The following is a 123,999-nucleotide window of genomic DNA, read 5'->3' as shown; positions in this document are numbered from 1 at the left end:
ACTGGGTGCCGTTGGCTTTTTCCTTTTTGTTTCCTCTTTTAAATTCCACCAGATATGAAAAAAGCAAACATATCTTCATTTTGTTATTGTTTTATAAAGATTAAGGTTAATTAAATTCAAATTATTAACTAGCACTCTCGGCAACGGCCTTTTCACGCTGAATACACCGGTTCTCGTCCAATCACCGAAGTTAAGCAGCGTCGAGCGCAGTCAGTACTTGGGAACACTGCGTGCCGTTGGCTTTTTCCTTTTTGTTTCCACTTTTAAATTCCACCAGATATGAAAAAAGCAAACATATCTTCATTTTGTTATTGTTTTATTATTCAAATTATTAACTAGCAATCTCGGCAGCGGCCAAATCACGCTGAATACACTGGTTCTCTTCCGATCACCGAAGGTTAGCAGCGTTGAGCGCAGTCAGTATTTGGGAAGGAGGCCACTTAGGAACACTGCTTGCCGTTAGCTTTTTCACTTTTTTTTTGTCTTTTAAATTCCAATAGATATGAAAAAAGCAAACATATTTTCTTTTTGTTATTGTTTTAAAAAGATGAAGGTTAATTTGTCTCACTTAATTTAAATTCGAATTATTAACTAGCACTCTCGGCAACGGCCATATCACGCTGAAAACACCGGTTCTTGTCCGATCACCGGAGTTAAGCAGCGTCGAGTGCAGTCAGTACTTGGGAACACTGGCATAAAATTGGCATAACCAATTGTTAAATATTTTATAATATACCATGCCAGTGTTCAATTTTAAGTGGATATAACATATATTCATTAAATTTTTTTTCATGAATCTTTAACACGAATTATTATAAGACACCATTGTTAAATCTATTTTTTATTTGATTAAATTAAATTGTTAAATTAAATTAAGCAGATAGGCACGGGGCTTACAAGTCACAATGTGACTTAGCCCCGTAGCAAACTGTAATGTAATGAAAAGTAAAAAATAAACATTTTTGAATTTGAATTTGAACTGGGTGCCGTTGGCTTTTTCCTTTTTGTTTCCTCTTTTAAATTCCACCAGATATGAAAAAAGCAAACATATCTTCATTTTGTTATTGTTTTATAAAGATTAAGGTTAATTAAATTCAAATTATTAACTAGCACTCTCAGCAACGGCCTTTTCACGCTGAATACACCGGTTCTCGTCCGATCACCGAAGTTAAGCAGCGTCGAGCGCAGTCAGTACTTGGGAACACTGCGTGCCGTCGGCTTTTTCCTTTTTGTTTCCTCTTTTAAATTCCACCAGATATAAAAAAAGCAAACATATCTTCATTTTGTTATTGTTTTATAAATATTTAGGTTAATTAAATTCAAATTATTAACTAGCACTCTCGGCAACGGCCATATCATGCTGAATACACCGGTTCTCGTCCGATCACCGAAGTTAAGCAGCGTCGAGCGCAGTCAGTGCTTCGGAGGGAGGCCACATAGGAACACTGCAAGCCGTTAGCTTTTTCACTTTTTTTGTCTTTTAAATTCCAATAGATATGAAAAAAGCAAACATATTTTCTTTTTGTTATTGTTTTAAAAAGATGAAGGTTAATTTGTCTCACTTACTTTAAATTCGAATTATTAACTAGCACTCTCGGCAACGGCCATATCACGCTGAAAACACCGGTTCTCGTCCGATCACCGAAGTTAAGCAGCGTCGAGCGCAGTCAGTACTTGGGAACACTTCGTGCCGTTGGCTTTTTCCTTTTTGTTTCCTCTTTTTAATTCCACCAGATATGAAAAAAGCAAACATATCTTCTTTTTGATATTGTTTTATAAAGATGAAGGTTAATTAAATTCAAATTATTAACTAGCACTTTCGGCAACGGCCATATCACGCTGAAAACACCGGTTCTCGTCCGATCACCGAAGTTAAGCAACGTCGAGCGCAGTCAGCAAAAAAGAGTTCTCAGAAGTATTTATAACGTGAATTGGTTATCACATACAAAAATATTATATGCAAAAAGTAAAACGTTAGACATATTTCAAATTATTAAGTATAATAATCTAATATTTATTCGTAAAAATATTAATGGTGTACATAAACTATTTAGTACAACTTCCTCTAACATATTAACAAGAACAAACAATATTTTAGAATGCCACCAATGCAAAACCTCAAAAAAGCTTAACTCAATCTTTTATGCAGGAGTTAAACAATACAACCAAATTTATTTACTTATATGTGATACCAAATCCTTCAATTTAGTTAAAAAAAAACTTAAAATACATATACTTAATGGCAGTGTGTAGCCATCTTTGATCTATTTGTTTATTTATTTTTTATTTATATATTTAGTTATTCCTGATTTTAATTGTTTTATTTAAAGAAAAACCATAACTCGTTTATATTTTATATTAAACGAAGTAAAAAAGTCTTGTTTTCCAATAGATATTAAACTATATCCATGTACATGCAAAACTTTATTTTAATTTTAATTTATATTTTTTATGTTCATTCTCTTTTAATGTTCTTTATTTCATTTTGTTGTCCAATTGACGTTAATCTTAAAAAATTTAAGGAGGGCAATAAGTCGCTTGAAGGCTTGGTCCCTCCCCATGAGCTTTTGTACAAAACTATGACAAATAAACTTTGAAACTTTGAAACTTTGAACACTGCGTGCCGTTGGCTTTTTCAATTTTATTTCATCTTTTAAATTCCACCAGATATGAAAAAAGGAAACATATCTTCTTTTTGATATTGTTTTATAAAGGTGAAGGTTAATTAAATTCAAATTATTAAATAGCACTCTCGGCAACGGCCATATCAAGCTGAAAACACCGGTTCTCGTCCGATCACCGAAGTTAAGCAGCGTCGAGCGCAGTCAGTACTTGGGAGGGAGACCACTTAGGAACAATGCGTGCCGTTGGCTTTTTCACTTTTTTTCCTCTTTTAAATTTTAATAGATATGAAAAAAGCAAACATGTTATCTTTTTGTTATTGTTTTAAAAAGATGAAGGTTAATTTGTCTCACTTAATTTAAATTCGAATTATTAAGTAGCACTCTCGGCAACGGCCATATCACGCTGAAAACACCGGTTCTAGTCCAAACACCGAAGTTAAGCAGCGTCGAGCGCAGTCAGTACTGGGAAACACTGCATGACGTTGGCTTTTGCACTTTTATTTCCTCTTTTAAATTCCACCAGATATGAAAAAAGCAAACATATCTTCTTTTTGATATTGTTTTATAAAGATGAAGGTTAATTAAATTCAAATTATTAAATAGCACTCTCGGCAACGGCCATATCACGCTGAAAACACCGGTTCTCGTCCGATCACCGAAGTCAAGCAGCGTCGAGCGCAGTCAGTACTTGGGAGGGAGACCACTTAGGAACAATGCGTGCCGTTGGCTTTTTCACTTTTTTTCCTCTTTTAAATTTTAATAGATAAGAAAAAAGCAAACATGTTTTCTTTTTGATATTGTTTTAATAAGATGAAGGTTAATTTGTCTCACTTTATTTAAATTCGAATTATTAACTAGCACTCTCCGCAACGGCCATATCACACTGAAAACACCGGTTCTCGTCCGATCACCGAAGCTAAGCAGCGTCGAGCGCAGTCAGTACTTCGGAACACTGCGTGCCGTTGGCTTTTTCACTTTTTTTTCCTCTTTTAAATTCCAATAGATATGAAAAAAAGCAAACATATTTTCTTTATGTTATTGTTTTAAAAAGATGAGGGTTAATTTGTCTCACTTAATTTAAATTCGAATTATTATCTCACACTCTCGGCAACGGCCATATCAAGCTGAAAGCACCGGTTCTCGTCCGATCACCGAAGTTAAGCAGCGTCGAGCGCAGTCAGTACTTGGAAACACTGCGTGACGTTGGCTATTGCACTTTTATTTCCTCTTTTAAATTCCACCAGATATGAAAAAAGCAAACATATTTTCTTTTTGATATTGTTTTATAAAGATGAAGGTTAATTAAATTCAAATTATTAAATAGCACTCTCGACAACGGCCATATCACGCTGTAAACAGCGGTTCTCGTTCGATCACCGAAATTAAGCAGCGTCGAGCGCAGTCAGTACTTGGGAGGGAGACCACTTAGCAACACTGCGTGCCGTTGGCTTTTTCACTTTTTTTTCCACTTTTAAGTTTTAATAGATATGAAAAAAGCAAACATGTTTTCTTTTTGTTAGTGTTTTAAAAAGATGAAGGTTAATTTGTCTCACTTAACTTAAATTCGAATTATTAACTAGCACTCTCGGCAACGGCCATATCACGCTGAAAACACCGGTTCTCGTCCGATCACCGAAGTTAAGCAACGTCGAGCGCAGTCAGTACTTGGGAACACTGCGTGCCGTTGGCTTTTTCACTTTTATTTCCTCTTTTAAATTCCACCAGATATGAAAAAAGCAAACATATCTTCTTTTTGATATTGTTTTATAAAGATGAGGGTTAATTTGTCTCACTTAATTTAAATTCGAATTATTATCTCACACTCTCGGCAACGGCCATATCAAGCTGAAAGCACCGGTTCTCGTCCGATCACCGAAGTTAAGCAGCGTCGAGCGCAGTCAGTACTTAGAAACACTGCGTGACGTTGGTTATTGCACTTTTATTTCCTCTTTTAAATTCCACCAGATATGAAAAAAGCAAACATATTTTCTTTTTGATATTGTTTTATAAAGATGAAGGTTAATTAAATTCAAATTATTAAATAGCACTCTCGACAACGGCCATATCACGCTGTAAACAGCGGTTCTCGTTCGATCACCGAAGTTAAGCAGCGTCGAGCGCAGTCAGTACTTGGGAGGGAGACCACTTAGCAACACTGCGTGCCGTTGGCTTTTTCACTTTTTTTTCCACTTTTAAGTTTTAATAGATATGAAAAAAGCAAACATGTTTTCTTTTTGTTAGTGTTTTAAAAAGATGAAGGTTAATTTGTCTCACTTAACTTAAATTCGAATTATTAACTAGCACTCTCGGCAACGGCCATATCACGCTGAAAACACCGGTTCTCGTCCGATCACCGAAGTTAAGCAACGTGGAGCGCAGTCAGTACTTGGGAACACTGCGTGCCGTTGGCTTTTTCACTTTTATTTCCTCTTTAAATTCCACCAGATATGAAAAAAGCAAACATATCTTCTTTTTGATATTGTTTTATAAAGATGAAGGTTAATTAAATTCAAATTATTAAATAACACCCTCGGCAACGGCCATATCACGCTGAAAACACCGGTTCTCGTCCGATCACCGAAGTTAAGCAGCGTCGAGCGCAGTCAGTTCCTCTAAAAAATTATAATTTTGCAAGTATAAAAATGTATTTTCTCTAAACCATGTTTCTGTTAAGGCTATTATATCCGGATCTATCTCTTTTGTCGCTAGCGTTGCAATCAGATTTGGTAAATTACATCTTGTGCTTCTGATGTTCGAGTAGATAAATTTCATTTTGGGTTATTATGGATAACAAATATAGAGTATTTTATTGGTATTTAATTTTAGTTCTTTAGAAGAACTTTTTGTTCAAGTTCATTGTAATAATATTTTTCATCACCTTTTTGTAGCATGAAGTGGGAAATAAATTTAGTTTTCTCATCTCCAGGGATTTTACAGAACTGTCTTAAGTGGAATCGAGCAAATTCTTGTTTCGGCGTGAAATCATGTGATATGAATATATTTGATCCTTTTAATTGGTAAGCCTTTTTTAAGATCTCTCTTTTAGTGTCAGCGTCTCCTACACTTAAAACTATCCTACGGATTTCACCACGTCTATATACTTGTGTGGGTCGTATTCTAGTTGGTATGCCCATTAATCCCTTAAAGATATCGTTCACGATATCTGTTAGCTGCTCTCTGGTTTCACCTGGTTTTTCAGGCATACCGGTTAAAACTAAATTATTTCTTCGTTTGTCCAGTTCTATAAGTTCCTGCTTATGTTTTAGCTCATTAATCTCATTATTTTTTAATTCTAGCTTGTTGTTAATATCAATTACAAAACTATCATAATCAAATCTTATATCCTCTACCATTTCGCATTGCTTTTCAAGTTTCTCTATTCTAGTTTCATGTTCATTAACTTTTCTACATATCTTATCAATTTTTCCATTTGTCTCTTTCATCGCCGTTTTTATGTCATCAACCTTCAACGCTATAGTTTGTACTTCTGACCTAATCTTAGTCCCCATCTTATCTACATCAGTTTTTATCGTTGCCCTCATATCCTTCATTTCTCTAAGTATATCACTTAGTGAGGCTTCCATTTTAGTATTTATTGCCAGTGAGCGCGGTCGTTTGGGTGGATATTGTTTGGTAGTACCAATACGTGTAAAAATTAAGAAGAAATAAAGCGTTATAACTACCTATGAATAGAAGAGAGCAGATTGATTAGTTCGGTTCCTGTTTCCTTGGCTATCTGGCGATCTTCGGATTTCGTTAATCACAGTTTAAGTTCAAGATAAGCGATTTTTTGTTCGACCATAGTTTAGATGCTGTTTTTTGTCCGTTCATTTTTTACCGGTTTCGAAAGCGTTTTTATACGGTTAGCTAATTGTACGTTTTAATGTAATTTTTTATCTCGTTTCTACCGTTTGAGATAACCGTACGCGTTATGTTCTTAAAAAATGAGAACCGAGAGTCATTGAGTCTATAATTCCGCAAAAAAACCGAACACGTTCCGCAGTTCTGTAGATAATTACGTCTTTCTGGGTTACTTGAATTGATGGTGGCGTTGATTTCCGGCGGTGTTGCGGTGCCTTTGTTGGGGTAGTCAGAGGAGACACATCCGATCCGTTTGAGTATCCCTTTTGAACCGAAGTCCTGGCGTATAGTCGTGTCCGTAGCTGGTTTAAGCCGACATTCTTGATAGTAGCACGCCGCAAATTACCGTTGACTCTCCGCACATAACGACATTTTAAGGAAGACTGTCTACTTGATTACGTGTGGTGGAAGTCGTGTCACCTTCTATCCACCTGATTCCCCACTTTGCTAGTCAGTAGAGATATATCTATGAATAGAAGAGAGCAGATTGATTAGTTCGGTTCCTGTTTCCTTGGCTACACTTTTGAATGCCTTTTTTTCTGGGCAAATGTTTGACGCAATTCAGCTTATTTACCTATACAATACTCATTAAAAGTGATTTCATCTCGATTGATCAATAAATAAAAATGTACCTCGATTTTTAATAAAATTTTCAAAATCGACGTTTCTCGACCAGAGAAGCACTTTTTGAGAATTTTTTCACTATTTTCAAATATAACCGCTGAAACCATAGTTTTTGTACGTTCAGCTTTAATTCAAGCAAATGTAACGATATTCATTCAAAAAACTGTTCAAATTCAATTTTCAATAAGAAATCGTTGTCACGGATTTTGTATCTTGAAGAAAAAAAATGCGATTTTTTCGGTACAATTTTGAATGCATTTTCTTCTGGACAAATTTTTGACCGAATTTAGCTTAAATACATATAAAATACTCATTAAAAGTGATTTCATCTCGATTGATCAATAAAAAAAATGTACCTCGATTTTTTATAACATTTTCAAAATCGACGTTTCTAGGCCAGAGAAGCACATTTTGAGTTTTATTTTCGCTATTTACAAATATAATCACTGAAACCATTAATTTTGTACTTTTTGCTTTAATTCAAGCAAATGTAACAATATTCATTCATAAAACTGTTCAAATTCAATTTTCAATAAGAAATCGTTGTCACGGATTTTGTATCTTGAAGAAAAAAACATGCGATTTTTTCAGTACACTTTTGAATGCATTTTTTTCTGGACAAATATTTGACCGAATTCAGCTTATTTACCTATACAATACTCATTAAGAGTGGTTTCATCTCGATTGATCAATAAATAAAAATGTACCTCGATTTTTTATAACATTTTCAAAATCAACGTTTCTCGACCAGAGAAGCACATTTTGAGTTTTATTTTCGCTATTTTCAAATATAACCGCTGAAACCATAGTTTTTGTACGTTCAGCTTTAATTCAAGCAAATGTAACGATATTCATTCAAAAAACTGTTCAAATTCAATTTTCAATAAGAAATCGTTGTCACGGATTTTGTATCTTGAAGAAAAAAAATGCGATTTTTTCGGTACAATTTTGAATGCATTTTCTTCTGGACAAATTTTTGACCGAATTTAGCTTAAATACATATAAAATACTCATTAAAAGTGATTTCATCTCGATTGATCAATAAAAAAAATGTACCTCGATTTTTTATAACATTTTCAAAATCGACGTTTCTAGGCCAGAGAAGCACATTTTGAGTTTTATTTTCGCTATTTACAAATATAATCACTGAAACCATTAATTTTGTACTTTTTGCTTTAATTCAAGCAAATGTAACAATATTCATTCATAAAACTGTTCAAATTCAATTTTCAATAAGAAATCGTTGTCACGGATTTTGTATCTTGAAGAAAAAAACATGCGATTTTTTCAGTACACTTTTGAATGCATTTTTTTCTGGACAAATATTTGACCGAATTCAGCTTATTTACCTATACAATACTCATTAAGAGTGGTTTCATCTCGATTGATCAATAAATAAAAATGTACCTCGATTTTTTATAACATTTTCAAAATCAACGTTTCTCGACCAGAGAAGCACATTTTGAGTTTTATTTTCGCTATTTACAAATAAAATCACTGAAACCATTAATTTTGTACTTTTTGCTTTAATTCAAGCAAATGTAACAATATTCATTCATAAAACTGTTAAAATTCAATTTTCAATAAGAAATCGTTGTCACGGATTTTGCGTCTTGAAGAAAAAAAACATGCGATTTTTTCGGTACAATTTTGAATGCATTTTTTTCTGGACAAATGTTTGACCGAATTCAGCTTATTTACCTATACAATACTCATTAAAAGTGATTTCATCTCGATTGATCAATAAATAAAAATGTACCTCGATTTTTAATAACATTTTCAAAATCGACGTTTCTCGACCAGAGAAGCACATTTTGAGTTTTTTTTCACTATATTCAAATATAACCGCTGAAACCATTTTTTTTGGTACTTTTTGCTTTAATTCAAGCTAATGTAACGATATTCATTCAAAAAACTGTTCAAATTCAATTTTCATTAAGAAATCGTTGTACGGATTTTGCATCTTGAAGAAAAAAACATGCGATTTTTTCGGTACACTTTTGAATGCATTTTTTTCTGGACGAATTTTTTACCGAATTCAGCTTATTTACCTATATAATACTCATTAAAAGTGATTTCATCTCGATTGATCAATAAATAAATAAAAATGTACCTCGATTTTTAATAACATTTTAAAAATCGACGTTTCTCGAGCAGAGAAGCACATTTTGAGCTTTATTCGCTATTTTCAAATACAATCGAAGAAACCATTATTTTTGTACTTTTTGCTTTAATTCAAGCAAATGTAACGATATTCATTCAAAAAACTGTTCAAATTCAATTTTCAATAAGAAATCGTTGTCACGGGAAAAAAACATGCGATTTTTTCGGTACAATTTTGAATGCATTTTTTTCTGGACAAATTTTTGACCGAATTCAGCTTATTTACCTATACAATACTCATTAAAAGTGATTTCATCTCGATTGATCAATAAATAAAAATGTACCTCGATTTTTAATAAAATTTTCAAAATCGACGTTTCTCGACCAGAGAAGCACTTTTTGAGAATTTTTTCACTATTTTCAAATATAACCGCTGAAACCATAGTTTTTGTACGTTCAGCTTTAATTCAAGCAAATGTAACGATATTCATTCAAAAAACTGTTCAAATTCAATTTTCAATAAGAAATCGTTGTCACGGATTTTGTATCTTGAAGAAAAAAAATGCGATTTTTTCGGTACAATTTTGAATGCATTTTCTTCTGGACAAATTTTTGACCGAATTTAGCTTAAATACATATAAAATACTCATTAAAAGTGATTTCATCTCGATTGATCAATAAAAAAAATGTACCTCGATTTTTTATAACATTTTCAAAATCGACGTTTCTAGGCCAGAGAAGCACATTTTGAGTTTTATTTTCGCTATTTACAAATATAATCACTGAAACCATTAATTTTGTACTTTTTGCTTTAATTCAAGCAAATGTAACAATATTCATTCATAAAACTGTTCAAATTCAATTTTCAATAAGAAATCGTTGTCACGGATTTTGTATTTTGAAGAAAAAAACATGCGATTTTTTCAGTACACTTTTGAATGCATTTTTTTCTGGACAAATATTTGACCGAATTCAGCTTATTTACCTATACAATACTCATTAAGAGTGGTTTCATCTCGATTGATCAATAAATAAAAATGTACCTCGATTTTTTATAACATTTTCAAAATCAACGTTTCTCGACCAGAGAAGCACATTTTGAGTTTTATTTTCGCTATTTTCAAATATAACCGCTGAAACCATAGTTTTTGTACGTTCAGCTTTAGTTCAAGCAAATGTAACGATATTCATTCAAAAAACTGTTCAAATTCAATTTTCAATAAGAAATCGTTGTCACGGATTTTGTATCTTGAAGAAAAAAAATGCGATTTTTTCGGTACAATTTTGAATGCATTTTCTTCTGGACAAATTTTTGACCGAATTTAGCTTAAATACATATAAAATACTCATTAAAAGTGATTTCATCTCGATTGATCAATAAAAAAAATGTACCTCGATTTTTTATAACATTTTCAAAATCGACGTTTCTAGGCCAGAGAAGCACATTTTGAGTTTTATTTTCGCTATTTACAAATATAATCACTGAAACCATTAATTTTGTACTTTTTGCTTTAATTCAAGCAAATGTAACAATATTCATTCATAAAACTGTTCAAATTCAATTTTCAATAAGAAATCGTTGTCACGGATTTTGTATCTTGAAGAAAAAAACATGCGATTTTTTCAGTACACTTTTGAATGCATTTTTTTCTGGACAAATATTTGACCGAATTCAGCTTATTTACCTATACAATACTCATTAAGAGTGGTTTCATCTCGATTGATCAATAAATAAAAATGTACCTCGATTTTTTATAACATTTTCAAAATCAACGTTTCTCGACCAGAGAAGCACATTTTGAGTTTTTTTTCACTATATTCAAATATAACCGCTGAAACCATTTTTTTTGGTACTTTTTGCTTTAATTCAAGCTAATGTAACGATATTCATTCAAAAAACTGTTCAAATTCAATTTTCATTAAGAAATCGTTGTACGGATTTTGCATCTTGAAGAAAAAAACATGCGATTTTTTCGGTACACTTTTGAATGCATTTTTTTCTGGACGAATTTTTTACCGAATTCAGCTTATTTTCCTATATAATACTCATTAAAAGTGATTTCATCTCGATTGATCAATAAATAAATAAAAATGTACCTCGATTTTTAATAACATTTTAAAAATCGACGTTTCTCGAGCAGAGAAGCACATTTTGAGCTTTATTCGCTATTTTCAAATACAATCGAAGAAACCATTATTTTTGTACTTTTTGCTTTAATTCAAGCAAATGTAACGATATTCATTCAAAAAACTGTTCAAATTCAATTTTCAATAAGAAATCGTTGTCACGGAAAAAAACATGCGATTTTTTCGGTACAATTTTGAATGCATTTTTTTCTGGACAAATTTTTGACCGAATTCAGCTTATTTACCTATACAATACTCATTAAAAGTGATTTCATCTCGATTGATCAATAAATAAAAATGTCCCTCGATTTTTTATAACATTTTCGAAATCGTCGTTTCTCGACCAGAGAAGCACTTTTTGAGAATATTTTCACTATTTTCAAATATAACCGCTGAAACCATAGTTTTTGTACTTTTTGCTTTAATTCAAGCAAATGTAACGATATTCATTCAAAAAACTGTTCAAATTCAATTTTCAATACGAAATCGTTGTAACGGTTTTTGTATCTTGAAGGTAAAAAACATGCGATTTTTTCGCTTCACTTTTGAATGCATTTTTTTCTGGACAAATTTTTGACCGAATTTAGCTTAAATACATATAAAATACACATTAAAAGCGATTTCATCTCGATTGATCAATAAATAAAAATGTACCTCAATTTTTAATAGAATTTTCAAAATCGACGTTTCTCGACAAGAGAAGCACATTTTGAGTTTTTTTTCACTATTTTCAAATATAATCACTGAAACCATTATTTTTGTACTTTTTGCTTTAATTCAAGCAAATGTAACGACATCCATTCAAAAAACTGTTCAAATTCAACTTTCATTAAGAAATCGTTGTCACGGATTTTGTATCTTGAAGAAAAAAACATGCGATTTTTTCGGTACTTTTTTGAATGCAGTTTTTTTCTGGACAAATTTTTGACCGAATTTAGCTTATTAACATATAAAATACTCATTAAAAGTGATTATATCTCGATTGATCAATAAATAAAAATGTACCTCGATTTTTAATAACATTTTCAAAATCGACGTTTCTCGACCAGAGAAGCACATTTTGAGTTTTTTTTCACTATATTCAAATATAACCGCTGAAACCATTTTTTTTGGTACTTTTTGCTTTAATTCAAGCTAATGTAACGATATTCATTCAAAAAACTGTTCAAATTCAATTTTCATTAAGAAATCGTTGTACGGATTTTGCATCTTGAAGAAAAAAACATGCGATTTTTTCGGTACACTTTTGAATGCATTTTTTTCTGGACGAATTTTTTACCGAATTCAGCTTATTTACCTATATAATACTCATTAAAAGTGATTTCATCTCGATTGATCAATAAATAAATAAAAATGTACCTCGATTTTTAATAACATTTTAAAAATCGACGTTTCTCGAGCAGAGAAGCACATTTTGAGCTTTATTCGCTATTTTCAAATACAATCGAAGAAACCATTATTTTTGTACTTTTTGCTTTAATTCAAGCAAATGTAACGATATTCATTCAAAAAACTGTTCAAATTCAATTTTCAATAAGAAATCGTTGTCACGGAAAAAAAACATGCGATTTTTTCGGTACAATTTTGAATGCATTTTTTTCTGGACAAATTTTTGACCGAATTCAGCTTATTTACCTATACAATACTCATTAAAAGTGATTTCATCTCGATTGACCAATAAATAAAAATGTACCTCGATTTTTAATAAAATTTTCAAAATCGACGTTTCTCGACCAGAGAAGCACTTTTTGAGAATTTTTTCACTATTTTCAAATATAACCGCTGAAACCATAGTTTTTGTACGTTCAGCTTTAATTCAAGCAAATGTAACGATATTCATTCAAAAAACTGTTCAAATTCAATTTTCAATAAGAAATCGTTGTCACGGATTTTGTATCTTGAAGAAAAAAAATGCGATTTTTTCGGTACAATTTTGAATGCATTTTCTTCTGGACAAATTTTTGACCGAATTTAGCTTAAATACATATAAAATACTCATTAAAAGTGATTTCATCTCGATTGATCAATAAAAAAAATGTACCTCGATTTTTTATAACATTTTCAAAATCGACGTTTCTAGGCCAGAGAAGCACATTTTGAGTTTTATTTTCGCTATTTACAAATATAATCACTGAAACCATTAATTTTGTACTTTTTGCTTTAATTCAAGCAAATGTAACAATATTCATTCATAAAACTGTTCAAATTCAATTTTCAATAAGAAATCGTTGTCACGGATTTTGTATTTTGAAGAAAAAAACATGCGATTTTTTCAGTACACTTTTGAATGCATTTTTTTCTGGACAAATATTTGACCGAATTCAGCTTATTTACCTATACAATACTCATTAAGAGTGGTTTCATCTCGATTGATCAATAAATAAAAATGTACCTCGATTTTTTATAACATTTTCAAAATCAACGTTTCTCGACCAGAGAAGCACATTTTGAGTTTTATTTTCGCTATTTTCAAATATAACCGCTGAAACCATAGTTTTTGTACGTTCAGCTTTAATTCAAGCAAATGTAACGATATTCATTCAAAAAACTGTTCAAATTCAATTTTCAATAAGAAATCGTTGTCACGGATTTTGTATCTTGAAGAAAAAAAATGCGATTTTTTCGGTACAATTTTGAATGCATTTTCTTCTGGACAAATTTTTGACCGAATTTAGCTTAAATACATATAAAATACTCATTAAAAGTGATTTCATCTCGATTGATCAATAAAAAAAATGTACCTCGATTTTTTATAACATTTTCAAAATCGACGTTTCTAGGCCAGAGAAGCACATTTTGAGTTTTATTTTCGCTATTTACAAATATAATCACTGAAACCATTAATTTTGTACTTTTTGCTTTAATTCAAGCAAATGTAACAATATTCATTCATAAAACTGTTCAAATTCAATTTTCAATAAGAAATCGTTGTCACGGATTTTGTATCTTGAAGAAAAAAACATGCGATTTTTTCAGTACACTTTTGAATGCATTTTTTTCTGGACAAATATTTGACCGAATTCAGCTTATTTACCTATACAATACTCATTAAGAGTGGTTTCATCTCGATTGATCAATAAATAAAAATGTACCTCGATTTTTTATAACATTTTCAAAATCAACGTTTCTCGACCAGAGAAGCACATTTTGAGTTTTTTTTCACTATATTCAAATATAACCGCTGAAACCATTTTTTTTGGTACTTTTTGCTTTAATTCAAGCTAATGTAACGATATTCATTCAAAAAACTGTTCAAATTCAATTTTCATTAAGAAATCGTTGTACGGATTTTGCATCTTGAAGAAAAAAACATGCGATTTTTTCGGTACACTTTTGAATGCATTTTTTTCTGGACGAATTTTTTACCGAATTCAGCTTATTTACCTATATAATACTCATTAAAAGTGATTTCATCTCGATTGATCAATAAATAAATAAAAATGTACCTCGATTTTTAATAACATTTTAAAAATCGACGTTTCTCGAGCAGAGAAGCACATTTTGAGCTTTATTCGCTATTTTCAAATACAATCGAAGAAACCATTATTTTTGTACTTTTTGCTTTAATTCAAGCAAATGTAACGATATTCATTCAAAAAACTGTTCAAATTCAATTTTCAATAAGAAATCGTTGTCACGGAAAAAAAACATGCGATTTTTTCGGTACAATTTTGAATGCATTTTTTTCTGGACAAATTTTTGACCGAATTCAGCTTATTTACCTATACAATACTCATTAAAAGTGATTTCATCTCGATTGATCAATAAATAAAAATGTCCCTCGATTTTTTATAACATTTTCGAAATCGTCGTTTCTCGACCAGAGAAGCACTTTTTGAGAATATTTTCACTATTTTCAAATATAACCGCTGAAACCATAGTTTTTGTACTTTTTGCTTTAATTCAAGCAAATGTAACGATATTCATTCAAAAAACTGTTCAAATTCAATTTTCAATACGAAATCGTTGTAACGGTTTTTGTATCTTGAAGGTAAAAAACATGCGATTTTTTCGCTTCACTTTTGAATGCATTTTTTTCTGGACAAATTTTTGACCGAATTTAGCTTAAATACATATAAAATACACATTAAAAGCGATTTCATCTCGATTGATCAATAAATAAAAATGTACCTCAATTTTTAATAGAATTTTCAAAATCGACGTTTCTCGACAAGAGAAGCACATTTTGAGTTTTTTTTCACTATTTTCAAATATAATCACTGAAACCATTATTTTTGTACTTTTTGCTTTAATTCAAGCAAATGTAACGACATCCATTCAAAAAACTGTTCAAATTCAACTTTCATTAAGAAATCGTTGTCACGGATTTTGTATCTTGAAGAAAAAAACATGCGATTTTTTCGGTACTTTTTTGAATGCAGTTTTTTTCTGGACAAATTTTTGACCGAATTTAGCTTATTAACATATAAAATACTCATTAAAAGTGATTATATCTCGATTGATCAATAAATAAAAATGTACCTCGATTTTTAATTACATTTTCAAAATCGACATTTCTCGACCAGAGAAGCAGTTTTTGAGAATTTTTTCTCTATTTTCAAATATAACCGCTGAAACCATAGTTTTTGTACTTTTTGCTTTAATTCAAGCAAATGTAACGATATTCATTCTAAAAACTGTTCAAATTCAATTTTCAATAAGAAATCGTTGTCACGGAAAAAAAACATGCGATTTTTTCGGTACAATTTTGAATGCATTTTTTTCTGGACAAATTTTTGACCGAATTTAGCTTATTTACATATAAAATACTCATTAAAAGTGATTATATCTCGATTGATCAATAAATAAAAATGTCCCTCGATTTTTTATAACATTTTCGAAATCGACGTTTCTCGACCAGAGAAGCACTTTTTGAGAATTTTTTCACTATTTTCAAATATAACCGCTGAAACCATAGTTTTTGTACTTTTTGCTTTAATTCAAGCAAATGTAACGATATTCATTCAAAAAAATGTTCAAATTCAATTTTCAATACGAAATCGTTGTAACGGTTTTTGTATCTTGAAGGTAAAAAACATGCGATTTTTTCGCTACAATTTTGAATGCATTTTTTTCTGGACAAATTTTTGACCGAATTTAGCTTAAATACATATAAAATACACATTAAAAGCGATTTCATCTCGATTGATCAATAAATAAAAATGTACCTCAATTTTTAATAGAATTTTCAAAATCGACGTTTCTCGACCAGAGAAGCACATTTTGAGGTTTTTTTCACTATTTTCAAATATAATCACTGAAACCATTATTTTTGTACTTTTTGCTTTAATTCAAGCAAATGTAACGACATCCATTCAAAAAACTGTTCAAATTCAATTTTCAATAAGAAATCGTTGTCACGGATTTTGCATCTTGAAGAAAAAAACATTCCCTTTTTTCGGTACAATTTTGAATGCATTTTTTTCTGGACAAATTTTTGACCGAATTTAGCTTAAATGCATATAAAATACTCATTAAAAGCGATTTCATCTCGATTGATCAATAAATAAAAATGTACCTCGATTTTTAATTACATTTTCAAAATCAACGTTTCTCGACCAGAGAAGCACTTTTTGAGAATTTTTTCACTATTTTCAAATATAACCGCTGAAACCATAGTTTTTGTACTTTTTGCTTTAATTCAAGCAAATATAACGATATTCATTCAAAAAACAGTTAAAATTCCAATTTCAATAAGAAATCGTTGTAACGGTTTTTGTATCTTGAAGGTAAAAAACATGCGATTTTTTCGGTACAATTTTAAATGCATTTTTTTCTGGACAAATATTTGATCGAATTTAGCTTAAATACATATAAAATACTCATTTAAAGCGATTTCATCTCGATTGATCTATAAATAAAAATGTACCTCAATTTTTAATAGAATTTTCAAAATCGACGTTTCTCGACCAGAGAAGCACATTTTGAGGTTTTTTTCTCTATTTTCAAATATAACCGCTGAAACCATAGTTTTTGTATTTTTGCTTTAATTCAAGCAAATGTAACGATATTCATTCAAAAAACAGTTAAAATTCCAATTTCAATAAGAAATCGTTGTCACGGATTTTGCATCTTGAAGAAAAAAAACATTCCATTTTTTTGGTAAAATTTTGAATGCATTTTTTTCTGGACAAATTGCTGACCGAATTTAGCTTAAATGCATATAAAATACTCATTAAAAGTGATTTCATCTCGATTCATCTATAAATAAAAATGTACCTCGATTTTTAATAGAATTTTCAAAATCGACGTTTCTTGACCAGAGAAGCACATTTAGAGTTTTTTTTCACTATTTTCAAATATAACCGCTGAAACCATAGTTTTTGTACTTTTTGCTTTAATTCAAGCAAATATAACGATATTCATTCAAAAAACAGTTAAAATTCCAATTTCAATAAGAAATCGTTGTCACGGATTTTGCGTCTTGAAGAAAAAAAGCATGCGATTTTTTCGGTACAATTTTGAATGCATTTTTTTCTGGACAAATTTTTTACCGAATTTAGCTTAAATACATGTAAAAGACTCATTAAAAGTGATTTCATCTCGATTGATCAATAAATAAAAATATACCTCCATTTTTAATAGAATTTTCAAAATCGACGTTTCTCGACCAGAGAAGCACATTTTGAGTTTTTTTTCACTATATTCAAATATAACCGCTGAAACCATTTTTTTTGGTACTTTTTGCTTTAATTCAAGCAAATGTAACGATATTCATTCAAAAAACTGTTCAAATTCAATTTTCAATAAGAAATCGTTGTCACGGATTTTGTATCTTGAAGAAAAAAAACATGCCATTTTTTCGGTACTCTTTTGAATGCATTTTTTTTCTGGACTAATTTTTTACCGAATTCAGCTTATTTACCTATATAATACTCATTAAAAGTGATTTCATCTCGATTGATCAATAAATAAATAAAAATGTACCTCGATTTTTAATAACATTTTAAAAATCGACGTTTCTCGAGCAGAGAAGCACATTTTGAGCTTTATTCGCTATTTTCAAATACAATCGAAGAAACCATTATTTTTGTACTTTTTGCTTTAATTCAAGCAAATGTAACGATATTCATTCAAAAAACTGTTCAAATTCAATTTTCAATAAGAAATCGTTGTCACGGATTTTTTTACCTTGAAGAAAAAAAACATGCGATTTTTTCGGTACAATTTTGAATGCATTTTTTTCTGGACAAATTTTTGACCGAATTTAGCTTAAATGCATATAAAATACTCATTAAAAGCGATTTCATCTCGATTGATCAATAAATAAAAATGTACCTCGATTTTTAATTACATTTTCAAAATCAACGTTTCTCGACCAGAGAAGCACTTTTTGAGAATTTTTTCACTATTTTCAAATATAACCGCTGAAACCATAGTTTTTGTACTTTTTGCTTTAATTCAAGCAAATATAACGATATTCATTCAAAAAACAGTTAAAATTCCAATTTCAATAAGAAATCGTTGTAACGGTTTTTGTATCTTGAAGGTAAAAAACATGCGATTTTTTCGGTACAATTTTAAATGCATTTTTTTCTGGACAAATTTTTGACTGAATTTAGCTTAAATACATATAAAATACTCATTAAAAGCGATTTCATCTCGATTGATCAGTAAATAAAAATGTCCCTCGATTTTTAATTACATTTTCAAAATCGACGTTTCTCGACCAGAGAAGCACTTTTTGAGAATTTTTTCACTATTTTCAAATATAATCGCGGAAACCATATTTTTTGTACTTTTTGATTTAATTCAAGCAAAATGTAACGATATTCATTCAAAAAACAATTAAAATTCCAATTTCAATAAGAAATCGTTGTCATGGATTTTGCATCTTGAAGAAAATAAAAATTCCATTTTTTCGGTACAATTTTGAATGCATTTTTTTCTGGACAAATTTTTGACCGAATTTAGCTTAAGTGCATTTAAAATACTCATTAAAAGTGATTTCATCTCGATTGATCAATAAATAAAAATGTACCTCGATTTTTAATAGAATTTTCAAAATCGACGTTTCTCGACCAGAGAAGCACATTTTGAGAATTTTTTCACTATTTTCAAATATAACCGCTGAAACCATAGTTTTTGTATTTTTGCTTTAATTCAAGCAAATGTAACGATATTCATTCAAAAAACTGTTCAAATTCAATTTTCAATAAGAAATCGTTGTCACGGATTTTGCATCTTGAAGAAAAAAACATTCCATTTTTTCGGTGAAATTTTGAATGCATTTTTTTCTGGACAAATTTTTGACCGAATTTAGCTTAAATGCATATAAAATACTCATTAAAAGCGATTTCATCTCGATTGATCAGTAAATAAAAATGTACCTCGATTTTTAATTACATTTTCAAAATCGACGTTTCTCGACCAGAGAAGCACTTTTTGAGAATTTTTTCACTATTTTCAAATATAATCGCGGAAACCATAGTTTTTGTACTTTTTGATTTAATTCAAGCAAATGTAACGATATTCATTCAAAAAACAATTAAAATTCCAATTTCAATAAGAAATCGTTGTCATGGATTTTGCATCTTGAAGAAAATAAACATTCCATTTTTTCGGTACAATTTTGAATGCATTTTTTTCTGGACAAATTTTTGACCGAATTTAGCTTAAGTGCATTTAAAATACTAATTAAAAGTGATTTCATCTCGATTGATCAATAAATAAAAATGTACCTCGATTTTTAATAGAATTTTCAAAATCGACGTTTCTCGACCAGAGAAGCACATTTTGAGAATTTTTTCACTATTTTCAAATATAATTACTGAAACCATTATTTTTGTACTTTTTGCTTTAATTCAAGCAAATGTAACGATATTCATTCAAAAAACTGTTCAAATTCAATTTTCAATAAGAAATCGTTGTCACGGATTTTGCATCTTGAAGAAAAAAAACATTCCATTTTTTCGGTGAAATTTTGAATGCATTTTTTTCTGGACAAATTTTTGACCGAATTTAGCTTAAATGCATATAAAATACTCATTAAAAGCGATTTCATCTCGATTGATCAGTAAATAAAAATGTACCTCGATTTTTAATTACATTTTCAAAATCGACGTTTCTCGACCAGAGAAGCACTTTTTGAGAATTTTTTCACTATTTTCAAATATAATCGCGGAAACCATAGTTTTTGTACTTTTTGATTTAATTCAAGCAAATGTAACGATATTCATTCAAAAAACAATTAAATTTCCAATTTCAATAAGAAATCGTTGTCACGGATTTTGCATCTTGAAGAAAAAAACATTCCATTTTTTCGGTACAATTTTGAATGCATTTTTTTCTGGACAAATTTTTGACCGAATTTAGCTTAAATGCATATAAAATACTCATTAAAAGCGATTTCATCTCGATTGATCAATAAATAAAAATCTACCTCGATTTTTAATTACATTTTCAAAATCAACGTTTCTCGACCAGAGAAGCACTTTTTGAGAATTTTTTTCACTTTTTTCAAATATAACCGCTGAAACCATAGTTTTTGTACTTTTTGCTTTAATTCAAGCAAATATAACGATATTCATTCAAAAAACAGTTAAAATTCCAATTTCAATAAGAAATCGTTGTAACGGTTTTTGTATCTTGAAGGTAAAAAACATGCGATTTTTTCGGTACAATTTTAAATGCATTTTTTTCTGGACAAATTTTTGACTGAATTTAGCTTAAATACATATAAAATACTCATTAAAAGTGATTTCATCTCGATTGATCAGTAAATAAAAATGTACCTCGATTTTTAATTACATTTTCAAAATCGACGTTTCTCGACCAGAGAAGCACTTTTGGAGAATTTTTTCACTATTTTCAAATATAACCGCTGAAACCATAGTTTTTGTACTTTTTGCTTTAATTCAAGCAAATATAACGATATTCATTCAAAAAACTTAAAATTCAATTTTCAATAAGATATCGTTGTCACGGATTTTTTTACCTTGAAAAAAAAAAACATGCGATTTTTTCGGTTCACTTTTGAATGCATTTTTTTCTGGACAAATTTTTGACTGAATTCAGCTTATTTACCTATACAATACTCATTAAAAGTGATTTCATCTCGATTGATCAATAAATAAAAATGTACCTCGATTTTTAATAAAATTTTCAAAATCGACGTTTCTCGACCAGAGAAGCACTTTTGGAGAATTTTTTCACTATTTTCAAATATAACCGCTGAAACCATAGTTTTTGTACTTTTTGCTTTAATTCAAGCAAATATAACGATATTCATTCAAAAAACTGTTAAAATTCTATTTTCAATAAGATATCGTTGTCACGGATTTTTTTACCTTGAAAAAAAAAACATGCGATTTTTTCGGTTCACTTTTGAATGCATTTTTTTCTGGACAAATTTTTGACTGAATTCAGCTTATTTACCTATAAAATACTCATTAAAAGTGATTTCATCTCGATTGATCAATAAATAAAAATGTACCTCGATTTTTTATAACATTTTCAAAATCGACGTTTCTCGACCAGAGAAGCACATTTTGAGTTTTATTTTCGCTATTTACAAATATAATCACTGAAACCATTAATTTTGTACTTTTCGCTTTAATTCAAGCAAATAAAACGATATTCATTCAAAAAACTGTTAAAATTCAATTTTCAATAAGAAATCGTTGTCACGGATTTTTTTACCTTGAAGAAAAAAAAACATGCGATTTTTTCGGTTCACTTTTGAATGCATTTTTTTCTGGACAAATTTTTGACTGAATTCAGCTTATTTACCTATAAAATACTCATTAAAAGTGATTTCATCTCGATTGATCAATAAATAAAAATGTACCTCGATTTTTTTATAACATTTTCAAAATCGACGTTTCTCGACCAGAGAAGCACATTTTGAGTTTTATTTTCGCTATTTACAAATATAATCACTGAAACCATTAATTTTGTACTTTTCGCTTTAATTCAAGCAAATAAAACGATATTCATTCAAAAAACTGTTAAAATTCAATTTTCAATAAGAAATCGTTGTCACGGATTTTTTTACCTTGAAGAAAAAAAAAACATGCGATTTTTTCGGTTCACTTTTGAATGCATTTTTTTCTGGACAAATTTTTGACTGAATTCAGCTTATTTACCTATAAAATACTCATTAAAAGTGATTTCATCTCGATTGATCAATAAATAAAAATGTACCTCGATTTTTAATAGAATTTTCAAAATCGACGTTTCTCGACCAGAGAAGCACATTTTGAGATTTTTTTCACTATATTCAAATATAACCGCTGAAACCATAGTGTTTGTATTTTTGCTTTAATTCAAGCAAATGTAACGATATTCATTCAAAAAACTGTTCAAATTCAATTTTCAATAAGAAATCGTTGTCACGGATTTTGCATCTTGAAGAAAAAAAACATTCCATTTTTTCGGTGAAATTTTGAATGCATTTTTTTCTGGACAAATTTTTGACCGAATTTAGCTTAAATGCATATAAAATACTCGTTAAAAGCGATTTCATCTCGATTGATCAATAAATAAAAATGTACCTCGATTTTTAATTACATTTTCAAAATCAACGTTTCTCGACCAGAGAAGCACTTTTTGAGAATATTTTCACTATTTTCAAATATAACCGCTGAAACCATAGTTTTTGTACTTTTTGCTTTAATTCAAGCAAATGTAACGATATTCATTCAAAAAACAGTTAAAATTCCAATTTCAATAAGAAATCGTTGTCACGGATTTTGCATCTTGAAGAAAAAAACATTCCATTTTTTCGGTAAAATTTTGAATGCATTTTTTTCTGGACAAATTTTTGACCGAATTTAGCTTAAATGCATATAAAATACTCATTAAAAGTGATTTCATCTCGATTGATCAATAAATAAAAATGTACCTCGATTTTTTTATAACATTTTCAAAATCGACGTTTCTCGACCAGAGAAGCACATTTTGAGTTTTATTTTCGCTATTTACAAATATAATCACTGAAACCATTAATTTTGTACTTTTCGCTTTAATTCAAGCAAATAAAACGATATTCATTCAAAAAACTGTTCAAATTCAATTTTCATTAAGAAATCGTTGTCACGGATTTTGTATCTTGAAGAAAAAAACATGCGATTTTTTCGGTACTTTTTTGAATGCAGTTTTTTTCTAGACAAATTTTTGACCGAATTTAGCTTATTTACATATAAAATACTCATTAAAAGTGATTATATCTCGATTGATCAATAAATAAAAATGTACCTCGATTTTTAATAGAATTTTCAAAATCGACGTTTCTCGACCAGAGAAGCACATTTTGAGAATTTTTTCACTATTTTCAAATATAACCGCTGAAACCATAGTTTTTGTATTTTTGCTTTAATTCAAGCAAATGTAACGATATTCATTCAAAAAACTGTTCAAATTCAATTTTCAATAAGAAATCGTTGTCACGGATTTTGCATCTTGAAGAAAAAAACATTCCATTTTTTCGGTACAATTTTGAATGCATTTTTTTCTGGACAAATTTTTGACCGAATTTAGCTTAAATGCATATAAAATACTCATTAAAAGCGATTTCATCTCGATTGATCAATAAATAAAAATCTACCTCGATTTTTAATTACATTTTCAAAATCAACGTTTCTCGACCAGAGAAGCACTTTTTGAGAATTTTTTTCACTTTTTTCAAATATAACCGCTGAAACCATAGTTTTTGTACTTTTTGCTTTAATTCAAGCAAATATAACGATATTCATTCAAAAAACAGTTAAAATTCCAATTTCAATAAGAAATCGTTGTAACGGTTTTTGTATCTTGAAGGTAAAAAACATGCGATTTTTTCGGTACAATTTTAAATGCATTTTTTTCTGGACAAATTTTTGACTGAATTTAGCTTAAATACATATAAAATACTCATTAAAAGCGATTTCATCTCGATTGATCAGTAAATAAAAATGTACCTCGATTTTTAATTACATTTTCAAAATCGACGTTTCTCGACCAGAGAAGCACTTTTGGAGAATTTTTTCACTATTTTCAAATATAACCGCTGAAACCATAGTTTTTGTACTTTTTGCTTTAATTCAAGCAAATATAACGATATTCATTCAAAAAACTTAAAATTCAATTTTCAATAAGAAATCGTTGTCACGGATTTTGCATCTTGAAGAAAAAAACATTCCATTTTTTCGGTAAAATTTTGAATGCATTTTTTTCTGGACAAATTTTTGACCGAATTTAGCTTAAATGCATATAAAATACTCATTAAAAGTGATTTCATCTCGATTGATCAATAAATAAAAATGTACCTCGATTTTTTTATAACATTTTCAAAATCGACGTTTCTCGACCAGAGAAGCACATTTTGAGTTTTATTTTCGCTATTTACAAATATAATCACTGAAACCATTAATTTTGTACTTTTCGCTTTAATTCAAGCAAATAAAACGATATTCATTCAAAAAACTGTTCAAATTCAATTTTCATTAAGAAATCGTTGTCACGGATTTTGTATCTTGAAGAAAAAAACATGCGATTTTTTCGGTACTTTTTTGAATGCAGTTTTTTTCTAGACAAATTTTTGACCGAATTTAGCTTATTTACATATAAAATACTCATTAAAAGTGATTATATCTCGATTGATCAATAAATAAAAATGTACCTCGATTTTTAATAGAATTTTCAAAATCGACGTTTCTCGACCAGAGAAGCACATTTTGAGAATTTTTTCACTATTTTCAAATATAACCGCTGAAACCATAGTTTTTGTATTTTTGCTTTAATTCAAGCAAATGTAACGATATTCATTCAAAAAACTGTTCAAATTCAATTTTCAATAAGAAATCGTTGTCACGGATTTTGCATCTTGAAGAAAAAAACATTCCATTTTTTCGGTACAATTTTGAATGCATTTTTTTCTGGACAAATTTTTGACCGAATTTAGCTTAAATGCATATAAAATACTCATTAAAAGCGATTTCATCTCGATTGATCAATAAATAAAAATCTACCTCGATTTTTAATTACATTTTCAAAATCAACGTTTCTCGACCAGAGAAGCACTTTTTGAGAATTTTTTTCACTTTTTTCAAATATAACCGCTGAAACCATAGTTTTTGTACTTTTTGCTTTAATTCAAGCAAATATAACGATATTCATTCAAAAAACAGTTAAAATTCCAATTTCAATAAGAAATCGTTGTAACGGTTTTTGTATCTTGAAGGTAAAAAACATGCGATTTTTTCGGTACAATTTTAAATGCATTTTTTTCTGGACAAATTTTTGACTGAATTTAGCTTAAATACATATAAAATACTCATTAAAAGCGATTTCATCTCGATTGATCAGTAAATAAAAATGTACCTCGATTTTTAATTACATTTTCAAAATCGACGTTTCTCGACCAGAGAAGCACTTTTGGAGAATTTTTTCACTATTTTCAAATATAACCGCTGAAACCATAGTTTTTGTACTTTTTGCTTTAATTCAAGCAAATATAACGATATTCATTCAAAAAACTTAAAATTCAATTTTCAATAAGATATCGTTGTCACGGATTTTTTTACCTTGAAAAAAAAAACATGCGATTTTTTCGGTTCACTTTTGAATGCATTTTTTTCTGGACAAATTTTTGACTGAATTCAGCTTATTTACCTATACAATACTCATTAAAAGTGATTTCATCTCGATTGATCAATAAATAAAAATGTACCTCGATTTTTAATAAAATTTTCAAAATCGACGTTTCTCGACCAGAGAAGCACTTTTGGAGAATTTTTTCACTATTTTCAAATATAACCGCTGAAACCATAGTTTTTGTACTTTTTGCTTTAATTCAAGCAAATATAACGATATTCATTCAAAAAACTGTTAAAATTCTATTTTCAATAAGATATCGTTGTCACGGATTTTTTTACCTTGAAAAAAAAAACATGCGATTTTTTCGGTTCACTTTTGAATGCATTTTTTTCTGGACAAATTTTTGACTGAATTCAGCTTATTTACCTATAAAATACTCATTAAAAGTGATTTCATCTCGATTGATCAATAAATAAAAATGTACCTCGATTTTTTTATAACATTTTCAAAATCGACGTTTCTCGACCAGAGAAGCACATTTTGAGTTTTATTTTCGCTATTTACAAATATAATCACTGAAACCATTAATTTTGTACTTTTCGCTTTAATTCAAGCAAATAAAACGATATTCATTCAAAAAACTGTTAAAATTCAATTTTCAATAAGAAATCGTTGTCACGGATTTTTTTACCTTGAAGAAAAAAAAACATGCGATTTTTTCGGTTCACTTTTGAATGCATTTTTTTCTGGACAAATTTTTGACTGAATTCAGCTTATTTACCTATAAAATACTCATTAAAAGTGATTTCATCTCGATTGATCAATAAATAAAAATGTACCTCGATTTTTTTATAACATTTTCAAAATCGACGTTTCTCGACCAGAGAAGCACATTTTGAGTTTTATTTTCGCTATTTACAAATATAATCACTGAAACCATTAATTTTGTACTTTTCGCTTTAATTCAAGCAAATAAAACGATATTCATTCAAAAAACTGTTAAAATTCAATTTTCAATAAGAAATCGTTGTCACGGATTTTTTTACCTTGAAGAAAAAAAAACATGCGATTTTTTCGGTTCACTTTTGAATGCATTTTTTTCTGGACAAATTTTTGACTGAATTCAGCTTATTTACCTATAAAATACTCATTAAAAGTGATTTCATCTCGATTGATCAATAAATAAAAATGTACCTCGATTTTTAATAGAATTTTCAAAATCGACGTTTCTCGACCAGAGAAGCACATTTTGAGATTTTTTTCACTATATTCAAATATAACCGCTGAAACCATTTTTTTGGTACTTTTTGCTTTAATTCAAGCAAATGTAACGATATTCATTCAAAAAACTGTTCAAATTCCAATTTCAATAAGAAATCGTTGTAACGGTTTTTGTATCTTGAAGGTAAAAAACATGCGATTTTTTCGGTACAATTTTAAATGCATTTTTTTCTGGACAAATTTTTGACTGAATTTAGCTAAAATACATATAAAATACTCATTAAAAGCGATTTCATCTCGATTGATCAGTAAATAAAAATGTACCTCGATTTTTAATTACATTTTCAAAATCGACGTTTCTCGACCAGAGAAGCACATTTTGAGAATTTTTTCACTATTTTCAAATATAACCGCTGAAACCATAGTGTTTGTATTTTTGCTTTAATTCAAGCAAATGTAACGATATTCATTCAAAAAACTGTTCAAATTCAATTTTCAATAAGAAATCGTTGTCACGGATTTTGCATCTTGAAGAAAAAAAACATTCCATTTTTTCGGTGAAATTTTGAATGCATTTTTTTCTGGACAAATTTTTGACCGAATTTAGCTTAAATGCATATAAAATACTCGTTAAAAGCGATTTCATCTCGATTGATCAATAAATAAAAATGTACCTCGATTTTTAATTACATTTTCAAAATCAACGTTTCTCGACCAGAGAAGCACTTTTTGAGAATATTTTCACTATTTTCAAATATAACCGCTGAAACCATAGTTTTTGTACTTTTTGCTTTAATTCAAGCAAATGTAACGATATTCATTCAAAAAACAGTTAAAATTCCAATTTCAATAAGAAATCGTTGTCACGGATTTTGCATCTTGAAGAAAAAAACATTCCATTTTTTCGGTAAAATTTTGAATGCATTTTTTTCTGGACAAATTTTTGACCGAATTTAGCTTAAATGCATATAAAATACTCATTAAAAGTGATTTCATCTCGATTGATCAATAAATAAAAATGTACCTCGATTTTTTTATAACATTTTCAAAATCGACGTTTCTCGACCAGAGAAGCACATTTTGAGTTTTATTTTCGCTATTTACAAATATAATCACTGAAACCATTAATTTTGTACTTTTCGCTTTAATTCAAGCAAATAAAACGATATTCATTCAAAAAACTGTTAAAATTCAATTTTCAATAAGAAATCGTTGTCACGGATTTTTTTACCTTGAAGAAAAAAAAACATGCGATTTTTTCGGTTCACTTTTGAATGCATTTTTTTCTGGACAACTTTTTGACTGAATTCAGCTTATTTACCTATAAAATACTCATTAAAAGCGATTTCATCTCGATTGATCAGTAAATAAAAATGTACCTCGATTTTTAATAACATTTTCAAAATCGACGTTTCTCGACCAGAGAAGCACTTTTTGAGAATTTTTTCACTATTTTCAAATATAACCGCTGAAACCATAGTTTTTGTACGTTCTGCTTTAATTCAAGCAAATATAACGATATTCATTCAAAAAACAGTTAAAATTCCAATTTCAATAAGAAATCGTTGTCACGGATTTTGCATCTTGAAGAAAAAAAACATTCCATTTTTTCGGTAAAATTTTGAATGCATTTTTTTCTGGACAAATTTTTGACCGAATTTAGCTTAAATGCATATAAAATACTCATTAAAAGTGATTTCATCTCGATTGATCAATAAATAAAAATGTACCTCGATTTTTAATAGAATTTTCAAAATCGACTTTTCTCGACCAGAGAAGCACATTTTGAGAATTTTTTCACTATTTTCCAATATAACCGCTGAAACCATAGTTTTAGTATTTTTGCTTTAATTCAAGCAAATGTAACGATATTCATTCAAAAAACTGTTCAAATTCAATTTTCAATAAGAAATCGTTGTCACGGATTTTGCATCTTGAAGAAAAAAACATTCCATTTTTTCGGTTCAATTTTGAATGCATTTTTTTCTGGACAAATTTTTGACCGAATTTAGCTTAAATGCATATAAAATACTCATTAAAAGCGATTTCATCTCGATTGATCAATAAATAAATAAAAATGTACCTCGATTTTTAATAACATTTTAAAAATCGACGTTTCTCGACCAGAGAAGCACTTTTTGAGAATTTTTTCACTATTTTCAAATATAACCGCTGAAACCATAGTTTTTGTACTTTTTGCTTTAATTCAAGCAAATGTAAAGATATTCATTCAAAAAACTGTTAAAATTCAATTTTCAATAAGAAATCGTTGTCACGGATTTTTTTACCTTGAAGAAAAAAAACATGCGATTTTTTCGGTCACTTTTGAATGCATTTTTTTCTGGACAAATTTTTGACTGAATTCAGCTTATTTACCTATAAAATACTCATTAAAAGTGATTTCATCTCGATTGATCAATAAATAAAAATGTACCTCGATTTTTAATAAAATTTTCAAAATCGACGTTTCTCGACCAGAGATGCACTTTTTGAGAATTTTTTCACTATTTTCAAATATAAATGCTGAAACCCAATTTTTTGTACTTTTTGCTTTAATTCAAGCAAATATAACGATATTCATTCAAAAAACTGTTAAAATTCAATTTTCAATAAGAAATCGTCACGGATTTTGTGTCTCGAAGAAAAAAAGCATGCGATTTTTTCGGTACAATTTTGAATGCATTTTTTTCTGGACAAATTTTTGACCGAATTTAGCTTAAATACATAAAATACTCATTAAAAGTGATTTCATCTCGATTGATCAATAAATAAAAATGTACCTCGATTTTTAATAGAATTTTCAAAATCGACGTTTCTCGACCAGAGAAGCACATTTTGAGATTTTTTTCACTATATTCAAATATAACCGCTGAAACCATTTTTTTTGGTACTTTTTGCTTTAATTCAAGCAAATGTAACGATATTCATTCAAAAAACTGTTCAAATTCCAATTTCAATAAGAAATCGTTGTAACGGTTTTTGTATCTTGAAGGTAAAAAACATGCGATTTTTTCGGTACAATTTTAAATGCATTTTTTTCTGGACAAATTTTTGACTGAATTTAGCTTAAATACATATAAAATACTCATTAAAAGCGATTTCATCTCGATTGATCAGTAAATAAAAATGTACCTCGATTTTTAATTACATTTTCAAAATCGACGTTTCTCGACCAGAGAAGCACATTTTGAGAATTTTTTCACTATTTTCAAATATAACCGCTGAAACCATAGTGTTTGTATTTTTGCTTTAATTCAAGCAAATGTAACGATATTCATTCAAAAAACTGTTCAAATTCAATTTTCAATAAGAAATCGTTGTCACGGATTTTGCATCTTGAAGAAAAAAAACATTCCATTTTTTCGGTGAAATTTTGAATGCATTTTTTTCTGGACAAATTTTTGACCGAATTTAGCTTAAATGCATATAAAATACTCGTTAAAAGCGATTTCATCTCGATTGATCAATAAATAAAAATGTACCTCGATTTTTAATTACATTTTCAAAATCAACGTTTCTCGACCAGAGAAGCACTTTTTGAGAATATTTTCACTATTTTCAAATATAACCGCTGAAACCATAGTTTTTGTACTTTTTGCTTTAATTCAAGCAAATGTAACGATATTCATTCAAAAAACAGTTAAAATTCCAATTTCAATAAGAAATCGTTGTCACGGATTTTGCATCTTGAAGAAAAAAACATTCCATTTTTTCGGTAAAATTTTGAATGCATTTTTTTCTGGACAAATTTTTGACCGAATTTAGCTTAAATGCATATAAAATACTCATTAAAAGTGATTTCATCTCGATTGATCAATAAATAAAAATGTACCTCGATTTTTTTATAACATTTTCAAAATCGACGTTTCTCGACCAGAGAAGCACATTTTGAGTTTTATTTTCGCTATTTACAAATATAATCACTGAAACCATTAATTTTGTACTTTTCGCTTTAATTCAAGCAAATAAAACGATATTCATTCAAAAAACTGTTAAAATTCAATTTTCAATAAGAAATCGTTGTCACGGATTTTTTTACCTTGAAGAAAAAAAAACATGCGATTTTTTCGGTTCACTTTTGAATGCATTTTTTTCTGGACAACTTTTTGACTGAATTCAGCTTATTTACCTATAAAATACTCATTAAAAGCGATTTCATCTCGATTGATCAGTAAATAAAAATGTACCTCGATTTTTAATAACATTTTCAAAATCGACGTTTCTCGACCAGAGAAGCACTTTTTGAGAATTTTTTCACTATTTTCAAATATAACCGCTGAAACCATAGTTTTTGTACGTTCTGCTTTAATTCAAGCAAATATAACGATATTCATTCAAAAAACAGTTAAAATTCCAATTTCAATAAGAAATCGTTGTCACGGATTTTGCATCTTGAAGAAAAAAAACATTCCATTTTTTCGGTAAAATTTTGAATGCATTTTTTTCTGGACAAATTTTTGACCGAATTTAGCTTAAATGCATATAAAATACTCATTAAAAGTGATTTCATCTCGATTGATCAATAAATAAAAATGTACCTCGATTTTTAATAGAATTTTCAAAATCGACTTTTCTCGACCAGAGAAGCACATTTTGAGAATTTTTTCACTATTTTCAAATATAACCGCTGAAACCATAGTTTTAGTATTTTTGCTTTAATTCAAGCAAATGTAACGATATTCATTCAAAAAACTGTTCAAATTCAATTTTCAATAAGAAATCGTTGTCACGGATTTTGCATCTTGAAGAAAAAAACATTCCATTTTTTCGGTACAATTTTGAATGCATTTTTTTCTGGACAAATTTTTGACCGAATTTAGCTTAAATGCATATAAAATACTCATTAAAAGCGATTTCATCTCGATTGATCAATAAATAAATAAAAATGTACCTCGATTTTTAATAACATTTTAAAAATCGACGTTTCTCGACCAGAGAAGCACTTTTTGAGAATTTTTTCACTATTTTCGAATATAACCGCTGAAACCATAGTTTTTGTACTTTTTGCTTTAATTCAAGCAAATGTAAAGATATTCATTCAAAAAACTGTTAAAATTCAATTTTCAATAAGAAATCGTTGTCACGGATTTTTTTACCTTGAAGAAAAAAAACATGCGATTTTTTCGGTCACTTTTGAATGCATTTTTTTCTGGACAAATTTTTGACTGAATTCAGCTTATTTACCTATAAAATACTCATTAAAAGTGATTTCATCTCGATTGATCAATAAATAAAAATGTACCTCGATTTTTAATAAAATTTTCAAAATCGACGTTTCTCGACCAGAGAAGCACTTTTTGAGAATTTTTTCACTATTTTCAAATATAAATGCTGAAACCAAATTTTTTGTACTTTTTGCTTTAATTCAAGCAAATATAACGATATTCATTCAAAAAACTGTTAAAATTCAATTTTCAATAAGAAATCGTCACGGATTTTGTGTCTCGAAGAAAAAAAGCATGCGATTTTTTCGGTACAATTTTGAATGCATTTTTTTCTGGACAAATTTTTGACCGAATTTAGCTTAAATACATAAAATACTCATTAAAAGTGATTTCATCTCGATTGATCAATAAATAAAAATGTACCTCGATTTTTAATAAAATTTTCAAAATCGACGTTTCTCGACCAGAGAAGCACTTTTGGAGAATTTTTTCACTATTTTCAAACATAACCGCTGAAACCATAGTTTTTGTGTTTTTTGCTTTAATTCAAGCAAATATAACGATATTCATTCAAAAAACTGTTAAAATTCAATTTTCAATAAGATATCGTTGTCACGAATTTTTTTACCTTGAAAAAAAAACATGCGATTTTTTCGGTTCACTTTTGAATGCATTTTTTTCTGGACAAATTTTTGACTGAATTCAGCTTATTTACCTATAAAATACTCATTAAAAGTGATTTCATCTCGATTGATTAATAAATAAAAATGTACCTCGATTTTTAATGAAATTTTCAAAATCGACGTTTCTCGACCAGAGAAGCACTTTTGGAGAATTTTTTCACTATTTTCAAATATAACCGCTGAAACCATAGTTTTTGTACTTTTTGCTTTAATTCAAGCAAATATAACGATATTCACTCAAAAAACTGTTAAAATTCAATTTTCAATAAGATATCGTTGTCACGGATTTTTTTACCTTGAAAAAAAAACATGCGATTTTTTCGGTTCACTTTTGAATGCATTTTTTTCTGGACAAGTTTTTGACTGAATTCAGCTTATTTACCTATAAAATACTCATTAAAAGTGATTTCATCTCGATTGATCAATAAATAAAAATGTACCTCGATTTTTAATAAAATTTTCAAAATCGACGTTTCTCGACCAGAGAAGCACTTTTGGAGAATTTTTTCACTATTTTCAAATATAACCGCTGAAACCATAGTTTTTGTACTTTTTGCTTTAATTCAAGCAAATATAACGATATTCATTCAAAAAACTGTTAAAATTCAATTTTCAATAAGATATCGTTGTCACGGATTTTTTTACCTTGAAAAAAAAACATGCGATTTTTTCGGTTCACTTTTGAATGCATTTTTTTCTGGACAAATTTTTGACTGAATTCAGCTTATTTACCTATAAAATACTCATTAAAAGTGATTTCATCTCGATTGATCAATAAATAAAAATGTACCTCGATTTTTAATAAAATTTTCAAAATCGACGTTTCTCGACCAGAGAAGCACTTTTTGAGAATTTTTTCACTATTTTCAAATATAAATGCTGAAACCAAATTTTTTGTACTTTTTGCTTTAATTCAAGCAAATATAACGATATTCATTCAAAAAACTGTTAAAATTCAATTTTCAATAAGAAATCGTCACGGATTTTGTGTCTCGAAGAAAAAAAGCATGCGATTTTTTCGGTACAATTTTTCGACCGAATTTAGCTTAAATACATAAAATACTCATTAAAAGTATCTGGTGGAATTTAAAAGAGGGAACAAAAAGAAAAAAGCCAACGGCACGCAGTGTTCCCAAGTACTGACTGCGCTCGACGCTGCTTAACTTCGGTGATCGGACGAGAACCGGTGTTTCAGCGTGATATGGCCGTTGCCGACAATGCTAGTTAATAATTTGAATTTAATTAACCTTCATCTTTTTAAAACAATAACAAAAAGAAAATATGTTTGCTTTTTTCATATCTATTGGATTTTAAAAGAGGAAAAAAAAGTGAAAAAGCCAACGGCACGCAGTGTTCCTAAGTGGTCTCCCTCCCAAGTACTGACTGCGCTCGACGCTGCTTAACTTCGGTGTTCGGATGAGAACCGGTGTTTTCAGCGTGATATGGCCGTTTCCGAGAGTGCTAGTTAATAATTCGAATTTAAATTAAGTGAGACAAATTAACCTTCATCTTTTTAAAACAATAACAAAAAGAAAATGTGTTTGCTTTTTTCATATCTATTGGAATTTAAAAGACAAAAAAAAAGTGAAAAAGCTAACGGCAAGCAGTGTTCCTAAGTGGCCTCCCTCCCAAGTACTAACAGCGCTCGACGCTGCTTTACGTCGGTGATCGGACGAGAACCGGTGTTTTCAGCGTGATATGGCCGTTGCCGAGAGTGCTAGTTAATAATTCGAATTTAAAGTAAGTGAGACAAATTAACCTTCATCTTTTTAAAACAATAACAAAAAGAAAATGTGTTTGCTTTTTTCATATCTATTGGAATTTAAAAGACAAAAAAAAAGTGAAAAAGCTAACGGCAAGCAGTGTTCCTAAGTGGCCTCCCTCCCAAGTACTAACAGCGCTCGACGCTGCTTTACGTCGGTGATCGGACGATATTCGGTGTATTCAGCGTGATATGGCCGTTGCCGAGAGCGCTAGTTAATAATTTCAATTTAATTAACCTTCATCTTTATAAAACAATAACAAAAAGAAGATGTGTTTGCTTTTTTCATATCTGTTGGAATTTAAAAGAGGAAACAAAAAGGAAAAAGCTAACGGCACGAAGTGTTCCCAAGTACTGACTGCGCTCGACGCTGCTTAACTTCGGTGATCGGACGAGAACCGGTGACTTCAGCAAGATATGGCCGTTGCCGAGAGTGCTAGTTAATAATTCGAATTTAAAGTAAGTGAGACAAATTAACCTTCATCTTTTTAAAACAATAACAAAAAGAAAACATGTTTGCTTTTTTCATATCTATTGGAATTTAAAAGAGGAAAAAAAAGTGAAAAAGCCAACGGCACGCACTGTTCCTAAGTGGTCTCCCTCCCAAGTACTGACTGCGCTCGACGATGCTTAACTTCGGTGATCGGACGAGATCCGGTGTTTTCAGCGTGATATGGCCGTTGCCGAGAGTGCTAGTTAATAATTCGAATATAAATTAAGTCAGACAAATTAACCTTCATCTTTCTAAAACAATAACAAAAAGAAAATATGTTTGCTTTTTTCATATCTATTGGATTTTAAAAGAGGAAAAAAAAGTGAAAAAGCCAACGGCACGCAGTGTTCCTAAGTGGTCTCCCTCCCAAGTACTGACTGCTCTCGATGCTGCTTAACTTCGGTGATCGGATGAGAACCGGTGTTTTCAGCGTGATATGGCCGTTTCCGAGAGTGCTAGTTAATAATTCGAATTTAAATTAAGTGAGACAAATTAACCTTCATCTTTTTAAAACAATAACAAAAAGAAAATATGTTTGCTTTTTTCATACCTATTGGAATTTACAAGAGGAAAAAAAAGTGAAAAAGCCAACGGCACGCACTGTTCCTAAGTGGTCTCCCTCCCAAGTACTTACTGCGCTCGACGCTGCTTAACTTCGGTGATCGGACGAGAACCGGTGTTTTCAGCGTGATATGGCCGTTGCCGAGAGTGCTAGTTAATAATTCGAATTTAATTAACCTTCATCCTTATAAAACAATAACAAAAAGAAGACGTGTTTGCTTTTTTCATATCTGTTGGAATTTAAAAGAGGAAACAAAAAGGAAAAAGCCAACGGCACGAAGTGTTCCCAAGTACTGACTGCGCTCGACGCTGCTTAACTTCTGTGATCGGACGAGAACCGGTGACTTCAGCGTGATATGGCCGTTGCCGAGAGTGCTAGTTAATAATTCGAATTTAAAGTAAGTGAGACAAATTAACCTTCATCTTTTTAAAACAATAACAAAAAGAAAACATGTTTGCTTTTTTCATATCTATTAAAATTTTAAAGAGGAAAAAAAAGTGAGAAAGCCAACGGCACGCCGTGTTCCTAATTGGTCTCCCACCCAAGTACTGACTGCGCTCGACGCTGCTTTACGTCGGTGATCGGACGAGATTCGGTGTATTCAGCGTGATATGGCCGTTGCCGAGAGTGCTATTTAATAATTTGAATTTAATTAACCTTCATCTTTATAAAACAATAACAAAAAGAAGATATGTTTGCTTTTTTCATATCTCTTGGAATTTAAAAGAGGAATCAAAAGTGACAAAGCCAACGGCACGCAGTGTTCCCAAGTAATGACTGCGCTCGACGCTGCTTAACTTCGGTGATCGGACGAGTACCGGTATTTTCAGCGTGATATAGCCGTTGCCGAGAGTGCTATTTAATAATTTGAATTTAATTAAAATTATGGCTGAGACCCCACAACACCGCTCCTGGGTGTGCACGAACCAACAAACCTACCGGATAACAGCCGAACGCGCTAAAAAGGCGCCACGGAAGCCCAAAAATTAAATGTTCGTCAGGTATTTTGGTAAAACTTTGGCTTTTTACGTTACATCTGATACCTCACAACACCGTTCCTGGGTGTGCTCGAACTGCCAACCTTTCGGTTAACAGCCGAACGCGCTAACCATTGCGCAACAGAAGCCCAAAAATTAAATGGTCGTCAGGTATTGTGGAAACATTATGACTTTTTACGCTACATTTGAAAACCCCACAACACCGCTCCCGGGTGTGCTCGAACCACCAACCTTTCGGATAACAGCCGAACGCGCTAAAAAGGCGTAACGGAAGCCCGGAAATTAAATGGTCGTCAGGTATTGTGGAAAAACTTTGACTTTTTACGTTACCTCTGTGACCTCACAACACCGCTCACGGATGTGCTCGAACCACCAACCGTTTGATTGACAGCTAAACGTGCTAGCCATTGCGCCACGGAAGCCCATAAATTAAATGGTCGTCAGGTATTGTGGAAAAACTTTGGCTTTTTACGTTACATCTGAGACCTCACCACACCGCTCCCGGGTGTGCTCGATCCACCAACCTTTCGGTTAACAGCCGAACGCGCTAACCATTGCGCAACGGAAGCCCATAAATTAAATGGTCGTCAGGTATTGTGGAAAAACTTCGGCTTTTTACGCTACATCTGAGACTCCACAACACCGCTCCCGGGTGGGCTCGAACCACCGACCTTTCAGTTAACAGCTGAACGCGCTAACCATTGGGCCACGGAAGCCCAAAAATTAAATGTTCGTCAGGTATTGTGGAAAACGTTTGACATTTTACGTTACATCGGAGACCTCCCAACACCGCTCCCGTGTAAGCTCGAACCATCAACCTTTCGGTTAACAGCCCTACGCCAAAAAAGTGTTTAGGTTTGCAACATCTGAACAGGTTATAAAGTTAAACATTGGTGTGAGGTAATGTTTTTTGCTTCAATGTTGATGTCTTATTACATCTCCGTTTCTCTAAGGATCCTTTAAATGTGTTCCAAAGAGGAACACTTCTTATTTTATCACGTTTAAGAGTAAAACACAGAATAATCTTAACACTAAGCTAAACATCAACGCTTACCAGGTGTTATTTAACGTAACATGTTTTTAATACGTTGGTATATAGCTTAAATGTTTTTAAATCTTTATTTTAAGAAGAATTATAATATTTTAGAAAAACAACTAAAAAGTGGAGGTATATTTTACCACTAGGTGAATAATCTAACACCTTGTGGCTATATTCATAATGTAGGTCACAATGGCTTTCACTTTATATTGAGAAAAGGACTTCCTTGACTCAAATTTTGAGCAAAATATATGTTTAAAGTGATGGTTTGACTTGAAGAATAAATAAGCTTTCTTGGCTTTAATACTAGAACAACATTTCCAACAGGTCGGCTAGATTTGTTTAAATAGGTATATTCCCATTGCGCAGAATTCCATTAGACCAAATACCGCCAAAGTTTCTTATGAATTTAGCCCAACCGTGGGTGTTGGTATTTACAATTCAAACGACGCTATTTGTCGAATTAAGCGACCTCGAAAGTGCTAGTGTTTTCAATACATTCGTGCTGCCTTGGAAACGCCAATATTTGACGACTATGCAACAAGATGATAATAAAAAACGACCTCGGTAAGTTATCACCACCGTGTCTTCTAAATACTGTATATAATATAACAGTATACAAAAAAGTGAAAATTGGACTTGGGTTAAGCATTAACAGGGATAGATAGACTTTTTTAAGACGGAATGGGTAACAGGGTTATTCGGGTGCGCGTCCTAGTCCACAACCCCCTTACCCGTGACGGAGGGGTATGAATGAAGAGGCGGGTCTTATGTTTGTTATGGTGTTGTATGTATATCCGGGTCAAATAAACGTCGTCTGCCCATTCGTCTGCCAAGTTGAAATGGGTTCGGATTATAATTTTTGAAATAACATCGTTTAAAAATGGAAGTTACACAAGACATAGGGCTTGCAACTGAAAAAAAAACAGGGAAGACCCAAGAAAATTAAAAGTGAGTTAGAATTGAGTAAAAGTCTTCATAGATATTACAGCACGAACAGGTTTTAACCAAACACTAAGCTCACAAAACTTCTGACCATTCACTAAGCCTTGGTTAACTTAATCAAATTCGTTTACAAAATCATGAGGATAGTAGAAATGATTGGCTTAAGAAAGAATTAGCGAACAATTTTCACCTTTACAGATGTACTCCAAATCCAAAACACCGGCACCAAATTCACTAAGTACCTTCTTAATTGCTATTAAAAACTATTCCCGGATAATTACCGGACCATCGCATTTAGACGGCTCCATTTTGAACCCCTGTGAAGATGCTTATCTGTACAACCATAGCCCACTCGATCCGCGCTCTATAGCTATAGCGCGAGCAGCTTGCGGCGTGACGCGCGTGATCGAGTGGGCTATGGTACAACGCAAGAGGGGTCGTAGTCATGGTGATAGAGGTAAACAGGAATTACGTATTTTTGGCCCTCCCCGTCAGCAACGTCACCAATACGTAGTTTTTGTGAGCCTCTAAGATAATTTAATTTTTTGGTTACGTGTTGAAGGAAGGGACTATATACTCCTCTACGAGTCGGACTGAAGTAAAGGCCAAACATTGTTTATTCCGTCTTAAAAAAGTCTATCTATCCCTGGCATTAAACAAAAACAATTTCGTCCAATAAAACGTTTTTGTTCAAAACCAGGTTAGGTTAGTAATATTATATAAATCATTTAACATTGTTACGCCTTTTCCAAAATATTGATGTTTATCTTCATTGACTTCTCAAATAATATGCCTTTTCCAAAAAGTTACTGTTCGGCTAGGTTTGGTTTGGTTTGGTTAGAACGTCTCTTCCTCTTTTGGGCGGTTATACACTTCAAGTACAGTAAAACGGCTGGCTTAAAGTATTTTCATAATGAATATAACATAAAAAATAAATCAATATTAGCAATTGATTTTATTATTTCATATATTGCTGATTTATTACTATTTCGTTCTTATAATCCTTAGTTCTAAAATAATAATTTAGAAAATGTTTGGATCTAGTGTTCATTTTACGTAGGCCGTGAATTGTTTTAAGTTAATTTAGTTTAAATCCCACGAGGAGCGGCACGGGTTTTTCTGAAAACAATGTATCTTATTTAGCAGCAATTATTTCAACCTATGTATATAAAGCGACGCAGGTCGTAACACCATTCAAAATAATTCAAGATAAACCTGCAAATATCTTTAAAACTAAGCTTATAAACCCATAAACATGATAGGAAGCTAAGCTTATAAACCTTTAGTCGTGTTTCAAACCTAAACATATAATCCTGAAAACATGTTATACAACTAGGCATATAATCGTGTAAACACGTTTTGTTACTAAGCATTATAGCACAATAACATGATATATACTACCTTAAACATCTTTAAATACTAGATATGACAATCGATCAACACATTTTGAACCTAAACATAAGGTGTTGCAAACCTAAACACCATTCTTATTTAAACATGAGTGTTTTTAAACATGATAAAATATCTGTTGCATTTTCGTGTTTAGGCAAGTGTTTAGTTTCTAAACACTTTTTTTTCTGTGTACGTGCTAACCATTGAGCCAAGGAAGCTTAGAAAATAAATGGTTGTCAGGTATTGTGGAAAAACTTTGACTTTTTACGTTACTTATAAAACTTCACACCTACACTCTCGGGTGGGCTCGAACCACCAACCTTTCGGTTAACAGCTGAACGCTCTAACCAAAAATTAAATGTTCGTCAGGTATTGTGGACAAAACTTTGGCTTTTTACGTTACATCTGATACCTCACAACACCGCTCCTGGGTGTGCTCGAACTACCAACCTTTCGGTAAACAGCCGAACGCGCTAACCATTGCGCAACGGAAGCCCAAAAATTAAATGGTCGTCAGGTATTGTGGAAAAATTATGACTTTTTACGCTACATCTGAGACCTCACAACACCGCTCCCGGGTGTGCTCGATCCACCAACCTTTCGGTTAACAGCCGAACGCGCTAACCATTGCGCAACGGAAGCCCAAAATAAAAATGGTCGTCAGGTATTGTGGAAAAATTATGGCTTTTTACGCTACATCTGAGACCCCACAACACCGCTCCCGGGTGTGCTCGAACCACCAACCTTTCGGGTAACAACCGAACGCGCTAAAAAGGCGCCACGGAAGCCCGGAAATTAAATGGTCGTCAGGGATTGTGGAAAAACTTCGGCTTTTTACGTTACTTCTGAGACCTCACAACACCGCTCCCGGATGTGCTCGATCCACCAACCTTTTTATTGACAGCTAAACGCGCTAGCCATTGCGCAACGGAAGCGCATAAATTAAATGGTCGTCAGGTATTGTTGAAAAACTTCGGCTTTTTACGTTACTTCTGAGACCTCACAACACCGCTCCCGGGTGTGCTCGATCCACCAACCTTTTGGTTAACAGCCGAACGCGCTAACCATTGCGCAACGGAAGCCCAAAGTATAAATGGTCGTCAGGTATTGAGGAAAAATTATGGCTTTTTACGCTACATCTGAGACCCCACAACACCGCTCCCGGGTGTGCTCGAAAAACAAACCTTTCGGATAACAGCCGAATGCGCTAAAAAGGCGCCACGGAAGCCCAAAAATTAAATGTTCGTCAGGTATTGTGGAAAAACTTCGGCTTTTTACGTTACATCTGATACCTCACAACAACGCTCCCGGATGTGCTCGAACCACCAACCCTTTGATTGACAGCTAAACTTGCTAGCCATTGCGCCACGGAAGCCCATAAATTAAATGGTCGTCAGGTATTGTGGAAAAACTTTGGCTTTTTACGTTACATCTGATACCTCACAACACCGCTCCTGGGTGTGCTCGAACTACCAACCTTTCGGTAAACAGCCGAACGCGCTAACCATTGCGCAACGGAAGCCCAAAAATTAAATGGTCGTCAGGTATTGTGGAAAAATTATGACTTTTTACGCTACATCTGAGACCTCACAACACCGCTCCCGGGTGTGCTCGATCCACCAACCTTTCGGTTAACAGCCGAACGCGCTAACCATTGCGCAACGGAAGCCCAAAATAAAAATGGTCGTCAGGTATTGTGGAAAAATTATGGCTTTTTACGCTACATCTGAGACCCCACAACACCGCTCCCGGGTGTGCTCGAACCACCAACCTTTCGGTTAACAGCTGAACGCTCTAACCAAAAATTAAATGTTCGTCAGGTATTGTGGACAAAACTTTGGCTTTTTACGTTACATCTGATACCTCACAACACCGCTCCTGGGTGTGCTCGAACTACCAACCTTTCGGTAAACAGCCGAACGCGCTAACCATTGCGCAACGGAAGCCCAAAAATTAAATGGTCGTCAGGTATTGTGGAAAAATTATGACTTTTTACGCTACATCTGAGACCTCACAACACCGCTCCCGGGTGTGCTCGATCCACCAACCTTTCGGTTAACAGCCGAACGCGCTAACCATTGCGCAACGGAAGCCCAAAATAAAAATGGTCGTCAGGTATTGTGGAAAAATTATGGCTTTTTACGCTACATCTGAGACCCCACAACACCGCTCCCGGGTGTGCTCGAACCACCAACCTTTCGGGTAACAACCGAACGCGCTAAAAAGGCGCCACGGAAGCCCGGAAATTAAATGGTCGTCAGGGATTGTGGAAAAACTTCGGCTTTTTACGTTACTTCTGAGACCTCACAACACCGCTCCCGGATGTGCTCGATCCACCAACCTTTTTATTGACAGCTAAACGCGCTAGCCATTGCGCAACGGAAGCGCATAAATTAAATGGTCGTCAGGTATTGTTGAAAAACTTCGGCTTTTTACGTTACTTCTGAGACCTCACAACACCGCTCCCGGGTGTGCTCGATCCACCAACCTTTTGGTTAACAGCCGAACGCGCTAACCATTGCGCAACGGAAGCCCAAAGTATAAATGGTCGTCAGGTATTGAGGAAAAATTATGGCTTTTTACGCTACATCTGAGACCCCACAACACCGCTCCCGGGTGTGCTCGAAAAACAAACCTTTCGGATAACAGCCGAATGCGCTAAAAAGGCGCCACGGAAGCCCAAAAATTAAATGTTCGTCAGGTATTGTGGAAAAACTTCGGCTTTTTACGTTACATCTGATACCTCACAACAACGCTCCCGGATGTGCTCGAACCACCAACCCTTTGATTGACAGCTAAACTTGCTAGCCATTGCGCCACGGAAGCCCATAAATTAAATGGTCGTCAGGTATTGTGGAAAAACTTTGGCTTTTTACGTTACATCTGATACCTCACAACACCGCTCCTGGGTGTGCTCGAACTACCAACCTTTCGGTAAACAGCCGAACGCGCTAACCATTGCGCAACGGAAGCCCAAAAATTAAATGGTCGTCAGGTATTGTGGAAAAATTATGACTTTTTACGCTACATCTGAGACCTCACAACACCGCTCCCGGGTGTGCTCGATCCACCAACCTTTCGGTTAACAGCCGAACGCGCTAACCATTGCGCAACGGAAGCCCAAAATAAAAATGGTCGTCAGGTATTGTGGAAAAATTATGGCTTTTTACGCTACATCTGAGACCCCACAACACCGCTCCCGGGTGTGCTCGAACCACCAACCTTTCGGTTAACAGCTGAACGCTCTAACCAAAAATTAAATGTTCGTCAGGTATTGTGGACAAAACTTTGGCTTTTTACGTTACATCTGATACCTCACAACACCGCTCCTGGGTGTGCTCGAACTACCAACCTTTCGGTAAACAGCCGAACGCGCTAACCATTGCGCAACGGAAGCCCAAAAATTAAATGGTCGTCAGGTATTGTGGAAAAATTATGACTTTTTACGCTACATCTGAGACCTCACAACACCGCTCCCGGGTGTGCTCGATCCACCAACCTTTCGGTTAACAGCCGAACGCGCTAACCATTGCGCAACGGAAGCCCAAAATAAAAATGGTCGTCAGGTATTGTGGAAAAATTATGGCTTTTTACGCTACATCTGAGACCCCACAACACCGCTCCCGGGTGTGCTCGAACCACCAACCTTTCGGGTAACAACCGAACGCGCTGAAAAGGCGCCACGGAAGCCCGGAAATTAAATGGTCGTCAGGGATTGTGGAAAAACTTCGGCTTTTTACGTTACTTCTGAGACCTCACAACACCGCTCCCGGATGTGCTCGATCCACCAACCTTTTTATTGACAGCTAAACGCGCTAGCCATTGCGCAACGGAAGCGCATAAATTAAATGGTCGTCAGGTATTGTTGAAAAACTTCGGCTTTTTACGTTACTTCTGAGACCTCACAACACCGCTCCCGGGTGTGCTCGATCCACCAACCTTTTTATTGACAGCTAAACGCGCTAGCCATTGCGCAACGGAAGCGCATAAATTAAATGGTCGTCAGGTATTGTTGAAAAACTTCGGCTTTTTACGTTACTTCTGAGACCTCACAACACCGCTCCCGGGTGTGCTCGATCCACCAACCTTTTGGTTAACAGCCGAACGCGCTAACCATTGCGCAACGGAAGCCCAAAGTATAAATGGTCGTCAGGTATTGAGGAAAAATTATGGCTTTTTACGCTACATCTGAGACCCCACAACACCGCTCCCGGGTGTGCTCGAAAAACAAACCTTTCGGATAACAGCCGAATGCGCTAAAAAGGCGCCACGGAAGCCCAAAAATTAAATGTTCGTCAGGTATTGTGGAAAAACTTCGGCTTTTTACGTTACATCTGATACCTCACAACAACGCTCCCGGATGTGCTCGAACCACCAACCCTTTGATTGACAGCTAAACTTGCTAGCCATTGCGCCACGGAAGCCCATAAATTAAATGGTCGTCAGGTATTGTGGAAAAACTTTGGCTTTTTACGTTACATCTGATACCTCACAACACCGCTCCTGGGTGTGCTCGAACTACCAACCTTTCGGTAAACAGCCGAACGCGCTAACCATTGCGCAACGGAAGCCCAAAAATTAAATGGTCGTCAGGTATTGTGGAAAAATTATGACTTTTTACGCTACATCTGAGACCTCACAACACCGCTCCCGGGTGTGCTCGATCCACCAACCTTTCGGTTAACAGCCGAACGCGCTAACCATTGCGCAACGGAAGCCCAAAATAAAAATGGTCGTCAGGTATTGTGGAAAAATTATGGCTTTTTACGCTACATCTGAGACCCCACAACACCGCTCCCGGGTGTGCTCGAACCACCAACCTTTCGGTTAACAGCTGAACGCTCTAACCAAAAATTAAATGTTCGTCAGGTATTGTGGACAAAACTTTGGCTTTTTACGTTACATCTGATACCTCACAACACCGCTCCTGGGTGTGCTCGAACTACCAACCTTTCGGTAAACAGCCGAACGCGCTAACCATTGCGCAACGGAAGCCCAAAAATTAAATGGTCGTCAGGTATTGTGGAAAAATTATGACTTTTTACGCTACATCTGAGACCTCACAACACCGCTCCCGGGTGTGCTCGATCCACCAACCTTTCGGTTAACAGCCGAACGCGCTAACCATTGCGCAACGGAAGCCCAAAATAAAAATGGTCGTCAGGTATTGTGGAAAAATTATGGCTTTTTACGCTACATCTGAGACCCCACAACACCGCTCCCGGGTGTGCTCGAACCACCAAACTTTCGGGTAACAACCGAACGCGCTAAAAAGGCGCCACGGAAGCCCGGAAATTAAATGGTCGTCAGGGATTGTGGAAAAACTTCGGCTTTTTACGTTACTTCTGAGACCTCACAACACCGCTCCCGGATGTGCTCGATCCACCAACCTTTTTATTGACAGCTAAACGCGCTAGCCATTGCGCAACGGAAGCGCATAAATTAAATGGTCGTCAGGTATTGTTGAAAAACTTCGGCTTTTTACGTTACTTCTGAGACCTCACAACACCGCTCCCGGGTGTGCTCGATCCACCAACCTTTTGGTTAACAGCCGAACGCGCTAACCATTGCGCAACGGAAGCCCAAAGTATAAATGGTCGTCAGGTATTGAGGAAAAATTATGGCTTTTTACGCTACATCTGAGACCCCACAACACCGCTCCCGGGTGTGCTCGAAAAACAAACCTTTCGGATAACAGCCGAATGCGCTAAAAAGGCGCCACGGAAGCCCAAAAATTAAATGTTCGTCAGGTATTGTGGAAAAACTTCGGCTTTTTACGTTACATCTGATACCTCACAACAACGCTCCCGGATGTGCTCGAACCACCAACCCTTTGATTGACAGCTAAACTTGCTAGCCATTGCGCCACGGAAGCCCATAAATTAAATGGTCGTCAGGTATTGTGGAAAAACTTTGGCTTTTTACGTTACATCTGATACCTCACAACACCGCTCCTGGGTGTGCTCGAACTACCAACCTTTCGGTAAACAGCCGAACGCGCTAACCATTGCGCAACGGAAGCCCAAAAATTAAATGGTCGTCAGGTATTGTGGAAAAATTATGACTTTTTACGCTACATCTGAGACCTCACAACACCGCTCCCGGGTGTGCTCGATCCACCAACCTTTCGGTTAACAGCCGAACGCGCTAACCATTGCGCAACGGAAGCCCAAAATAAAAATGGTCGTCAAGGTATTGTGGAAAAATTATGGCTTTTTACGCTACATCTGAGACCCCACAACACCGCTCCCGGGTGTGCTCGAACCACCAACCTTTCGGGTAACAACCGAACGCGCTAAAAAGGCGCCACGGAAGCCCGGAAATTAAATGGTCGTCAGGGATTGTGGAAAAACTTCGGCTTTTTACGTTACTTCTGAGACCTCACAACACCGCTCCCGGATGTGCTCGATCCACCAACCTTTTTATTGACAGCTAAACGCGCTAGCCATTGCGCAACGGAAGCGCATAAATTAAATGGTCGTCAGGTATTGTTGAAAAACTTCGGCTTTTTACGTTACTTCTGAGACCTCACAACACCGCTCCCGGGTGTGCTCGATCCACCAACCTTTTGGTTAACAGCCGAACGCGCTAACCATTGCGCAACGGAAGCCCAAAGTATAAATGGTCGTCAGGTATTGAGGAAAAATTATGGCTTTTTACGCTACATCTGAGACCCCACAACACCGCTCCCGGGTGTGCTCGAAAAACAAACCTTTCGGATAACAGCCGAATGCGCTAAAAAGGCGCCACGGAAGCCCAAAAATTAAATGTTCGTCAGGTATTGTGGAAAAACTTCGGCTTTTTACGTTACATCTGATACCTCACAACAACGCTCCCGGATGTGCTCGAACCACCAACCCTTTGATTGACAGCTAAACTTGCTAGCCATTGCGCCACGGAAGCCCATAAATTAAATGGTCGTCAGGTATTGTGGAAAAACTTTGGCTTTTTACGTTACATCTGATACCTCACAACACCGCTCCTGGGTGTGCTCGAACTACCAACCTTTCGGTAAACAGCCGAACGCGCTAACCATTGCGCAACGGAAGCCCAAAAATTAAATGGTCGTCAGGTATTGTGGAAAAATTATGACTTTTTACGCTACATCTGAGACCTCACAACACCGCTCCCGGGTGTGCTCGATCCACCAACCTTTCGGTTAACAGCCGAACGCGCTAACCATTGCGCAACGGAAGCCCAAAATAAAAATGGTCGTCAAGGTATTGTGGAAAAATTATGGCTTTTTACGCTACATCTGAGACCCCACAACACCGCTCCCGGGTGTGCTCGAACCACCAACCTTTCGGGTAACAACCGAACGCGCTAAAAAGGCGCCACGGAAGCCCGGAAATTAAATGGTCGTCAGGGATTGTGGAAAAACTTCGGCTTTTTACGTTACTTCTGAGACCTCACAACACCGCTCCCGGATGTGCTCGATCCACCAACCTTTTTATTGACAGCTAAACGCGCTAGCCATTGCGCAACGGAAGCGCATAAATTAAATGGTCGTCAGGTATTGTTGAAAAACTTCGGCTTTTTACGTTACTTCTGAGACCTCACAACACCGCTCCCGGGTGTGCTCGATCCACCAACCTTTTGGTTAACAGCCGAACGCGCTAACCATTGCGCAACGGAAGCCCAAAGTATAAACGGTCGTCAGGTATTGAGGAAAAATTATGGCTTTTTACGCTACATCTGAGACCCCACAACACCGCTCCCGGGTGTGCTCGAAAAACAAACCTTTCGGATAACAGCCGAATGCGCTAAAAAGGCGCCACGGAAGCCCAAAAATTAAATGTTCGTCAGGTATTGTGGAAAAACTTCGGCTTTTTACGTTACATCTGATACCTCACAACAACGCTCCCGGATGTGCTCGAACCACCAACCCTTTGATTGACAGCTAAACTTGCTAGCCATTGCGCCACGGAAGCCCATAAATTAAATGGTCGTCAGGTATTGTGGAAAAACTTTGGCTTTTTACGTTACATCTGAGACCTCACAACACCGCTCCTGGGTGTGCTGGATCCACCAACCTTTTTGTTAACAGTCGAACGCGCTAACCATTGCGCCACGGAAGCCAAAAAATTAAATGTTCGTCAGGTATTGTGGAAAATATTGGCTTTTTACGCTACATCTGAGACCCTACAACACCGCTCCCGGGTGGGCTCGAACCACCAACCTTTCGATTAAAAGCTGAACGCGCATAGCATTCCGCCACGGAAGCTTAGAAATTAGATGGTTGTCAGGTGTTGTGGAAAAACTTTGACTTTTTACGTTACTTATAAAACTTCACACCAATGTTCCCGGATGGGCTCGAACCACCAACCTTTCGGTTAACAGCCAAACACGCAAACCATTGCGCAAAGGAAGTCCAAAAGTTAAATGGTGTTCAGGTATTGTGGAAAAACTTTGACTTTTTACGTTACTTATAAAACTTCACACCAACGTTCCCTATTGGACTCGAACCACAAAAAAGCAAAAAGTACAAAAACTATGGTTTCAGCGGTTATATTTGAAAATAGTGAAAAAATTATCAAAAAGTGCTTCTATGGTCAAGAAACGTCGATTTTGAAAATGTTATTAAAAATCAAGGTACATTTTTATTTATTGATCAATCGAGATGAAATCACTTTTAATGAGTATTTTATAGGTAAATAAGCTGAATTCGGTCAAAAATTTGTCCAGAAAAAAATGCATTCAAAAGTGTACCGAAAAAATCGCATGTTTTTTTTCTTCAAGATACAAAATCCGAGACAACGATTTCTTATTGAAAATTGAATTTGAACAGTTTTATGAATGAATATCGTTATATTTGCTTGAATTAAACAAAAAGTACAAATTAATGGTTTCTGTGATTATATTTGAAAATAGCGAAAAAAAACTAAAATGTGCTTCTCTGGTCGAGAAACGTCGATTTTGAAAATGTTATAAAAAATCGAGGTACATTTTTATTTATTGATCAATCGAGATGAAATCACTTTAAATGAGTATTATATAGGTAAATAAGCTGTATTCGGTCAAAAATTTGTCCAGAAAAAAATACATTCAAAAAAGTACCGAAAAAATCGCATGTTTTTTTTCTTCAAGATACAAAATCCGTGACAACGATTTCTTAATAAAAATTGAATTTGAACAGTTTTTTGAATGAATATCGTTACATTTGCTTGAATTAAAGCAGAAAGTACAAAAATAATGGTTTCAGTGATTATATTTGAAAATAGTGAAAAACTTCAAAATGTGCTTCTCTGGTCAAGAAACGTCGATTTTGAAAATTCTATTAAAATTCGAGGTACATTTTTATTTATTGATCAATCGAGATGAAATCGCTTTTAATGATTATTTTATGTGTATTAAGCTAAATTCGGTCAAAAATTTGTCCTGAAAAAAATGCATTCAAAATTGTGCCGAAAAAATCGCATGTTTTTTTTCTTCAACATACAAAATGCGTGACAACGATTTCGTAATGAAAATTGAATTTGAACAGTTGTTTGAATGAATATCGTTACATTTGCTTGAATTAAAGCAAAAAGTACAAAAATAATGGTTTCAGCGGTTATATTTGAAAATAGTGAAAAAATTATCAAAAAGTGCTTCTATGGTCAACAAACGTCGATTTTGAAAATGTTATTAAAAATCAAGGTACATTTTTATTTATTGATCAATCGAGATGAAATCACTTTTAATGAGTATTTTATAGGTAAATAAGCTGAATTCGGTCAAAAATTTGTCCAGAAAAAAATGCATTCAAAAGTGTACCGAAAAAATCGCATGTTTTTTTTCTTCAAGATACAAAATCCGAGACAACGATTTCTTATTGAAAATTGAATTTGAACAGTTTTATGAATGAATATCGTTATATTTGCTTGAATTAAACAAAAAGTACAAATTAATGGTTTCTGTGATTATATTTGAAAATAGCGAAAAAAAAACTAAAATGTGCTTCTCTGGTCGAGAAACGTCGATTTTGAAAATGTTATAAAAAATCGAGGTACATTTTTATTTATTGATCAATCGAGATGAAATCACTTTAAATGAGTATTATATAGGTAAATAAGCTGTATTCGGTCAAAAATTTGTCCAGAAAAAAATACATTCAAAAAAGTACCGAAAAAATCGCATGTTTTTTTTCTTCAAGATACAAAATCCGTGACAACGATTTCTTAATAAAAATTGAATTTGAACAGTTTTTTGAATGAATATCGTTACATTTGCTTGAATTAAAGCAGAAAGTACAAAAATAATGGTTTCAGTGATTATATTTGAAAATAGTGAAAAACTTCAAAATGTGCTTCTCTGGTCAAGAAACGTCGATTTTGAAAATTCTATTAAAATTCGAGGTACATTTTTATTTATTGATCAATCGAGATGAAATCGCTTTTAATGATTATTTTATGTGTATTAAGCTAAATTCGGTCAAAAATTTGTCCTGAAAAAAATGCATTCAAAATTGTGCCGAAAAAATCGCATGTTTTTTTTCTTCAACATACAAAATGCGTGACAACGATTTCGTAATGAAAATTGAATTTGAACAGTTGTTTGAATGAATATCGTTACATTTGCTTGAATTAAAGCAAAAAGTACAAAAATAATGGTTTCAGCGGTTATATTTGAAAATAGTGAAAAAATTATCAAAAAGTGCTTCCCTGGTCGAGAAACGTCGATTTTGAAAATTCTACTAAAAATCGAGGTACATTTATATTTATTGATCTATCGATATGAAATCACTTTTAATGAGTATTTTATAGGTATTTAAGCTAAATTCGGTCAAAAATTTGTCCAGAAAAAAATGCATTCAAAAGTGTACCGAAAAAATCGCATGTTCTTTTCTTCAAGATACAAAATCCGTGACAACGATATCTTAATGAAATGACTGCGCTCGACGCTGCTTAACTTTGGTGATCGGACGAGAACCGGTGTTTTCAGCGTGATATGGCCGTTGCCGAGAGTGCTAGTTAATAATTCGAATTTAAATTAAGTGAGACAATTTAACCTTCATCTTTTTAAAACAATAAGAAAAGAAAATATGTTTGCTTTTTTCATATCTATCGGAATTTAAAAGAGGAAAAAAAGTGAAAAAACCAACGGCACGCTGTGTTCCTAAGCGGTCTCCCTCTCAAGTACTGACTGCGCTCGACGCTGCTTAACTTTGTCGATCGGACGAGAACCGGTGTTTTCAGCGTGATATGGCCGTTGCCGGGAGTGATAGTTAATAATTCGAATTTAAATTAAGAGAGACAATTAAACCTTCATCTTTTTAAAACAATAAGAAAAGAAAATATGTTTGCTTTTTTCATATCTATTGGAATTTAAAAGAGGAAAAAAAGTGAAAAAACCAACGGCACGCAGTGTTCCTAAGTGGTTTCCCTCCCAAGTACTGACTGCGCTCGACGCTGCTTAACTTCGGTGATCGGACGAGAACCGGTGTTTTCAGCGTTATTTGGCTGTTGCCGAGAGTGCTTTTTAATAAGTTGAATTTAATTAACCTTCATCTTTATAAAACAATAACAAAAAGAAGATATGTTTGCTTTTTTCATATCTGGTGGAAATTAAAAAAGAGGAAACAAAAGTGACAAAGCCAATGGCACGCAGTGTTCCCAAGTACTGACTGCGCTCGACGCTGCTTAACTTCGGTGATCGGACGAGAACCGGTGTATTCAGCGTGATATGGCCGTTGCCGAGAGTGCTAGTTATAAATTCGAATTAAAATTAAGTGAGACAATTTAACCTTCATCTTTTTAAAACAATAAGAAAAGAAAATATGTTTGCTTTTTTCATATCTATTGGAATTTAAAAGAGGAAAAAAGTGAAAAAGCCAACGGCACGCACTGTTCCTAAGTGGTCTCCCTCCCAAGCACTGACTGCGCTCGACGCTGCTTAACTTCGGTGATCGGACGAGAACCGGTGTTTTCAGCGTGATATGGCCGTTGCCGAGAGTGCTAGTTAATAATTCGAATTTAAATTAAGTGAGACAATTTAACCTTCATCTTTTTAAAACAATAAGAAAAGAAAATATGTTTGCTTTTTTCAGATTATTGGAATTTAAAAGAGGAAAAAAAGTGAAAAAAACAAACGGCACGCAGTGTTCCTATACGGTCTCCCTCCCAAGTACTGTCTGCGCTCGACGCTTCTTAACTTCGATGATCGGACGAGAACCGGTGTATTCAGCGTGATATGGCGGTTGCCGGGAGTGATAGTCATTAATTCGAATTTAAATTAAGTGAGACAATTTACCCTTCATCTTTTTAAAACAATAAGAAAAGAAAATATGTTTGCTTTTTTCATATCTATTGGAATTTAAAAGAGGAAAAAAAGTGAAAAAGCCAACGGCACGCACTGTTCCTAAGTGGTCTCCCTCCCAAGCACTGACTGCGCTCGACGCTGCTTAACTTCGGTGATCGGACGAGAACCGGTGTTTTCAGCGTGATATGGCCGTTGCCGAGAGTGCTATTTAATAATTCGAATTTAAATTAAGTGAGACAATTTAACCTTCATCTTTTTAAAACAATAAGAAAAGAAAATATGTTTGCTTTTTTCAGATTATTGGAATTTAAAAGAGGAAAAAAAGTGAAAAAAACAAACGGCACGCAGTGTTCCTAAGTTGTCTCCCTCTCAAGTACTGACTGCGCTCGACGCTGCTTAACTTTGGTGATCGGACGAGAACCGGTGTTTTCAGCGTGATATGTCCGTTGCCGAGAGTGCTAGTTAATAATTCGAATTTAAATTAAGTGAGACAATTTAACCTTCATCTTTTTAAAACAATAAGAAAAGAAAATATGTTTGCTTTTTTCATATCTGGTGGAATTTAAAAGAGGAAACAAAAGTGACAAAGCCAACGGCACACAGTGTTCCCAAGTACTGACTGCGCTCGACGCGGCTTAACTTTGGTGATCGGACGAGAACCGGTGTTTTCAGCGTGATATTGCCGCTGCCGAGAGTGCTAGTTAATAATTCGAATTTAAAATAAGTGAGACAATTTAACCTTCATCTTTTTAAAACAATAAAAAAAGAAAATATGTTTGCTTTTTTCATATCTATTGGAATTTAAAAGAGGAAAAAAAGTGAAAAAACCAACGGCACGCAGTGTTCCTAAGTGGTCTCCCTCCCAAGTACTAACTGCGCTCGACGCTGCTTAACTTCGGTGATCGGACGAGAACCGGTGTATTCATCGTGATATGGCCGTTGCCGAGAGTACTAGTTAATAATTCGAATTTAAATTAAGTGAGACAATTTAACCTTCATCTTTTTAAAACAATAAGAAAAGAAAATATGTTTGCTTTTTTCATATCTGGTGGAATTTAAAAGAGGAAACAAAAGTGACAAAGCCAACGGCACGCAGTGTTCCCAAGTACTGACTGCGCTCGACGCGGCTTAACTTTGGTGATCGGACGAGAACCGGTGTTTTCAGAGTGATATTGCCGCTGCCGAGAGTGCTAGTTAATAATTCGAATTTAAATTAAGTGAGACAATTTAACCTTCATCTTTTTAAAACAATAAAAAAAGAAAATATGTTTGCTTTTTTCATATCTATTGGAATTTAGAAGAGGAAAAAAAGTGAAAAAACCAACGGCACGCAGTGTTCCTAAGTGGTCTCCCTCCCAAGTACTAACTGCGCTCGACGCTGCTTAACTTCGGTGATCGGACGAGAACCGGTGTATTCATCGTGATATGGCCGTTGCCGAGAGTACTAGTTAATAATTCGAATTTAAATTAAGTGAGACAATTTAACCTTCATCTTTTTAAAACAATAAGAAAAGAAAATATGTTTGCTTTTTTCATATCTGGTGGAATTTAAAAGAGGAAACAAAAGTGACAAAGCCAACGGCACGCAGTGTTCCCAAGTACTGACTGCGCTCGACGCTGCTTAACTTCGGTGATCGGACGAGAACCGGTGTTTTCAGCGTGATATTGCCGCTGCCGAGAGTGCTAGTTAATAATTCGAATTTAAATTAAGTGAGACAATTTAACCTTCATCTTTTTAAAACAATAAAAAAAGAAAATATGTTTGCTTTTTTCATATCTATTGGAATTTATAACAGGAAAAAAAGTGAAAAAACCAACGGCACGCAGTGTTCCTAAGTGGTCTCCCTCCCAAGTACTAACTGCGCTCGACGCTGCTTAATTTCGGTGATCGGAGGAGAACCGGTGTATTCATCGTGATATGGCCGTTGCCGAGAATACTAGTTAATAATTCGAATTTAAATTAAGTGAGACAATTTAACCTTCATCTTTTTAAAACAATAAGAAAAGAAAATATGTTTGCTTTTTTCATATCTGGTGGAATTTAAAAGAGGAAACAAAAGTGACAAAGCCAACGGCACGCAGTGTTCCCAAGTACTGACTGCGCTCGACGCTGCTTAACTTTGGTGGTCGGACGAGAACCGGTGTTTTCAGCGTGATATGGCCGTTGCCGAGAGTGCTAGTTAATAATTCTAATTTAAACTAAGTGAGACAATTTAACCTTCATCTTATTAAATCAATAACAAAAAGAAAATATGTTTGCTTTTTTCATATCTATGGAATTTAAAAGAGGAAAAAAGAGTGAAAAAGCCAACGGCACGCAGTGTTCCTAAAGCCTGGTTTTCACTGCCGAAATTTTCACGGAACAGAAAAGAAAAATCCGCAAAATTTTGCGGAAAATTCCTTAAAAAGCGGCGGCAAAACGTTTTCACTTGTAATATGAAAGAGTGCGAGTTCGTGGAGACCAAGGCTTATCTGTTATGTTGAAAATGCACCAATAGCAACGTATCTATTTTCTTAGACTTAATTGTCTTTGTAAAAACGTTCAATTTTATCATATAAATAACGATTAAGCCAAATTTCTTTAGCAAATCGTTAACTATAAATTTTTAGACATTTAACTCGACAACAGAAGCGCCTTGAAAATAAAAAATGGCGTCGAAAAAAAGCCTCGCGAGCTGACCAAAACCAAGCCTATGACGTCACGCATTCGTCGATTCCTATTGGCCACCGCATTCCTTTCCGTAAAAATTTGCGGAAAAATAGAAAACCAAATCCGTGCTTGCCGCACAGAAAGGGCGAAACTTTGCGGCAAGTTACCTCTAAAAAAACGGCGCGGAACGCGGTTTTTCCTGCGTTTTGGGCCAGTGAAAACCAGGCTTAAGTGGTCTCCCTCCCAAGTACTGACTGCGCTCGACGCTCCTTAACTTCGGTGATCGGACGAGAACCGGTGTTTTCAGCGTGATATGGCCGTTGCCGAGAGTGCTTTTTAATCATTTGAATTTAATTAACCTTCATCTTTATAAAACAATAACAAAAAGAAGATATGTTTGCTTTTTTCATATCTGGTGGAATTTAAAAGAGGAACAAAAGTGACAAAGCCAACGGCACGCAGTGTTCCCAAGTACTGACTGCGCTCGACGCTGCTTAACTTCGGTGATCGGACGAGAAACGGTGTTTCCAGCGTGATATGGCCGTTGCCGAGAGTGCTAGTTAATAATTCGAATTTAAATTAGTGAGACAATTTAACCTTCATCTTTTTAAAACAATAACAAAAAGAAAATATGTTTGCTTTTTTGATATCTGGTGGAATTTAAAAGAGGAAACAAAAGTGACAAAGCCAACGGCACAAAGTGTTCCCAAGTACTGACTGCGCTCGACGCTGCTTAACTTCGGTGATCGGACGAGAACCGGTGTTTTCAGCGTGATATGGCCGTTGCCGAGAGTGCTGGTTAATAATTCGAATATAAATTAAGTGAGACAAATTAACCTTCATCTTTCTAAAACAATAACAAAAAGAAAATATGTTTGCTTTTTTCATATCTATTGGAATTTAAAAGAGGAAAAAAAAAGTGAAAAAACCAACGGCACGCAGTGTTCATAAGAGGTCTCCCTCCCAATTAATGACTGCGCTCGACGCTGCTTAACTTTGGTGATCGGACGAGAACCGGTGTTTTCAGCGTGATATGGCCGTTGCCGAGAGAGCTAGTTAATAATTCGAATTTAAATCAAGTGAGACAATTTAACATTCATCTTTTTAAAACAATAAGAAAAGAAAATATGTTTGCTTTTTTCATATCTATTGGAATTTAAAAGAGGAAAAAAAAAGTGAAAAAGCCAACGGCAAGCAGTGTTCCTAAGTGGTCTCCCTCCCAAGTACTGACTGCGCTCGACGCTGCTTAACTTCGGTGATCGGACGAGAAACGGTGTTTTCAGCGTGATATGGCCGTTGCCGAGAGTGCTAGTTAATAATTCGAATTTAAATTAAGTGAGACAATTTAACCTTCATCTTTTTAAAACAATAACAAAAAGAAAATATGTTTGCTTTTTTGATATCTGGTGGAATTTAAAAGAGGAAACAAAAGTGACAAAGCCAACGGCACAAAGTGTTCCCAAGTACTGACTGCGCTCGACGCTGATTAACTTCGATGATCGGACGAGAACCGCTGTTTTCAGCGTGATATGGCCGTTGCCGAGAGTGCAGGTTAATAATTCGAATATAAATTAAGTGAGACAAATTAACCTTCATCTTTCTAAAACAATAACAAAAAGAAAATATGTTTGCTTTTTTCATATCTATTGGAATTTAAAAGAGGAAAAAAAAAGTGAAAAAACCAACGGCACGCAGTGTTCCTAAGTGGTTTCCCTCCCAAGTACTGACTGCGCTCGACGCTGCTTAACTTCGGTGATCGGACGAGAACCGGTGTTTTCAGCGTGATTTGGCCGTTGCCGAGAGTGCTTTTTAATAATTTGAATTTAATTAACCTTCATCTTTATAAAACAATAACAAAAAGAAGATATGTTTGCTTTTTTCATATCTATTGGAATTTAAAAGAGGAAAAAAAGTGAAACAACCAACGGCACGCAGTGTTCCTAAGTGGTCTCCCTCCCAAGTACTGACTGCGCTCGACGCTGCTTAACTTTGGTGATCGGACGAGAACCGGCTTTTTCAGCGTGATATGGCCGTTGCCGGGAGTGATAGTTAATAATTCGAATTTAAATTAAGTGAGACAATTTAACCTTCATCTTTCTAAAACAATAACAAAAAGAAAATATGTTTGCTTTTTTCATATCTATTGGAATTTAAAAGAGGAAAAAAAAGTGAAAAAACCAACGGCACGCAGTGTTCCTAAGTGGTTTCCCTCCCAAGTACTGACTGCGCTCGACGCTGCTTAACTTCGGTGATCGGACGAGAACCGGTGTTTTCAGCGTGATTTGGCCGTTGCCAAGAGTGCTTTTTAATAATTTGAATTTAATTAACCTTCATCTTTATAAAACAATAACAAAAAGAAGATATGTTTGCTTTTTTCATATCTATTGGAATTTAAAAGAGGAAAAAAAGTGAAAAAACCAACGGCACGCAGTGTTCCTAAGAGGTCTCCCTCCCAATTACTGACTGCGCTCGACGCTGCTTAACTTTGGTGATCGGACGAGAACCGGTGTTTTCAGCGTGATATGGCCGTTGCCGAGAGAGCTAGTTAATAATTCGAATTTAAATCAAGTGAGACAATTTAACCTTCATCTTTTTAAAACAATAAGAAAAGAAAATATGTTTGCTTTTTTCATATCTATTGGAATTTAAAAGAGGAAAAAAAGTGAAAAAGCCAACGGCAAGCAGTGTTCCTAGGTGGTCTCCCTCCCAAGTACTGACTGCGCTCGACGCTGCTTAACTTCGGTGATCGGATGAGAACCGGTGTTTTCAGCGTGATATGGCCGTTGCCGAGAGTGCTAGTTAATAATTCGAATATAAATTAAGTGAGACAAATTAACCTTCATCTTTTTAAAACAATAACAAAAAGAAAATATGTTTGCTTTTTTCATATCTATTGGAATTTAAAATAGGAAAAAAAAGTGAAAAAGCCAACGGCACGCACTGTTCCTAAGTGGTCTCCCTCCCAAGCACTGACTCCGCTCGACGCTGCTTAACTTCGGTGATCGGACGAGAACCGGTGTTTTCAGCGTGATATGGCCGTTGCCGAGAGTGCTAGTTAATAATTCGAATTTAAATTAAGTGAGACAAATTAACCTTCATCTTTCTAAAACAATAACAAAAAGAAAATATGTTTGCTTGTTTCATATCTATTGGAATTTACAAGAGGGAAAAAAAGTGAAAAAGCCAACGGCACGCACTGTTCCTAAGTGGTCTCCCTCCCAAGTACTGACTGCGCTCGACGCTGCTTCACTTCGGTGATCGGACGAGAACCGGTGTTTTCATCGTGATATGGCCGTTCCCGAGAGTGCTAGTTAATAATTCGAATTTAAAAGAAGTGAGACAAATTAACCTTCATCTTTTTAAAACAATAACAAAAAGAAAATGTGTTTGCTTTTTTCATATCTATGGGAATTTAAAAGACAAAAAAAAAAGTGAAAAAGCTAACGGCAAGCAGTGTTCCTAAGTGGTCTCCCTCCGAAGTACTGACTGCGCTCGACGCTGCTTAACTTCGGTGATCGGATGAGAACCGGTGTTTTCAGCGTGATATGGCCGTTGCCGAGAGTGCTAGTTAATAATTCGAATTTAAATTAAGTGAGACAAATTAACCTTCATCTTTTTAAAACAATAACAAAAAGAAAATATGTTTGCTTTTTTCATATCTATTGGAATTTAAAATAGGAAAAAAAAGTGAAAAAGCCAACGGCACGCACTTTTCCTAAGTGGTCTCCCTCCCAAGCACTGACTGCGCTCGACCCTGCTTAACTTCGGTGATAGGACGAGAACCGGTGTTTTCAGCGTGATATGGCCGTAGCCGAGAGTGCTAGTTAATAATTCGAATATAAATTAAGTGAGACAAATTAACCTTCATCTTTCTAAAACAATAACAAAAAGAAAATATGTTTGCTTTTTTCATATCTATTGGAATTTAAAATAGGAAAAAAAAGTGAAAAAGCCAACGGCACGCACTGTTCCTAAGTGGTCTCCCTCCCAAGTACTGACTGCGCTCGACGCTGCTTAGCTTCGGTGATCGGACGAGAACCGGTGTTTTCAGCGTGATATGGCCGTTGCCGAGAGTGCTAGTTAATAATTCGAATATAAATTAAGTGAGACAAATTAACCTTCATCTTTCTAAAACAATAACAAAAAGAAAATATGTTTGCTTTTTTCATATCTATTGGAATTTAAAAGAGGAAAAAAAAAGTGAAAAAGCCAACGGCAAGCAGTGTTCCTAAGTGGTCTCCCTCCCAAGTACTGACTGCGCTCGACGCTGCTTAACTTCGGTGATCGGACGAGAAACGGTGTTTTCAGCGTGATATGGCCGTTGCCGAGAGTGCTAGTTAATAATTCGAATTTAAATTAAGTGAGACAATTTAACCTTCATCTTTTTAAAACAATAACAAAAAGAAAATATGTTTGCTTTTTTGATATCTGGTGGAATTTAAAAGAGGAAACAAAAGTGACAAAGCCAACGGCACAAAGTGTTCCCAAGTACTGACTGCGCTCGACGCTGATTAACTTCGATGATCGGACGAGAACCGCTGTTTTCAGCGTGATATGGCCGTTGCCGAGAGTGCTGGTTAATAATTCGAATATAAATTAAGTGAGACAAATTAACCTTCATCTTTCTAAAACAATAACAAAAAGAAAATATGTTTGCTTTTTTCATATCTATTGGAATTTAAAAGAGGAAAAAAAAAGTGAAAAAACCAACGGCACGCAGTGTTCCTAAGTGGTTTCCCTCCCAAGTACTGACTGCGCTCGACGCTGCTTAACTTCGGTGATCGGACGAGAACCGGTGTTTTCAGCGTGATTTGGCCGTTGCCGAGAGTGCTTTTTAATAATTTGAATTTAATTAACCTTCATCTTTATAAAACAATAACAAAAAGAAGATATGTTTGCTTTTTTCATATCTATTGGAATTTAAAAGAGGAAAAAAAGTGAAACAACCAACGGCACGCAGTGTTCCTAAGTGGTCTCCCTCCCAAGTACTGACTGCGCTCGACGCTGCTTAACTTTGGTGATCGGACGAGAACCGGCTTTTTCAGCGTGATATGGCCGTTGCCGGGAGTGATAGTTAATAATTCGAATTTAAATTAAGTGAGACAATTTAACCTTCATCTTTCTAAAACAATAACAAAAAGAAAATATGTTTGCTTTTTTCATATCTATTGGAATTTAAAAGAGGAAAAAAAAGTGAAAAAACCAACGGCACGCAGTGTTCCTAAGTGGTTTCCCTCCCAAGTACTGACTGCGCTCGACGCTGCTTAACTTCGGTGATCGGACGAGAACCGGTGTTTTCAGCGTGATTTGGCCGTTGCCAAGAGTGCTTTTTAATAATTTGAATTTAATTAACCTTCATCTTTATAAAACAATAACAAAAAGAAGATATGTTTGCTTTTTTCATATCTATTGGAATTTAAAAGAGGAAAAAAAGTGAAAAAACCAACGGCACGCAGTGTTCCTAAGAGGTCTCCCTCCCAATTACTGACTGCGCTCGACGCTGCTTAACTTTGGTGATCGGACGAGAACCGGTGTTTTCAGCGTGATATGGCCGTTGCCGAGAGAGCTAGTTAATAATTCGAATTTAAATCAAGTGAGACAATTTAACCTTCATCTTTTTAAAACAATAAGAAAAGAAAATATGTTTGCTTTTTTCATATCTATTGGAATTTAAAAGAGGAAAAAAAGTGAAAAAGCCAACGGCAAGCAGTGTTCCTAGGTGGTCTCCCTCCCAAGTACTGACTGCGCTCGACGCTGCTTAACTTCGGTGATCGGATGAGAACCGGTGTTTTCAGCGTGATATGGCCGTTGCCGAGAGTGCTAGTTAATAATTCGAATATAAATTAAGTGAGACAAATTAACCTTCATCTTTTTAAAACAATAACAAAAAGAAAATATGTTTGCTTTTTTCATATCTATTGGAATTTAAAATAGGAAAAAAAAGTGAAAAAGCCAACGGCACGCACTGTTCCTAAGTGGTCTCCCTCCCAAGCACTGACTCCGCTCGACGCTGCTTAACTTCGGTGATCGGACGAGAACCGGTGTTTTCAGCGTGATATGGCCGTTGCCGAGAGTGCTAGTTAATAATTCGAATTTAAATTAAGTGAGACAAATTAACCTTCATCTTTCTAAAACAATAACAAAAAGAAAATATGTTTGCTTGTTTCATATCTATTGGAATTTACAAGAGGAAAAAAAAGTGAAAAAGCCAACGGCACGCACTGTTCCTAAGTGGTCTCCCTCCCAAGTACTGACTGCGCTCGACGCTGCTTCACTTCGGTGATCGGACGAGAACCGGTGTTTTCATCGTGATATGGCCGTTCCCGAGAGTGCTAGTTAATAATTCGAATTTAAAAGAAGTGAGACAAATTAACCTTCATCTTTTTAAAACAATAACAAAAAGAAAATGTGTTTGCTTTTTTCATATCTATGGGAATTTAAAAGACAAAAAAAAAAGTGAAAAAGCTAACGGCAAGCAGTGTTCCTAAGTGGTCTCCCTCCGAAGTACTGACTGCGCTCGACGCTGCTTAACTTCGGTGATCGGATGAGAACCGGTGTTTTCAGCGTGATATGGCCGTTGCCGAGAGTGCTATTTAATAATTCGAATTTAAATTAAGTGAGACAAATTAACCTTCATCTTTTTAAAACAATAACAAAAAGAAAATATGTTTGCTTTTTTCATATCTATTGGAATTTAAAATAGGAAAAAAAAGTGAAAAAGCCAACGGCACGCACTTTTCCTAAGTGGTCTCCCTCCCAAGCACTGACTGCGCTCGACCCTGCTTAACTTCGGTGATAGGACGAGAACCGGTGTTTTCAGCGTGATATGGCCGTAGCCGAGAGTGCTAGTTAATAATTCGAATATAAATTAAGTGAGACAAATTAACCTTCATCTTTCTAAAACAATAACAAAAAGAAAATATGTTTGCTTTTTTCATATCTATTGGAATTTAAAATAGGAAAAAAAAGTGAAAAAGCCAACGGCACGCACTGTTCCTAAGTGGTCTCCCTCCCAAGTACTGACTGCGCTCGACGCTGCTTAGCTTCGGTGATCGGACGAGAACCGGTGTTTTCAGCGTGATATGGCCGTTGCCGAGAGTGCTAGTTAATAATTCGAATTTAAATTAAGTGAGACAAATTAACCTTCATCTTTCTAAAACAATAACAAAAAGAAAATATGTTTCTTGTTTCATATCTATGGGAATTTAAAATAGGAAAAAAAAGTGAAAACGCCAACGGCACGCACTGTTCCTAAGTGGTCTCCCTCCCAAGCACTGACTCCGCTCGACGCTGCTTAACTTCGGTGATCGGACGAGAACCGGTGTTTTCAGCGTGATATGGCCGTTGCCGAGAGTGCTAGTTAATAATTCGAATTTAAATTAAGTGAGACAAATTAACCTTCATCTTTCTAAAACAATAACAAAAAGAAAATATGTTTGCTTGTTTCATATCTATTGGAATTTACAAGAGGAAAAAAAAGTGAAAAAGCCAACGGCACGCACTGTTCCTAAGTGGTCTCCCTCCCAAGTACTGACTGCGCTCGACGCTGCTTAACTTCGGTGATCGGACGAGAACCGGTGTTTTCAGCGTGATATGGCCGTTGCCGAGAGAGCTAGTTAATAATTCGAATTTAAATCAAGTGAGACAATTTAACCTTCATCTTTTTAAAACAATAAGAAAAGAAAATATGTTTGCTTTTTTCATATCTATTGGAATTTAAAAGAGGAAAAAAAAGTGAAAAAGCCAACGGCAGGCAGTGTTCCTAAGTGGTCTCCCTCCCAAGTACTGACTGCGCTCGACGCTGCTTAACTTCGGTGATCGGACGAGAACCGGTGTTTTCATCGTGATATGGCCGTTGCCGAGAGTGGTAGTTAATAATTCGAATTTAAAATAAGTGAGACAAATTAACCTTCATCTTTTTAAAACAATAACAAAAAGAAAATGTGTTTGCTTTTTTCATATCTATGGGAATTTAAAAGACAAAAAAAAAGTGAAAAAGCTAACGGCAAGCAGTGTTCCTAAGTGGTCTCCCTCCGAAGTACTGACTGCGCTCGACGCTGCTTAACTTCGGTGATCGGATGAGAACCGGTGTTTTCAGCGTGATATGGCCGTTGCCGAGAGTGCTAGTTAATAATTCGAATTTAAATTAAGTGAGACAAATTAACCTTCATCTTTTTAAAACAATAACAAAAAGAAAATATGTTTGCTTTTTTCATATCTATTGGAATTTAAAATAGGAAAAAAAAGTGAAAAAGCCAACGGCACGCACTGTTCCTAAGTGGTCTCCCTCCCAAGCACTGACTGCGCTCGACCCTGCTTAACTTCGGTGATCGGACGAGAACCGGTGTTTTCAGCGTGATATGGCCGTTGCCGAGAGTGCTAGTTAATAATTCGAATATAAATTAAGTGAGACAAATTAACCTTCATCTTTCTAAAACAATAACAAAAAGAAAATATGTTTGCTTTTTTCATATCTATTGGAATTTAAAATAGGAAAAAAAAGTGAAAAAGCCAACGGCACGCACTGTTCCTAAGTGGTCTCCCTCCCAAGCACTGACTGCGCTCGACCCTGCTTAACTTCGGTGATCGGACGAGAACCGGTGTTTTCAGCGTGATATGGCCGTTGCCGAGAGTGCTAGTTAATAATTCGAATTTAAATTAAGTGAGACAAATTAACCTTCATCTTTCTAAAACAATAACAAAAAGAAAATATGTTTGCTTGTTTCATATCTATTGGAATTTACAAGAGGAAAAAAAAGTGAAAAAGCCAACGGCACGCACTGTTCCTAAGTGGTCTCCCTCCCAAGTACTGACTGCGCTCGACGCTGCTTCACTTCGGTGATCGGACGAGAACCGGTGTTTTCATCGTGATATGGCCGTTCCCGAGAGTGCTAGTTAATAATTCGAATTTAAAAGAAGTGAGACAAATTAACCTTCATCTTTTTAAAACAATAACAAAAAGAAAATGTGTTTGCTTTTTTCATATCTATGGGAATTTAAAAGACAAAAAAAAAAGTGAAAAAGCTAACGGCAAGCAGTGTTCCTAAGTGGTCTCCCTCCGAAGTACTGACTGCGCTCGACGCTGCTTAACTTCGGTGATCGGATGAGAACCGGTGTTTTCAGCGTGATATGGCCGTTGCCGAGAGTGCTATTTAATAATTCGAATTTAAATTAAGTGAGACAAATTAACCTTCATCTTTTTAAAACAATAACAAAAAGAAAATATGTTTGCTTTTTTCATATCTATTGGAATTTAAAATAGGAAAAAAAAGTGAAAAAGCCAACGGCACGCACTTTTCCTAAGTGGTCTCCCTCCCAAGCACTGACTGCGCTCGACCCTGCTTAACTTCGGTGATAGGACGAGAACCGGTGTTTTCAGCGTGATATGGCCGTAGCCGAGAGTGCTAGTTAATAATTCGAATATAAATTAAGTGAGACAAATTAACCTTCATCTTTCTAAAACAATAACAAAAAGAAAATATGTTTGCTTTTTTCATATCTATTGGAATTTAAAATAGGAAAAAAAAGTGAAAAAGCCAACGGCACGCACTGTTCCTAAGTGGTCTCCCTCCCAAGTACTGACTGCGCTCGACGCTGCTTAGCTTCGGTGATCGGACGAGAACCGGTGTTTTCAGCGTGATATGGCCGTTGCCGAGAGTGCTAGTTAATAATTCGAATTTAAATTAAGTGAGACAAATTAACCTTCATCTTTCTAAAACAATAACAAAAAGAAAATATGTTTCTTGTTTCATATCTATGGGAATTTAAAATAGGAAAAAAAAGTGAAAACGCCAACGGCACGCACTGTTCCTAAGTGGTCTCCCTCCCAAGCACTGACTCCGCTCGACGCTGCTTAACTTCGGTGATCGGACGAGAACCGGTGTTTTCAGCGTGATATGGCCGTTGCCGAGAGTGCTAGTTAATAATTCGAATTTAAATTAAGTGAGACAAATTAACCTTCATCTTTCTAAAACAATAACAAAAAGAAAATATGTTTGCTTGTTTCATATCTATTGGAATTTACAAGAGGAAAAAAAAGTGAAAAAGCCAACGGCACGCACTGTTCCTAAGTGGTCTCCCTCCCAAGTACTGACTGCGCTCGACGCTGCTTAACTTCGGTGATCGGACGAGAACCGGTGTTTTCAGCGTGATATGGCCGTTGCCGAGAGAGCTAGTTAATAATTCGAATTTAAATCAAGTGAGACAATTTAACCTTCATCTTTTTAAAACAATAAGAAAAGAAAATATGTTTGCTTTTTTCATATCTATTGGAATTTAAAAGAGGAAAAAAAAGTGAAAAAGCCAACGGCAGGCAGTGTTCCTAAGTGGTCTCCCTCCCAAGTACTGACTGCGCTCGACGCTGCTTAACTTCGGTGATCGGATGAGAACCGGTGTTTTCAGCGTGATATGGCCGTTGCCGAGAGTGCTAGTTAATAATTTGAATTTAAAATAAGTGAGACAAATTAACCTTCATCTTTTTAAAACAATAACAAAAAGAAAATGTGTTTGCTTTTTTCATATCTATGGGAATTTAAAAGACAAAAAAAAAGTGAAAAAGCTAACGGCAAGCAGTGTTCCTAAGTGGTCTCCCTCCGAAGTACTGACTGCGCTCGACGCTGCTTAACTTCGGTGATCGGATGAGAACCGGTGTTTTCAGCGTGATATGGCCGTTGCCGAGAGTGCTAGTTAATAATTCGAATTTAAATTAAGTGAGACAAATTAACCTTCATCTTTTTAAAACAATAACAAAAAGAAAATATGTTTGCTTTTTTCATATCTATTGGAATTTAAAATAGGAAAAAAAAGTGAAAAAGCCAACGGCACGCACTGTTCCTAAGTGGTCTCCCTCCCAAGCACTGACTGCGCTCGACCCTGCTTAACTTCGGTGATCGGACGAGAACCGGTGTTTTCAGCGTGATATGGCCGTTGCCGAGAGTGCTAGTTAATAATTCGAATATAAATTAAGTGAGACAAATTAACCTTCATCTTTCTAAAACAATAACAAAAAGAAAATATGTTTGCTTTTTTCATATCTATTGGAATTTAAAATAGGAAAAAAAAGTGAAAAAGCCAACGGCACGCACTGTTCCTAAGTGGTCTCCCTCCCAAGCACTGACTGCGCTCGACCCTGCTTAACTTCGGTGATCGGACGAGAACCGGTGTTTTCAGCGTGATATGGCCGTTGCCGAGAGTGCTAGTTAATAATTCGAATTTAAATTAAGTGAGACAAATTAACCTTCATCTTTCTAAAACAATAACAAAAAGAAAATATGTTTGCTTGTTTCATATCTATTGGAATTTACAAGAGGAAAAAAAAGTGAAAAAGCCAACGGCACGCACTGTTCCTAAGTGGTCTCCCTCCCAAGTACTGACTGCGCTCGACGCTGCTTCACTTCGGTGATCGGACGAGAACCGGTGTTTTCATCGTGATATGGCCGTTCCCGAGAGTGCTAGTTAATAATTCGAATTTAAAAGAAGTGAGACAAATTAACCTTCATCTTTTTAAAACAATAACAAAAAGAAAATGTGTTTGCTTTTTTCATATCTATGGGAATTTAAAAGACAAAAAAAAAAGTGAAAAAGCTAACGGCAAGCAGTGTTCCTAAGTGGTCTCCCTCCGAAGTACTGACTGCGCTCGACGCTGCTTAACTTCGGTGATCGGATGAGAACCGGTGTTTTCAGCGTGATATGGCCGTTGCCGAGAGTGCTATTTAATAATTCGAATTTAAATTAAGTGAGACAAATTAACCTTCATCTTTTTAAAACAATAACAAAAAGAAAATATGTTTGCTTTTTTCATATCTATTGGAATTTAAAATAGGAAAAAAAAGTGAAAAAGCCAACGGCACGCACTTTTCCTAAGTGGTCTCCCTCCCAAGCACTGACTGCGCTCGACCCTGCTTAACTTCGGTGATAGGACGAGAACCGGTGTTTTCAGCGTGATATGGCCGTAGCCGAGAGTGCTAGTTAATAATTCGAATATAAATTAAGTGAGACAAATTAACCTTCATCTTTCTAAAACAATAACAAAAAGAAAATATGTTTGCTTTTTTCATATCTATTGGAATTTAAAATAGGAAAAAAAAGTGAAAAAGCCAACGGCACGCACTGTTCCTAAGTGGTCTCCCTCCCAAGTACTGACTGCGCTCGACGCTGCTTAGCTTCGGTGATCGGACGAGAACCGGTGTTTTCAGCGTGATATGGCCGTTGCCGAGAGTGCTAGTTAATAATTCGAATTTAAATTAAGTGAGACAAATTAACCTTCATCTTTCTAAAACAATAACAAAAAGAAAATATGTTTCTTGTTTCATATCTATGGGAATTTAAAATAGGAAAAAAAAGTGAAAACGCCAACGGCACGCACTGTTCCTAAGTGGTCTCCCTCCCAAGCACTGACTCCGCTCGACGCTGCTTAACTTCGGTGATCGGACGAGAACCGGTGTTTTCAGCGTGATATGGCCGTTGCCGAGAGTGCTAGTTAATAATTCGAATTTAAATTAAGTGAGACAAATTAACCTTCATCTTTCTAAAACAATAACAAAAAGAAAATATGTTTGCTTGTTTCATATCTATTGGAATTTACAAGAGGAAAAAAAAGTGAAAAAGCCAACGGCACGCACTGTTCCTAAGTGGTCTCCCTCCCAAGTACTGACTGCGCTCGACGCTGCTTAACTTCGGTGATCGGACGAGAACCGGTGTTTTCAGCGTGATATGGCCGTTGCCGAGAGAGCTAGTTAATAATTCGAATTTAAATCAAGTGAGACAATTTAACCTTCATCTTTTTAAAACAATAAGAAAAGAAAATATGTTTGCTTTTTTCATATCTATTGGAATTTAAAAGAGGAAAAAAAAGTGAAAAAGCCAACGGCAGGCAGTGTTCCTAAGTGGTCTCCCTCCCAAGTACTGACTGCGCTCGACGCTGCTTAACTTCGGTGATCGGATGAGAACCGGTGTTTTCAGCGTGATATGGCCGTTGCCGAGAGTGCTAGTTAATAATTTGAATTTAAAATAAGTGAGACAAATTAACCTTCATCTTTTTAAAACAATAACAAAAAGAAAATGTGTTTGCTTTTTTCATATCTATGGGAATTTAAAAGACAAAAAAAAAGTGAAAAAGCTAACGGCAAGCAGTGTTCCTAAGTGGTCTCCCTCCGAAGTACTGACTGCGCTCGACGCTGCTTAACTTCGGTGATCGGATGAGAACCGGTGTTTTCAGCGTGATATGGCCGTTGCCGAGAGTGCTAGTTAATAATTCGAATTTAAATTAAGTGAGACAAATTAACCTTCATCTTTTTAAAACAATAACAAAAAGAAAATATGTTTGCTTTTTTCATATCTATTGGAATTTAAAATAGGAAAAAAAAGTGAAAAAGCCAACGGCACGCACTGTTCCTAAGTGGTCTCCCTCCCAAGCACTGACTGCGCTCGACCCTGCTTAACTTCGGTGATCGGACGAGAACCGGTGTTTTCAGCGTGATATGGCCGTTGCCGAGAGTGCTAGTTAATAATTCGAATATAAATTAAGTGAGACAAATTAACCTTCATCTTTCTAAAACAATAACAAAAAGAAAATATGTTTGCTTTTTTCATATCTATTGGAATTTAAAATAGGAAAAAAAAGTGAAAAAGCCAACGGCACGCACTGTTCCTAAGTGGTCTCCCTCCCAAGCACTGACTGCGCTCGACCCTGCTTAACTTCGGTGATCGGACGAGAACCGGTGTTTTCAGCGTGATATGGCCGTTGCCGAGAGTGCTAGTTAATAATTCGAATATAAATTAAGTGAGACAAATTAACCTTCATCTTTCTAAAACAATAACAAAAAGAAAATATGTTTGCTTTTTTCATATCTATTGGAATTTAAAATAGGAAAAAAAAGAGAAAAAGCCAACGGCACGCACTGTTCCTAAGTGGTCTCCCTCCCAAGCACTGACTGCGCTCGACGCTGCTTAACTTCGGTGATCGGACGAGAACCGGTGTTTTCAGAGTGATATGGCCGTTGCCGAGAGTGCTAGTTAATAATTCGAATTTAAAATAAGTTAGACAAATTAACCTTCATCTTTTTAAAACAATAACAAAAAGAAAATGTGTTTGCTTTTTTCATATCTATTGGAATTTAAAATAGGAAAAAAAAGTGAAAAAGCCAACGGCACGCACTTTTCCTAAGTGGTCTCCCTCCCAAGCACTGACTGCGCTCGACGCTGCTTAACTTTGGTGATCGGACGAGAACCGGTGTTTTCAGCGTGATATGGCCGTTGCCGAGAGAGCTAGTTAATAATTCGAATTTAAATCAAGTGAGACAATTTAACCTTCATCTTTTTAAAACAATAAGAAAAGAAAATATGTTTGCTTTTTTCATATCTATTGGAATTTAAAAGAGGAAAAAAAAGTGAAAAAGCCAACGGCAAGCAGTGTTCCTAAGTGGTCTCCCTCCCAAGTACTGACTGCGCTCGACGCTGCTTAACTTCGGTGATCGGATGAGAACCGGTGTTTTCAGCGTGATATGGCCGTTGCCGAGAGTGCTAGTTAATAATTTGAATTTAAAATAAGTGAGACAAATTAACCTTCATCTTTTTAAAACAATAACAAAAAGAAAATGTGTTTGCTTTTTTCATATCTATGGGAATTTAAAAGACAAAAAAAAAGTGAAAAAGCTAACGGCAAGCAGTGTTCCTAAGTGGTCTCCCTCCGAAGTACTGACTGCGCTCGACGCTGCTTAACTTCGGTGATCGGATGAGAACCGGTGTTTTCAGCGTGATATGGCCGTTGCCGAGAGTGCTAGTTAATAATTCGAATTTAAATTAAGTGAGACAAATTAACCTTCATCTTTTTAAAACAATAACAAAAAGAAAATATGTTTGCTTTTTTCATATCTATTGGAATTTAAAATAGGAAAAAAAAGTGAAAAAGCCAACGGCACGCACTGTTCCTAAGTGGTCTCCCTCCCAAGCACTGACTGCGCTCGACCCTGCTTAACTTCGGTGATCGGACGAGAACCGGTGTTTTCAGCGTGATATGGCCGTTGCCGAGAGTGCTAGTTAATAATTCGAATATAAATTAAGTGAGACAAATTAACCTTCATCTTTCTAAAACAATAACAAAAAGAAAATATGTTTGCTTTTTTCATATCTATTGGAATTTAAAATAGGAAAAAAAAGAGAAAAAGCCAACGGCACGCACTGTTCCTAAGTGGTCTCCCTCCCAAGCACTGACTGCGCTCGACGCTGCTTAACTTCGGTGATCGGACGAGAACCGGTGTTTTCAGAGTGATATGGCCGTTGCCGAGAGTGCTAGTTAATAATTCGAATTTAAAATAAGTGAGACAAATTAACCTTCATCTTTTTAAAACAATAACAAAAAGAAAATGTGTTTGCTTTTTTCATATCTATGGGAATTTAAAAGACAAAAAAAAAGTGAAAAAGCTAACGGCAAGCAGTGTTCCTAAGTGGTCTCCCTCCGAAGTACTGACTGCGCTCGACGCTGCTTAACTTCGGTGATCGGATGAGAACCGGTGTTTTCAGCGTGATATGGCCGTTGCCGAGAGTGCTAGTTAATAATTCGAATTTAAATTAAGTGAGACAAATTAACCTTCATCTTTTTAAAACAATAACAAAAAGAAAATATGTTTGCTTTTTTCATATCTATTGGAATTTAAAATAGGAAAAAAAAGTGAAAAAGCCAACGGCACGCACTTTTCCTAAGTGGTCTCCCTCCCAAGCACTGACTGCGCTCGACCCTGCTTAACTTCGGTGATCGGACGAGAACCGGTGTTTTCAGCGTGATATGGCCGTTGCCGAAAGTGCTAGTTAATAATTCGAATATAAATTAAGTGAGACAAATTAACCTTCATCTTTCTAAAACAATAACAAAAAGAAAATATGTTTGCTTTTTTCATATCTATTGGAATTTAAAATAGGAAAAAAAAGTGAAAAAGCCAACGGCACGCACTGTTCCTAAGTGGTCTCCCTCCCAAGTACTGACTGCGCTCGACGCTGCTTAACTTCGGTGATCGGACGAGAACCGGTGTTTTCAGCGTAATATGGCCGTTGCCGAGAGAGCTAGTTAATAATTCGAATTTAAATCAAGTGAGACAATTTAACCTTCATCTTTTTAAAACAATAAGAAAAGAAAATATGTTTGCTTTTTTCATATCTATTGGAATTTAAAAGAGGAAAAAAAGTGAAAAAGCCAACGGCAAGCAGTGTTCCTAGGTGGTCTCCCTCCCAAGTACTGACTGCGCTCGACGCTGCTTAACTTCGGTGATCGGATGAGAACCGGTGTTTTCAGCGTGATATGGCCGTTGCCGAGAGTGCTAGTTAATAATTCGAATATAAATTAAGTGAGACAAATTAACCTTCATCTTTTTAAAACAATAACAAAAAGAAAATATGTTTGCTTTTTTCATATCTATTGGAATTTAAAATAGGAAAAAAAAGAGAAAAAGCCAACGGCACGCACTGTTCCTAAGTGGTCTCCCTCCCAAGCACTGACTGCGCTCGACGCTGCTTAACTTCGGTGATCGGACGAGAACCGGTGTTTTCAGAGTGATATGGCCGTTGCCGAGAGTGCTAGTTAATAATTCGAATTTAAAATAAGTGAGACAAATTAACCTTCATCTTTTTAAAACAATAACAAAAAGAAAATGTGTTTGCTTTTTTCATATCTATGGGAATTTAAAAGACAAAAAAAAAGTGAAAAAGCTAACGGCAAGCAGTGTTCCTAAGTGGTCTCCCTCCGAAGTACTGACTGCGCTCGACGCTGCTTAACTTCGGTGATCGGATGAGAACCGGTGTTTTCAGCGTGATATGGCCGTTGCCGAGAGTGCTAGTTAATAATTCGAATTTAAATTAAGTGAGACAAATTAACCTTCATCTTTTTAAAACAATAACAAAAAGAAAATATGTTTGCTTTTTTCATATCTATTGGAATTTAAAATAGGAAAAAAAAGTGAAAAAGCCAACGGCACGCACTTTTCCTAAGTGGTCTCCCTCCCAAGCACTGACTGCGCTCGACCCTGCTTAACTTCGGTGATCGGACGAGAACCGGTGTTTTCAGCGTGATATGGCCGTTGCCGAAAGTGCTAGTTAATAATTCGAATATAAATTAAGTGAGACAAATTAACCTTCATCTTTCTAAAACAATAACAAAAAGAAAATATGTTTGCTTTTTTCATATCTATTGGAATTTAAAATAGGAAAAAAAAGTGAAAAAGCCAACGGCACGCACTGTTCCTAAGTGGTCTCCCTCCCAAGTACTGACTGCGCTCGACGCTGCTTAACTTCGGTGATCGGACGAGAACCGGTGTTTTCAGCGTAATATGGCCGTTGCCGAGAGAGCTAGTTAATAATTCGAATTTAAATCAAGTGAGACAATTTAACCTTCATCTTTTTAAAACAATAAGAAAAGAAAATATGTTTGCTTTTTTCATATCTATTGGAATTTAAAAGAGGAAAAAAAGTGAAAAAGCCAACGGCAAGCAGTGTTCCTAGGTGGTCTCCCTCCCAAGTACTGACTGCGCTCGACGCTGCTTAACTTCGGTGATCGGATGAGAACCGGTGTTTTCAGCGTGATATGGCCGTTGCCGAGAGTGCTAGTTAATAATTCGAATATAAATTAAGTGAGACAAATTAACCTTCATCTTTTTAAAACAATAACAAAAAGAAAATATGTTTGCTTTTTTCATATCTATTGGAATTTAAAATAGGAAAAAAAAGTGAAAAAGCCAACGGCACGCACTGTTCCTAAGTGGTCTCCCTCCCAAGCACTGACTCCGCTCGACGCTGCTTAACTTCGGTGATCGGACGAGAACCGGTGATTTCAGCGTGATATGGCCGTTGCCGAGAGTGCTAGTTAATAATTCGAATTTAAATTAAGTGAGACAAATTAACCTTCATCTTTCTAAAACAATAACAAAAAGAAAATATGTTTGCTTTTTTCATATCTATTGGAATTTAAAATAGGAAAAAAAAGAGAAAAAGCCAACGGCACGCACTGTTCCTAAGTGGTCTCCCTCCCAAGCACTGACTGCGCTCGACGCTGCTTAACTTCGGTGATCGGACGAGAACCGGTGTTTTCAGAGTGATATGGCCGTTGCCGAGAGTGCTAGTTAATAATTCGAATTTAAAATAAGTGAGACAAATTAACCTTCATCTTTTTAAAACAATAACAAAAAGAAAATGTGTTTGCTTTTTTCATATCTATGGGAATTTAAAAGACAAAAAAAAAGTGAAAAAGCTAACGGCAAGCAGTGTTCCTAAGTGGTCTCCCTCCGAAGTACTGACTGCGCTCGACGCTGCTTAACTTCGGTGATCGGATGAGAACCGGTGTTTTCAGCGTGATATGGCCGTTGCCGAGAGTGCTAGTTAATAATTCGAATTTAAATTAAGTGAGACAAATTAACCTTCATCTTTTTAAAACAATAACAAAAAGAAAATATGTTTGCTTTTTTCATATCTATTGGAATTTAAAATAGGAAAAAAAAGTGAAAAAGCCAACGGCACGCATTTTTCCTAAGTGGTCTCCCTCCCAAGCACTGACTGCGCTCGACCCTGCTTAACTTCGGTGATCGGACGAGAACCGGTGTTTTCAGCGTGATATGGCCGTTGCCGAAAGTGCTAGTTAATAATTCGAATATAAATTAAGTGAGACAAATTAACCTTCATCTTTCTAAAACAATAACAAAAAGAAAATATGTTTGCTTTTTTCATATCTATTGGAATTTAAAATAGGAAAAAAAAGTGAAAAAGCCAACGGCACGCACTGTTCCTAAGTGGTCTCCCTCCCAAGTACTGACTGCGCTCGACGCTGCTTAACTTCGGTGATCGGACGAGAACCGGTGTTTTCAGCGTAATATGGCCGTTGCCGAGAGAGCTAGTTAATAATTCGAATTTAAATCAAGTGAGACAATTTAACCTTCATCTTTTTAAAACAATAAGAAAAGAAAATATGTTTGCTTTTTTCATATCTATTGGAATTTAAAAGAGGAAAAAAAGTGAAAAAGCCAACGGCAAGCAGTGTTCCTAGGTGGTCTCCCTCCCAAGTACTGACTGCGCTCGACGCTGCTTAACTTCGGTGATCGGATGAGAACCGGTGTTTTCAGCGTGATATGGCCGTTGCCGAGAGTGCTAGTTAATAATTCGAATATAAATTAAGTGAGACAAATTAACCTTCATCTTTTTAAAACAATAACAAAAAGAAAATATGTTTGCTTTTTTCATATCTATTGGAATTTAAAATAGGAAAAAAAGTGAAAAAGCCAACGGCACGCACTGTTCCTAAGTGGTCTCCCTCCCAAGCACTGACTCCGCTCGACGCTGCTTAACTTCGGTGATCGGACGAGAACCGGTGATTTCAGCGTGATATGGCCGTTGCCGAGAGTGCTAGTTAATAATTCGAATTTAAATTAAGTGAGACAAATTAACCTTCATCTCTCTAAAACAATAACAAAAAGAAAATATGTTTGCTTGTTTCATATCTATTGGAATTTACAAGAGGAAAAAAAAGTGAAAAAGCCAACGGCACGCACTGTTCCTAAGTGGTCTCCCTCCCAAGTACTGACTGCGCTCGACGCTGCTTCACTTCGGTGATCGGACGAGAACCGGTGTTTTCATCGTGATATGGCCGTTCCCGAGAGTGCTAGTTAACAATTCGAATTTAAAATAAGTGAGACAAATTAACCTTCATCTTTTTAAAACAATAACAAAAAGAAAATGTGTTTGCTTTTTTCATATCTATGGGAATTTAAAAGACAAAAAAAAAGTGAAAAAGCTAACGGCAAGCAGTGTTCCTAAGTGGTCTCCCTCCGAAGTACTGACTGCGCTCGACGCTGCTTAACTTCGGTGATCGGATGAGAACCGGTGTTTTCAGCGTGATATGGCCGTTGCCGAGAGTGCTAGTTAATAATTCGAATTTAAATTAAGTGAGACAAATTAACCTTCATCTTTTTAAAACAATAACAAAAAGAAAATATGTTTGCTTTTTTCATATCTATTGGAATTTAAAATAGGAAAAAAAAGTGAAAAAGCCAACGGCACGCACTTTTCCTAAGTGGTCTCCCTCCCAAGCACTGACTGCGCTCGACCCTGCTTAACTTCGGTGATAGGACGAGAACCGGTGTTTTCAGCGTGATATGGCCGTAGCCGAGAGTGCTTGTTAATAATTCGAATATAAATTAAGTGAGACAAATTAACCTTCATCTTTCTAAAACAATAACAAAAAGAAAATATGTTTGCTTTTTTCATATCTATTGGAATTTAAAATAGGAAAAAAAAGTGAAAAAGCCAACGGCACGCACTGTTCCTAAGTGGTCTCCCTCCCAAGTACTGACTGCGCTCGACGCTGCTTAGCTTCGGTGATCGGACGAGAACCGGTGTTTTCAGCGTGATATGGCCGTTGCCGAGAGTGCTAGTTAATAATTCGAATTTAAATTAAGTGAGACAAATTAACCTTCATCTTTTTAAAACAATAACAAAAAGAAAATGTGTTTGCTTTTTTCATATCTATGGGAATTTAAAATAGGAAAAAAAAGTGAAAAAGCCAACGGCACGCACTGTTCCTAAGTGGTCTCCCTCCCAAGCACTGACTCCGCTCGCCGCTGCTTAACTTCGGTGATCGGACGAGAACCGGTGTTTTCAGCGTGATATGGCCGTTGCCGAGAGTGCTAGTTAATAATTCGAATTTAAATTAAGTGAGACAAATTAACCTTCATCTTTCTAAAACAATAACAAAAAGAAAATATGTTTGCTTGTTTCATATCTATTGGAATTTACAAGAGGAAAAAAAGTGAAAAAGCCAACGGCACGCACTGTTCCTAAGTGGTCTCCCTCCCAAGTACTGACTGCGCTCGACGCTGCTTAACTTTGGTGATCGGACGAGAACCGGTGTTTTCAGCGTGATATGGCCGTTGCCGAGAGAGCTAGTTAATAATTCGAATTTAAATCAAGTGAGACAATTTAACCTTCATCTTTCTAAAACAATAACAAAAAGAAAATATGTTTGCTTTTTTCATATCTATTGGAATTTAAAATAGGAAAAAAAAGTGAAAAAGCCAACGGCACGCACTGTTCCTAAGTGGTCTCCCTCCCAAGTACTGACTGCGCTCGACGCTGCTTAACTTCGGTGATCGGACGAGAACCGGTGTTTTCAGCGTAATATGGCCGTTGCCGAGAGTGCTAGTTAATAATTCGAATTTAAATTAAGTGAGACAAATTAACCTTCATCTTTCTAAAACAATAACAAAAAGAAAATATGTTTCTTGTTAAATATCTATTGGAATTTACAAGAGGAAAAAAAAGTGAAAAAGCCAACGGCACGCACTGTTCCTAAGTGGTCTCCCTCCCAAGTACTGACTGCGCTCGACGCTGCTTAACTTCGGTGATCGGACGAGAACCGGTGTTTTCATCGTGATATGGCCGTTGCCGAGAGTGCTAGTTAATAATTCGAATTTAAAATAAGTGAGACAAATTAACCTTCATCTTTTTAAAACAATAACAAAAAGAAAATGTGTTTGCTTTTTTCATATCTATGGGAATTTAAAAGACAAAAAAAAGTGAAAAAGCTAACGGCAAGCAGTGTTCCTAAGTGGTCTCCCTCCCAAGTACTGACTGCGCTCGACGCTGCTTAACTTCGGTGATCGGATGAGAACCGGTGTTTTCAGCGTGATATGGCCGTTGCCGAGAGTGCTAGTTAATAATTCGAATTTAAATTAAGTGAGACAAATTAACCTTCATCTTTTTAAAACAATAACAAAAAGAAAATATGTTTGCTTTTTTCATATCTATTGGAATTTAAAATAGGAAAAAAAAGTGAAAAAGCCAACGGCACGCACTGTTCCTAAGTGGTCTCCCTCCCAAGCACTGACTGCGCTCGACCCTGCTTAACTTCGGTGATCGGACGAGAACCGGTGTTTTCAGCGTGATATGGCCGTTGCCGAGAGTGCTAGTTAATAATTCGAATATAAATTAAGTGAGACAAATTAACCTTCATCTTTCTAAAACAATAACAAAAATAAAATATGTTTGCTTTTTTCATATCTATTGGAATTTAAAATAGGAAAAAAAAGTGAAAAAGCCAACGGCACGCACTGTTCCTAAGTGGTCTCCCTCCCAAGCACTGACTGCGCTCGACGCTGCTTAACTTCGGTGATCGGACGAGAACCGGTGTTTTCAGAGTGATATGGCCGTTGCCGAGAGTGCTAGTTAATAATTCGAATTTAAAATAAGTGAGACAAATTAACCTTCATCTTTTTAAAACAATAACAAAAAGAAAATGTGTTTGCTTTTTTCATATCTATGGGAATTTAAAAGACAAAAAAAAAGTGAAAAAGCTAACGGCAAGCAGTGTTCCTAAGTGGTCTCCCTCCGAAGTACTGACTGCGCTCGACGCTGCTTAACTTCGGTGATCGGATGAGAACCGGTGTTTTCAGCGTGATATGGCCGTTGCCGAGAGTGCTAGTTAATAATTCTAATTTAAATTAAGTGAGACAAATTAACCTTCATCTTTTTAAAACAATAACAAAAAGAAAATATGTTTGCTTTTTTCATATCTATTGGAATTTAAAATAGGAAAAAAAAGTGAAAAAGCCAACGGCACGCACTGTTCCTAAGTGGTCTCCCTCCCAAGCACTGACTGCGCTCGATCCTGCTTAACTTCGGTGATCGGACGAGAACCGGGGTTTTCAGCGTGATATGGCCGTTGCCGAGAGTGCTGGTTAATAATTCGAATATAAATTAAGTGAGACAAATTAACCTTCATCTTTCTAAAACAATAACAAAAAGAAAATATGTTTGCTTTTTTCATATCTATTGGAATTTAAAATAGGAAAAAAAAGTGAAAAAGCCAACGGCACGCACTGTTCCTAAGTGGTCTCCCTCCCAAGCACTGACTGCGCTCGACGCTGCTTAACTTCGGTGATCGGACGAGAACCGGTGTTTTCAGAGTGATATGGCCGTTGCCGAGAGTGCTAGTTAATAATCGAATTTAAAATAAGTGAGACAAATTAACCTTCATCTTTATAAAACAATAACAAAAAGAAAATGTGTTTGCTTTTTTCATATCTATGGGAATTTAAAAGACAAAAAAAAGTGAAAAAGCTAACGGCAAGCAGTGTTCCTAAGTGGTCTCCCTCCGAAGTACTGACTGCGCTCGACGCTGCTTAACTTCGGTGATCGGATGAGAACCAGTGTTTTCAGCGTGATATGGCCGTTGCCGAGAGTGCTAGTTAATAATTCGAATTTAAATTAAGTGAGACAAATTAACCTTCATCTTTTTAAAACAATAACAAAAAGAAAATATGTTTGCTTTTTTCATATCTATTGGAATTTAAAATAGGAAAAAAAAGTGAAAAAGCCAACGGCAGGCACTGTTCCTAAGTGGTCTCCCTCCCAAGCACTGACTGCGCTCGACCCTGCTTAACTTCGGTGATCGGACGAGAACCGGTGTTTTCAGCGTGATATGGCCGTTGCCGAGAGTGCTAGTTAATAATTCGAATTTAAATTAAGTGAGACAAATTAACCTTCATCTTTTTAAAACAATAACAAAAAGAAAATATGTTTGCTTTTTTCATATCTATTGGAATTTAAAATAGGAAAAAAAGTGAAAAAGCCAACGGCACGCACTGTTCCTAAGTGGTCTCCCTCCCAAGCACTGAATGCGCTCGACCCTGCTTAACTTCGGTGATCGGACGAGAACCGGTGTTTTCAGCGTGATATGGCCGTTGCCGAGAGTGCTAGTTAATAATTCGAATATAAATTACGTGAGACAAATTAACCTTCATCTTTCTAAAACAATAACAAAAAGAAAATATGTTTGCTTTTTTCATATCTATTGGAATTTAAAATAGGAAAAAAAAGTGAAAAAGCCAACGGCACGCACTGTTCCTAAGTGGTCTCCCTCCCAAGCACTGACTGCGCTCGACGCTGCTTAACTTCGGTGATCGGACGAGAACCGGTGTTTTCAGAGTGATATGGCCGTTGCCGAGAGTGCTAGTTAATAATTCGAATTTAAAATAAGTGAGACAAATTAACCTTCATCTTTTTAAAACAATAACAAAAAGAAAATGTGTTTGCTTTTTTCATATCTATGGGAATTTAAAAGACAAAAAAAAGTGAAAAAGCTAACGGCAAGCAGTGTTCCTAAGTGGTCTCCCTCCGAAGTACTGACTGCGCTCGACGCTGCTTAACTTCGGTGATCGGATGAGAACCGGTGTTTTCAGCGTGATATGGCCGTTGCCGAGAGTGCTAGTTAATAATTCGAATTTAAATTAAGTGAGACAAATTAACCTTCATCTTTTTAAAACAATAACAAAAAGAAAATATGTTTGCTTTTTTCATATCTATTGGAATTTAAAATAGGAAAAAAAAGTGAAAAAGCCAACGGCACGCACTGTTCATAAGTGGTCTCCCTCCCAAGCACTGACTGCGCTCGACCCTGCTTAACTTCGGTGATCGGACGAGAACCGGTGTTTTCAGCGTGATATGGCCGTTGCCGAGAGTGCTAGTTAATAATTCGAATATAAATTAAGTGAGACAAATTAACCTTCATCTTTCTAAAACAATAACAAAAAGAAAATATGTTTGCTTTTTTCATATCTATTGGAATTTAAAATAGGAAAAAAAAGTGAAAAAGCCAACGGCACGCACTGTTCCTAAGTGGTCTCCCTCCCAAGCACTGACTGCGCTCGACGCTGCTTAACTTCGGTGATCGGACGAGAACCGGTGTTTTCAGAGTGATATGGCCGTTGCCGAGAGTGCTAGTTAATAATTCGAATTTAAAATAAGTGAGACAAATTAACCTTCATCTTTTTAAAACAATAACAAAAAGAAAATGTGTTTGCTTTTTTCATATCTATGGGAATTTAAAAGACAAAAAAAAAGTGAAAAAAAGCTAACGGCAAGCAGTGTTCCTAAGTGGTCTCCCTCCGAAGTACTGACTGCGCTCGACGCTGCTTAACTTCGGTGATCGGATGAGAACCGGTGTTTTCAGCGTGATATGGCCGTTGCCGAGAGTGCTAGTTAATAATTCGAATTTAAATTAAGTGAGACAAATTAACCTTCATCTTTTTAAAACAATAACAAAAAGAAATATGTTTGCTTTTTTCATATCTATTGGAATTTAAAATAGGAAAAAAAAGTGAAAAAGCCAACGGCACGCACTTTTCCTAAGTGGTCTCCCTCCCAAGCACTGACTGCGCTCGACCGTGCTTAACTTCGGTGATCGGACGAGAACCGGTGTTTTCAGCGTGATATGGCCGTTGCCGAGAGTGCTAGTTAATAATTCGAATATAAATTAAGTGAGACAAATTAACCTTCATCTTTCTAAAACAATAACAAAAAGAAAATATGTTTCTTGTTAAATATCTATTGGAATTTACAAGAGGAAAAAAAAGTGAAAAAGCCAACGGCACGCACTGTTCCTAAGTGGTCTCCCTCCCAAGTACTGACTGCGCTCGACGCTGCTTAACTTCGGTGATCGGACGAGAACCGGTGTTTTCATCGTGATATGGCCGTTGCCGAGAGTGGTAGTTAATAATTCGAATTTAAAATAAGTGAGACAAATTAACCTTCATCTTTTTAAAACAATAACAAAAAGAAAATGTGTTTGCTTTTTTCATATCTATGGGAATTTAAAAGACAAAAAAAAGTGAAAAAGCTAACGGCAAGCAGTGTTCCTAAGTGGTCTCCCTCCCAAGTACTGACTGCGCTCGACGCTGCTTAACTTCGGTGATCGGATGAGAACCGGTGTTTTCAGCGTGATATGGCCGTTGCCGAGAGTGCTAGTTAATAATTCGAATTTAAATTAAGTGAGACAAATTAACCTTCATCTTTTTAAAACAATAACAAAAAGAAAATATGTTTGCTTTTTTCATATCTATTGGAATTTAAAATAGGAAAAAAAAGTGAAAAAGCCAACGGCACGCACTGTTCCTAAGTGGTCTCCCTCCCAAGCACTGACTGCGCTCGACCCTGCTTAACTTCGGTGATCGGACGAGAACCGGTGTTTTCAGCGTGATATGGCCGTTGCCGAGAGTGCTAGTTAATAATTCGAATATAAATTAAGTGAGACAAATTAACCTTCATCTTTCTAAAACAATAACAAAAATAAAATATGTTTGCTTTTTTCATATCTATTGGAATTTAAAATAGGAAAAAAAAGTGAAAAAGCCAACGGCACGCACTGTTCCTAAGTGGTCTCCCTCCCAAGCACTGACTGCGCTCGACGCTGCTTAACTTCGGTGATCGGACGAGAACCGGTGTTTTCAGAGTGATATGGCCGTTGCCGAGAGTGCTAGTTAATAATTCGAATTTAAAATAAGTGAGACAAATTAACCTTCATCTTTTTAAAACAATAACAAAAAGAAAATGTGTTTGCTTTTTTCATATCTATGGGAATTTAAAAGACAAAAAAAAAGTGAAAAAGCTAACGGCAAGCAGTGTTCCTAAGTGGTCTCCCTCCGAAGTACTGACTGCGCTCGACGCTGCTTAACTTCGGTGATCGGATGAGAACCGGTGTTTTCAGCGTGATATGGCCGTTGCCGAGAGTGCTAGTTAATAATTCTAATTTAAATTAAGTGAGACAAATTAACCTTCATCTTTTTAAAACAATAACAAAAAGAAAATATGTTTGCTTTTTTCATATCTATTGGAATTTAAAATAGGAAAAAAAAGTGAAAAAGCCAACGGCACGCACTGTTCCTAAGTGGTCTCCCTCCCAAGCACTGACTGCGCTCGATCCTGCTTAACTTCGGTGATCGGACGAGAACCGGGGTTTTCAGCGTGATATGGCCGTTGCCGAGAGTGCTGGTTAATAATTCGAATATAAATTAAGTGAGACAAATTAACCTTCATCTTTCTAAAACAATAACAAAAAGAAAATATGTTTGCTTTTTTCATATCTATTGGAATTTAAAATAGGAAAAAAAAGTGAAAAAGCCAACGGCACGCACTGTTCCTAAGTGGTCTCCCTCCCAAGCACTGACTGCGCTCGACGCTGCTTAACTTCGGTGATCGGACGAGAACCGGTGTTTTCAGAGTGATATGGCCGTTGCCGAGAGTGCTAGTTAATAATCGAATTTAAAATAAGTGAGACAAATTAACCTTCATCTTTTTAAAACAATAACAAAAAGAAAATGTGTTTGCTTTTTTCATATCTATGGGAATTTAAAAGACAAAAAAAAGTGAAAAAGCTAACGGCAAGCAGTGTTCCTAAGTGGTCTCCCTCCGAAGTACTGACTGCGCTCGACGCTGCTTAACTTCGGTGATCGGATGAGAACCGGTGTTTTCAGCGTGATATGGCCGTTGCCGAGAGTGCTAGTTAATAATTCGAATTTAAATTAAGTGAGACAAATTAACCTTCATCTTTTTAAAACAATAACAAAAAGAAAATATGTTTGCTTTTTTCATATCTATTGGAATTTAAAATAGGAAAAAAAAGTGAAAAAGCCAACGGCACGCACTTTTCCTAAGTGGTCTCCCTCCCAAGCACTGACTGCGCTCGACCGTGCTTAACTTCGGTGATCGGACGAGAACCGGTGTTTTCAGCGTGATATGGCCGTTGCCGAGAGTGCTAGTTAATAATTCGAATATAAATTAAGTGAGACAAATTAACCTTCATCTTTCTAAAACAATAACAAAAAGAAAATATGTTTCTTGTTAAATATCTATTGGAATTTACAAGAGGAAAAAAAAGTGAAAAAGCCAACGGCACGCACTGTTCCTAAGTGGTCTCCCTCCCAAGTACTGACTGCGCTCGACGCTGCTTAACTTCGGTGATCGGACGAGAACCGGTGTTTTCATCGTGATATGGCCGTTGCCGAGAGTGCTAGTTAATAATTCGAATTTAAAATAAGTGAGACAAATTAACCTTCATCTTTTTAAAACAATAACAAAAAGAAAATGTGTTTGCTTTTTTCATATCTATGGGAATTTAAAAGACAAAAAAAAGTGAAAAAGCTAACGGCAAGCAGTGTTCCTAAGTGGTCTCCCTCCCAAGTACTGACTGCGCTCGACGCTGCTTAACTTCGGTGATCGGATGAGAACCGGTGTTTTCAGCGTGATATGGCCGTTGCCGAGAGTGCTAGTTAATAATTCGAATTTAAATTAAGTGAGACAAATTAACCTTCATCTTTTTAAAACAATAACAAAAAGAAAATATGTTTGCTTTTTTCATATCTATTGGAATTTAAAATAGGAAAAAAAAGTGAAAAAGCCAACGGCACGCACTGTTCCTAAGTGGTCTCCCTCCCAAGCACTGACTGCGCTCGACCCTGCTTAACTTCGGTGATCGGACGAGAACCGGTGTTTTCAGCGTGATATGGCCGTTGCCGAGAGTGCTAGTTAATAATTCGAATATAAATTAAGTGAGACAAATTAACCTTCATCTTTCTAAAACAATAACAAAAATAAAATATGTTTGCTTTTTTCATATCTATTGGAATTTAAAATAGGAAAAAAAAGTGAAAAAGCCAACGGCACGCACTGTTCCTAAGTGGTCTCCCTCCCAAGCACTGACTGCGCTCGACGCTGCTTAACTTCGGTGATCGGACGAGAACCGGTGTTTTCAGAGTGATATGGCCGTTGCCGAGAGTGCTAGTTAATAATTCGAATTTAAAATAAGTGAGACAAATTAACCTTCATCTTTTTAAAACAATAACAAAAAGAAAATGTGTTTGCTTTTTTCATATCTATGGGAATTTAAAAGACAAAAAAAAAGTGAAAAAGCTAACGGCAAGCAGTGTTCCTAAGTGGTCTCCCTCCGAAGTACTGACTGCGCTCGACGCTGCTTAACTTCGGTGATCGGATGAGAACCGGTGTTTTCAGCGTGATATGGCCGTTGCCGAGAGTGCTAGTTAATAATTCTAATTTAAATTAAGTGAGACAAATTAACCTTCATCTTTTTAAAACAATAACAAAAAGAAAATATGTTTGCTTTTTTCATATCTATTGGAATTTAAAATAGGAAAAAAAAGTGAAAAAGCCAACGGCACGCACTGTTCCTAAGTGGTCTCCCTCCCAAGCACTGACTGCGCTCGATCCTGCTTAACTTCGGTGATCGGACGAGAACCGGGGTTTTCAGCGTGATATGGCCGTTGCCGAGAGTGCTGGTTAATAATTCGAATATAAATTAAGTGAGACAAATTAACCTTCATCTTTCTAAAACAATAACAAAAAGAAAATATGTTTGCTTTTTTCATATCTATTGGAATTTAAAATAGGAAAAAAAAGTGAAAAAGCCAACGGCACGCACTGTTCCTAAGTGGTCTCCCTCCCAAGCACTGACTGCGCTCGACGCTGCTTAACTTCGGTGATCGGACGAGAACCGGTGTTTTCAGAGTGATATGGCCGTTGCCGAGAGTGCTAGTTAATAATCGAATTTAAAATAAGTGAGACAAATTAACCTTCATCTTTTTAAAACAATAACAAAAAGAAAATGTGTTTGCTTTTTTCATATCTATGGGAATTTAAAAGACAAAAAAAAGTGAAAAAGCTAACGGCAAGCAGTGTTCCTAAGTGGTCTCCCTCCGAAGTACTGACTGCGCTCGACGCTGCTTAACTTCGGTGATCGGATGAGAACCGGTGTTTTCAGCGTGATATGGCCGTTGCCGAGAGTGCTAGTTAATAATTCGAATTTAAATTAAGTGAGACAAATTAACCTTCATCTTTTTAAAACAATAACAAAAAGAAAATATGTTTGCTTTTTTCATATCTATTGGAATTTAAAATAGGAAAAAAAAGTGAAAAAGCCAACGGCAGGCACTGTTCCTAAGTGGTCTCCCTCCCAAGCACTGACTGCGCTCGACCCTGCTTAACTTCGGTGATCGGACGAGAACCGGTGTTTTCAGCGTGATATGGCCGTTGCCGAGAGTGCTAGTTAATAATTCGAATTTAAATTAAGTGAGACAAATTAACCTTCATCTTTTTAAAACAATAACAAAAAGAAAATATGTTTGCTTTTTTCATATCTATTGGAATTTAAAATAGGAAAAAAAGTGAAAAAGCCAACGGCACGCACTGTTCCTAAGTGGTCTCCCTCCCAAGCATTGAATGCGCTCGACCCTGCTTAACTTCGGTGATCGGACGAGAACCGGTGTTTTCAGCGTGATATGGCCGTTGCCGAGAGTGCTAGTTAATAATTCGAATATAAATTACGTGAGACAAATTAACCTTCATCTTTCTAAAACAATAACAAAAAGAAAATATGTTTGCTTTTTTCATATCTATTGGAATTTAAAATAGGAAAAAAAAGTGAAAAAGCCAACGGCACGCACTGTTCCTAAGTGGTCTCCCTCCCAAGCACTGACTGCGCTCGACGCTGCTTAACTTCGGTGATCGGACGAGAACCGGTGTTTTCAGAGTGATATGGCCGTTGCCGAGAGTGCTAGTTAATAATTCGAATTTAAAATAAGTGAGACAAATTAACCTTCATCTTTTTAAAACAATAACAAAAAGAAAATGTGTTTGCTTTTTTCATATCTATGGGAATTTAAAAGACAAAAAAAAGTGAAAAAGCTAACGGCAAGCAGTGTTCCTAAGTGGTCTCCCTCCGAAGTACTGACTGCGCTCGACGCTGCTTAACTTCGGTGATCGGATGAGAACCGGTGTTTTCAGCGTGATATGGCCGTTGCCGAGAGTGCTAGTTAATAATTCGAATTTAAATTAAGTGAGACAAATTAACCTTCATCTTTTTAAAACAATAACAAAAAGAAAATATGTTTGCTTTTTTCATATCTATTGGAATTTAAAATAGGAAAAAAAAGTGAAAAAGCCAACGGCACGCACTGTTCATAAGTGGTCTCCCTCCCAAGCACTGACTGCGCTCGACCCTGCTTAACTTCGGTGATCGGACGAGAACCGGTGTTTTCAGCGTGATATGGCCGTTGCCGAGAGTGCTAGTTAATAATTCGAATATAAATTAAGTGAGACAAATTAACCTTCATCTTTCTAAAACAATAACAAAAAGAAAATATGTTTGCTTTTTTCATATCTATTGGAATTTAAAATAGGAAAAAAAAGTGAAAAAGCCAACGGCACGCACTGTTCCTAAGTGGTCTCCCTCCCAAGCACTGACTGCGCTCGACGCTGCTTAACTTCGGTGATCGGACGAGAACCGGTGTTTTCAGAGTGATATGGCCGTTGCCGAGAGTGCTAGTTAATAATTCGAATTTAAAATAAGTGAGACAAATTAACCTTCATCTTTTTAAAACAATAACAAAAAGAAAATGTGTTTGCTTTTTTCATATCTATGGGAATTTAAAAGACAAAAAAAAAGTGAAAAAAAGCTAACGGCAAGCAGTGTTCCTAAGTGGTCTCCCTCCGAAGTACTGACTGCGCTCGACGCTGCTTAACTTCGGTGATCGGATGAGAACCGGTGTTTTCAGCGTGATATGGCCGTTGCCGAGAGTGCTAGTTAATAATTCGAATTTAAATTAAGTGAGACAAATTAACCTTCATCTTTTTAAAACAATAACAAAAAGAAATATGTTTGCTTTTTTCATATCTATTGGAATTTAAAATAGGAAAAAAAAGTGAAAAAGCCAACGGCACGCACTTTTCCTAAGTGGTCTCCCTCCCAAGCACTGACTGCGCTCGACCGTGCTTAACTTCGGTGATCGGACGAGAACCGGTGTTTTCAGCGTGATATGGCCGTTGCCGAGAGTGCTAGTTAATAATTCGAATATAAATTAAGTGAGACAAATTAACCTTCATCTTTCTAAAACAATAACAACAAGTCGGGAAAACCAAAATATTACCTCTCCGTGTCGAGAAGATTATATAAACTTAAGTATCCAATGAAAACGTCGACCTTTTTGCCCTCATCCTTTCCCGCGCTTTGCGCTTCCGCATTTCATCCTTACTCTCAACATTATCTTCCTCCATTTTACATACAAAAATCGAATACTCACAAAAAGGAGCGGCAAAAACCTGCTGGCTCTTTACAACCACTTAATTTGACTTAATATCCAACTTCCAAACACAAATATTTACTGGTAGATAAATTGACAACCTACAAGCAAAGAAAAATTCTCAAGAATGGCTCCCGCAAATTTAAAAGGTCTATTTTCAACTAGGTTTTTTTGAAATTTTTGGTCTAACTGTTATCTACACCTAGATGGTTTTCAGAGAAACAAACAAGGAGCATAAACACAATAATGGAAGCTTCAGTTTTATTTAAAACATGTAAAACAATTATCATCTCTGCAAATAGCTTACACATGTCTTTTTTACCAATGCCTAACCGTTTGGATTTTTCTAAAGCAATCTCAGCACCAAAAAATATTTTTTGATACAAAATAAATGTTTTATATTCTTATTAAGAATAAAACAAAAGGATAAAAAAGATCTGTCCTCTCGTAATTTTTTAAGCTTTTATCAAGATTACTCTATACAACAGTAACAAGGAGTATAAACCCATTAGTGGAAGCAGTATTTTTTTTCCGAAACAATCTCGCTTATGTTTATCCTCTCTAGGCTTCGCTAAATACGTATTTCTCTTATGTAAAATATTAATAGACAGGCAAGGATTCATACCATTAAAGAAGGAGAGCAATATTATCCATATTTTCATTTCATATACAGAGAAAAGAAATTATTATGTTTCTGAGAGGAGCTTCCCATTTTTGTTGTTGTTTTGAAAAATATATCGTAATGCACGGGCCTTAATAGATATAGGAGGCAATGAATGAAATATATCACAATGCACAGGCCTTGATAGATATAGGAGGCAATGAAGGAAATATATCGCATGCACGGGCCTTGGTAGATATAGGAGGCAATGATAATCTCTCTCTTTGCACGAGAGATTTATCTTTAATATTTAAATAAATATAATTATTTTTAATTATTTTAATCTTCAATAATTAACATTAATAATAGTTAAATCGTTTAAAATAAAGTTATACCTATTATCATCTCAAACTTTGCTAATATTGACGTTTAAAGTGAAGGGTACCCCTCTTGCCCGCTTTTTTCAAATTTGGGGTATATATACGATTCGATTCCATTATAATAGTAAGGAAAAAGCGCAATTGCGAAAACCTTTGGTGGAGATCCCACCTTAGGGAGGCTAGACGTTTCTCGTAACCCTAGCTGATCGCCGCGTATATCCTAAAACCAAACGATGATAATGGAGTAGAAGCCAATGATATAGATTGGTGTCTATGTGGAATAGACTTTGTGGATGGTGGTGTTAGAAGCCAGTGTAAGTGCAGACTGGTGTCAATGTGGGATTGACAAAGAATAGAAGATGGTGGTGGTGGAAGCCAGAAAAGTACCAGACCGGTGTTCATATGGGATGGACGAAGACCAAACATGGTGGTGTGAGAACTCAAGTATAGACTAGCCAAAGGAGAGAAATACAATTTTCCAAATTTCTGTGAACTGTCAATGCGGTCCGGAAATTGGGAACACGTTTGCTCCGATACGCAAACTGCGAACGCGGTCACGTGGGTGTAACAACGGACAGACAGACACACAGACAGACACACACACACACACACACACACACACAGACAGACACGGCCGTTACAGAACCTCTCCTGGACTACGTCACACGGAGAGGTAACAAGTCGGGAAAACCAAAATATTACCTCTCCGTGTCGAGAAGATTATATAACCTTAAGTATCCAATGAAAACGTCGACCTTTTGCCCTCATCCTTTCCCGCGCTTTGCGCTTCCACATTTCATCCTTACTCTCAACATTATCTTCCTCCATTTTACATATAAAAATCAAATACTCACAAAAAGAAGTGGCAAAAACCTGCTGGCTCTTTACAACCACTTAATTTGACTTAATATCCAATTTCCAACAACAATAATATACCGGTAGTTTAATTGACAACCTACTAGCATCGAAATTCTCATAAGGAATGGCTCCCGCGGATAAAAAACGGCAATTTTCAACTAGGTGGGCGTTATCTCATAAGATTTGAAAAATATCATTTGTCTTTTTTACCAATGCCTAACCGTTTGGATTTTTTAAAGCAGTCTTAGCACCAAAAAATATTTTTGAATGAGGATAAAAAAGGTCTGTCCTCTCGTAATTTTTTAAGCTTTTATCATGATTACTCTATACAACAGTAACAAGGAGTATAAACGCATTAGTGGAAGCAGTATTTTTTTCCCAAAACAATCTCGCTTATGTTTATGCAATGAATGAAATATATCACAATGCACGGGCCTTGATAGATATAGGAGGCAATGAAGGAAATATATCGCATGCACGGGCCTTGGTAGATATAGGAGGCAATGATAATCTCTCTCTTTGCACGAGAGGTTTATCTTTAATATTTAAATAAATATAATTATTTTTAATTGTTTTAATCTTCAATAATTAACATTAATAATAGTTAAATCGTTTAAAATAAAGCTATACTTATTATCTTCTCAAACTTTGCTAATATTGACGTTTAAAGTGAAGGGTACCCCTCTTCCCGCTTTCTTCAAATTTTGGGGTATATATACGATTCGTTTCCATTATAATAGTAAGGAAAAACCGCAAATGCGAAAACCTTTGGTAGCGATCCTACCTTAGGGAGGCTAGACGTTTCTCGTAACCCTAGCTGATCGCCGCGTATATCCTAAAACCAAACGATGATAATGGAGTAGAAGCCAATGATACAGATTGGTGTCTATGTGGAATAGACGGAAGACCAGTGGATGGTGGTGTTAGAAGGCAGTGTAAGTGCAGACGGGTGTCAATGTGGGATTGGCAAAGAACAGAAGATGGTGGTGATTAGAAGCCAGTATGTACAGACTGGTGTCCACGTGGAATGGACGAAGACCAGAAGATGGTGGTGATTAGCAGCCAGTAAGAACAGACTAGTGTCCGTGTGGTATGGACAAAGACCAGAAGATTGGTGGTGTGAGAACTCAAGTAGAGGAGCCATTTCCGTGACTGTGAAAGCAGTTCGGAAATGGCGAACACGTTTGCTCCGATACGCAAACTGCGAACGCGGTCACGTGGGTGTAACAACGGACAGACAGACACACACACACACACACACAGACAGACAGACAGACACACAGACAGACACGGCCGTTACAGAACCTCTCCTGGACTACGTCACACGGAGAGGTAAAAAGAAAATATGTTTGCTTTTTTCATATCTATTGGAATTTAAAATAGGAAAAAAAAGTGAAAAAGCCAACGGCACGCACTGTTCCTAAGTGGTCTCCCTCCCAAGTACTGACTGCGCTCGACGCTGCTTAACTTCGGTGATCGGACGAGAACCGGTGTTTTCAGCGTGATATGGCCGTTGCCGAGAGTGCTAGTTAATAATTCGAATTTAAATTAAGTGAGACAAATTAACCTTCATCTTTCTAAAACAATAACAAAAAGAAAATATGTTTCTTGTTTCATATCTATTGGAATTTACAAGAGGAAAAAAAAGTGAAAAAGCCAACGGCACGCACTGTTCCTAAGTGGTCTCCCTCCGAAGTACTGACTGCGCTCGACGCTGCTTAACTTCGGTGATCGGACGAGAACCGGTGTTTTCATCGTGATATGGCCGTTGCCGAGAGTGCTAGTTAATAATTCGAATTTAAAATAAGTGAGACAAATTAACCTTCATCTTTTTAAAACAATAACAAAAAGAAAATGTGTTTGCTTTTTTCATATCTATGGGAATTTAAAAGACAAAAAAAAAGTGAAAAAGCTAACGGCAAGCAGTGTTCCTAAGTGGTCTCCCTCCGAAGTACTGACTGCGCTCGACGCTGCTTAACTTCGGTGATCGGATGAGAACCGGTGTTTTCAGCGTGATATGGCCGTTGCCGAGAGTGCTAGTTAATGATTCGAATTTAAATTAAGTGAGACAAATTAACCTTCATCTTTTTAAAACAATAACAAAAAGAAAATATGTTTGCTTTTTTCATATCTATTGGAATTTAAAATAGGAAAAAAAAGTGAAAAAGCCAACGGCACGCACTGTTCCTAAGTGGTCTCCCTCCCAAGCACTGACTGCGCTCGACGCTGCTTAACTTCGGTGATCGGACGAGAACCGGTGTTTTCAGCGTGATATGGCCGTTGCCGAGAGTGCTAGTTAATAATTCGAATATAAATTAAGTGAGACAAATTAACCTTCATCTTTCTAAAACAATAACAAAAAGAAAATATGTTTGCTTTTTTCATATCTATTGGAATTTAAAATAGGAAAAAAAAGTGAAAAAGCCAACGGCACGCACTGTTCCTAAGTGGTCTCCCTCCCAAGCACTGACTGCGCTCGACGCTGCTTAACTTCGGTGATCGGACGAGAACCGGTGTTTTCAGAGTGATATGGCCGTTGCCGAGAGTGCTAGTTAATAATTCGAATTTAAATTAAGTCAGACAAATTAACCTTCATCTTTCTAAAACAATAACAAAAAGAAAATATGTTTGCTTGTTTCATATCTATTGGAATTTACAAGAGGAAAAAAAAGTGAAAAAGCCAACGGCACGCACTGTTGCTAAGTGGTCTCCCTCCCAAGTACTGACTGCGCTCGACGCTGCTTAACTTCGGTGATCGGACGAGAATCGGTGTTTTCAGCGTGATATGGCCGTTGCCAAGAGTGCTAGTTAATAATTCGAATTTAAAGTAAGTGAGACAAATTAACCTTCATCTTTTTAAAACAATAACAAAAAGAAAATGTGTTTGCTTTTTTCATATCTATGGGAATTTAAAAGACAAAAAAAAGTGAAAAAGCTAACGGCAAGCAGTGTTCCTAAGTGGTCTCCCTCCCAAGTACTGACTGCGCTCGACGCTGCTTAACTTCGGTGATCGGATGAGAACCGGTGTTTTCAGCGTGATATGGCCGTTGCCGAGAATGCTAGTTAATAATTCGAATTTAAATTAAGTGAGACAAATTAACCATCTTTTTAAAACAATAACAAAAAGAAAATATGTTTGCTTTTCTCATATCTATTGGAATTTAAAATAGGATAAAAAAGTGAAAAAGCCAATGGCACGCACTGTTCCTAAGTGGTCTCCCTCCCAAGCACTGACTGCGCTCGACGCTGCTTAACTTCGGTGATCGGACGAGAACCGGTGTTTTCAGCGTGATATGGCCGTTGCCGAGAGTGCTAGTTAATAATTCGAATATAAATTAAGTGAGACAAATTAACCTTCATCTTTCTAAAACAATAACAAAAAGAAAATATGTTTGCTTTTTTCATATCTATTGGAATTTAAAATAGGAAAAAAAAGTGAAAAAGCCAACGGCACGCACTGTTCCTAAGTGGTCACCCTCCCAAGCACTGACTGCGCTCGACACTGCTTAACGTCGGTGATCGGACGAGATTCGGTGTATTCAGCGTGATATGGCCGTTGCCGAGAGCGCTAGTTAATAATTCGAATTTAAATTAAGTGAGACAAATTAACCTTCATCTTTTTAAAACAATAACAAAAAGAAAGTATGTTTGCTTTTTTCATATCTATTGGAATTTAAAAGAGGAGAAAAAAGTGAAAAAGCCAACGGCACGCACTGTTCCTAAGTGGTCTCCCTCCCTAGTACTGACTGCGCTCGACGCTGCTTAACTTCGGTGATCGGACAAAAACCGGTGTATTAAGCGTGATATGGCCGTTGCCGACAGTGCTAGTTAATAATTTGAATTTAATTAACCTTCATCTTTATAAAACAATAACAAAAAGAAGATATGTTTACTTTTTACATATCTGGTGGAATTTAAAAGAGGAAACAAAAAGGAAAAAGCCAACGGCACGCAGTGTTCAAAAGTACTGACTGCGCTCGACGCTGCTTAACTTCGGTGATCGGACGAGAACCGGTGTTTTCAGCGTGATATGGCCGTTGCCGAGAGTGCTAGTTAATAATTCGAATATAAATTAAGTGAGACAAATTAACCTTCATCTTTTTAAAACAATAACTAAAAGAAAATAAGTTTGCTTTTTTCATATCTATTGGAATTTAAAATAGGAAAAAAAAGTGAAAAAGCCAACGGCACGCACTGTTCCTAAGTGGTCTCCCTCCCAAGCACTGACTGCGCTCGACCCTGCTTAACTTCGGTGATCGGACGAGAACCGGTGTTTTCAGCGTGATATGGCCGTTGCCGAGAGTGCTAGTTAATAATTCGAATATAAATTAAGTGAGACAAATTAACCTTCATCTTTCTAAAACAATAACAAAAAGAAAATATGTTTGCTTTTTTCATATCTATTGGAATTTAAAATAGGAAAAAAAAGTGAAAAAGCCAACGGCACGCACTGTTCCTAAGTGGTCTCCCTCCCAAGCACTGACTGCGCTCGACGCTGCTTAACTTCGGTGATCGGACGAGAATCGGTGTTTTCAGCGTGATATGGCCGTTGCCGAGAGTGCTAGTTAATAATTCGAATTTAAAGTAAGTGAGACAAATTAACCATCTTTTTAAAACAATAACAAAAAGAAAATGTGTTTGCTTTTTTCATATCTATTGGAATTTAAAAGACAAAAAAAAAAGTGAAAAAGCTAACGGCAAGCAGTGTTCCTAAGTGGCCTCCCTCCCAAGTACTGACTGCGCTCGACGCTGCTTAACTTCGGTGATCGGACGAGAACCGGTGTTTTCATCGTGATATGGCCGTTGCCGAGAGTGCTACTTAATAATTCGAATTTAAAATAAGTGAGACAAATTAACCTTCATCTTTTTAAAACAATAACAAAAAGAAAATGTGTTTGCTTTTTTCATATCTATGGGAATTTAAAAGACAAAAAAAAAGTGAAAAAGCTAACGGCAAGCAGTGTTCCTAAGTGGTCTCCCTCCGAAGTACTGACTGCGCTCGACGCTGCTTAACTTCGGTGATCGGATGAGAACCGGTGTTTTCAGCGTGATATGGCCGTTGCCGAGAGTGCTAGTTAATAATTCGAATTTAAATTAAGTGAGACAAATTAACCTTCATCTTTTTAAAACAATAACAAAAAGAAAATATGTTTGCTTTTTTCATATCTATTGGAATTTAAAATAGGAAAAAAAAGTGAAAAAGCCAACGGCACGCACTGTTTCTAAGTGGTCTCCCTCCCAAGCACTGACTGCGCTCGACGCTGCTTAACTTCGGTGATCGGACGAGAACCGGTGTTTTCAGAGTGATATGGCCGTTGCCGAGAGTGCTAGTTAATAATTCGAATTTAAAATAAGTGAGACAAATTAACCTTCATCTTTTTAAAACAATAACAAAAAGAAAATGTGTTTGCTTTTTTCATATCTATGGGAATTTAAAAGACAAAAAAAAAGTGAAAAAGCTAACGGCAAGCAGTGTTCCTAAGTGGTCTCCCTCCGAAGTACTGACTGCGCGCGACGCTGCTTAACTTCGGTGATCGGATGAGAACCGGTGTTTTCAGCGTGATATGGCCGTTGCCGAGAGTGCTAGTTAATAATTCGAATTTAAATTAAGTGAGACAAATTAACCTTCATCTTTTTAAAACAATAACAAAAAGAAAATATGTTTGCTTTTTTCATATCTATTGGAATTTAAAATAGGAAAAAAAAGTGAAAAAGCCAACGGCACGCACTTTTCCTAAGTGGTCTCCCTCCCAAGCACTGACTGCGCTCGACCCTGCTTAACTTCGGTGATCGGACGAGAACCGGTGTTTTCAGCGTGATATGGCCGTTGCCGAGAGTGCTAGTTAATAATTCGAATATAAATTAAGTGAGACAAATTAACCTTCATCTTTCTAAAACAATAACAAAAAGAAAATATGTTTGCTTTTTTCATATCTATTGGAATTTAAAATAGGAAAAAAAAGTGAAAAAGCCAACGGCACGCACTGTTCCTAAGTGGTCTCCCTCCCAAGTACTGACTGCGCTCGACGCTGCTTAACTTCGGTGATCGGACGAGAACCGGTGTTTTCAGCGTGATATGGTCGTTGCCGAGAGTGCTAGTTAATAATTAAAATTTAAATTAAGTGAGACAAATTAACCTTCATCTTTCTAAAACAATTACAAAAAGAAAATATGTTTCTTGTTTCATATCTATTGGAATTTACAAGAGGAAAAAAAAGTGAAAAAGCCAACGGCACGCACTGTTCCTAAGTGGTCTCCCTCCCAAGTACTGACTGCGCTCGACGCTGCTTAACTTCGGTGATCGGACGAGAACCGGTGTATTCAGCGTGATATGGCCGTTGCCGAGAGCGCTAGTTAATAATTCGAATTTAAATTAAGTGAGACAAATTAACCTTCATCTTTTTAAAACAATAACAAAAAGAAAGTATGTTTGCTTTTTTCATATCTATTGGAATTTAAAAGAGGAGAAAAAAGTGAAAAAGCCAACGGCACGCACTGTTCCTAAGTGGTCTCCCTCCCTAGTACTGACTGCGCTCGACGCTGCTTAACTTCGGTGATCGGACAAAAACCGGTGTATTAAGCGTGATATGGCCGTTGCCGACAGTGCTAGTTAATAATTTGAATTTAATTAACCTTCATCTTTATAAAACAATAACAAAAAGAAGATATGTTTACTTTTTACATATCTGGTGGAATTTAAAAGAGGAAACAAAAAGGAAAAAGCCAACGGCACGCAGTGTTCAAAAGTACTGACTGCGCTCGACGCTGCTTAACTTCGGTGATCGGACGAGAACCGGTGTTTTCAGCGTGATATGGCCGTTGCCGAGAGTGCTAGTTAATAATTCGAATATAAATTAAGTGAGACAAATTAACCTTCATCTTTTTAAAACAATAACTAAAAGAAAATAAGTTTGCTTTTTTCATATCTATTGGAATTTAAAAGAGGAAAAAAAAGTGAAAAAGCCAACTGCACGCACTGTTCCTAAGTGGTCTCCCTCCCAAGTACTGACTGCGCTCGACGCTGCTTAACTTCGGTGATCGGACGAGAATCGGTGTTTTCAGCGTGATATGGCCGTTGCCGAGAGTGCTAGTTAATAATTCGAATTTAAAGTAAGTGAGACAAATTAACCATCTTTTTAAAACAATAACAAAAAGAAAATGTGTTTGCTTTTTTCATATCTATTGGAATTTAAAAGACAAAAAAAAAAGTGAAAAAGCTAACGGCAAGCAGTGTTCCTAAGTGGTCTCCCTCCGAAGTACTGACTGCGCTCGACGCTGCTTAACTTCGGTGATCGGATGAGAACCGGTGTTTTCAGCGTGATATGGCCGTTGCCGAGAGTGCTAGTTAATAATTCGAATTTAAATTAAGTGAGACAAATTAACCTTCATCTTTTTAAAACAATAACAAAAAGAAAATATGTTTGCTTTTTTCATATCTATTGGAATTTAAAATAGGAAAAAAAAGTGAAAAAGCCAACGGCACGCACTGTTCCTAAGTGGTCTCCCTCCCAAGCACTGACTGCGCTCGACGCTGCTTAACTTCGGTGATCGGACGAGAACCGGTGTTTTCAGAGTGATATGGCCGTTGCCGAGAGTGCTAGTTAATAATTCGAATATAAATTAAGTGAGACAAATTAACCTTCATCTTTCTAAAACAATAACAAAAAGAAAATATGTTTGCTTTTTTCATATCTATTGGAATTTAAAATAGGAAAAAAAAGTGAAAAAGCCAACGGCACGCACTGTTCCTAAGTGGTCTCCCTCCCAAGTACTGACTGCGCTCGACGCTGCTTAGCTTCGGTGATCGGACGAGAACCGGTGTTTTCAGCGTGATATGGCCGTTGCCGAGAGTGCTAGTTAATAATTCGAATTTAAATTAAGTGAGACAAATTAACCTTCATCTTTCTAAAACAATAACAAAAAGAAAATATGTTTCTTGTTTCATATCTATGGGAATTTAAAATAGGAAAAAAAAGTGAAAACGCCAACGGCACGCACTGTTCCTAAGTGGTCTCCCTCCCAAGCACTGACTGCGCTCGACGCTGCTTAACTTCGGTGATCGGACGAGAACCGGTGTTTTCAGAGTGATATGGCCGTTGCCGAGAGTGCTAGTTAATAATTCGAATTTAAAATAAGTGAGACAAATTAACCTTCATCTTTTTAAAACAATAACAAAAAGAAAATGTGTTTGCTTTTTTCATATCTATGGGAATTTAAAAGACAAAAAAAAAGTGAAAAAGCTAACGGCAAGCAGTGTTCCTAAGTGGTCTCCCTCCGAAGTACTGACTGCGCGCGACGCTGCTTAACTTCGGTGATCGGATGAGAACCGGTGTTTTCAGCGTGATATGGCCGTTGCCGAGAGTGCTAGTTAATAATTCGAATTTAAATTAAGTGAGACAAATTAACCTTCATCTTTTTAAAACAATAACAAAAAGAAAATATGTTTGCTTTTTTCATATCTATTGGAATTTAAAATAGGAAAAAAAAGTGAAAAAGCCAACGGCACGCACTTTTCCTAAGTGGTCTCCCTCCCAAGCACTGACTGCGCTCGACCCTGCTTAACTTCGGTGATCGGACGAGAACCGGTGTTTTCAGCGTGATATGGCCGTTGCCGAGAGTGCTAGTTAATAATTCGAATATAAATTAAGTGAGACAAATTAACCTTCATCTTTCTAAAACAATAACAAAAAGAAAATATGTTTGCTTTTTTCATATCTATTGGAATTTAAAATAGGAAAAAAAAGTGAAAAAGCCAACGGCACGCACTGTTCCTAAGTGGTCTCCCTCCCAAGTACTGACTGCGCTCGACGCTGCTTAACTTCGGTGATCGGACGAGAACCGGTGTTTTCAGCGTGATATGGTCGTTGCCGAGAGTGCTAGTTAATAATTAAAATTTAAATTAAGTGAGACAAATTAACCTTCATCTTTCTAAAACAATTACAAAAAGAAAATATGTTTCTTGTTTCATATCTATTGGAATTTACAAGAGGAAAAAAAAGTGAAAAAGCCAACGGCACGCACTGTTCCTAAGTGGTCTCCCTCCCAAGTACTGACTGCGCTCGACGCTGCTTAACTTCGGTGATCGGACGAGAACCGGTGTATTCAGCGTGATATGGCCGTTGCCGAGAGCGCTAGTTAATAATTCGAATTTAAATTAAGTGAGACAAATTAACCTTCATCTTTTTAAAACAATAACAAAAAGAAAGTATGTTTGCTTTTTTCATATCTATTGGAATTTAAAAGAGGAGAAAAAAGTGAAAAAGCCAACGGCACGCACTGTTCCTAAGTGGTCTCCCTCCCTAGTACTGACTGCGCTCGACGCTGCTTAACTTCGGTGATCGGACAAAAACCGGTGTATTAAGCGTGATATGGCCGTTGCCGACAGTGCTAGTTAATAATTTGAATTTAATTAACCTTCATCTTTATAAAACAATAACAAAAAGAAGATATGTTTACTTTTTACATATCTGGTGGAATTTAAAAGAGGAAACAAAAAGGAAAAAGCCAACGGCACGCAGTGTTCAAAAGTACTGACTGCGCTCGACGCTGCTTAACTTCGGTGATCGGACGAGAACCGGTGTTTTCAGCGTGATATGGCCGTTGCCGAGAGTGCTAGTTAATAATTCGAATATAAATTAAGTGAGACAAATTAACCTTCATCTTTTTAAAACAATAACTAAAAGAAAATAAGTTTGCTTTTTTCATATCTATTGGAATTTAAAAGAGGAAAAAAAAGTGAAAAAGCCAACTGCACGCACTGTTCCTAAGTGGTCTCCCTCCCAAGTACTGACTGCGCTCGACGCTGCTTAACTTCGGTGATCGGACGAGAATCGGTGTTTTCAGCGTGATATGGCCGTTGCCGAGAGTGCTAGTTAATAATTCGAATTTAAAGTAAGTGAGACAAATTAACCATCTTTTTAAAACAATAACAAAAAGAAAATGTGTTTGCTTTTTTCATATCTATTGGAATTTAAAAGACAAAAAAAAAAGTGAAAAAGCTAACGGCAAGCAGTGTTCCTAAGTGGTCTCCCTCCGAAGTACTGACTGCGCTCGACGCTGCTTAACTTCGGTGATCGGATGAGAACCGGTGTTTTCAGCGTGATATGGCCGTTGCCGAGAGTGCTAGTTAATAATTCGAATTTAAATTAAGTGAGACAAATTAACCTTCATCTTTTTAAAACAATAACAAAAAGAAAATATGTTTGCTTTTTTCATATCTATTGGAATTTAAAATAGGAAAAAAAAGTGAAAAAGCCAACGGCACGCACTGTTCCTAAGTGGTCTCCCTCCCAAGCACTGACTGCGCTCGACGCTGCTTAACTTCGGTGATCGGACGAGAACCGGTGTTTTCAGAGTGATATGGCCGTTGCCGAGAGTGCTAGTTAATAATTCGAATTTAAAATAAGTGAGACAAATTAACCTTCATCTTTTTAAAACAATAAGAAAAAGAAAATGTGTTTGCTTTTTTCATATCTATGGGAATTTAAAAGACAAAAAAAAAAGTGAAAAAGCTAACGGCAAGCAGTGTTCCTAAGTGGTCTCCCTCCGAAGTACTGACTGCGCTCGACGCTGCTTAACTTCGGTGATCGGATGAGAACCGGTGTTTTCAGCGTGATATGGCCGTTGCCGAGAGTGCTAGTTAATAATTCGACATTAAATTAAGTGAGACAAATTAACCTTCATCTTTTTAAAACAATAACAAAAAGAAAATATGTTTGCTTTTTTCATATCTATTGGAATTTAAAATAGGAAAAAAAAGTGAAAAAGCCAACGGCACGCACTGTTCCTAAGTGGTCTCCCTCCCAAGCACTGACTGCGCTCGACCCTGCTTAACTTCGGTGATCGGACGAGAACCGGTGTTTTCAGCGTGATATGGCCGTTGCCGAGAGTGCTAGTTAATAATTCGAATTTAAATTAAGTGAGACAAATTAACCTTCATCTTTCTAAAACAATAACAAAAAGAAAATGTGTTTGCTTTTTTCATATCTATTGGAATTTAAAAGACAAAAAAAAAAGTGAAAAAGCTAACGGCAAGCAGTGTTCCTAAGTGGCCTCCCTCCCAAGTACTGACTGCGCTCGACGCTGCTTAACTTCGGTGATCGGACGAGAACCGGTGTTTTCAGCGTGATATGGCCGTTGCCGAGAGTGCTAGTTAATAATTCGAATTTAAATTAAGTGAGACAAATTAACCTTCATCTTTCTAAAACAATAACAAAAAGAAAATATGTTTGCTTTTTTCATATCTATTGGAATTTAAAATAGGAAAAAAAAGTGAAAAAGCCAACGGCACGCACTGTTCCTAAGTGGTCTCCCTCCCAAGCACTGACTGCGCTCGACGCTGCTTAACTTCGGTGATCGGACGAGAACCGGTGTTTTCAGAGTGATATGGCCGTTGCCGAGAGTGCTAGTTAATAATTCGAATTTAAAATAAGTTAGACAAATTAACCTTCATCTTTTTAAAACAATAACAAAAAGAAAATGTGTTTGCTTTTTTCATATCTATGGGAATTTAAAAGACAAAAAAAAAGTGAAAAAAAGCTAACGGCAAGCAGTGTTCCTAAGTGGTCTCCCTCCGAAGTACTGACTGCGCTCGACGCTGCTTAACTTCGGTGATCGGATGAGAACCGGTGTTTTCAGCGTGATATGGCCGTTGCCGAGAGTGCTAGTTAATAATTCGAATTTAAATTAAGTGAGACAAATTAACCTTCATCTTTTTAAAACAATAACAAAAAGAAAATATGTTTGCTTTTTTCATATCTATTGGAATTTAAAATAGGAAAAAAAAGTGAAAAAGCCAACGGCACGCACTTTTTCTAAGTGGTCTCCCTCCCAAGCACTGACTGCGCTCGACCCTGCTTAACTTCGGTGATCGGACGAGAACCGCTGTTTTCAGCGTGATATGGCCGTTGCCGAGAGTGCTAGTTAATAATTCGAATATAAATTAAGTGAGACAAATTAACCTTCATCTTTCTAAAACAATAACTAAAAGAAAATAAGTTTGCTTTTTTCATATCTATTGGAATTTAAAAGAGGAAAAAAAAGTGAAAAAGCCAACTGCACGCACTGTTCCTAAGTGGTCTCCCTCCCAAGTACTGACTGCGCTCGACACTGCTTAACTTCGGTGATCGGACGAGAATCGGTGTTTTCAGCGTGATATGGCCGTTGCCGAGAGTGCTAGTTAATAATTCGAATTTAAAGTAAGTGAGACAAATTAACCATCTTTTTAAAACAATAACAAAAAGAAAATGTGTTTGCTTTTTTCATATCTATTGGAATTTAAAAGACAAAAAAAAAAGTGAAAAAGCTAACGGCAAGCAGTGTTCCTAAGTGGCCTCCCTCCCAAGTACTGACTGCGCTCGACGCTGCTTAACTTCGGTGATCGGACGAGAACCGGTGTTTTCATCGTGATATGGCCGTTGCCGAGAGTGCTACTTAATAATTCGAATTTAAAATAAGTGAGACAAATTAACCTTCATCTTTTTAAAACAATAACAAAAAGAAAATGTGTTTGCTTTTTTCATATCTATGGGAATTTAAAAGACAAAAAAAAAGTGAAAAAGCTAACGGCAAGCAGTGTTCCTAAGTGGTCTCCCTCCGAAGTACTGACTGCGCTCGACGCTGCTTAACTTCGGTGATCGGATGAGAACCGGTGTTTTCAGCGTGATATGGCCGTTGCCGAGAGTGCTAGTTAATAATTCGAATTTAAATTAAGTGAGACAAATTAACCTTCATCTTTTTAAAACAATAACAAAAAGAAAATATGTTTGCTTTTTTCATATCTATTGGAATTTAAAATAGGAAAAAAAAGTGAAAAAGCCAACGGCACGCACTGTTCCTAAGTGGTCTCCCTCCCAAGCACTGACTGCGCTCGACCCTGCTTAACTTCGGTGATCGGACGAGAACCGGTGTTTTCAGCGTGATATGGCCGTTGCCGAGAGTGCTAGTTAATAATTCGAATATAAATTAAGTGAGACAAATTAACCTTCATCTTTCTAAAACAATAACAAAAAGAAAATATGTTTGCTTTTTTCATATCTATTGGAATTTAAAATAGGAAAAAAAAGTGAAAAAGCCAACGGCACGCACTTTTCCTAAGTGGTCTCCCTCCCAAGCACTGACTGCGCTCGACCCTGCTTAACTTCGGTGATCGGACGAGAACCGGTGTTTTCAGCGTGATATGGCCGTTGCCGAGAGTGCTAGTTAATAATTCGAATATAAATTAAGTGAGACAAATTAACCTTCATCTTTCTAAAACAATAACAAAAAGAAAATATGTTTGCTTTTTTCATATCTATTGGAATTTAAAATAGGAAAAAAAAGTGAAAAAGCCAACGGCACGCACTGTTCCTAAGTGGTCTCCCTCCCAAGTACTGACTGCGCTCGACGCTGCTTAACTTCGGTGATCGGACGAGAACCGGTGTTTTCAGCGTGATATGGCCGTTGCCGAGAGTGCTAGTTAATAATTAAAATTTAAATTAAGTGAGACAAATTAACCTTCATCTTTCTAAAACAATTACAAAAAGAAAATATGTTTCTTGTTTCATATCTATTGGAATTTACAAGAGGAAAAAAAAGTGAAAAAACCAACGGCACGCACTGTTCCTAAGTGGTCTCCCTCCCAAGTACTGACTGCGCTCGACGCTGCTTAACTTCGGTGATCGAACGAGAACCGGTGTTTTCATCGTGATATGGCCGTTGCCGAGAGTGCTAGTTAATAATTCGAATTTAAAATAAGTGAGACAAATTAACCTTCATCTTTTTAAAACAATAACAAAAAGAAAATGTGTTTGCTTTTTTCATATCTATGGGAATTTAAAAGACAAAAAAAAAGTGAAAAAGCTAACGGCAAGCAGTGTTCCTAAGTGGTCTCCCTCCGAAGTACTGACTGCGCTCGACGCTGCTTAACTTCGGTGATCGGATGAGAACCGGTGTTTTCAGCGTGATATGGCCGTTGCCGAGAGTGCTAGTTAATAATTCGAATTTAAATTAAGTGAGACAAATTAACCTTCATCTTTTTAAAACAATAACAAAAAGAAAATATGTTTGCTTTTTTCATATCTATTGGAATTTAAAATAGGAAAAAAAGTGAAAAAGCCAACGGCACGCACTGTTCCTAAGTGGTCTCCCTCCCAAGCACTGACTGCGCTCGACGCTGCTTAACTTCGGTGATCGGACGAGAACCGGTGTTTTCAGAGTGATAGGGCCGTTGCCGAGAGTGCTAGTTAATAATTCGAATTTAAATTAAGTCAGACAAATTAACCTTCATCTTTCTAAAACAATAACAAAAAGAAAATATGTTTGCTTGTTTCATATCTATTGGAATTTACAAGAGGAAAAAAAAGTGAAAAAGCCAACGGCACGCACTGTTGCTAAGTGGTCTCCCTCCCAAGCACTGACTGCGCTCGACGCTGCTTAACTTCGGTGATCGGACGAGAACCGGTGTTTTCAGCGTGATATGGCCGTTGCCGAGAGTGCTAGTTAATAATTCGAATATAAATTAAGTGAGACAAATTAACCTTCATCTTTCTAAAACAATAACAAAAAGAAAATATGTTTGCTTTTTTCATATCTATTGGAATTTAAAATAGGAAAAAAAAGTGAAAAAGCCAACGGCACGCACTGTTCCTAAGTGGTCACCCTCCCAAGCACTGACTGCGCTCGACGCTGCTTAACTTCGGTGATCGGACGAGAACCGGTGTTTTCAGCGTGATATGGCCGTTGCCGAGAGTGCTAGTTAATAATTCGAATTTAAATTAAGTGAGACAAATTAACCTTCATCTTTCTAAAACAATAACAAAAAGAAAATATGTTTGCTTTTTTCATATCTATGGGAATTTAAAAGACAAAAAAAAGTGAAAAAAAGCTAACGGCAAGCAGTGTTCCTAAGTGGTCTCCCTCCGAAGTACTGACTGCGCTCGACGCTGCTTAACTTCGGTGATCGGATGAGAACCGGTGTTTTCAGCGTGATATGGCCGTTGCCGAGAGCGCTAGTTAATAATTCGAATTTAAATTAAGTGAGACAAATTAACCTTCATCTTTTTAAAACAATAACAAAAAGAAAATAAGTTTGCTTTTTTCATATCTATTGGAATTTAAAAGAGGAAAAAAAAGTGAAAAAGCCAACTGCACGCAGTGTTCCTAAGTGGCCTCCCTCCCAAGTACTGACAGCGCTCGACACTGCTTAACGTCGGTGATCGGACGAGATTCGGTGTATTCAGCGTGATATGGCCGTTGCCGAGAGCGCTAGTTAATAATTCGAATTTAAATTAAGTGAGACAAATTAACCTTCATCTTTTTAAAACAATAACAAAAAGAAAGTATGTTTGCTTTTTTCATATCTATTGGAATTTAAAAGAGGAGAAAAAAGTGAAAAAGCCAACGGCACGCACTGTTCCTAAGTGGTCTCCCTCCCAAGCACTGACTGCGCTCGACCCTGCTTAACTTCGGTGATCGGACGAGAACCGGTGTTTTCAGCGTGATATGGCCGTTGCCGAGAGTGCTAGTTAATAATTCGACATTAAATTAAGTGAGACAAATTAACCTTCATCTTTTTAAAACAATAACAAAAAGAAAATATGTTTGCTTTTTTCATATCTATTGGAATTTAAAATAGGAAAAAAAAGTGAAAAAGCCAACGGCACGCACTGTTCCTAAGTGGTCTCCCTCCCAAGCACTGACTGCGCTCGACGCTGCTTAACTTCGGTGATCGGACGAGAACCGGTGTTTTCAGCGTGATATGGCCGTTGCCGAGAGTGCTAGTTATTAATTCGAATATAAATTAAGTGAGACAAATTAACCTTCATCTTTCTAAAACAATAACAAAAAGAAAATATGTTTGCTTTTTTCATATCTATTGGAATTTAAAATAGGAAAAAAAAGTGAAAAAGCCAACGGCACGCACTGTTCCTAAGTGGTCACCCTCCCAAGCACTGACTGCGCTCGACGCTGCTTAACTTCGGTGATCGGACGAGAACCGGTGTTTACAGCGTGATATGGCCGTTGCCGAGAGTGCTAGTTAATAATTCGAATTTAAATTAAGTGAGACAAATTAACCTTCATCTTTCTAAAACAATAACAAAAAGAAAATGTGTTTGCTTTTTTCATATCTATGGGAATTTAAAAGACAAAAAAAAAGTGAAAAAAAGCTAACGGCAAGCAGTGTTCCTAAGTGGTCTCCCTCCGAAGTACTGACTGCGCTCGACGCTGCTTAACTTCGGTGATCGGATGAGAACCGGTGTTTTCAGCGTGATATGGCCGTTGCCGAGAGCGCTAGTTAATAATTCGAATTTAAATTAAGTGAGACAAATTAACCTTCATCTTTTTAAAACAATAACAAAAAGAAAATAAGTTTGCTTTTTTCATATCTATTGGAATTTAAAAGAGGAAAAAAAAGTGAAAAAGCCAACTGCACGCAGTGTTCCTAAGTGGCCTCCCTCCCAAGTACTGACAGCGCTCGACACTGCTTAACGTCGGTGATCGGACGAGATTCGGTGTATTCAGCGTGATATGGCCGTTGCCGAGAGCGCTAGTTAATAATTCGAATTTAAATTAAGTGAGACAAATTAACCTTCATCTTTTTAAAACAATAACAAAAAGAAAGTATGTTTGCTTTTTTCATATCTATTGGAATTTAAAAGAGGAGAAAAAAGTGAAAAAGCCAACGGCACGCACTGTTCCTAAGTGGTCTCCCTCCCAAGCACTGACTGCGCTCGACCCTGCTTAACTTCGGTGATCGGACGAGAACCGGTGTTTTCAGCGTGATATGGCCGTTGCCGAGAGTGCTAGTTAATAATTCGAATATAAATTAAGTGAGACAAATTAACCTTCATCTTTCTAAAACAATAACAAAAAGAAAATATGTTTGCTTTTTTCATATCTATTGGAATTTAAAATAGGAAAAAAAAGTGAAAAAGCCAACGGCACGCACTGTTCCTAAGTGGTCTCCCTCCCAAGCACTGACTGCGCTCGACGCTGCTTAACTTCGGTGATCGGACGAGAACCGGTGTTTTCAGAGTGATAGGGCCGTTGCCGAGAGTGCTAGTTAATAATTCGAATTTAAATTAAGTCAGACAAATTAACCTTCATCTTTCTAAAACAATAACAAAAAGAAAATATGTTTGCTTGTTTCATATCTATTGGAATTTACAAGAGGAAAAAAAAGTGAAAAAGCCAACGGCACGCACTGTTGCTAAGTGGTCTCCCTCCCAAGCACTGACTGCGCTCGACGCTGCTTAACTTCGGTGATCGGACGAGAACCGGTGTTTTCAGCGTGATATGGCCGTTGCCGAGAGTGCTAGTTAATAATTCGAATATAAATTAAGTGAGACAAATTAACCTTCATTTTTCTAAAACAATAACAAAAAGAAAATATGTTTGCTTTTTTCATATCTATTGGAATTTAAAATAGGAAAAAAAAGTGAAAAAGCCAACGGCACGCACTGTTCCTAAGTGGCCTCCCTCCCAAGTACTGACAGCGCTCGACACTGCTTAACGTCGGTGATCGGACGAGATTCGGTGTATTCAGCGTGATATGGCCGTTGCCGAGAGCGCTAGTTAATAATTCGAATTTAAATTAAGTGAGACAAATTAACCTTCATCTTTTTAAAACAATAACAAAAAGAAAGTATGTTTGCTTTTTTCATATCTATTGGAATTTAAAAGAGGAGAAAAAAGTGAAAAAGCCAACGGCACGCACTGTTCCTAAGTGGTCTCCCTCCCAAGCACTGACTGCGCTCGACCCTGCTTAACTTCGGTGATCGGACGAGAACCGGTGTTTTCAGCGTGATATGGCCGTTGCCGAGAGTGCTAGTTAATAATTCGACATTAAATTAAGTGAGACAAATTAACCTTCATCTTTTTAAAACAATAACAAAAAGAAAATATGTTTGCTTTTTTCATATCTATTGGAATTTAAAATAGGAAAAAAAAGTGAAAAAGCCAACGGCACGCACTGTTCCTAAGTGGTCTCCCTCCCAAGCACTGACTGCGCTCGACGCTGCTTAACTTCGGTGATCGGACGAGAACCGGTGTTTTCAGCGTGATATGGCCGTTGCCGAGAGTGCTAGTTAATAATTCGAATATAAATTAAGTGAGACAAATTAACCTTCATCTTTCTAAAACAATAACAAAAAGAAAATATGTTTGCTTTTTTCATATCTATTGGAATTTAAAATAGGAAAAAAAAGTGAAAAAGCCAACGGCACGCACTGTTCCTAAGTGGTCACCCTCCCAAGCACTGACTGCGCTCGACGCTGCTTAACTTCGGTGATCGGACGAGAACCGGTGTTTTCAGCGTGATATGGCCGTTGCCGAGAGTGCTAGTTAATAATTCGAATTTAAATTAAGTGAGACAAATTAACCTTCATCTTTCTAAAACAATAACAAAAAGAAAATGTGTTTGCTTTTTTCATATCTATGGGAATTTAAAAGACAAAAAAAAGTGAAAAAAAGCTAACGGCAAGCAGTGTTCCTAAGTGGTCTCCCTCCGAAGTACTGACTGCGCTCGACGCTGCTTAACTTCGGTGATCGGATGAGAACCGGTGTTTTCAGCGTGATATGGCCGTTGCCGAGAGCGCTAGTTAATAATTCGAATTTAAATTAAGTGAGACAAATTAACCTTCATCTTTTTAAAACAATAACAAAAAGAAAATAAGTTTGCTTTTTTCATATCTATTGGAATTTAAAAGAGGAAAAAAAAGTGAAAAAGCCAACTCCACGCAGTGTTTTTAAGTGGCCTCCCTCCCAAGTACTGACAGCGCTCGACACTGCTTAACGTCGGTGATCGGACGAGATTCGGTGTATTCAGCGTGATATGGCCGTTGCCGAGAGCGCTAGTTAATAATTCGAATTTAAATTAAGTGAGACAAATTAACCTTCATCTTTTTAAAACAATAACAAAAAGAAAGTATGTTTGCTTTTTTCATATCTATTGGAATTTAAAAGAGGAGAAAAAAGTGAAAAAGCCAACGGCACGCACTGTTCCTAAGTGGTCTCTCTCCCTAGTACTGACTGCGCTCGACGCTGCTTAACTTCGGTGATCGGACAAAAACCGGTGTATTAAGCGTGATATGGCCGTTGCCGACAGTGCTAGTTAATAATTTGAATTTAATTAACCTTCATCTTTATAAAACAATAACAAAAAGAAGATATGTTTGCTTTTTACATATCTGGTGGAATTTAAAAGAGGATACAAAAAGGAAAAAGCCAACGGCACGCAGTGTTCAAAAGTAGTGACTGCGCTCGACGCTGCTTAACTTCGGTGATCGGACGAGAACCGGTGTTTTCAGCGTGATATGGCCGTTGCCGAGAGTGCTAGTTAATAATTCGAATATAAATTAAGTGAGACAAATTTACCTTCATCTTTCTAAAACAATAACAAAAAGAAAATATGTTTGCTTTTTTCATATCTATTGGAATTTAAAAGAGGAAAAAAAGTGAAAAAGCCAACGGCACGCACTGTTTCTAAGTGGTGTCCCTCCCTAGTACCGACTGCGCTCGACGCTGCTTAATTTCGGTGATCGGACGATAACCGGTGTATTAAGCGTGATATGGCCGTTGCCGACAGTGCTAGTTAATAATTTGAATTTAATTAACCTTCATCTTTATAAAACAATAACAAAAAGAAGATATGTTTGCTTTTTTCATATCTATTGGAATTTAAAAGAAAAAAAAAGTGAAAAAGCTAACGGCAAGCAGTGTTCCTAAGTAGTTTCCCTCCCAAGTACAGACTGCGCTCGACGATGCTTAACGTCGGTGATCGGACGAGATTCGGTGTATTCAGCGTGATATGGCCGTTGCCGAGAGTGCTAGTTAATAATTTGAATTAAATTAACCTTCATCTTTATAAAACAATAACAAAAAGAAGATATGTTTGCTTTTTTCATATCTGGTGGAATTTAAAAGAGGAAACAAAAAGGAAAAAGCCAACGGCACGAAGTGTTCCCAAGTACTGAGTGCGCTCGACGCTGCTTAACTTCGGTGATCGGACGAGAACCGGTGACTTCAGCGTGATATGGCCGTTGCCGAGAGTGCTAGTTAATAATTCGAATATAAATTAAGTGAGACAAATTAACCTTCATCTTTCTAAAACAATAACAAAAAGAAAATATGTTTGCTTTTTTCATATCTATTGGAATTTAAAAGAGGAAAAAAAGTGAAAAATCCAACGGCACGCAGTGTTCCTAAGTGGTCTCCCTCCCTAGTACTGACTACGCTCGACGCTGCTTAACTTCGGTGATCGGACGATAACCGGTGTATTAAGCGTGATATGGCCGTTGCCGACAGTGCTAGTTAATAATTTGAATTTAATTAACCTTCATCTTTATAAAACATTAACAAAAAGAAGATATGTTTGCTTTTTACATATCTGGTGGAATTTAAAAGAGGAAACAAAAAGGAAAAAGCCAACGGCACGCAGTGTTCAAAAGTACTGACTGCGCTCGACGCTGCTTAACTTCGGTGATCGGACGAGAACCGGTGTTTTCAGCGTGATATGGCCGTTGACGAGAGCGCTAGTTAATAATTCGAATATAAATTAAGTGAGACAAATTAACCTTCATCTTTCTAAAACAATAACAAAAAGAAAATATGCTTTCTTTTTTCACATCTATTGGATTTTAAAAGAGGAAATAAAAAGTGAAAAAGCCAACGGCACGCAGTGTTCCTAAGTGGTCTCCCTCCCAAGTACTGACTGCGCTAGACGCTGCTTAACTTCGGTGATCGGATGAGAACCGGTGTTTTCAGCGTGATAAGGCCGTTGCCGAGAGCGCTAGTTAATAATTCGAATTTAAATTAAGTGAGACAAATTAACCTTCATCTTTTTAAAACAATAACAAAAAGAAAATATGTTTGCTTTTTTCACATCTATTGGATTTTAAAAGAGGAAATAAAAAGTGAAAAAGCCAACGGCACGCAGTGTTCCTAAGTGGTCTCCCTCCCAAGTACTGATTGCGCTAGACGCTGCTTAACTTCGGTGATCGGATGAGAACCGGTGTTTTCAGCGTGATAAGGCCGTTTCCGAGATTGATAGTTAATAATTCGAATTTAAATTAAGTGAGACAAATTAACCTTCATCTTTTAAAAACAATAACAAAAAGAAAATATGTTTGCTTTTTTCATATCTATTGGAATTTAAAATAGGAAAAAAAAGTGAAAAAGCCACCGGCACGCACTGTTCCTAAGTGGTCTCCCTCCCAAGTACTGACTGCGCTCGACGCTGCTTAACTTCGGTGATCGGACGAGAACCGGTGTTTTCAGCGTGAAATGGCCGTTGCCGAGAGTGCTAGTTAATAATTCGAATTTAAATTAAGTGAGACAAATTAACCTTCATCTTTCTAAAACAATAACAAAAAGAAAATATGTTTGCTTTTTTCATATCTATTGGAATTTACAAGAGGAAAAAAAGTGAAAAAGCCAACGGCACGCACTGTTCCTAAGTGGTCTCCCTACCAAGTACTGACTGCGCTCGACGCTGCTTAACTTCGGTGATCGGACGAGAACCGGTGTTTTCAGCGTGATATGGCCGTTGCCGAGAGTGCTAGTTAGTAATTCGAATTTAAAGTAAGTGAGACAAATTAACCTTCATATTTTTAAAACAATAACAAAAAGAAAATGTGTTTGCTTTTTTCATATCTATTGGAATTTAAAAGACAAAAAAAAAAGTGAAAAAGCTAACGGCAAGCAGTGTTCCTAAGTGGCCTCCCTCCCAAGTACTGACAGCGCTCGACGCTGCTTTACGTCGGTGATCGGACGAGATTCGGTGTATTCAGCGTGATATGGCCGTTGCCGAGAGCGCTAGTTAATAATTTGAATTTAATTAACCTTCATCTTTATAAAACAATAACAAAATGAAGATGTGTTTGCTTTTTTCATATCTGTTGGAATTTAAAAAGGAAACAAAAAGGAAAAAGCCAACGGCACGAAGTGTTCCCAAGTACTGACTGCGCTCGACGCTGCTTAACTTCGGTGATCGGACGAGAACCGGTGTTTTCAGCGTGATATGGCCGTTGCCGAGAGTGCTAGTTAATAATTCGAATTTAAATTAAGTGAGACAAATTAACCTTCATCTTTCTAAAACAATAACAAAAAGAAAATATGTTTGCTTTTTTCATATCTATTGGAATTTACAAGAGGAAAAAAAGTGAAAAAGCCAACGGCACGCACTGTTCCAAAGTGGTCTCCCTCCCAAGTACTGACTGCGCTCGACGCTGCTTAACTTCGGTGATCGGACGAGAACCGGTGTTTTCAGCGTGATATGGCCGTTGCCGAGAGTGCTTGTTAATAATTCGAATTTAAAGTAAGTGAGACAAATTAACCTTCATCTTTTTAAAACAATAACAAAAAGAAAATGTGTTTGCTTTTTTCATATCTATTGGAATTTAAAAGAGGAAAAAAAAGTGAAAAAGCCAACGGCAAGCAGTGTTCCTAAGTGGTCTCCCTCCCAAGTACTGACAGCGCTCGACGCTGCTTTACGTCGGTGATCGGACGAGATTCGGTGTATTCAGCGTGATATGGCCGTTGCCGAGAGCGCTAGTTAATAATTTGAATTTAATTAACCTTCATCTTTATAAAACAATAACAAAATGAAGATGTGTTTGCTTTTTTCATATCTGTTGGAATTTAAAAAGGAAACAAAAAGGAAAAAGCCAACGGCACGAAGTGTTCCCAAGTACTGACTGCGCTTTACGCTGCTTAACTTCGGTGATCGGACGAGAACCGGTGTTTTCAGCGTGATATGGCCGTTGCCGAGAGTCCTAGTTAATAATTCGAATTTAAATTAAGTGAGACAAATTAACCTTCATCTTTCTAAAACAATAACAAAAAGAAAATATGTTTGCTTTTTTCATATCTATTAAAATTTAAAAGAGGAAAAAAAAGTGAGAAAGCCAACGGCACGCCGTGTTCCTAATTGGTCTCCCTCCCAAGAACTGACTTCGCTCGACGCTGCTTAACTTCGGTGATCGGACGAGAACCGGTGATTTCAGCGTGATATGGCCGTTAATAATTTGAATTTAATTAACCTTCATCTTTATAAAACAATAACAAAAAGAAGATATGTTTGCTTTTTCATATCTCGTGGAATTTAAAAGAGGAAACAAAAAGGAAAAAGCCAACGGCACGAAGTGTTCCCAAGTACTGACTGCGCTCGACGCTGCTTAACTTCGGTGATCGGAGGAGTACCGGTGTTTTCAGCGTGATATAGCCGTTGCCGAGAGTGCTATTTAATAATTTGAATTTAATTAAAATTATGGCTGAGACCCCACAATACCGCTCCTGGGTGTGCACGAACCACCAACCTTTCGGATAACGGCCGAACGCGCTAAAAAGGCGCCACGGAAGCCCAAAAATTAAATGTACGTCAGGTATTTTGGTAAAACTTTGGCTTTTTACGTTACATCTGATACCTCACAACACCGTTCCTGGGTGTGCTCGAACTACCAACCTTTCGGTTAACAGCCGAACGCGCTAACCATTGCGCAACAGAAGCCCAAAAATTAAATGGTCGTCAGGTATTGTGGAAACATTATGACTTTTTACGCTACATTTGAAAACCCCACAACACCGCTCCCGGGTGTTCTCGAACCACCAACCTTTCGGATAACAGCCGAACGCGCTAAAAAGGCGTAACGGAAGCCCGGAAATTAAATGGTCGTCAGGTATTGTGGCAAAACTTTGGCTTTTTACGTTACATCTGAGACCTCACCACACCGCTCCCGGGTGTGCTCGATCCACCAACCTTTCGGTTAACAGCCGAACGCGCTAACCATTGCGCAACGGAAGCCCATAAATTAAATGGTCGTCAGGTATTGTGGAAAAACTTCGGCTTTTTACGCTACATCTGAGACTCCACAACACCGCTCCCGGGTGAGCTCGAACCACAAACCTTTCGGATAACAACCCAACGCGCTAACCATTGAGCCACGGAATCTCAGAAATTAACTGGTCGTGAGGTATTGCGGAAAAGCTTTGACTTTTTACGTTACTTCTAAATTTTCACACCATCGTTTCCGGGTGGGCTCGAACCACCGACCTTTCAGTTAACAGCTGAACGCGCTAACCATTGGGCCACGGAAGCCCAAAAATTAAATGTTCGTCAGGTATTGTGGAAAAAGTTTGACATTTTACGTTACATAGGAGACCTCACAACACCGCTCCCGTGTAAGCTCGAACCATCAACCTTTCGGTTAACAGCCCTACGCAAAAAAAGTGTTTAGGTTTGCAACATCTGAACATGTTATAAAGTTAAACATTGGTGTGAGGTAATGTTTTTTGCTTCAATGTTGATGTCTAATTACATCTCCGTTTCTCTACACTGTTAAAAAAAATGGAACTGTTTGACACCTTTAGAGGTGTTTCCTAATGCATCCCCAGCAGCACCCCTATTGGTGTTTAAAAGCACCATTCGAGAGGATGTCAATACGCACCTTTGAAAACGGTGCGAAATAAAACCTTCTCTGAAGGTGCTTTTTATATCCTGTTAGGTGTTTAAATCACTTTGAATAGAGGTGTATATTAATACCAGAAAAAGTGTTAATAAACCCTTTAAAAAAAAGGTCTTTTTGAGACTAATTTGGTGTTTTTAAATTCCCTTGACGTTGGTGCTTTTTAATTCCTGTTACGTTTAAAACATCACCCTTAATAGAGGATTATAATTATACCAAAAAGGTGTCTATAGACTCTGTAATTGGTGTTTTTTGAAATTATTTTTTTCAAAACACATGAGTTACCATAGATTAGTCTTTCAAAATAGCTGCTCAAAATCTGCTGCTCAAACCCAGTGGATTAAGGGTAAATGTTTTTTCTGCTGTAAGCCTTATTCAACCGTGTAAGAATTGATGCGTGTGAAATGGTTACGTTTAACCTTTACTGTATATCCTCAATAGTTCTATTTTAGGACCTGTTTTACATCATTTAAATGTGTATTTAATTTTTGGCTCACTGTGAACCGTCAAGACCTCCTCAAATACACACGAATTTAAGGAACCAATCCGAACAACGCTTACCAAAATATTTAGAAGTAACATTTAGTGAAACTAGGAAAGTTAAATTTCATGTTTACACTGTATATAAATGTAGTAAAGCTGAATTAAAAAGTAAACACCAAATTCGATATATTAATATAAAAGATCTTCTTGGAATATTGAAATGAAACAGAGCTTTATAGCTACAAAACTACTTAAGGAATCGTAATGCCGAAACATATTTAACATATTTTCATTTAATATTCTACAATAAGAAAATGTTATGGTTTTGTAAGATATAATTTTATCCTGCTCCTGATATGCGTGTAGTGTTTCGACTCAGATGCAATCTTCATTACTCGTTCTATATAAACTTTCACTTGTGTGGTTCCGAAGAAAGAAAATTATCTTAAATATTTAAATAAATATAAATGATATTAATTTTTTTAATCGTAAGTATTTTAGCTTAATTCTAGTTAAGTGGTTTTAAGAACGTTTTTCTTAAAATGATTTTAAACATAGCTATTGTTGAAGTTTGACTTCTAGCGTAAACCGTTTACACAATTTTTGGAAATTTAGGGTATATAAGGCGATTGATTGACAAATGGTAGGAATAAGCGCAATTGAGTGGACCTTTGGTCGAAGCCCTGCCATTGGGAGACTAGTCGTTTCTCGTAACTTAAGCCGATCGCGCGTACATCTTAATCCCAACGATGGTAATGGAGTAGAAGCCAATGTTCCAGTTTGGCGTGTATGTGGTATACACAGAAGACTATATGATGGTGTTGTCAGAAGACAATAAGTACAGATAAACTTGTATGTCGTATATACCATTAGAAAAACAAGTGTGGAGATTGCTTAATGAAGTAGAATTTTTACCTCTCCGAGTGACGATGACGTCACGGAGGGGTATTGCACTGGACGTTTCTGTGTGTCTGTCTGACACCGTGTTCGCAGTTGGCAAATCGAAGCAATTTCCGGACCGCGTTCGCAGTATACAGAAATTCGAAAAATGTTACTTCGTTGCTATATCCAACTTAGTTAAGGTCAATCATTAACTACCCGTTACATCTTCATCTACTGTCTAACCACCAATTGTTTCACCCAATGCCAACCGGTATCTAATGGCTTCTTACAACAACACCATGCAATAGTCTTTCGTGTACTCCACATACGCCACACGCGGCGAGCGGTTAGGGTTATGAGAAATGTCGAGCCTCCGAATGGCAGAGCTTCCACCAAAGGTTCTCGCAATTGCGCGTTTTCTTATCTCTTAGTGTGAATCAATGACCTTTATACCCTTAATTTACAAAAGTTCTGATATAGGTGTTCCCTAGAAGTATAACGTTAAAGATAGCTTTGTTTAAAATTATTTTAGGAATTAAGTTTCTTAAACCGACTTAACTATAATTAACGTAAAATACTGACTATTAAAATAATTAATATCACTTATATTTATTTAATTATTTAAGTTAAACTTCTTTCTTTGGAGTGACAAAAGTGAGAGTTTATATAGAACGAGTAATGAAGAAACGCTACACATATCAAAGTTAAAATAAAGCGAGTAGGATGAAAAGATATCTTACAAAACGATAACATTATCTTTTTGCAGAATATTAAATGGAAATATTTTAAATTTTTTTCGGCATTACGATTTTTATAGTAGTTGTGTAGCTATAAAGTTCTGTTTCATCTCAGACACACAGATACGTCCAGTGTAATACCTCTCCGTGACGTCATCGTCACTCGGAGAGATAAAAACCTGTCTCAAGGGGAAATTAAAGTAATTTTTATGAATTACTCTAATTCCAAGACATTCCAGCATATTGAACTCTTCGAGAATTGTTTTCAAATGATTGAAAAATCATAATAAGTATGAATTCCCTCAAATTATTTGTATAAGGAAGTCCAAAGCAATTTTTAAAATATTTGGGATATTTTTAGGATGCTTCACTATGCAGGTTGAATTAATAGGTGATTTCAATCTAAGGTCATATCAAAAACCTTTCACTTAAAAAAACACCATATCAGCTAAACAGTGTTAAGTAAAGCCCAAAGGTGTTTATTCGCACCATTCAAACAGATTTATATTAAAAACACCATTTTCGTTTTAAAAAAAAATTTGATAAGGGTCAATTAACACCTAAAGGTGTTTATACGTACCAGTGAATCACCATTTCCTTAGAAAATACCTTAAAAGAGTCAACGAGCACCTTTTTACGGATAAAACACCATCTCAGTTAAAAAAAACTCTAAAAAGAGTTTATAATCACCTCAAGGTATTTCCGAACACCCATGAAACACCTTTTTTTCTAACAGTGTAAGGATCCTTTAAATGTGTTCCAAAGAGGAACACTTCTTATTTTATCACGTTTAAGAGTAAAACACAGAATAATCTTAACACTAAGCTAAACATCAACGCTTACCAGGTGTTATTTAACGTAACATGTTTTTAATACGTTGGTATATAGCTTAAATGTTTGTAAATCTTTATTTTAAGAAGAATTATAATATTTTAGAAAAACAACTAAAAAGTGGAGGTATATTTTACCACTAGGTGAATAATCTAACACCTTGTGGCTATATTCATAATGTAGGTCACAATGACTTTCACTTTATATTGAGAAAAGGACTTCCTTGACTCAAATTTTGAGCAAAATATATGTTTAAAGTGATGGTTTGACATGAAGAATAAATAAGCTTTCTTGGCTTTAATACTAGAACAACATTTCCAACAGGTCGGCTAGATTTGTTTAAATAGGTATATTCCCATTGCGCAGAATTCCATTAGACCAAATCCCGCCAAAGTTTCTTATGAATTTAGCCCAACCGTGGGTGTTGGTATTTACAATTCAAACGACGCTATTTGTCGAATTAAGCGACCTCAAAAGTGCTAGTGTTTTCAATACATTCGTGCTGCCTTGGAAACGCCAATATTTGACGACTATGCAACAAGATGATAATAAAAAACGACCTCGGTAAGTTATCACCACCGTGTCTTCTAAATACTGTATATAATATAACAGTATACAAAAAAGTGAAAATTGGACTTGGGTTAAGCATTAACAGGGATAGATAGACTTTTTTAAGACGGAATGGGTAACAGGGTTATTCGGGTGCGCGTCCTAGTCCACAACCCACTTACCCGTGACGGAGGGGTATGAAAGAAGAGGCGGGTCTTATGTTTGTTATGGTGTTGTATGTATATCCGGGTCAAATAAACATCGTCTGCCCATTCGTCTGCCAAGTTGGAATGGGTTCGGATTATAATTATTGAAATAACATCGTTTAAAAATGGAAGTTACACAAGACATAGGGCTTGCAACTGAAAAAAAACAGGGAAGACCCAAGAAAATTAAAAGTGAGTTAGAATTGAGTAAAAGTCTTCATAGATATTACAGCACGAACAGGTTTTAACCAAACACTAAGCTCACAAAACTCCTGACCATTCACTAAGCCTTGGTTAACTTAATCAAATTCGTTTACAAAATCATGAGGATAGTAGAAATGATTGGCTTAAGAAAGAATTAGCGAACAATTTTCACCTTTACAGATGTACTCCAAATCCAAACACCGGCACCAAATTCACTAAGTACCTTCTTAATTGCTATTAAAAACTATTCCCGGATAATTACCGGACCATCGCATTTAGACGGCTCCATTTTGAACCCCTGTGAAGATGCTTATCTGTAGAACCATAGCCCACTCGATCCGCGCTCTATAGCTATAGCGCGAGCAGCTTGCGGCGTGACGCGCGTGATCGAGTGGGCTATGGTACAACGCAAGAGGGGTCGTAGTCATGGCGATAGAGGTAAACAGGAATTACGTATTTTTGGCCCTCCCCGTCAGCAACGTCACCAATACGTAGTTTTTGTGAGCCAATAAGATAATTTAATTTTTTGGTTACGTGTTGAAGGAAGGGACTATATACTCGTCTATGAGTCGGACTGAAGTAAAGGCCAAACATTGTTTATTCCGTCTTAAAAAAAGTCTATCTATCCCTGGCATTAAACAAAAACAATTTCGTCCAATAAAACGTTTTTGTTCAAAACCAGGTTAGGTTAGTAATGTTATATAAATCATTTAACATTGTTACGCCTTTTCCAAAATATTGATGTTTATCTTCATTGACTTCTCAAATAATATGCCTTTTCCAAAAAGTTACTGTTCGGTTAGGTTTGGTTTGGTTTGGTTAGGACGTCTCTTCCTCTTTGGGGCGGTTATACACTTCAAGTACAGTAAAACGGCTGGCTTAAAGTATTTTCATAATGAATATAACATAAAAAAATAAATCAATATTAGCAATTGATTTTATTATTTCATATATTGCTGATTTATTACTATTTCGTTCTTATAATCCTTAGTTCTAAAATAATAATTTAGAAAATGTTTGGATCTAGTGTTCATTTTACGTAGGCCGTGAATTGTTTTAAGTTAATTTAGTTTAAATCCGATCGGGAAGTGAGGGTTTTTCGGTGCAATCGGATTTTCCCATTTTACAGCATCGTAAATCCTCCAAAGTGAGAGTTTTTCAGTAGAATGGGGTTGGTTCGGTTGACTGGGACTCGGCACAATCTTACTAAAGTGTTTAAATTAAGCTAAGTTGAAGCTCAACGGAAATTGTGTTTTCCCACGAGGAGCGGCACGGGTTTTTCTGAAAACAATGTATCTTATTTAGCAGCAATTATTTCAACCTATGTATATAAAGCGACGCAGGTCGTAACACCATTCAAAATAATTCAAGATAAACCTGCAAATATCTTTAAAACTAAGCTTATAAACCCATAAACATGATAGGAAGCTAAGCTTATAAACCTTTAGTCGTGTTTCAAACCTAAACATATAATCCTGAAAACATGTTATACAACTAGGCATATAATCGTGTAAACACGTTTTGTTACTAAGCATCAAAGCACAATAACATGACATATACTACCTTAAACATCTTTAAATACTAGATATGACAAGCGATCAACACATTTTGAACCTAAACATAAGGTGTTGCAAACCTAAACACCATTCTTATTTAAACATGAGTGTTTTTAAACATGATAAAATATCTGTTGCATTTTCGTGTTTAGGCAAGTCTTTAGTTTCTAAACACTTTTTTTTCTGTGTACGTGCTAACCATTGAGCCAAGGAAGCTTAGAAAATAAATGGTTGTCAGGTATTGTGGAAAAACTTTGACTTTTTACGTTACTTATAAAACTTCACACCTACACTCTCGGGTGGGCTCGAACCACCAACCTTTCGGTTAACAGCTGAACGCTCTAACCAAAAATTAAATGTTCGTCAGGTATTGTGGACAAAACTTTGGCTTTTTACGTTACATCTGATACCTCACAACACCGCTCCTGGGTGTGCTCGAACTACCAACCTTTCGGTTAACAGCCGAACGCGCTAACCATTGCGCAACGGAAGCCCAAAAATTAAATGGTCGTCAGGTATTGTGGAAAATTTATGACTTTTTACGCTACATCTGAGACCTCACAACACCACTCCCGGGTGTGCTCGATCCACCAACCTTTCGGTTAACAGCCGAACGCGCTAACCATTGCGCAACGGAAGCCCAAAATAAAAATGGTCGTCAGGTATTGTGGAAAAATTATGGCTTTTTACGCTACATCTGAGACCCCACAACACCGCTCCCGGGTGTGCTCGAACCACCAACCTTTCGGGTAACAACCGAACGCGCTAAAAAGGCGCCACGGAAGCCCGGAAATTAAATGGTCGTCAGGGATTGTGGAAAAACTTCGGCTTTTTACGTTACTTCTGAGACCTCACAACACCGCTCCCGGATGTGCTCGAACCACCAACCCTTTGATTGACAGCTAAACGTGCTAGCCATTGCGCCACGGAAGCCCATAAATTAAATGTTCGTCAGGTATTGTGGAAAAACTTTGGCTTTTTACGTTACATCTGAGACCTCACAACACCGCTCCCGGGTGTGCTCGATCCACCAACCTTTCGGTTAACAGCCGAACGCGCTAACCATTGCGCCACGGAAGCCCAAAAATTAAATGTTCGCCAGGTATTGTGGAAAAACTTTGACTTTTTACGTTACTTCTAAAGTTTCACAACACCGCTCCCGGATGTGCTCGATCCACCAACCTTTTTATTGACAGCTAAACGTGCTAGCCATTGCGCCACGGAAGCCCATAAATTAAATGTTCGTCAGGTATTGTGGAAAAACTTTGGCTTTTTACGTTACATCTGATACCTCACAACACCGCTCCTGGGTGTGCTCGAACTACCAACCTTTCGGTTAACAGCCGAACGCGCTAACCATTACGCAACAGAAGCCCAAAAATTGAATGGTCGTCAGGTATTTTGGAAAAACTTTGCCTTTTTACGTTACCTCTGAGACCTCACAACAACGCTCCCGGATGTGCTCGAACCACCAACCCTTCGGTTAACAGCTAAACTTGCTAGCCATTGCGCCACGGAAGCCCATAAATTAAATGGTCGTCAGGTATTGTGGAAACACTTTGGCTTTTTACGTTACATCTGAGACCTCACAACACCGCTCCCGGGTGTGCTGGATCCACCAACCTTTCGGATAACAGCCGAATGCGCTAAAAAGGCGCCACGGAAGCCCAAAAATTAAATGTTCGTCAGGTATTGTGGAAAAACTTCGGCTTTTTACGTTACATCTGATACCTCACAACACCGCTCCTGGGTGTGCTCGAACTACCAACCTTTCGGTTAACAGCCGAACGCGCTAACCATTACGCAACAGAAGCCCAAAAATTGAATGGTCGTCAGGTATTTTGGAAAAACTTTGCCTTTTTACGTTACCTCTGAGACCTCACAACAACGCTCCCGGATGTGCTCGAACCACCAACCTTTCGGTTAACAGCTAAACTTGCTAGCCATTGCGCCACGGAAGCCCATAAATTAAATGGTCGTATTGTGGAAACACTTTGGCTTTTTACGTTACTTCACACCAACGTTCCCTATTGGGCTCGAACCACAAAAAAGCAAAAAGTACAAAAACTATGGTTTCAGCGGTTATATTTGAAAATAGTGAAAAAATTCTCAAAAAGTGCTTCTATGGTCAAGAAACGTCGATTTTGAAAATGTTATTAAAAATCAAGGTACATTTTTATTTATTGATCAATCGAGATGAAATCACTTTTAATGAGTATTTTATAGGTAAATAAGCTGAATTCGGTCAAAAATTTGTCCAGAAAAAAATGCATTCAAAAGTGTACCGAAAAAATCGCATGTTTTTTTTCTTCAAGATACAAAATCCGTGACAACGATTTCTTATTGATAATTGAATTTGAACAGTTTTATGAATGAATATCGTTATATTTGCTTGAATTAAACAAAAAGTACAAATTAATGGTTTCTGTGATTATATTTGAAAATAGCGAAAAAAAACTAAATTGTGCTTCTCTGGTCGAGAAACGTCGATTTTGAAAATGTTATAAAAAATCGAGGTACATTTTTATTTATTGATCAATCGAGATGAAATCACTTTAAATGAGTATTATATAGGTAAATAAGCTGTATTCGGTCAAAAATTTGTCCAGAAAAAAATACATTCAAAAAAGTACCGAAAAAATCGCATGTTTTTTTTCTTCAAGATACAAAATCCGTGACAACGATTTCTTAATAAAAATTGAATTTGAACAGTTTTTTGAATGAATATCGTTACATTTGCATGAATTAAAGCAGAAAGTACAAAAGTAATGGTTTCAGTGATTATATTTGAAAATAGTGAAAAACTTCAAAATGTGCTTCTCTGGTCAAGAAACGTCGATTTTGAAAATTCTATTAAAATTCGAGGTACATTTTTATTTATTGATCAATCGAGATGAAATCGCTTATAATGATTATTTTATGTGTATTTAAGCTAAATTCGGTCAAAAATTTGTCCAGAAAAAAATGCATTCAAAAGTGTACCGAAAAAATCGCATGTTTTTTTTCTTCAAGATACAAAATCCGTGACGATTTCTAAATGTAAAATTGAATTTTAACAGTTTTTTGAATGAATATCGTTATATTTGCTTGAATTAAAGCAAGAAATACAAAAACTATGGTTTCAGCGGTTATATTTGAAAATAGTGAAAGAAAACTCAAAATGTGCTTCTCTGGTCGAGAAACGTCGATTTTGAAAATTCTACTAAAAATCGAGGTACATTTATATTTATTGATCTATCGATATGAAATCACTTTTAATGAGTATTTTATAGGTATTTAAGCTAAATTCGGTCAAAAATTTGTCCAGAAAAAATGCATTCAAAAGTGTACCGAAAAAATCGCATGTTTTTTTCTTCAAGATACAAAATCCGTGACAACGATTTCTTAATGAAAATTGAATTTCAACAGTTTTTTGAATTAATATCGTTATATTTGCTTGAATTAAAGCGAAAAGTAAGAAAAACTATGGTTTCAGCGGTTATATTTGAAAATAGTGAAATAATTCTCAAAAAGTGCTTCCCTGGTCGAGAAACGTCGTTTTTGAAAATGTTATTAAAAATCAAGGTACATTTTTATTTATTGATCTATCGAGATGAAATCACATTTAATGAGTATTTTATCGGTAAATAAGCTGAATTCGACCAAAAATTTGTCCAGAAAAAAATGCATTCAAAAGTGTACCGAAGAAATCGCATGTTTTTTTTCTTCAAGATACTAAATCCGTGACAACGATTTCTAAATGTAAAATTGAATTTTAACAGTTTTTTGAATGAATATCGTTATATTTGCTTGAATTAAAGCAAAAAATACGAAAACTATGGTTTCAGCGGTTATATTTGAAAATAGTGAAAAAATTCTCAAAATGTGCTTCTCTGGTCGAGAAACGTCGATTTTGAAAATGTTATTAAAAATCAAGGTACATTTTTATTTATTGATCAATCGAGATGAAATCACTTTTATTGAGTATTTTATAGGTAAATAAGCTGAAGTCGACCAAAAATTTGTCCAGAAAAAATTGCATTCAAAAGTGTACCGAAAAAATCGCATCTTTTTTTATTCAAGATAAAAAATTCGTGACAACGATTTCTTATAGAAAATGGAATTTTAACAGTTTTTTGAATGAATATCGTTATATTTGCTTTAATTAACGCAAAAAGTACAAAAACTATGGTTTCAGCGGTTATATTTGAAAATAGTGAAAAAATTCTCAAAATGTGCTACTCTGGTCGAGAAACGTCGATTTTGAAAATTCTATTAAAAATCGAGGTACATTTATATTTATGATCAATCGAGATGAAATCACTTTAAATGAGTATTATATAGGTAAATAAGCTGTATTCGGTCAAAAATTTGTCCAGAAAAAAATACATTCAAAAAAGTACCGAAAAAATCGCATGTTTTTTTTCTTCAAGATACAAAATCCGTGACAACGATTTCTTAATAAAAATTGAATTTGAACAGTTTTTTGAATGAATATCGTTACATTTGCATGAATTAAAGCAAGAAATACAAAAACTATGGTTTCAGCGGTTATATTTGAAAATAGTGAAAGAAAACTCAAAATGTGCTTCTCTGGTCGAGAAACGTCGATTTTGAAAATTCTACTAAAAATCGAGGTACATTTATATTTATTGATCTATCGATATGAAATCACTTTTAATGAGTATTTTATAGGTATTTAAGCTAAATTCGGTCAAAAATTTGTCCAGAAAAAATGCATTCAAAAGTGTACCGAAAAAATCGCATGTTTTTTTCTTCAAGATACAAAATCCGTGACAACGATTTCTTAATGAAAATTGAATTTCAACAGTTTTTTGAATTAATATCGTTATATTTGCTTGAATTAAAGCGAAAAGTAAGAAAAACTATGGTTTCAGCGGTTATATTTGAAAATAGTGAAATAATTCTCAAAAAGTGCTTCCCTGGTCGAGAAACGTCGTTTTTGAAAATGTTATTAAAAATCAAGGTACATTTTTATTTATTGATCTATCGAGATGAAATCACATTTAATGAGTATTTTATCGGTAAATAAGCTGAATTCGACCAAAAATTTGTCCAGAAAAAAATGCATTCAAAAGTGTACCGAAGAAATCGCATGTTTTTTTTCTTCAAGATACTAAATCCGTGACAACGATTTCTAAATGTAAAATTGAATTTTAACAGTTTTTTGAATGAATATCGTTATATTTGCTTGAATTAAAGCAAAAAATACGAAAACTATGGTTTCAGCGGTTATATTTGAAAATAGTGAAAAAATTCTCAAAATGTGCTTCTCTGGTCGAGAAACGTCGATTTTGAAAATGTTATTAAAAATCAAGGTACATTTTTATTTATTGATCAATCGAGATGAAATCACTTTTATTGAGTATTT

At 35.9% G+C, this 123,999-nt stretch overlaps 2 long non-coding RNA genes, 22 other non-coding genes and 213 pseudogenes across 24 annotated transcripts; 11 read left to right on the top strand and 226 right to left on the bottom strand.

The window, feature by feature from the left end:
- The window catches only part of LOC149590111 (5S ribosomal RNA), a 103-nt pseudogene extending 86 nt beyond the window's left edge, over positions 1–17 (top strand).
- A 1,325-nt stretch (positions 18–1,342) lies between these two features.
- Positions 1,343–1,461, top strand: LOC149590110 (5S ribosomal RNA; annotated as a pseudogene).
- Positions 1,462–1,596: 135 nt separating this feature from the next.
- LOC149590109 (5S ribosomal RNA) lies at positions 1,597–1,699 on the top strand (annotated as a pseudogene).
- Positions 1,700–2,754: 1,055 nt separating this feature from the next.
- Positions 2,755–2,873, top strand: LOC149590108 (5S ribosomal RNA; annotated as a pseudogene).
- Positions 2,874–3,234: 361 nt separating this feature from the next.
- LOC149590107 (5S ribosomal RNA) lies at positions 3,235–3,353 on the top strand. The gene has a single exon (XR_016379582.1). It is a non-coding gene; the product is annotated as a 5S ribosomal RNA (ribosomal RNA).
- A 136-nt stretch (positions 3,354–3,489) lies between these two features.
- On the top strand, positions 3,490–3,592 carry LOC149590106 (5S ribosomal RNA; annotated as a pseudogene).
- A 363-nt stretch (positions 3,593–3,955) lies between these two features.
- On the top strand, positions 3,956–4,074 carry LOC149590105 (5S ribosomal RNA; annotated as a pseudogene).
- A 137-nt stretch (positions 4,075–4,211) lies between these two features.
- LOC149590104 (5S ribosomal RNA) lies at positions 4,212–4,314 on the top strand (annotated as a pseudogene).
- A 362-nt stretch (positions 4,315–4,676) lies between these two features.
- LOC149590103 (5S ribosomal RNA) lies at positions 4,677–4,795 on the top strand (annotated as a pseudogene).
- Positions 4,796–4,932: 137 nt separating this feature from the next.
- LOC149590102 (5S ribosomal RNA) lies at positions 4,933–5,035 on the top strand (annotated as a pseudogene).
- Positions 5,036–34,036: 29,001 nt separating this feature from the next.
- On the bottom strand, positions 34,037–34,138 carry LOC149590101 (5S ribosomal RNA; annotated as a pseudogene).
- Positions 34,139–34,260: 122 nt separating this feature from the next.
- Positions 34,261–34,379, bottom strand: LOC149590100 (5S ribosomal RNA). Its single transcript, XR_016379587.1, has one exon. It is a non-coding gene; the product is annotated as a 5S ribosomal RNA (ribosomal RNA).
- A 137-nt stretch (positions 34,380–34,516) lies between these two features.
- LOC149590099 (5S ribosomal RNA) lies at positions 34,517–34,635 on the bottom strand (annotated as a pseudogene).
- A 618-nt stretch (positions 34,636–35,253) lies between these two features.
- Positions 35,254–35,372, bottom strand: LOC149590098 (5S ribosomal RNA; annotated as a pseudogene).
- Positions 35,373–35,509: 137 nt separating this feature from the next.
- On the bottom strand, positions 35,510–35,628 carry LOC149590097 (5S ribosomal RNA; annotated as a pseudogene).
- Positions 35,629–35,765: 137 nt separating this feature from the next.
- On the bottom strand, positions 35,766–35,884 carry LOC149590096 (5S ribosomal RNA). Its single transcript, XR_016379608.1, has one exon. It is a non-coding gene; the product is annotated as a 5S ribosomal RNA (ribosomal RNA).
- Positions 35,885–36,006: 122 nt separating this feature from the next.
- LOC149590095 (5S ribosomal RNA) lies at positions 36,007–36,109 on the bottom strand (annotated as a pseudogene).
- A 137-nt stretch (positions 36,110–36,246) lies between these two features.
- Positions 36,247–36,365, bottom strand: LOC149590094 (5S ribosomal RNA; annotated as a pseudogene).
- Positions 36,366–38,590: 2,225 nt separating this feature from the next.
- On the bottom strand, positions 38,591–39,034 carry LOC149590093 (uncharacterized). The gene is made up of 3 exons (XR_016379552.1): positions 38,915–39,034; positions 38,674–38,693; positions 38,591–38,608 (listed from the first exon to the last, which is right to left on the bottom strand). It is a non-coding gene; the product is annotated as an uncharacterized LOC149590093 (long non-coding RNA).
- A 12,158-nt stretch (positions 39,035–51,192) lies between these two features.
- Positions 51,193–51,311, bottom strand: LOC149590092 (5S ribosomal RNA; annotated as a pseudogene).
- Positions 51,312–51,446: 135 nt separating this feature from the next.
- On the bottom strand, positions 51,447–51,565 carry LOC149590091 (5S ribosomal RNA; annotated as a pseudogene).
- A 124-nt stretch (positions 51,566–51,689) lies between these two features.
- LOC149590090 (5S ribosomal RNA) lies at positions 51,690–51,792 on the bottom strand (annotated as a pseudogene).
- A 134-nt stretch (positions 51,793–51,926) lies between these two features.
- On the bottom strand, positions 51,927–52,045 carry LOC149590089 (5S ribosomal RNA; annotated as a pseudogene).
- Positions 52,046–52,180: 135 nt separating this feature from the next.
- On the bottom strand, positions 52,181–52,299 carry LOC149590088 (5S ribosomal RNA; annotated as a pseudogene).
- Positions 52,300–52,434: 135 nt separating this feature from the next.
- LOC149590087 (5S ribosomal RNA) lies at positions 52,435–52,553 on the bottom strand (annotated as a pseudogene).
- A 135-nt stretch (positions 52,554–52,688) lies between these two features.
- LOC149590086 (5S ribosomal RNA) lies at positions 52,689–52,807 on the bottom strand (annotated as a pseudogene).
- Positions 52,808–53,181: 374 nt separating this feature from the next.
- Positions 53,182–53,300, bottom strand: LOC149590085 (5S ribosomal RNA). Its single transcript, XR_016379588.1, has one exon. It is a non-coding gene; the product is annotated as a 5S ribosomal RNA (ribosomal RNA).
- Positions 53,301–53,674: 374 nt separating this feature from the next.
- Positions 53,675–53,793, bottom strand: LOC149590084 (5S ribosomal RNA). Its single transcript, XR_016379586.1, has one exon. It is a non-coding gene; the product is annotated as a 5S ribosomal RNA (ribosomal RNA).
- Positions 53,794–53,929: 136 nt separating this feature from the next.
- LOC149590083 (5S ribosomal RNA) lies at positions 53,930–54,032 on the bottom strand (annotated as a pseudogene).
- Positions 54,033–54,167: 135 nt separating this feature from the next.
- LOC149590082 (5S ribosomal RNA) lies at positions 54,168–54,286 on the bottom strand (annotated as a pseudogene).
- Positions 54,287–54,422: 136 nt separating this feature from the next.
- On the bottom strand, positions 54,423–54,525 carry LOC149590081 (5S ribosomal RNA; annotated as a pseudogene).
- Positions 54,526–55,452: 927 nt separating this feature from the next.
- Positions 55,453–55,555, bottom strand: LOC149590080 (5S ribosomal RNA; annotated as a pseudogene).
- A 136-nt stretch (positions 55,556–55,691) lies between these two features.
- LOC149590079 (5S ribosomal RNA) lies at positions 55,692–55,794 on the bottom strand (annotated as a pseudogene).
- A 138-nt stretch (positions 55,795–55,932) lies between these two features.
- Positions 55,933–56,051, bottom strand: LOC149590078 (5S ribosomal RNA; annotated as a pseudogene).
- Positions 56,052–56,188: 137 nt separating this feature from the next.
- Positions 56,189–56,307, bottom strand: LOC149590077 (5S ribosomal RNA; annotated as a pseudogene).
- Positions 56,308–56,685: 378 nt separating this feature from the next.
- On the bottom strand, positions 56,686–56,804 carry LOC149590076 (5S ribosomal RNA; annotated as a pseudogene).
- A 121-nt stretch (positions 56,805–56,925) lies between these two features.
- On the bottom strand, positions 56,926–57,044 carry LOC149590075 (5S ribosomal RNA; annotated as a pseudogene).
- Positions 57,045–57,181: 137 nt separating this feature from the next.
- LOC149590074 (5S ribosomal RNA) lies at positions 57,182–57,300 on the bottom strand (annotated as a pseudogene).
- A 121-nt stretch (positions 57,301–57,421) lies between these two features.
- LOC149590073 (5S ribosomal RNA) lies at positions 57,422–57,540 on the bottom strand (annotated as a pseudogene).
- Positions 57,541–57,675: 135 nt separating this feature from the next.
- Positions 57,676–57,794, bottom strand: LOC149590072 (5S ribosomal RNA). The gene has a single exon (XR_016379630.1). It is a non-coding gene; the product is annotated as a 5S ribosomal RNA (ribosomal RNA).
- Positions 57,795–57,931: 137 nt separating this feature from the next.
- Positions 57,932–58,050, bottom strand: LOC149590071 (5S ribosomal RNA; annotated as a pseudogene).
- A 137-nt stretch (positions 58,051–58,187) lies between these two features.
- On the bottom strand, positions 58,188–58,306 carry LOC149590070 (5S ribosomal RNA; annotated as a pseudogene).
- A 138-nt stretch (positions 58,307–58,444) lies between these two features.
- Positions 58,445–58,563, bottom strand: LOC149590069 (5S ribosomal RNA; annotated as a pseudogene).
- Positions 58,564–58,700: 137 nt separating this feature from the next.
- On the bottom strand, positions 58,701–58,819 carry LOC149590068 (5S ribosomal RNA; annotated as a pseudogene).
- A 137-nt stretch (positions 58,820–58,956) lies between these two features.
- LOC149590067 (5S ribosomal RNA) lies at positions 58,957–59,075 on the bottom strand (annotated as a pseudogene).
- Positions 59,076–59,213: 138 nt separating this feature from the next.
- On the bottom strand, positions 59,214–59,332 carry LOC149590066 (5S ribosomal RNA; annotated as a pseudogene).
- Positions 59,333–59,710: 378 nt separating this feature from the next.
- LOC149590065 (5S ribosomal RNA) lies at positions 59,711–59,829 on the bottom strand (annotated as a pseudogene).
- A 121-nt stretch (positions 59,830–59,950) lies between these two features.
- LOC149590064 (5S ribosomal RNA) lies at positions 59,951–60,069 on the bottom strand (annotated as a pseudogene).
- Positions 60,070–60,206: 137 nt separating this feature from the next.
- Positions 60,207–60,325, bottom strand: LOC149590063 (5S ribosomal RNA; annotated as a pseudogene).
- A 121-nt stretch (positions 60,326–60,446) lies between these two features.
- On the bottom strand, positions 60,447–60,565 carry LOC149590062 (5S ribosomal RNA; annotated as a pseudogene).
- Positions 60,566–60,700: 135 nt separating this feature from the next.
- On the bottom strand, positions 60,701–60,819 carry LOC149590061 (5S ribosomal RNA). The gene has a single exon (XR_016379629.1). It is a non-coding gene; the product is annotated as a 5S ribosomal RNA (ribosomal RNA).
- A 137-nt stretch (positions 60,820–60,956) lies between these two features.
- On the bottom strand, positions 60,957–61,075 carry LOC149590060 (5S ribosomal RNA; annotated as a pseudogene).
- A 137-nt stretch (positions 61,076–61,212) lies between these two features.
- Positions 61,213–61,331, bottom strand: LOC149590059 (5S ribosomal RNA; annotated as a pseudogene).
- Positions 61,332–61,469: 138 nt separating this feature from the next.
- Positions 61,470–61,588, bottom strand: LOC149590058 (5S ribosomal RNA; annotated as a pseudogene).
- A 137-nt stretch (positions 61,589–61,725) lies between these two features.
- On the bottom strand, positions 61,726–61,844 carry LOC149590057 (5S ribosomal RNA; annotated as a pseudogene).
- Positions 61,845–61,981: 137 nt separating this feature from the next.
- LOC149590056 (5S ribosomal RNA) lies at positions 61,982–62,100 on the bottom strand (annotated as a pseudogene).
- A 136-nt stretch (positions 62,101–62,236) lies between these two features.
- LOC149590055 (5S ribosomal RNA) lies at positions 62,237–62,355 on the bottom strand (annotated as a pseudogene).
- Positions 62,356–62,492: 137 nt separating this feature from the next.
- On the bottom strand, positions 62,493–62,611 carry LOC149590054 (5S ribosomal RNA). Its single transcript, XR_016379625.1, has one exon. It is a non-coding gene; the product is annotated as a 5S ribosomal RNA (ribosomal RNA).
- A 136-nt stretch (positions 62,612–62,747) lies between these two features.
- Positions 62,748–62,866, bottom strand: LOC149590053 (5S ribosomal RNA; annotated as a pseudogene).
- A 137-nt stretch (positions 62,867–63,003) lies between these two features.
- Positions 63,004–63,122, bottom strand: LOC149590052 (5S ribosomal RNA; annotated as a pseudogene).
- Positions 63,123–63,259: 137 nt separating this feature from the next.
- Positions 63,260–63,378, bottom strand: LOC149590051 (5S ribosomal RNA; annotated as a pseudogene).
- Positions 63,379–63,515: 137 nt separating this feature from the next.
- LOC149590050 (5S ribosomal RNA) lies at positions 63,516–63,634 on the bottom strand (annotated as a pseudogene).
- Positions 63,635–63,771: 137 nt separating this feature from the next.
- LOC149590049 (5S ribosomal RNA) lies at positions 63,772–63,890 on the bottom strand (annotated as a pseudogene).
- A 138-nt stretch (positions 63,891–64,028) lies between these two features.
- Positions 64,029–64,147, bottom strand: LOC149590048 (5S ribosomal RNA; annotated as a pseudogene).
- Positions 64,148–64,284: 137 nt separating this feature from the next.
- LOC149590047 (5S ribosomal RNA) lies at positions 64,285–64,403 on the bottom strand (annotated as a pseudogene).
- Positions 64,404–64,540: 137 nt separating this feature from the next.
- On the bottom strand, positions 64,541–64,659 carry LOC149590046 (5S ribosomal RNA; annotated as a pseudogene).
- A 136-nt stretch (positions 64,660–64,795) lies between these two features.
- On the bottom strand, positions 64,796–64,914 carry LOC149590045 (5S ribosomal RNA; annotated as a pseudogene).
- Positions 64,915–65,051: 137 nt separating this feature from the next.
- On the bottom strand, positions 65,052–65,170 carry LOC149590044 (5S ribosomal RNA). Its single transcript, XR_016379624.1, has one exon. It is a non-coding gene; the product is annotated as a 5S ribosomal RNA (ribosomal RNA).
- A 136-nt stretch (positions 65,171–65,306) lies between these two features.
- Positions 65,307–65,425, bottom strand: LOC149590043 (5S ribosomal RNA). The gene has a single exon (XR_016379581.1). It is a non-coding gene; the product is annotated as a 5S ribosomal RNA (ribosomal RNA).
- Positions 65,426–65,562: 137 nt separating this feature from the next.
- LOC149590042 (5S ribosomal RNA) lies at positions 65,563–65,681 on the bottom strand (annotated as a pseudogene).
- Positions 65,682–65,818: 137 nt separating this feature from the next.
- LOC149590041 (5S ribosomal RNA) lies at positions 65,819–65,937 on the bottom strand (annotated as a pseudogene).
- A 137-nt stretch (positions 65,938–66,074) lies between these two features.
- Positions 66,075–66,193, bottom strand: LOC149590040 (5S ribosomal RNA; annotated as a pseudogene).
- Positions 66,194–66,330: 137 nt separating this feature from the next.
- Positions 66,331–66,449, bottom strand: LOC149590039 (5S ribosomal RNA; annotated as a pseudogene).
- Positions 66,450–66,587: 138 nt separating this feature from the next.
- Positions 66,588–66,706, bottom strand: LOC149590038 (5S ribosomal RNA; annotated as a pseudogene).
- A 137-nt stretch (positions 66,707–66,843) lies between these two features.
- LOC149590037 (5S ribosomal RNA) lies at positions 66,844–66,962 on the bottom strand (annotated as a pseudogene).
- A 137-nt stretch (positions 66,963–67,099) lies between these two features.
- On the bottom strand, positions 67,100–67,218 carry LOC149590036 (5S ribosomal RNA; annotated as a pseudogene).
- A 136-nt stretch (positions 67,219–67,354) lies between these two features.
- LOC149590035 (5S ribosomal RNA) lies at positions 67,355–67,473 on the bottom strand (annotated as a pseudogene).
- A 137-nt stretch (positions 67,474–67,610) lies between these two features.
- On the bottom strand, positions 67,611–67,729 carry LOC149590034 (5S ribosomal RNA). The gene has a single exon (XR_016379623.1). It is a non-coding gene; the product is annotated as a 5S ribosomal RNA (ribosomal RNA).
- Positions 67,730–67,865: 136 nt separating this feature from the next.
- On the bottom strand, positions 67,866–67,984 carry LOC149590033 (5S ribosomal RNA). Its single transcript, XR_016379580.1, has one exon. It is a non-coding gene; the product is annotated as a 5S ribosomal RNA (ribosomal RNA).
- Positions 67,985–68,121: 137 nt separating this feature from the next.
- Positions 68,122–68,240, bottom strand: LOC149590032 (5S ribosomal RNA; annotated as a pseudogene).
- A 137-nt stretch (positions 68,241–68,377) lies between these two features.
- On the bottom strand, positions 68,378–68,496 carry LOC149590031 (5S ribosomal RNA; annotated as a pseudogene).
- Positions 68,497–68,633: 137 nt separating this feature from the next.
- LOC149590030 (5S ribosomal RNA) lies at positions 68,634–68,752 on the bottom strand (annotated as a pseudogene).
- A 137-nt stretch (positions 68,753–68,889) lies between these two features.
- Positions 68,890–69,008, bottom strand: LOC149590029 (5S ribosomal RNA; annotated as a pseudogene).
- A 137-nt stretch (positions 69,009–69,145) lies between these two features.
- LOC149590028 (5S ribosomal RNA) lies at positions 69,146–69,264 on the bottom strand (annotated as a pseudogene).
- A 136-nt stretch (positions 69,265–69,400) lies between these two features.
- LOC149590027 (5S ribosomal RNA) lies at positions 69,401–69,519 on the bottom strand. Its single transcript, XR_016379637.1, has one exon. It is a non-coding gene; the product is annotated as a 5S ribosomal RNA (ribosomal RNA).
- A 137-nt stretch (positions 69,520–69,656) lies between these two features.
- Positions 69,657–69,775, bottom strand: LOC149590026 (5S ribosomal RNA; annotated as a pseudogene).
- A 137-nt stretch (positions 69,776–69,912) lies between these two features.
- On the bottom strand, positions 69,913–70,031 carry LOC149590025 (5S ribosomal RNA; annotated as a pseudogene).
- A 137-nt stretch (positions 70,032–70,168) lies between these two features.
- Positions 70,169–70,287, bottom strand: LOC149590024 (5S ribosomal RNA; annotated as a pseudogene).
- A 137-nt stretch (positions 70,288–70,424) lies between these two features.
- On the bottom strand, positions 70,425–70,543 carry LOC149590023 (5S ribosomal RNA; annotated as a pseudogene).
- Positions 70,544–70,680: 137 nt separating this feature from the next.
- Positions 70,681–70,799, bottom strand: LOC149590022 (5S ribosomal RNA; annotated as a pseudogene).
- A 137-nt stretch (positions 70,800–70,936) lies between these two features.
- On the bottom strand, positions 70,937–71,055 carry LOC149590021 (5S ribosomal RNA; annotated as a pseudogene).
- A 135-nt stretch (positions 71,056–71,190) lies between these two features.
- Positions 71,191–71,309, bottom strand: LOC149590020 (5S ribosomal RNA). Its single transcript, XR_016379628.1, has one exon. It is a non-coding gene; the product is annotated as a 5S ribosomal RNA (ribosomal RNA).
- Positions 71,310–71,446: 137 nt separating this feature from the next.
- LOC149590019 (5S ribosomal RNA) lies at positions 71,447–71,565 on the bottom strand (annotated as a pseudogene).
- Positions 71,566–71,702: 137 nt separating this feature from the next.
- Positions 71,703–71,821, bottom strand: LOC149590018 (5S ribosomal RNA; annotated as a pseudogene).
- A 137-nt stretch (positions 71,822–71,958) lies between these two features.
- Positions 71,959–72,077, bottom strand: LOC149590017 (5S ribosomal RNA; annotated as a pseudogene).
- A 137-nt stretch (positions 72,078–72,214) lies between these two features.
- On the bottom strand, positions 72,215–72,333 carry LOC149590016 (5S ribosomal RNA; annotated as a pseudogene).
- Positions 72,334–72,468: 135 nt separating this feature from the next.
- Positions 72,469–72,587, bottom strand: LOC149590015 (5S ribosomal RNA). The gene has a single exon (XR_016379627.1). It is a non-coding gene; the product is annotated as a 5S ribosomal RNA (ribosomal RNA).
- Positions 72,588–72,724: 137 nt separating this feature from the next.
- On the bottom strand, positions 72,725–72,843 carry LOC149590014 (5S ribosomal RNA; annotated as a pseudogene).
- A 137-nt stretch (positions 72,844–72,980) lies between these two features.
- LOC149590013 (5S ribosomal RNA) lies at positions 72,981–73,099 on the bottom strand (annotated as a pseudogene).
- Positions 73,100–73,236: 137 nt separating this feature from the next.
- Positions 73,237–73,355, bottom strand: LOC149590012 (5S ribosomal RNA; annotated as a pseudogene).
- Positions 73,356–73,492: 137 nt separating this feature from the next.
- LOC149590011 (5S ribosomal RNA) lies at positions 73,493–73,611 on the bottom strand (annotated as a pseudogene).
- Positions 73,612–73,748: 137 nt separating this feature from the next.
- LOC149590010 (5S ribosomal RNA) lies at positions 73,749–73,867 on the bottom strand (annotated as a pseudogene).
- A 135-nt stretch (positions 73,868–74,002) lies between these two features.
- LOC149590009 (5S ribosomal RNA) lies at positions 74,003–74,121 on the bottom strand. The gene has a single exon (XR_016379626.1). It is a non-coding gene; the product is annotated as a 5S ribosomal RNA (ribosomal RNA).
- Positions 74,122–74,257: 136 nt separating this feature from the next.
- Positions 74,258–74,376, bottom strand: LOC149590008 (5S ribosomal RNA; annotated as a pseudogene).
- A 137-nt stretch (positions 74,377–74,513) lies between these two features.
- LOC149590007 (5S ribosomal RNA) lies at positions 74,514–74,632 on the bottom strand (annotated as a pseudogene).
- A 137-nt stretch (positions 74,633–74,769) lies between these two features.
- Positions 74,770–74,888, bottom strand: LOC149590006 (5S ribosomal RNA; annotated as a pseudogene).
- A 137-nt stretch (positions 74,889–75,025) lies between these two features.
- LOC149590005 (5S ribosomal RNA) lies at positions 75,026–75,144 on the bottom strand (annotated as a pseudogene).
- Positions 75,145–75,281: 137 nt separating this feature from the next.
- Positions 75,282–75,400, bottom strand: LOC149590004 (5S ribosomal RNA; annotated as a pseudogene).
- A 137-nt stretch (positions 75,401–75,537) lies between these two features.
- Positions 75,538–75,656, bottom strand: LOC149590003 (5S ribosomal RNA; annotated as a pseudogene).
- Positions 75,657–75,792: 136 nt separating this feature from the next.
- LOC149590002 (5S ribosomal RNA) lies at positions 75,793–75,911 on the bottom strand (annotated as a pseudogene).
- A 137-nt stretch (positions 75,912–76,048) lies between these two features.
- Positions 76,049–76,167, bottom strand: LOC149590001 (5S ribosomal RNA; annotated as a pseudogene).
- Positions 76,168–76,303: 136 nt separating this feature from the next.
- On the bottom strand, positions 76,304–76,422 carry LOC149590000 (5S ribosomal RNA; annotated as a pseudogene).
- A 136-nt stretch (positions 76,423–76,558) lies between these two features.
- On the bottom strand, positions 76,559–76,677 carry LOC149589999 (5S ribosomal RNA; annotated as a pseudogene).
- A 137-nt stretch (positions 76,678–76,814) lies between these two features.
- On the bottom strand, positions 76,815–76,933 carry LOC149589998 (5S ribosomal RNA; annotated as a pseudogene).
- Positions 76,934–77,070: 137 nt separating this feature from the next.
- Positions 77,071–77,189, bottom strand: LOC149589997 (5S ribosomal RNA; annotated as a pseudogene).
- A 137-nt stretch (positions 77,190–77,326) lies between these two features.
- LOC149589996 (5S ribosomal RNA) lies at positions 77,327–77,445 on the bottom strand (annotated as a pseudogene).
- A 137-nt stretch (positions 77,446–77,582) lies between these two features.
- Positions 77,583–77,701, bottom strand: LOC149589995 (5S ribosomal RNA; annotated as a pseudogene).
- Positions 77,702–77,838: 137 nt separating this feature from the next.
- On the bottom strand, positions 77,839–77,957 carry LOC149589994 (5S ribosomal RNA; annotated as a pseudogene).
- Positions 77,958–78,092: 135 nt separating this feature from the next.
- LOC149589993 (5S ribosomal RNA) lies at positions 78,093–78,211 on the bottom strand (annotated as a pseudogene).
- A 137-nt stretch (positions 78,212–78,348) lies between these two features.
- LOC149589992 (5S ribosomal RNA) lies at positions 78,349–78,467 on the bottom strand (annotated as a pseudogene).
- Positions 78,468–78,603: 136 nt separating this feature from the next.
- LOC149589991 (5S ribosomal RNA) lies at positions 78,604–78,722 on the bottom strand (annotated as a pseudogene).
- A 137-nt stretch (positions 78,723–78,859) lies between these two features.
- Positions 78,860–78,978, bottom strand: LOC149589990 (5S ribosomal RNA; annotated as a pseudogene).
- A 136-nt stretch (positions 78,979–79,114) lies between these two features.
- Positions 79,115–79,233, bottom strand: LOC149589989 (5S ribosomal RNA; annotated as a pseudogene).
- A 137-nt stretch (positions 79,234–79,370) lies between these two features.
- On the bottom strand, positions 79,371–79,489 carry LOC149589988 (5S ribosomal RNA; annotated as a pseudogene).
- A 137-nt stretch (positions 79,490–79,626) lies between these two features.
- Positions 79,627–79,745, bottom strand: LOC149589987 (5S ribosomal RNA; annotated as a pseudogene).
- A 139-nt stretch (positions 79,746–79,884) lies between these two features.
- On the bottom strand, positions 79,885–80,003 carry LOC149589986 (5S ribosomal RNA; annotated as a pseudogene).
- Positions 80,004–80,139: 136 nt separating this feature from the next.
- LOC149589985 (5S ribosomal RNA) lies at positions 80,140–80,258 on the bottom strand (annotated as a pseudogene).
- A 136-nt stretch (positions 80,259–80,394) lies between these two features.
- On the bottom strand, positions 80,395–80,513 carry LOC149589984 (5S ribosomal RNA; annotated as a pseudogene).
- Positions 80,514–80,649: 136 nt separating this feature from the next.
- LOC149589983 (5S ribosomal RNA) lies at positions 80,650–80,768 on the bottom strand (annotated as a pseudogene).
- Positions 80,769–80,905: 137 nt separating this feature from the next.
- On the bottom strand, positions 80,906–81,024 carry LOC149589982 (5S ribosomal RNA; annotated as a pseudogene).
- A 137-nt stretch (positions 81,025–81,161) lies between these two features.
- On the bottom strand, positions 81,162–81,280 carry LOC149589981 (5S ribosomal RNA; annotated as a pseudogene).
- Positions 81,281–81,417: 137 nt separating this feature from the next.
- On the bottom strand, positions 81,418–81,536 carry LOC149589980 (5S ribosomal RNA; annotated as a pseudogene).
- A 137-nt stretch (positions 81,537–81,673) lies between these two features.
- Positions 81,674–81,792, bottom strand: LOC149589979 (5S ribosomal RNA; annotated as a pseudogene).
- A 137-nt stretch (positions 81,793–81,929) lies between these two features.
- LOC149589978 (5S ribosomal RNA) lies at positions 81,930–82,048 on the bottom strand (annotated as a pseudogene).
- Positions 82,049–82,183: 135 nt separating this feature from the next.
- On the bottom strand, positions 82,184–82,302 carry LOC149589977 (5S ribosomal RNA; annotated as a pseudogene).
- Positions 82,303–82,439: 137 nt separating this feature from the next.
- Positions 82,440–82,558, bottom strand: LOC149589976 (5S ribosomal RNA; annotated as a pseudogene).
- Positions 82,559–82,694: 136 nt separating this feature from the next.
- On the bottom strand, positions 82,695–82,813 carry LOC149589975 (5S ribosomal RNA; annotated as a pseudogene).
- A 136-nt stretch (positions 82,814–82,949) lies between these two features.
- On the bottom strand, positions 82,950–83,068 carry LOC149589974 (5S ribosomal RNA; annotated as a pseudogene).
- Positions 83,069–83,205: 137 nt separating this feature from the next.
- On the bottom strand, positions 83,206–83,324 carry LOC149589973 (5S ribosomal RNA; annotated as a pseudogene).
- Positions 83,325–83,461: 137 nt separating this feature from the next.
- LOC149589972 (5S ribosomal RNA) lies at positions 83,462–83,580 on the bottom strand (annotated as a pseudogene).
- Positions 83,581–83,717: 137 nt separating this feature from the next.
- Positions 83,718–83,836, bottom strand: LOC149589971 (5S ribosomal RNA; annotated as a pseudogene).
- A 137-nt stretch (positions 83,837–83,973) lies between these two features.
- Positions 83,974–84,092, bottom strand: LOC149589970 (5S ribosomal RNA; annotated as a pseudogene).
- A 137-nt stretch (positions 84,093–84,229) lies between these two features.
- On the bottom strand, positions 84,230–84,348 carry LOC149589969 (5S ribosomal RNA; annotated as a pseudogene).
- A 135-nt stretch (positions 84,349–84,483) lies between these two features.
- LOC149589968 (5S ribosomal RNA) lies at positions 84,484–84,602 on the bottom strand (annotated as a pseudogene).
- Positions 84,603–84,739: 137 nt separating this feature from the next.
- LOC149589967 (5S ribosomal RNA) lies at positions 84,740–84,858 on the bottom strand (annotated as a pseudogene).
- A 136-nt stretch (positions 84,859–84,994) lies between these two features.
- LOC149589966 (5S ribosomal RNA) lies at positions 84,995–85,113 on the bottom strand (annotated as a pseudogene).
- Positions 85,114–85,250: 137 nt separating this feature from the next.
- LOC149589965 (5S ribosomal RNA) lies at positions 85,251–85,369 on the bottom strand (annotated as a pseudogene).
- Positions 85,370–85,505: 136 nt separating this feature from the next.
- LOC149589964 (5S ribosomal RNA) lies at positions 85,506–85,624 on the bottom strand (annotated as a pseudogene).
- A 137-nt stretch (positions 85,625–85,761) lies between these two features.
- Positions 85,762–85,880, bottom strand: LOC149589963 (5S ribosomal RNA; annotated as a pseudogene).
- A 137-nt stretch (positions 85,881–86,017) lies between these two features.
- Positions 86,018–86,136, bottom strand: LOC149589962 (5S ribosomal RNA; annotated as a pseudogene).
- A 139-nt stretch (positions 86,137–86,275) lies between these two features.
- On the bottom strand, positions 86,276–86,394 carry LOC149589961 (5S ribosomal RNA; annotated as a pseudogene).
- Positions 86,395–86,530: 136 nt separating this feature from the next.
- On the bottom strand, positions 86,531–86,649 carry LOC149589960 (5S ribosomal RNA; annotated as a pseudogene).
- A 71-nt stretch (positions 86,650–86,720) lies between these two features.
- LOC149589959 (uncharacterized) lies at positions 86,721–87,337 on the top strand. Its single transcript, XR_016379567.1, has 2 exons — positions 86,721–87,050; positions 87,108–87,337. It is a non-coding gene; the product is annotated as an uncharacterized LOC149589959 (long non-coding RNA).
- A 2,802-nt stretch (positions 87,338–90,139) lies between these two features.
- On the bottom strand, positions 90,140–90,258 carry LOC149589958 (5S ribosomal RNA). Its single transcript, XR_016379621.1, has one exon. It is a non-coding gene; the product is annotated as a 5S ribosomal RNA (ribosomal RNA).
- A 136-nt stretch (positions 90,259–90,394) lies between these two features.
- Positions 90,395–90,513, bottom strand: LOC149589957 (5S ribosomal RNA; annotated as a pseudogene).
- A 137-nt stretch (positions 90,514–90,650) lies between these two features.
- LOC149589956 (5S ribosomal RNA) lies at positions 90,651–90,769 on the bottom strand (annotated as a pseudogene).
- Positions 90,770–90,906: 137 nt separating this feature from the next.
- On the bottom strand, positions 90,907–91,025 carry LOC149589955 (5S ribosomal RNA; annotated as a pseudogene).
- Positions 91,026–91,162: 137 nt separating this feature from the next.
- LOC149589954 (5S ribosomal RNA) lies at positions 91,163–91,281 on the bottom strand (annotated as a pseudogene).
- Positions 91,282–91,418: 137 nt separating this feature from the next.
- Positions 91,419–91,537, bottom strand: LOC149589953 (5S ribosomal RNA; annotated as a pseudogene).
- A 136-nt stretch (positions 91,538–91,673) lies between these two features.
- LOC149589952 (5S ribosomal RNA) lies at positions 91,674–91,792 on the bottom strand (annotated as a pseudogene).
- A 134-nt stretch (positions 91,793–91,926) lies between these two features.
- Positions 91,927–92,045, bottom strand: LOC149589951 (5S ribosomal RNA; annotated as a pseudogene).
- A 137-nt stretch (positions 92,046–92,182) lies between these two features.
- Positions 92,183–92,301, bottom strand: LOC149589950 (5S ribosomal RNA; annotated as a pseudogene).
- Positions 92,302–92,438: 137 nt separating this feature from the next.
- LOC149589949 (5S ribosomal RNA) lies at positions 92,439–92,557 on the bottom strand (annotated as a pseudogene).
- A 122-nt stretch (positions 92,558–92,679) lies between these two features.
- LOC149589948 (5S ribosomal RNA) lies at positions 92,680–92,782 on the bottom strand (annotated as a pseudogene).
- A 137-nt stretch (positions 92,783–92,919) lies between these two features.
- LOC149589947 (5S ribosomal RNA) lies at positions 92,920–93,038 on the bottom strand (annotated as a pseudogene).
- A 137-nt stretch (positions 93,039–93,175) lies between these two features.
- Positions 93,176–93,294, bottom strand: LOC149589946 (5S ribosomal RNA; annotated as a pseudogene).
- Positions 93,295–93,429: 135 nt separating this feature from the next.
- On the bottom strand, positions 93,430–93,548 carry LOC149589945 (5S ribosomal RNA; annotated as a pseudogene).
- A 137-nt stretch (positions 93,549–93,685) lies between these two features.
- LOC149589944 (5S ribosomal RNA) lies at positions 93,686–93,804 on the bottom strand (annotated as a pseudogene).
- Positions 93,805–93,941: 137 nt separating this feature from the next.
- LOC149589943 (5S ribosomal RNA) lies at positions 93,942–94,060 on the bottom strand (annotated as a pseudogene).
- A 137-nt stretch (positions 94,061–94,197) lies between these two features.
- Positions 94,198–94,316, bottom strand: LOC149589942 (5S ribosomal RNA; annotated as a pseudogene).
- A 137-nt stretch (positions 94,317–94,453) lies between these two features.
- Positions 94,454–94,572, bottom strand: LOC149589941 (5S ribosomal RNA; annotated as a pseudogene).
- A 137-nt stretch (positions 94,573–94,709) lies between these two features.
- On the bottom strand, positions 94,710–94,828 carry LOC149589940 (5S ribosomal RNA; annotated as a pseudogene).
- A 136-nt stretch (positions 94,829–94,964) lies between these two features.
- Positions 94,965–95,083, bottom strand: LOC149589939 (5S ribosomal RNA). Its single transcript, XR_016379575.1, has one exon. It is a non-coding gene; the product is annotated as a 5S ribosomal RNA (ribosomal RNA).
- A 137-nt stretch (positions 95,084–95,220) lies between these two features.
- Positions 95,221–95,339, bottom strand: LOC149589938 (5S ribosomal RNA; annotated as a pseudogene).
- A 122-nt stretch (positions 95,340–95,461) lies between these two features.
- On the bottom strand, positions 95,462–95,564 carry LOC149589937 (5S ribosomal RNA; annotated as a pseudogene).
- Positions 95,565–95,701: 137 nt separating this feature from the next.
- On the bottom strand, positions 95,702–95,820 carry LOC149589936 (5S ribosomal RNA; annotated as a pseudogene).
- Positions 95,821–95,955: 135 nt separating this feature from the next.
- On the bottom strand, positions 95,956–96,074 carry LOC149589935 (5S ribosomal RNA; annotated as a pseudogene).
- A 137-nt stretch (positions 96,075–96,211) lies between these two features.
- LOC149589934 (5S ribosomal RNA) lies at positions 96,212–96,330 on the bottom strand (annotated as a pseudogene).
- Positions 96,331–96,467: 137 nt separating this feature from the next.
- On the bottom strand, positions 96,468–96,586 carry LOC149589933 (5S ribosomal RNA; annotated as a pseudogene).
- A 136-nt stretch (positions 96,587–96,722) lies between these two features.
- LOC149589932 (5S ribosomal RNA) lies at positions 96,723–96,841 on the bottom strand (annotated as a pseudogene).
- Positions 96,842–96,978: 137 nt separating this feature from the next.
- LOC149589931 (5S ribosomal RNA) lies at positions 96,979–97,097 on the bottom strand (annotated as a pseudogene).
- Positions 97,098–97,234: 137 nt separating this feature from the next.
- Positions 97,235–97,353, bottom strand: LOC149589930 (5S ribosomal RNA; annotated as a pseudogene).
- A 137-nt stretch (positions 97,354–97,490) lies between these two features.
- Positions 97,491–97,609, bottom strand: LOC149589929 (5S ribosomal RNA; annotated as a pseudogene).
- A 136-nt stretch (positions 97,610–97,745) lies between these two features.
- On the bottom strand, positions 97,746–97,864 carry LOC149589928 (5S ribosomal RNA). Its single transcript, XR_016379574.1, has one exon. It is a non-coding gene; the product is annotated as a 5S ribosomal RNA (ribosomal RNA).
- A 137-nt stretch (positions 97,865–98,001) lies between these two features.
- Positions 98,002–98,120, bottom strand: LOC149589927 (5S ribosomal RNA; annotated as a pseudogene).
- Positions 98,121–98,242: 122 nt separating this feature from the next.
- Positions 98,243–98,345, bottom strand: LOC149589926 (5S ribosomal RNA; annotated as a pseudogene).
- Positions 98,346–98,482: 137 nt separating this feature from the next.
- LOC149589925 (5S ribosomal RNA) lies at positions 98,483–98,601 on the bottom strand (annotated as a pseudogene).
- Positions 98,602–98,736: 135 nt separating this feature from the next.
- Positions 98,737–98,855, bottom strand: LOC149589924 (5S ribosomal RNA; annotated as a pseudogene).
- A 137-nt stretch (positions 98,856–98,992) lies between these two features.
- On the bottom strand, positions 98,993–99,111 carry LOC149589923 (5S ribosomal RNA; annotated as a pseudogene).
- A 138-nt stretch (positions 99,112–99,249) lies between these two features.
- LOC149589922 (5S ribosomal RNA) lies at positions 99,250–99,368 on the bottom strand (annotated as a pseudogene).
- A 137-nt stretch (positions 99,369–99,505) lies between these two features.
- LOC149589921 (5S ribosomal RNA) lies at positions 99,506–99,624 on the bottom strand (annotated as a pseudogene).
- Positions 99,625–99,762: 138 nt separating this feature from the next.
- On the bottom strand, positions 99,763–99,881 carry LOC149589920 (5S ribosomal RNA; annotated as a pseudogene).
- Positions 99,882–100,018: 137 nt separating this feature from the next.
- On the bottom strand, positions 100,019–100,137 carry LOC149589919 (5S ribosomal RNA; annotated as a pseudogene).
- Positions 100,138–100,276: 139 nt separating this feature from the next.
- LOC149589918 (5S ribosomal RNA) lies at positions 100,277–100,395 on the bottom strand (annotated as a pseudogene).
- Positions 100,396–100,532: 137 nt separating this feature from the next.
- Positions 100,533–100,651, bottom strand: LOC149589917 (5S ribosomal RNA; annotated as a pseudogene).
- A 137-nt stretch (positions 100,652–100,788) lies between these two features.
- On the bottom strand, positions 100,789–100,907 carry LOC149589916 (5S ribosomal RNA; annotated as a pseudogene).
- Positions 100,908–101,042: 135 nt separating this feature from the next.
- On the bottom strand, positions 101,043–101,161 carry LOC149589915 (5S ribosomal RNA; annotated as a pseudogene).
- A 137-nt stretch (positions 101,162–101,298) lies between these two features.
- LOC149589914 (5S ribosomal RNA) lies at positions 101,299–101,417 on the bottom strand (annotated as a pseudogene).
- A 137-nt stretch (positions 101,418–101,554) lies between these two features.
- Positions 101,555–101,673, bottom strand: LOC149589913 (5S ribosomal RNA; annotated as a pseudogene).
- Positions 101,674–101,810: 137 nt separating this feature from the next.
- On the bottom strand, positions 101,811–101,929 carry LOC149589912 (5S ribosomal RNA; annotated as a pseudogene).
- Positions 101,930–102,066: 137 nt separating this feature from the next.
- LOC149589911 (5S ribosomal RNA) lies at positions 102,067–102,185 on the bottom strand. The gene has a single exon (XR_016379620.1). It is a non-coding gene; the product is annotated as a 5S ribosomal RNA (ribosomal RNA).
- Positions 102,186–102,321: 136 nt separating this feature from the next.
- Positions 102,322–102,440, bottom strand: LOC149589910 (5S ribosomal RNA; annotated as a pseudogene).
- Positions 102,441–102,577: 137 nt separating this feature from the next.
- Positions 102,578–102,696, bottom strand: LOC149589909 (5S ribosomal RNA; annotated as a pseudogene).
- A 136-nt stretch (positions 102,697–102,832) lies between these two features.
- Positions 102,833–102,951, bottom strand: LOC149589908 (5S ribosomal RNA; annotated as a pseudogene).
- Positions 102,952–103,088: 137 nt separating this feature from the next.
- LOC149589907 (5S ribosomal RNA) lies at positions 103,089–103,207 on the bottom strand (annotated as a pseudogene).
- Positions 103,208–103,344: 137 nt separating this feature from the next.
- LOC149589906 (5S ribosomal RNA) lies at positions 103,345–103,463 on the bottom strand (annotated as a pseudogene).
- Positions 103,464–103,601: 138 nt separating this feature from the next.
- LOC149589905 (5S ribosomal RNA) lies at positions 103,602–103,720 on the bottom strand (annotated as a pseudogene).
- Positions 103,721–103,857: 137 nt separating this feature from the next.
- Positions 103,858–103,976, bottom strand: LOC149589904 (5S ribosomal RNA; annotated as a pseudogene).
- A 137-nt stretch (positions 103,977–104,113) lies between these two features.
- On the bottom strand, positions 104,114–104,232 carry LOC149589903 (5S ribosomal RNA; annotated as a pseudogene).
- A 137-nt stretch (positions 104,233–104,369) lies between these two features.
- Positions 104,370–104,488, bottom strand: LOC149589902 (5S ribosomal RNA; annotated as a pseudogene).
- Positions 104,489–104,625: 137 nt separating this feature from the next.
- On the bottom strand, positions 104,626–104,744 carry LOC149589901 (5S ribosomal RNA; annotated as a pseudogene).
- Positions 104,745–104,883: 139 nt separating this feature from the next.
- On the bottom strand, positions 104,884–105,002 carry LOC149589900 (5S ribosomal RNA; annotated as a pseudogene).
- Positions 105,003–105,139: 137 nt separating this feature from the next.
- Positions 105,140–105,258, bottom strand: LOC149589899 (5S ribosomal RNA; annotated as a pseudogene).
- A 137-nt stretch (positions 105,259–105,395) lies between these two features.
- On the bottom strand, positions 105,396–105,514 carry LOC149589898 (5S ribosomal RNA; annotated as a pseudogene).
- A 137-nt stretch (positions 105,515–105,651) lies between these two features.
- LOC149589897 (5S ribosomal RNA) lies at positions 105,652–105,770 on the bottom strand (annotated as a pseudogene).
- A 137-nt stretch (positions 105,771–105,907) lies between these two features.
- On the bottom strand, positions 105,908–106,026 carry LOC149589896 (5S ribosomal RNA; annotated as a pseudogene).
- Positions 106,027–106,163: 137 nt separating this feature from the next.
- On the bottom strand, positions 106,164–106,282 carry LOC149589895 (5S ribosomal RNA; annotated as a pseudogene).
- Positions 106,283–106,419: 137 nt separating this feature from the next.
- Positions 106,420–106,538, bottom strand: LOC149589894 (5S ribosomal RNA; annotated as a pseudogene).
- Positions 106,539–106,675: 137 nt separating this feature from the next.
- LOC149589893 (5S ribosomal RNA) lies at positions 106,676–106,794 on the bottom strand (annotated as a pseudogene).
- A 137-nt stretch (positions 106,795–106,931) lies between these two features.
- LOC149589892 (5S ribosomal RNA) lies at positions 106,932–107,050 on the bottom strand (annotated as a pseudogene).
- A 138-nt stretch (positions 107,051–107,188) lies between these two features.
- Positions 107,189–107,307, bottom strand: LOC149589891 (5S ribosomal RNA; annotated as a pseudogene).
- Positions 107,308–107,700: 393 nt separating this feature from the next.
- LOC149589890 (5S ribosomal RNA) lies at positions 107,701–107,819 on the bottom strand (annotated as a pseudogene).
- Positions 107,820–107,941: 122 nt separating this feature from the next.
- Positions 107,942–108,044, bottom strand: LOC149589889 (5S ribosomal RNA; annotated as a pseudogene).
- Positions 108,045–108,180: 136 nt separating this feature from the next.
- Positions 108,181–108,299, bottom strand: LOC149589888 (5S ribosomal RNA; annotated as a pseudogene).
- A 361-nt stretch (positions 108,300–108,660) lies between these two features.
- On the bottom strand, positions 108,661–108,763 carry LOC149589887 (5S ribosomal RNA; annotated as a pseudogene).
- Positions 108,764–108,899: 136 nt separating this feature from the next.
- LOC149589886 (5S ribosomal RNA) lies at positions 108,900–109,018 on the bottom strand (annotated as a pseudogene).
- Positions 109,019–109,140: 122 nt separating this feature from the next.
- On the bottom strand, positions 109,141–109,243 carry LOC149589885 (5S ribosomal RNA; annotated as a pseudogene).
- Positions 109,244–109,381: 138 nt separating this feature from the next.
- Positions 109,382–109,500, bottom strand: LOC149589884 (5S ribosomal RNA; annotated as a pseudogene).
- Positions 109,501–109,638: 138 nt separating this feature from the next.
- LOC149589883 (5S ribosomal RNA) lies at positions 109,639–109,757 on the bottom strand (annotated as a pseudogene).
- Positions 109,758–109,894: 137 nt separating this feature from the next.
- On the bottom strand, positions 109,895–110,013 carry LOC149589882 (5S ribosomal RNA; annotated as a pseudogene).
- Positions 110,014–110,149: 136 nt separating this feature from the next.
- Positions 110,150–110,268, bottom strand: LOC149589881 (5S ribosomal RNA). Its single transcript, XR_016379579.1, has one exon. It is a non-coding gene; the product is annotated as a 5S ribosomal RNA (ribosomal RNA).
- Positions 110,269–110,646: 378 nt separating this feature from the next.
- On the bottom strand, positions 110,647–110,749 carry LOC149589880 (5S ribosomal RNA; annotated as a pseudogene).
- A 136-nt stretch (positions 110,750–110,885) lies between these two features.
- On the bottom strand, positions 110,886–111,004 carry LOC149589879 (5S ribosomal RNA). Its single transcript, XR_016379631.1, has one exon. It is a non-coding gene; the product is annotated as a 5S ribosomal RNA (ribosomal RNA).
- A 137-nt stretch (positions 111,005–111,141) lies between these two features.
- Positions 111,142–111,260, bottom strand: LOC149589878 (5S ribosomal RNA; annotated as a pseudogene).
- Positions 111,261–111,381: 121 nt separating this feature from the next.
- On the bottom strand, positions 111,382–111,484 carry LOC149589877 (5S ribosomal RNA; annotated as a pseudogene).
- Positions 111,485–111,621: 137 nt separating this feature from the next.
- On the bottom strand, positions 111,622–111,740 carry LOC149589876 (5S ribosomal RNA; annotated as a pseudogene).
- Positions 111,741–111,845: 105 nt separating this feature from the next.
- Positions 111,846–111,948, bottom strand: LOC149589875 (5S ribosomal RNA; annotated as a pseudogene).
- Between the last annotated feature and the right edge of the window lie 12,051 nt (positions 111,949–123,999).

Source organism: Phalangium opilio, unplaced genomic scaffold, assembly GCF_054372755.1.
Source record: "Phalangium opilio isolate 3A_F unplaced genomic scaffold, DU_Popi_V2 ptg000505l_1, whole genome shotgun sequence".
NCBI lineage: Eukaryota > Metazoa > Arthropoda > Arachnida > Opiliones > Phalangiidae > Phalangium > Phalangium opilio.
Note: the sequence above shows the minus strand (reverse complement) of the source record. Positions and strands in the feature narration are given on the sequence as shown.